Source organism: Rhinichthys klamathensis, unplaced genomic scaffold (genome assembly GCF_029890125.1).
Source record: "Rhinichthys klamathensis goyatoka isolate OS25496 unplaced genomic scaffold, OSU_Roscu_1.1 h1tg000066l_1, whole genome shotgun sequence".
NCBI classification, from domain to species: domain Eukaryota; kingdom Metazoa; phylum Chordata; class Actinopteri; order Cypriniformes; family Leuciscidae; genus Rhinichthys; species Rhinichthys klamathensis.
In genome coordinates this window covers 1,467,303-1,611,481 of record NW_026606609.1, presented here as the reverse complement: position 1 = coordinate 1,611,481, position 144,179 = coordinate 1,467,303, and the positions used below count along the sequence as shown (strand labels likewise).

Here is a 144,179-nt window from a genome sequence, read left to right as displayed (position 1 = left end):
CAAGATTGTACTTAAGTGTTCTTCATGTGTATAAGGTATGTAGATACACATGAAGTACACTTAAGTACAATCTTGATACACTTTATTTTACGTGGCTTATCCCTGTGTAATATTATGTAATTGCAATGTAATTAGGAAGCTACCGCATGCATTTATGCTGTGAACGAGGGAGTTAGGCCTCATTCAAACTAAAGTACATATGGATAAGGTTATACACATGAAGTACACTTAAGTACAATCTTGATTCACTTTATTTTACATAGCTTATACCTGTGTAACATTTTGTAAATTGAATGTAATTAGGAAGCTACTGCATGTATTTAAGCTGTAAAGAGGGTTAATTCAGATGGATAAGGTATGTAGATACACATGAAGTGCACTTAAAGGTGCTCTAAGCGATGTCACGCGTTTTTTAGGCCAAAACATTTTTTGTCACATACAGCAAACATCTCCTCACTAACCGCTGGCTGCCTGTCCCCTGAACACACTGTAAAGAAACGCGATCTCTGTAGACAGCCCAGGCTCCACAAACAGCAACAAAAACAAACTGCGGCGACCCGCTCTCCGAAACATAACAAACTGTTCCAGCCAATGACCGACAAGAAGGGTTTGGGGGCGGGGTTTGGGGGGTTAGTGTGCGGATGAGGAGGAGGGAGGGTCTAGCTAGCCTCCGTTTTGTTTGACAATAGTTCGAACGTCAACAAGAAGTGACGTCACCCAGGATCGCTTAGAGAACCTTTAAGTACAACCTTGATACTGTGTTAATTACATTTTGTTACATGTTGTTACAATGTCTACTACTAAGTCATTAATTAAGTAATTACACTGTATCACGGACACCGTAAAATAAAGTGTTACCAGAGTTCTTTCAGGCGCTTCATATGTATGGCATCATTTTATGGATTAAGTTTTAATTAATTAATTAATTTAGCTGTAATTCACATTTACTTTTAATAAAAAAATGTAAATAACTGTCAAACATAAAAGTATTATGCCATTTCTCCTTATTTAGGACCTTTTTGACATAACGTCGTCTTTAAAACTGAGTCATTATAACCAGTCCTATTCCTCCCGCTCCATGCGGGATTCGAACCAGGGTCTCCGGCATGGGAGGCAGGTGTGCTAACAAGGACACTAAAGACCACAGCCACTAGCATCAGTTGCTAGAGCACTTCTTGTGGCCAGGGGAGTGAGGTTAACATGCATAGTTTGTACTGGCCTACATTACATCAAGAACTAGAAGGTTCTATATAACCCCATTGAACCTTTATTTCTAATGCCGGGGACACACTTAACGACTAGCTGAAACAATCTAAGACTGAACTGAACACACTTACAGACTGTTTCCAGTGACTGGAGCAGATTTGAAACACCGACTGTGAACATCGACTGAACGCAAATGTCTCTGACTCTGCGAGTTTGAGCATGATCTTAAGTATCAAAATACATTCATAATCGGCCTTACAGTCATTAAGTGTGTCGTTAAGAGTGTAGTAATAGTCGTGCTTTAACAGTAGCAAGAACCACTCATATTAAATTTGACTGAAAAACATATCTATTACAGACAAAGCTAGTGATCTATACAAAACAAAAAGCTCATGTTGCCTACAGAGCCTTAAAGTCATTATTGCCGATAGTTCATCTGCTAGCAACACCATTAGGCCATGGGTTCACTTCCCAGGTATGTAAACGTATACCTTGAATGAGTGTATTTTTCTTTGAATGACTACATCTGCAGAATGCATTAATGTAAGGGGGGATTCATTAAAACAAGGCATTAAATGGTTATGAAGAGAAGAGTCTGCCACAGGTGCATCACTAACATATCTTGGGCAATAGTGAGTTACACTTTAAAGGGATACTCCACTTTTTTTGGAAATAGCCTCATTTTACAACTCCCCCAGAGTTAAACTGTTGAGTTTTACCGTTTTTGAATCCATTCAGCCGATCTCCGGTTCTGGCGGTACCACTTTTAGCATAGTTTAGCATACATCATTGAAGTGGACAAGACCATTAGCATTTCTAAAAAAAAAAAAATGACCAAAGAGTTTCGATATTTTTCCTATTTAAAACTTGACTCTTCTGTAGTTACATCGTGCACGCAGCAGGCGTAATGATATGACGCAGCGCCTGAAAATAGTTCCGTTGTGTTGACGGAAGGTGGCCTATTTTCAGGCGCTGCGTCATTTCATTACGCCTGCTGCTCTCATGGTACGGCAGTAAAGTTTCTTGATTATTACGCAGGAATGAGAGTATAGTTCCTAGCCATATCAGCCTAGAAAATCGCAACTTTACATTTTCCGTCGGTCTTAGTGCACGATGTAACTACAGAAGAGTCAAGTTTTAAATAGGAAAAATATAGAAACTCTTTGGTCATTTTTTTTTTTTTTTTTAAATCGGCTGAATGGATTCAAAAACGGTAAAACTCAACAGTTTAACTCTGGGGGAGTTGTAAAATTAGCCTATTTCCAAAAAAAGTGGAGTATCCCTTTAAATTCGATAGTCCACTTTAGACATTTTATTAACTATAAGTAACTTTGCAACTAACTAAATCTCATTTATTTGAAACTACATGTCAACTAACTCATTAGAGTATTAGTAGACTATTAAGTTAGGGTTTGGGCTATGTTCATACTTTTTGGGGCCTGAATATGATCATTTTTACAATTATTGACATATTTAGTGGGTAGTAACTGATTTCATTACGTAATCAGATTCCAAAAAATAAGTAGGCCTACTTGTAATCAGACTACAGTTACTTTTGATTATTCTCACAATGGCAGTACATTATTCATAATTCATTGATTCTACTTCTTTGTTATATTAAATTTTTCTTTTCTATAAAAGTCTACTGCTTGTATACATTCAGAAGGACTTCCAGGTTTGTGGAATTGCACACACACGGACCAGCCACTAGTCATGTGCCTGCAACATTGCATATCTAATCAGCCAGAACACATTACCTGAAATGAGTACGGTAATCAGATTACAGTATTGACTACAATTTGTGTCATGTAATTTGGAATCAGTAACTGACTACAATTTGTAAGTAATTTACCCAGCATTGCTTGTTACTTATAGTTAGTAGAATGTCTAAAGTGGAATATCAGAATAAAGTGTTACCCAACAGGGCTCTCTGGCACGGGATCAGAGAGCCAGAGGGTTGGGATGTGGCAGGACATTCATTATTAGGTGGAGAAAAGAAGGAGAGCAGAGGATGGGAGGGGAACGCAGTGCGTAAAGGAATTCACTTTAAAGGATTAAAAGAATGAATGGTTCGATTTTAATTCTTTGATCGAATGACCTACTATATCTAATAAGTTTGAACTTAAACGTTTGAAACTAAAATACACTAATTGAGGAAAACAGTCAATCTTGCAACACAATGAGCTAAAAGCATCAATTTGGCATGCTGGGATTTGAAACGTCAGTTTGCATTGTATTCAATGAATTACAGTAATATCATTACAGTAGAGGGACTGGCCTGTCTTTGTCATTTTGTATAACAACCTTGACAATCAATTCTATCATTTTTACTGGTTCAGGATATATTTCCCAGTTTATTTCAATTTAGTGAGTACTAAATGTTAACACACTATTCAAATACACTTGAGAGCATTTACATATTAAAAGCGATGCAAAAGTAATTGCACATGGAGGTGCATGCAAAGCTGTGGAAGAGCGCGTGAGATCTGCTTCTTGTCAGGCAGGTTATGTCACAGGCTTATGTCCTCTGGGCCTCTGAGTTTCTGTCAGTAACATTGGTGGGATAACTGATACATGTCAGGACTTAACTTGACAGAATAATAATGTAATGAGACAAGAATTAAGTTTGTGCAAGTAGAAGTTATTTTGCGGTATTATTTCTGTCCGCATAACCTATAACATCAGTTTCACATTTATGCAGACACCTCTATTCAAAGTGACATTGCATTCAAAATAAACATTTTACCAGTTCATGCATTCCTTGGGAAAAGACCCTTGGCAATTGCTAGTTTTAAGGCCCGTTCAAACCAATAACGACCAGTGGAGGGAAAAGTTACTTTTAAAGTAATGGATTACAATATATTGTAACTCCCACTAACTGCGTTACTTAGTTAATTGTATGGAAAGTAATGCGTCACATTACTTTTGTGTTACTTTTTCTCCCCTGAATGGGCTTGTACAAATTCATGTCTTTTCGGGAGAGGGCGCAGCTCAAATAAATATCAAAGGCAGCAAAGGATACATCTATGCCGCCTTCAAAAATCGATCAGATGAAGGTATCTGAGGCCCCACCCACACTACTGCATTTTAGTTTAGAAACGGATAATTAAAACGAATACGATCTCCGTCCACACCAGCGTTTTAGCTGCGTATTAGAATTGATCTCCGTCCACATTAAAACGACTGAAAACGCGGATCACGTGACCATTCACCAACCCTGGGCATGCGCGTGCCGGTGTAAACACAACTTCAATGATAAAATTATCCCACCATGCTCTGGGTTAACCCCAAACCGACGCTCCGTACGGTCGGTCAACGCCGCCGCTGCACACGGGAATTGTTACAGATCGCTCGAATAATAGCTTGATTCCGGTGCATGTAGGCAGTTATAGCGTTGTAAAATGCAGAATTTACTTGTACAACAGCAGCTAGCAAAGATATACGCCATGACTGATGACACCCAATCACAGAGCCGAGCGTAAGCCTCTACTACGTCATCGTTTCTAAAGTCCTCCGTTTTGACCCGTCTACACTAAAACGCCCACCCCGGATATTCAAAACGAAAAACGGATCGGCAGCGTTTCTGAACTTTTCCGTTTTGGGTCTCCGTTTTTGCCGTTTTAGTGTGGACGGGAGGTGCAAACGTAGCAAAAGGTCTCCGTTTTTAAACGAAAACGCAGTAGTGTGGACGGGGCCTCAGGAGACAGGAAGTAAAGCTAACATTGGATTAGGACCTTGATGCCTTCCAAGTGAGATGAGTAAATACGTGCTCATGCTCTGCAAATACATGATCTGTTAGTATAGAACTCCAATAAACATCATGTTTACTCAGCACATGCAACACCACTGCACTTACTCACGATTTCTCTCAACATGGGGACAGGAGAGCTAAATGGAAAAACAAAGTAACTTGTGTCAGACTTATTTGAAAAAGTAACTCCGTTATTTTGTTGTAAATTTAAAAGTAATGCGTTACTTGAAAAAAGTAATCTGATTACTAACTCGCGTTACAACCCCAACACTGACAATAACTATATAAGCGTTTACACCAAGTTCTGTTTATTATAAGCATACTGTTTTGTCATCTGCCTCTTTAAAGCTGAAGCTCTTTAAAGCAGGAAGGATTCTGATTGGCTGTCAATGTCCTAATCGTTTTTTCAGCTGGAAAAAATTACTGTGAAAGTGATTCCAATAATATCGTTCCTCTGTGTCATTAGTTGTTGTGTGGACTCAGTGATTTGTTTTTACAATTAGAACGATTTTTACATCTTTATTATAGTTTTCATCCTTGGTGTGAACAGGCGTTATTGCTCCACTATTTGAGCTACAGGAACAGTTTTGCAGTGCATATAAAACAAAATAGCTCCCATTATTTTTGATGTTGCTACGCCTGCAGTGTATTATTGTTTATAATGGGAGCTACAGTAGTTATGTTGTTTTGCACTGCTTGGGTGTGATGTAGTCAGACCTTCTGCATTCCGTCATCTATAACAAGAGTCACTTTGTTCACAGCACACCTTTCAAACCATTTTCACATGCTCTGTTGCTGCACCATATGTACACAAACACAGGCCAGATGACTCCACTGACCTGTAAAGACAGATCACATACTACATACTACAACTTATTTTGTTTTCATTTTTAGTTTAATATTTACTTTAAATACTTTATAAATCAATAAATGTTTATATATATATATATATTAATAATTCAACAATTCATTCTGTTAAAAATAAGTTTACATCCATTTAAATGTATTTGTTTACATGTGTTTCTAGTTTGTCTGAAAATCTTTCAATTTGGAGAAAAACACTAACAGAGCAATAAAAACACATGTAAATCATGTAAAACAAATGCTATCAGAATATTGCTTAATATGTTAATAACCTTAGTCACAACCCACATTTTTAAACATTATCCTTTTAACACCTCCATCTGTTTAAAGCATGTATTAATTTACTTAGATTATAAACTGCCATTATTATTAGACTGAGGCATTCAAAATAGTTTTTTTTTTGTGTGTGATACAAATGCAGACACACCTTTCTTTCACTCCCAAATAAACAACTAGAGTAGCCACTTCGATTCACTAGTAACTATAGTTACTGCCAACTTATAAATCACTAAGGCACCTGTCAAACGATATGCAAAGAAAATTGTAGAACAAAACAATTTTATCTAATAAGAATGTGCCTCAAGTGAAATTTCACACATTAAGAGATAGTTCCCCCTCCTCCAACTGATAATAACCCTTTCTGCACACCGTCTACATATTTCACGGATAGGTTTGAAAACAAACACGAGGCACAAATGGCCCTTTACACCAGCAAAAATAATTTGTCATTTCTCTTCCTAAGTGATGTCTTCAAGGTTCAAACATCCAGAACATCCTGCAGTTCAAAAGAAAAGAAAAGTTTTTGCTTAGCTTTGCATGACTGATTCTCCAGTTACACCTGATTATGCGTTGTGGTGACCAGAATATTAACCAGATGCATAAACAAAGCAAAAATGTTATTTTCATCATTTTAGGTGATTTCACAATAACCTGAGAGCTAGTTTGACATAGCAAAGTATGTGGTCCTTCGTGTCAGCTTGTACTGTATGTGCATCTTAAAAATGCCTTGAAATTGGAAATGTGGAACCTTTTAGAGCTCATTGTAGCCTCAGTGCCACAGGATTTTCATTATATAGTGATAGTGACATTATATTTCAGGAGAAAAATCATTTTCCATTAATTTACTCTTTTCTATATGCTCTTGCCTGATCTCATTTGTAATGTATTTGTAGGTGTTCATACAAAGTATTTACACATGCATTTGGATATATACTGAAACAATACGAACATTAACAGCATCTAAAATATGGGAGTATTAACGTATGCACAGCTTTAGAAATGTACAAATATGTATGAATATTATGTTATAAAAAATATTGGTACACTTACATTTTATACAAGTTATGAAGTTACATTTTGTACAGTTACCATTTTATAGTGTGGTTCCCATTTCCTTGTAGCTTCAGGCGTCTTATGGCAAACAAAATAAGAATTATATGGCCAAGCAATGATTAGCAATGATTTTTTAAAAACACTTTAAAGTGATGGATACTTCTTTCTTTTTTTACAATAAATATAGGCCTACAATAAAATGTGATACAGAATCAGATAAATTCACTGTAAAATCAGCCTATTGAAGTCAATATTCTATGAAGCAAAAAGGAATCTGTAAACATTTATACCAAGTTCAGTCATGAAACTCTTCAGTGTTGCTGATTGGCTGTCTCTAGATCGCCAATAGATCGCTTCTTCCTATCTACGCTCGCCTTTATTTTTTCCGGTCCGACTAGATAGAGCTCAGTCTGCACACTATGTCTATACCCTTCCTCCTCCCCAGCACCACCTGTCTAGATCTGCTATGGTGATCTGCTCCTTAGTCTTTAACACAGCACGTTTTACTATCATAGATGTTTACTATCACAGTTGTTTATATGTCAAATGCTGGTGTTTTAATGTACATTTCGGTTTTATGCAAAAGCGCGAAAAGGTGCATGTGTACCACATTTTGTGTACAAATGGCTTCAATCACCAATGAAATCATGCTGCTTTCTCACTTGCACCCTCATATACTGAAAAGTCTAGTTCAGCATCAGCACTCTTGTCACTACCATTATTAAAAAGATGCAGTGCATCGCAGAAGCCTGTAGGAAAAGTAGCACTTATGTAATGATCCAGCAGTTGCACAGGCTCAGTCATGCACTCCAAGCTCATAAACAGAAGATGAAACTCAAAAAATATTTGACTATATTGATTTTTTTTTTTTTTTTTTTTTTTTACTGACGAGTCTTCAACAGAGTAATATGTGAGATGCACAAAGAACACAAATATACCAGATGTTAGTTTTAGATTTGTGGTGTATTACTGCAGTGTATGTGGTGTTTTGAGTTAATGCATGTCTGTTGGACATATTCCTGTTATCCTTCTTTTCTCTTTGTAGAAAATGTGCCTGTCAAGACCATCAAGACTTACAGGTTTGAATGCTTTCTGAATCCTGAAACCAACACAAAACAGATATTGGCCACCACACCTTCATGGTCAATATGACCCAAGGGTTTACAAAGTTTCAGATGTCCATTCGCAGTCTAGCCCAGAGGACATAATAACGAAGAATCAGAACAATGTGACATATCCTCCTGAACATGCCTATTGATAAGTGCTACGGGTTTAAAACAGGCCCATCTACACCACTTCATGCTAATTGATTCACACATTCTCTGCTTTTGTTTAAATCTAAGAGGCACTTTTCACAATACATGTTTTATTCTTTACGGTAACTAATGCCTCAATACGTGTAGTGAACAACCCAAAAAGTCTATTGGACCAGAGAGTGATCAAGAATGGCCTGTTGAGACATTGTCAAGATCCACAAGATGGTCTACTGTGGCATTAGCACAAACATCATTACTAATGGACTAAAACTCTTTCTGTGAATTAAATATTCTAGTAGATTCTCTTACACTTACAGTAAAAGAGGCAACATGTTCACACAGCGCACCAACAGTAAATGCCATAGTGATAGAGGTGTGTCCAACATGTCATCCTAACCAAATCATTGTAGTACTATGAGTCTTCTGCTTAAAGCACTGCAGGGTAGAAAGCGTTTCACAGTCAAAAGACAGGAGTTTTAAGACACGATACTGTGACTGAAGACCTCAACCTAAACTAAACGCTAACAGCATACTTTATAATAAAGTTGAAGGTCAACGTTAGTTATAACAAAATAGCTCACATGCACTAACAAAACATTTTAATGCTAAAAGTGTAGGATTTATTTCACTCATAAACTGAAGTATAGCAAAGTCAAAATTTTGAAGTGGAACCCCATTTGACCTTTTAGATTCCATCCATTCAGGGGCGTAGAATTTAGTAGGGACGCTAGGGACGTGTCCCTACCAATATCCAGTGACACTGATATAATCCCTAGCAATATTTTCAATCAAAACTTTAAATATATTAAATATTGATGTCCCCGTCCCCACCAATTTCAAAATCAAACCTACGCCACTGCATCCATTCATCAATTTTCCAAACTGCCTCGGTTGTTGGGATGCTGAATTGCAACAATTAACAAGATTAATAAAATATCAAATAGTTTGACAGATATATAATGTTGTAAAAATATATTGTTCTGTTTGTTCATGATACCTAAAGCATAAACCTAGTCAATTCACTAAATAAATAAACTAGGCAACTAAACAGCGAATTCCACAAACTAAATAGAATTAGTTTAATTTGAACAATTATTATTTTATGTAAAGGCTACATGCATTTTGTGAATTCGGTTATGACATCAGTGACACTCACTACACCAATAGCTAGAAGCAGGTTTTACAATCAAAAAGGATAATAAAACAAACAATTCATTTATGACTCGGCGAGGGCAAGTCTCAACTGTGAGCTAATAGACACTCTCTCTCTGTGGATGCTTTGTGAGTCTTATGGTGTTCTGGCCAAATGTGTGATTCAGGAAAGTGAAAAGAGCCCTCCCATTGTCAGTTTTGCATTTTTCACTACAAGCTGGATCATGTCAGTTCGATCTGGTCTCAAGAGGTAAAAAGCATTGTTGGGCCCTTGTCCCTTAAAAAAACTGGTTATGGCATTTTTCAAAGGCAAGTTTGATACATGTCAGGAACTCTAAATAAGTTGAGTTATCTTTGATGCCTTATTATCAGGGCAATAGGGTGGGGCGGGGCTGAAGCCCCAGGGCCTGATAAATAATCTTTAACTTTAAAATATCAATACAATAATTAAGTGCCTTGCAATATAATGCAGTATTAATATAGTTAAATACATTTATAGTGTATATTTTAAAATATACTTGTTATGTACAATAATATATATATAAACATCAAGTGACAGTGACACTAATATTTGACTGCATTCACTTCTTGCTCTGCAGTAAATCACTGCATAAAGGTAAATTGCACTTCAGTCATTAAAGATTTTAATTATTGTTGTGCAGAAAGAATACTTACACTGTTATCACCTTGGGTCATTAGCGACATTTAAAAAAAAATGTTTACAAAAAAGTAATGGGAAAATTTTTTCTTTTATAATTTTTTTTCCTTGTTATGTTGTTTATAATTAGTTGATTGAGGAATTCTAAGAAGGTTGATGTCTAACTTTAAAAAATGAATGAGGAGGAGGGTGTTGAATGACGTCCCGGGTCACTAAAGACCCGAGGTACGTGTTTAAGTGTTAAAGGACTGACCCCAAATCATTACAGTTTTTTACAATTGCTTACACACTAAAATTAAAACTTTCCCACTATTAGCAAAACCTTACACTCAAGGAGCAAAACACCAGCCTAGATTTGCACAATTGTAAGCACGTTGTCAGCTTCACCCTTTTTGCAAAACATTACACACAGTAATTTGTAAAACTCTACACACATTTTCACACCTTAGACACAGTTAAGGATTGTGAGGTTACTTCCTTGTCATTACAAAGCCCCGGTTTGCCATTGACCACACTAATGAATGAATTGGATATGCACATCCACCAGGTGTGGAAGCACACATGTGCTAATTTGAAAACGCAGCACTCAGGTGTGCTATAAAAGGCAGCAGGTGAGTTCACCTGTCTTCAACAAAAATGGAAGGAGCTAGAAGAAGAAGAAGAGTGAGAATAAGAGGGGGAGCTCAAAGAGGAGATGAAGGAGGTAGAGGAAGAGGTGAAGGAGGTAGAGGAGAAGGAGGTAGAGGAGGAGAAGGAGATAGAGGAAGAGCCCTAGGTAGAGGAAGAGGTAGAGAAGGACTTGAAGAGTTGGTAGAACCTGAACAAAGAAGACGAGGACCAAATTTGACTCAAGAAATCCGTGCAACACTTATTGACCATGTTATCAACAATGGACTGACACTGATGGAAGCTGGACAAAGAGATCAACCAAATCTCTGGTTGATACTGTAACTGAATAGTTACAGTATTCTTGTTGCTTTTACAGTAGTTTTTCTTCAGAGTCAAACTGTATATACTTCATGCAGTAATTTTTATTTGTCTACAGATTTTATTTTTTTTCATTGATTTCTTTGTTGGTTGATTACTGTAACTGATTATGGTAAGAAATACTGTAAATAAATACTTGAAATATGAGTCTGCAGAAATCAGGCAAGTTTATAGTAGGCCTGTTTGTGTACATTCTCCCTATATCTCAAACTAATCATGAAGAATGTTGTGGGTTTGTCACTATTCTTTTTTTTCATCTAAATTATCCCTTACATAACAATGTCTGGCCAAAAATCTAGCACATGCAATTTCCTAAAAATAGTTTTTTTACAAATGTGTTTTTTATTTATCACTGCCGTGTGAAACGGGCTGCAATAGTGTCTGATCATTGAGGACTGTGTTGGTTAAATGAAAACTAATAGCATTTTCACAAATATGTGTATATCTTTTGACTGAAGTGTGTATGTTTTGACAGAAGTGTGTCATTTTGCAAACAATCTAGGATTTATGCAAATTGAGTGTGGTGTTTGGATAATTGTGATTATATTTTGAAAAAAAGAACCCGGTTTTCAAAATTGCGTGTAAACAATTGAAAAAAACTGTAACAGGAAAACGTGTGGGCCGGACAGTCCAACTCTGAGGATTCTCCTCTTCTAGGGCCAGAAAGAAGACATTCTAATGATGAAACTATTTAAAGTAAACTTTAAAGGCAGTCGTATGTGCAAAAGATGTTGGTGTTTCTGGAAACCTGTTTGCTTTGACCTCATATTTGGGGTTAATGCATTTATGCTGTTAATGTACTGTAGCCTGGAATATTTTCATATTTTATATAGAGATACAATACATTGACTTTTTAAAAAACGTGTCACCTAGATGAAGGGGCCCTTGGGTTTGCTATTGCCCCAGGGCCCTATGTGTTCTTGATGCGGGCTTGCTCATTATAATGTGGGGCGATGTTGCAGTGCTACATTTGGAAACTTTTGTTTTATTGTTTTATTCTTTTATTTTTGTTTTAACTTTACTTTAGTCTAATATAATGAAGACCTACAGAGCCCCTAAAGGGACATGGTGGTGGAAAAAAATATGAGATGTTAGTTTCTCCCCCTAGATAGTTTGCGTTAGTTTGCTAAACCTTTGCATTCCATCGCAAAAAAAAAAAACATGTGTTTTTTGCAAGCGAAGGCAAAGTTTCTCTGGGAAATGAAAATCATTCATGCGAGAGAACACAAAAGCATTGCCAAATAATATTTCCTCCCCACTCATATTTTTTTCCCCTTAACCATGTTCCTAGGGTCTCCGTAAAGCCATAATACACAGAAAAATATATAGAAATAATAAACATAATATAACAATAATTTTGTTACTACTAGTGTTATTTTAGTATTATTTATATAACATTATAGTTTTTATTAATATTTTGAATAAACTTTAATGTTATATTCTCAGTTTATTTTTTTGTAAATTTGGTGTGCTTTTTTCATTTTTTATTTTACAGTGTAGGTTTAATTTATTTAATTTATCTTTTCGGTTTTTAAGTAGGTCATATAATTTTATAAAGACATGAGAACACCCATTTTATCCATTGAAAAACCTCATGCAGGACTTTGTTCATGAACAGACAACATGTTTTGCATCCAACAAACAAGGAAATGTTGGGGGTTAATGTTTGGGTATATGATGTGTTAGCTCAGGCTGTAAGGACACAGACTGTTGTATACAGAGGTTGTGGGTTCAAGTCCCAGCTGAGTTGGTGTGTTCAGAGCTGCTGTTCCTGAGACCATGGACAGGTGGTTTATATCACACCATAGACAATAAAGGGGTCTAGATGAGTGAAGAAAGAGAAAGATGTGTCCTTCATCATCAGATGACTCCTGACATGTTTCCCATTACTTTGTTTTTTTAAATGCCTCTATTGTGCTATTTTGAAGGCTATTTTTCCATAATATACGTTTCACATCACCTCATTTCTCAAAGAGCCTGAGTCGAAGTTTGTGCTGAAAAAAAGAGTTTGAAGATCCAGTCTCTCTAAACCCCTCCTTTTCGCAAGCCATCTCTGTTCTGATTGGTCAGATGGCTCAGTCTGTTGTGATTGGTCTACTCGGCTCTGATTGGTCAGATAGCCCAGTCTGTTGTGATTGGTCTATTCGGCTCTGATTGGTCAGATGGCCCAGTCTGTTGTAATTGGTCAACTCAGCTCTGATTGGTCAGATAGCCCAGTCTGTTGTGATTGGTCTACTCGGCTCTGATTGGTCAGATAGCCCAGTCTGTTGTAATTGGTCAACTCAGCTCTGATTGGTCAAATGGCCCAGTCTGTTGTGATTGGTCAACTCAGCTCTGATTGGTCAGATAGCCCAGTCTGTTGTGATTGGTCTACTCGGCTCTGATTGGTCAGATGGCCCAGTCTGTTGTGATTGGTCTACTCGGCTCTGATTGGTCAGATGGCCCAGTCTGTTGTAATTGGTCAACTCAGCTCTGATTGGTCAAATGGCCCAGTCTGTTGTGATTGGTCAACTCAGCTCTGATTGGTCAGATAGCCCAGTCTGTTGTGATTGGTCTACTCGGCTCTGATTGGTCAGATGGCCCAGTCTGTTGTAATTGGTCAACTCAGCTCTGATTGGTCAAATGGCCCAGTCTGTTGTGATTGGTCAACTCAGCTCTGATTGGTCAGATAGCCCAGTCTGTTGTGATTGGTCTACTCGGCTCTGATTGGTCAGATGGCCCAGTCTGTTGTGATTGGTCTACTCAGCTCTGATTGGTCAGATGGCTCAGTCTGTTGTGATTGGTCTACTAAGCTCTGATTGGTCAGATAGCCCAGTCTGTTGTGATTGGTCTACTCTACTTTGATTGGTCAGATGGCTCAGTCTGTTGTGATTGGTCTACTCGGCTCTGATTGGTCAGATGGTCCAGTCTGTTGTGATTGGTCTACTCAGCTCTGATTGGTCAGATAGCCCAGTCTGTTGTGATTGGTCTACTCTACTTTGATTGGTCAGATGGCCCAGTCTGTTGTGATTGGTCTACTCTACTTTGATTGGTCAGATGGCTCAGTCTGTTGTGATTGGTCTACTCTGCTCTGATTGGTCAGATGGCCCAGTCTGTTGTGATTGGTCTACTCTACTCTGATTGGTCAGATGGCTCAGTCTGTTGTAATTGGTCTACTCGGCTCTGATTGGTCAGATGGCCCAGTCTGTTGTGATTCGTCTACTCGGCTCTGATTGGTCAGATGGCCCAGTCTGTTGTGATTGGTCTTCTCTGCTCTGATTGGTCAGATAGCCCAGTCTGTTGTGATTGGTCTACTCTACTTTGATTGGTCAGATGGCCCAGTCTGTTGTGATTGGTCTACTCTACTTTGATTGGTCAGATGGCTCAGTCTGTTGTGATTGGTCTACTCTGCTCTGATTGGTCAGATGGCCCAGTCTGTTGTGATTGGTCTACTCTACTCTGATTGGTCAGATGGCTCAGTCTGTTGTAATTGGTCTACTCGGCTCTGATTGGTCAGATGGCCCAGTCTGTTGTGATTCGTCTACTCGGCTCTGATTGGTCAGATGGCCCAGTCTGTTGTGATTGGTCTTCTCTGCTCTGATTGGTCAGATGGCCCAGTCTGTTGTGATTCGTCTACTCGGCTCTGATTGGTCAGATGGCCCAGTCTGTTGTGATTGGTCTACTCTGCTCTGATTGGTCAGATGGCCCAGTCTGTTGTGATTCGTCTACTCGGCTCTGATTGGTCAGATGGCCCAGTCTGTTGTAATTGGTCTACTCGGCTCTGATTGGTCAGATGGCCCAGTCTGTTGTGATTGGTCTACTCGGCTGTGATTGGTCAGATGGCCCAGTCTGTTGTGATTGGTCTTCTCTGCTCTGATTGGTCAGATGGCCCAGTCTGTTGTGATTCGTCTACTCGGCTCTGATTGGTCAGATGACCCAGTCTGTTGTAATTGGTCTACTCGGCTCTGATTGGTCAGATGGCCCAGTCTGTTGTGATTGGTCTACTCGGCTGTGATTGGTCAGATGGCCCAGTCTGTTGTGATTGGTCTTCTCTGCTCTGATTGGTCAGATGGCCCAGTCTGTTGTGATTCGTCTACTCAGCTCTGATTGGTCAGATGGCCCAGTCTGTTGTAATTGGTCTACTCGGCTCTGATTGGTCAGATGGCCCATTCTGTTGTGATTGGTCTACTCGGCTGTGATTGGTCAGATGGCCCAGTCTGTTGTGATTGGTCTACTCTGCTCTGTTTGGTCAGATGGCCCAGTCCTTTTGTGATTCGTCTATTCGGCTCTGATTGGTCAGATGGCCCATTCTGTTGTGATTGGTCTACTCGGCTGTGATTGGTCAGATGGCCCAGTCTGTTGTGATTGGTCTTCTCTGCTCTGATTGGTCAGATGGCCCAGTCCTTTTGTGATTCGTCTACTCGGCTCTGATTGGTCAGATGGCCCAGTCTGTTGTGATTGGTCTACTCGGCTCTGATTGGTCAGATGGCCCAGTCTGTTGTGATTGGTCTTCTCTGCTCTGATTGGTCAGATGGCCCAGTCTGTTGTGATTGGTCTACTCGGCTCTGATTGGTCAGATGGCCCAGTCTTTTGTGATTGGTCTGCTCTGCTCTGATTGGTCAGATGGGCCAGTCTGTTGTGATTGGTCTACTCGGCTCTGATTGGTCAGATGGCCCAGTCTGTTGTGAAGACATCATACTGTGCTTTAAGATTTTGCGGTTATAATAAGGATTTTTTCAGTGTTGTTGCTGACATGCTTGTTGTTGCCAACATGCTTGAAAATTAAAGTGAAAGTGACGTGTAGCCAAGTATGGTGTCCCATACTCAGAATTTGTGCTTTGCTTTTCACCCATCTAAGTGCACACACACAGTAGTGAGTATTGAACACACACACACACCATGAACACACACCCGGAGCAGTGGGCAGCCATTTTTGCTGAGGTGCACTCAGTTGTGGTTAATGAGAGTGAAAGAGAGTGAATTGTCTGCATTTAACGTTCATTTGCATTGGTGAATAATGCCAAATTTTACAAGTAATTGTTTAACATTGTTCAATTATTCATTCTCACTACGGTGAAGGTTAGAAGATATGTGAATGACGTGGAGCATCTCATTGAAGATACACCACAGAGAGGGATAACTGGTAGGCCTAATCGTACTGGCAGATCTGTCAGTACACTAAACCAATCATGCACAGCCAACAGATCAACAGATCACCCTTTTTTGAGGAAAATTTGTCAACTATTAACAGCAAGATATGTCCACATTTTTAGGTAGTAATTAAGAGTATTTCACAATATCTTGAAACTGGTGTTTACAAATGCAGTGTCTATTTCAAACAAAAAATTTACAGTTCAAAGCAGAATTTATATTGTATTCCGATTTATATACAGATAACCGAAATGATTGCTAGGCATGTGAAAGTGTGAGTTTAAGTGGAATTAGCACTTCCTGCATGTTATTAACTGTGGGCTTTTGAAATGGCTAAATCTGTGAATATCACTTAACATGATACAGAAGCCAAGTGAAACTCAAGCAACTGTAGACTTTGACAAATCAATTACTTCATATAAACCAATTCCCATGTGATATCACATTTATTGTAGACGCCCATCACCACACCTGGTCCATGTTAAGTAGGGCTTATGAGTGAAAAGGGGCCTCAATCTCACACCTTTTCTCAAAGCTTGTCGGCCCAGCCCTTTGACTCAGCCAGGAGACTCTGAGACAGAACAGGACGTTTCAGTTTTCATCTGAATAATTAAAGACACTCCCATGGGAAAAGTCTTTGCAAAGAGTTGTACACGGGGGCTCTTTCTTTACAAAGATGAGCCGCATGCTTCACCACATGCAAACTTATGCTAAAGCACACTTAGTTTGGTTTTCTTGCATAGGGAAATATAAAAATGTTTCTCACATGCAGAAATGTAAAAGAATGGTGTTACGATGAACCATGTGCTTTGCAAGGATTTTGGGAGACACCTAAAGCATTCCTCAGCCTGTGCTGACAGGCATCAGAATGTGTCTGCAGAGTTTCTGTATGAGAAGCTGGAAGGCAAAGCCAGCAACAATTATAAGTCAGGTAGAAGATTAATGTTTTAAATGTTAAGCTTAACTGTCATTTTCACTTTTCAATATTAAAATACTCTTGTATATAATTGCAGAGAGAACTAATAGATATAAACCATTAATATTGATGTTTAACTCAACATCAAGATTCATAAATGAATAAGAAAAGTCGTGTATTTTTTCCCCAGTTTCAACCCCTTTGTGCCTTCACTTGTTCAATGTAAGACAATATATCTTTAGCATATCTGTTACTGGTCAAGTGGTCTTTAATTGTTCATGCTTTCACCCCCCATCGACACCACCACCTCCACCTCTTTTCGTTTAGATTAACTTCAGATTAACATCTAAATCACTTAAAGTTAATCTTTAAAACACTAATAATTTAATAACACTGTTAATAACTGTAATCTTTTTTAAATCTCAAAATGAATATCCATTTTTCACACTGCACATTCATTTGTTTTGATGTGTAAATTTATTAGCAGCATTTAAAATGTTTGATTACATTTTTAGTTTATTTTGTTCATTATGGGTCAGTTGTAACATGATTTTTTTTTTAATGGTGCATCCATATTTGAATACATTTTAAAACACATATCACAATCATTATTTTTTTAAATTTTAGTGCAGAAATGACTTTAATCTAGATTTAAACTGGGAGAGTGTGTCTGAGCCTCGAACATTATCAGGAAGGCTATTCCAGAGTTTAGGAGCCATATGCAAAGATGTCTTAGGTACTACCAAAAGTCCATACTTTTGTGACCTTAAAGAGCATGATGGATTGGGCGATTGAAGATTGGTTAAATACAGGAGCTGAACCATTTAGGGCCTTATAGGTCAGTAGTAATACTTTGTAATTGATACGTAACTTAATATGTAACAAGATGATAAAATTTGTGATCATATTTTCTTGATAACTCTAGCACCCTGAATACCGGTGTAATTTTGCAATCGATCTAAGAGTGTTTTATAATCTATAGTGTCGAGCATAAAGGCACAGGATGCTCTATAGAATGGACTACACATGCACTTCTATCAAGAATTAAATGGGTAAAACAACAAAGGCCATGATTTGAGGTTTTACTTGCACAAAGTTTTGTTTTCTGGTGCCTTTTGACAGAACAAATAGTTCTTGCAGCTAATTCATGTACGCTTCTCAAAGCAATGAAACTTCGAATAAGTGTATAAGAATCTCTTCTTCCTTTCATTCTTATCTCCTTTCATTCTCCGTTCTTTTAAAATGCATCTGAATAATTGAAGGCACACCTATCGGAAAAGTGATTATTTAGCAAAGATGAATGTAGCAAACAGCCCCACACACTGATCTACACAAAACAGTTGATTTGCGCAGTTGATTATTCTTATCTACAAGATAAAATTGATAATATTTCACAGGAGTGCACAAGTAAAAGTGTAGCTTTTAAAAGTGAACAAGGTGTGTGGTGTTTTTTTTCTTTATACACAGGACATTTTCTTCTCTTCATTTACTCCCTTTATGTAATACAAAATCATTTTATGCACACAAACCTGACTCAACCCAGTAGTAAATGTTATTTAATTTCATGAAGACAGTTATTTCATGAGTTCATAAGGCCATGGTTTCATGACTGGTTGTAACCATATTTGGAAATTAAGCTTAAAGGCTTGGGTGTGGACAAGAAAAGGGTGTGGTTTAAGGGGCGTGGTCTGGAGGGGTGGGACCCTTCTTACTCTCTAGTGATTGGTGGGCTTTCATGAAAAGGAAGCCATCCCTTGTTTCAACATGACAAATATGTCTAAGCAAGCATGCAACTCTCAGATTTCAACTCAAGAGCTACTCTGACTTTCAAGACCCTGAAAATACAGGAGACATTATAGTAAACTAGGTAAAAATGTGGTTTCCATTTTTCATTGTAGCCCAATTTCACTCATTCTTTTGTGAGATGCACATATAGTTAATATCACTGTATACTGTAGCAATGGTGTAAGCAAGCAGGTTGCTGCAATGTTCACATAGCTCAGGAAATACAACAAAAAACGTCTTTAATCAATAAATCCAACTGAACAGGAAATCCCCAGGAGATATAATACACAACCAAGTTAAACGCAAACGACACGGAACAGACAGAACTAAGGGTTTAAATACACAGAGTAATAAACAGATGTAGAGCTAACTAAGGAGACTAACTAGGAAAACAAGAGTCTTTTCCTGTAATCCTGTTTAAGATTTTACCAAAGTTTGTTGCCATAACTTTATCTTTTTATCATTGCAAACAGATAAATATGCTACAGTCATGGAGACAAATTATCATGTACAAGTAGGAAGCATCAAGTTCAACGGTGGAATTTACAAGCCAGTGTACAAGACAGTGAATATCTGGACAAATTCCAAGCATTGCGTTATTGGCACTTTTGGGCCCCACCTAATGTGTACAAAAAAATTACAGCTTTCATGTCCAGACAATGCAAAACACACTTGGTATGACTAACCGATCAACGATTCACTTTTCTTTGTTGCTCAGTCTGCTGATGCCACACAAAGCCTGAATTAAGTCGAGTACACACTGCACGATTTTTATGGTTCTTCATGACTGTTGCGTGCCAGACTGAATGATCTTATTCAAGTGAGATCTTAGGTAAAACCAAAGGCACATGAATTTGTGACTTTAACACAAAAGTGTTTTAGTGAAGGCAAAGCATTTAGAGTTTTTTTTAGAGAATGCTCTTTAGAGAAATGTCTTGAGATAAATATGTGCATAAAACAATGTCTATTGAAGGAAGGTATCCACAGACATCAGAGGAAGGAAGACAGAAGACAAGGAATTGGACTGGTCTGATTTTATTAAGGTCTTACCAAGGCTATGTTCACACAGTCAGTCCAAATCCAATTTTTGTGCATATCTGATTAAAATCCAATTAGAAGTGTTAACAGAAGTCTATATAGAGTGTTTTTTTCTGTAAGAAATACAGACTGAAATGTTCTTCAAATGTGCCTCCTGCAATCATAATTTAGAGTCAGTTTTATAATATCACGTGTCCTGTTTTATGTTTTTCGCTTTTAATGCAAATGTTACACAATGTCCTGCCTGAGACGTTGTTGCTGCACTATTTTAATTGTTTTGCCTTTTTTTTTATCCTCTTGTGATAGACTGATATACTATTTTGTCCAAATAAATAACAAATAAAACAGTAAAAACTAAAATGAATAATTTCAAATTCTATCAAGTGAATTTAGGCATCATAAAATTAGAATGTTCAGTATGAAAAATTTACATTTATTCTGATATTTACTAAATATTACATTTAACAGTTTTTTTTGGTGTTTTTAAATATTAACTGTAAGTGATCGAAAATAGAGGAAATTATCATTCATATATATATATATATATATATATTGATACCAATCTTTTTTTTTAAAGGGAAGGTAACACTTTATTTAGATGGTCCATTTCAGACATTCTACTGACTATAATTAACTTTGCAACTACATGTTAACTAACTCTTATTAAAGATTAGTAGAATGTCTGCTTATAATCTGCAAACACTTTATTTTGCACAATTTTCCCTCAGTAACAAGTGGCTATGCAAGTGGCAATAAACATGACATTCTCTCTTCCTGCCATACTTTGTCTGGTAAATATTTACATGGTTTCTACATTAATCTCTCAGACCTGTCCACTTCAGCAGCAAGCCTGCAGTTCTAAACCATTTAAATATGATAAGGGTGATACTGACATGCCAACAAAAGCAGCACACGTTGCTAAATAATGCCACCTAAAGACAGCTACAGAAATAAGCACACTGCTCTTGCAGTCACCGTGTACTGTTGTGAGTTCTGACACTTACCTGTAACTATCAATATGAAAACAATGCTGTATACATTCCCTTTAAAGTTTGCGCCATGTGTTTTATTACGAGGTAACATAAAAATCTACTTTGCATGCAACTGCATCAGCCCTCTGGGAACCACAGAACAAGGTGGTGAAGTAGTGTTCGTTACAGAGCCATTGAGGTGAGAGAACAGTAGCTTGATTGTTTGACTGGAAAGAGGACCCTGCAGGTCACAATGGCTTTCAGGACGAGCGCCAAGCTTCAACATTCAAGCTCTTCATCAAATATTCCCCTATTTAATACTCCTGCATGCTGCTTAAAGCAAACAGAGAGCCATGTCCCTCCCAAATTCATGAAATATGCATAGAGTTGTTTAGTTTGCCATGCATTAATTTATAGAATGCCATCTGGCCTATAACGATGGTGTTTTGGATTACAGAGCACTAGTAAAATACAAAAGTTTTGTAGTAGATGCAAAAAGAGGCTGTGTAGAATTTCAGGAAGTTTTGATCTTGTTTTTCTACTCCCTGTTCCTCCTTAATCTCTTCACTTTATGTGAGTGTGTGTGTGCATGTAAGGTAGGGTGTGGCCCTCTCTGCTGAAAGTACTCCCATACCAGCCTAGCAAGATGGGTGTATGTATCACTTGCAGAGGGGTGAAAGGACAGGAGCCTGAGGCTGAAAGAGGAGTGGCCAGATGAGCCCCTCCCGTGGCACAAGAGGTATAAAAGCTCCTGCACTCATTGAAGAAGACACTTAGAGGGATTTAACTTTCCTCTTAGTGAGCTCACCTGCTCTGGATCTCTCTGTCTCCTCCTGCTCTTTTTCTATCCGATCCACACCCCCTCATAGACGACAGCAATCATGACTTCGATCAAAACATCCTACCGTTCCAGTGGTGGAAGCATGAGCGGCGGCGGCGGCGGCTTTGGTGGAGGAGGTATTAGGAAGAGCTTCTCTAGCATGTCTGCCAGCGCAGCACCCATGGGCAGCAGGATGAGCTCTGTGTCATTCCGTCAATCCGGCGGTGGTGGTGGTGGCGGAGGTTTTGGAGGAGGATCTGGACAAAGCTACAGCTACAGCATTGGCGGCGGCGGCGGTGGCTTTGGAGGAGGTCAAGGAGGTGGCTTCGGCGGTGGAGGATTCGGCGGTGGTTCTGGATTCGGCGGTGGTGGTTTCGGCGGTGGTGGTGCAGGATTCGGCGGTGGAGGATTCGGCGGTGGTGGATTTGGTGGTGGATTCGGTCAAGGCGGTATGGCACCCATCACAGCTGTCACAGTCAACCAGAGCCTCCTAGCTCCATTGAACCTAGACATCGACCCCAACATCCAAGCTGTCCGCACCCAGGAGAAAGAGCAGATCAAGAACCTCAACAACCGCTTTGCTTCCTTCATTGACAAGGTTAGTCTTCTCTTTGCAAACATACTCAGCTGCACAACACAACAATCTGATCTTGCACATCTGACATTTTGACTATTCATTCATTCAACGTTTGGTTTACGTGCACACATTTCAAGGGCCTTCATATGATCTGAGGTCTGCTCATTAAATATTTCACAGCCAGTCACTTGCACCCAGAAATCCTGCTAGTGTCAGATTCAGTGTAACAGTAAGCACACACAGTAGGAGACTGGGTGCCATTGCATATGCCACCTCTGCATCATTATCACTCAACTTCAGTCAAGCAGTCAAAGTCTATATCTTAGGACAGTCTTGAGTTGCTTTCCTTGTATACAATTGTTCTTGTTCTTTGAGGGTGAGTTTAGAAACCCAAGCCCGATGAGATCCAATGACTGATCCAATCCAAATAAGGGCATGGATCAAGTTTTTCTTCTATCCCTATGGCACCAATGCAGATGTGTGTGTGTGTGTGTGTGTGTGTGTGTGTGTGTGTGTGTGTGTGTGTGTGTTTGTGTGTGACAAACGAGTATCATCTTTAACTCTTACTTAATCATTTTATTTTTTTTCTTAAACAAACCTAGTTTCCTATTTTGATTCTCTGAGACCTTTGGGGAGTTCGCTATGTAACCACACCTTGTAAATTTCACCCCCACTGTAGGTGCTACGCCCATTTGTATGATTCTGACAAGAGATATGATCAGCAATAATGTAGCTCAAATAACTACTGATGTCATTACTGCTTTGTTCTTTTCATGTGAATCCTGCAAGTTTAAAGTAATTGTGAGGTTGTACTTATTATTAACTACATTCCATGAATATGCAGAACGGTGGGTACAGTTAACACCTGAGGGGAAAGGCGTGTCATATCATCTCTGTTAAGGCTTGCCATTTGGCACAGGTCTCATAGGAGCCTCGCCTTTATGCCAGGAGGGAAACATTGTTTTAATAGCACAGAGAGTCTAAACATGTTGTGGTGTCATATTTATGATCTCAAAGGGGAGTGTACATATTAACAGGACAGTTACTCCAAGAAGTTGTGCTGGCCAACACAGCATGTCACATATGCTTTTTTTTTTTTTTTAAGTTGCCAAAGGTGTGTCAATACAAGTCTGGATATGCAATAAGAGGTGTGCTTGATAATTACTGTAGAAGACACATCCTGTGGCATAAGTAATGGCACATCAAAAGGTTCTCATGCCTTCTTTTTCTAATAAAGCTATTTATTCAAATCCTTTATTGGTTTATTTCAAATACAGGTGCGCTTCCTAGAACAGCAGAACAAAGTGCTTGAGACAAAATGGAGTTTACTGCAGGACCAGACATCCACCCGCTCCAACATCGATGCCATGTTCGAGGCCTACATCTCCAACCTGCGCAGACAGCTTGATGGACTTGGTAATGAAAAGATGAAGCTAGAAGGAGAGATGAAGAACATGCAGAATTTGGTTGAGGACTTCAAGAACAAGTAAGTACAGTAGCTGTGCAAGAAAATGCTCAGGGTTCTATGAACCACACTTTGTGCGAATGGTATAATTTCACAATGAATTTGCTAAAATGGAAAACTTATTTTTGCAGATATGAGGATGAAATCAACAAGCGTGCCGCAGTGGAAAACGAATTTGTCCTGCTCAAGAAGGTAATACCTTTGGCTGCTTTCTTGGCCCCCTGGTTATATTTTTACAATTATTTTGATTGTAGAGTCCACCCATTATATTGAGCTTTGTACATTTCTTCATAGGATGTTGACTCTGCGTACATGAACAAGGTTGAGCTTGAGGCCAAGGTTGATTCCCTTCAAGATGAAATCAACTTCCTTAGAGCCATCTTTGAGGAGGTGAGCATTTGATGGAACTATATGATGACTGCAAGGCTAGTTTTATGTAAGATTTATCTCATTGCCTTATACCTTATCCTTGCAATTTTAGGAGCTGCGCGAACTACAGGGACAGATCAAAGACACATCAGTCATTGTGGAAATGGACAATAGTCGCAACCTGGACATGGATTCCATCGTTGCCGAGGTCCGTGCTCAGTATGAGGACATTGCCAACCGCAGCCGCGCTGAGGCTGAGTCGTGGTACAAACAGAAGGTGAGAAAAAGACTTTCAAGCATCAAACAAACACTATGTTTAAGCAACCAACTGACAGATCCTAATGAAAATGTCTCTCTTTTCACCTTCTAGTTCGAGGAGATGCAGTCATCTGCTGGCAAATATGGAGATGACCTTCGCAACACCAAGTCTGAAATTGCCGAGCTGAACCGCATGATCAGCAGACTTCAGAATGAAATTGAAGCTGTCAAGGGACAAGTACGTAGTCTTTTAGTCTTTAGTGTTAGTCTTTGGATGAGGTTTTGGCCTGAATTAGATTGCCAACCAAATCCTTAGTGTGTACTAAATGTACTTTCAAATAAAGGTTTATCCAATTAGCAATGCATGTTATGTTGGGAATAATGTAAAGGAGTTCCTACAGAAGAGGACAGGAATAATGTAAAAGTGCTGCTGAAAACTAAAGTTGTAATGTCTTCTTTGAATTGCTTAGCGGTCCAACCTTGAATCTCAAATCGCTGAGGCTGAGGAACGTGGAGAACTGGCAGTGAAGGATGCCAAGCTCCGCATTAAGGAACTGGAGGAGGCCCTGCAAAGAGCAAAGCAGGATATGGCGCGCCAGGTGCGTGAGTACCAGGAGCTCATGAATGTCAAACTGGCCTTGGACATTGAGATCGCAACCTACAGGAAGCTTCTGGAAGGAGAGGAGACCAGGTCAGTCACTTTTCTAATTTGAAAGCTTATGTATTTTTTTTCTCTTGAAATTTGTCTTTATATAGACATTGACATTTATTTTATTTTCATTTTGTCAGGATTGCTTCTGGTGGAAGTTCTGCAACCATCCACATTCAGGAGTCAAGCAGCAGTAAGCTTATTATATTTTTTATCTTTACCTTAGATAAAAAGACATTATCAGCACATAATTTGCTGTAATAACTGCATTGGTGTTCAGTATAACTAATGTCTTTGTTTGTTGGTTCACAGGTAGTGGTGGCGGCGGCGGTGGCGGCGGCTACGGATTCGGTGGTGGCAGCAGCTACGGTGGTGGTGGCAGCAGCTACGGTGGTGGCGGCGGCGGCTACGGTGGTGGCAGCGGCTTCGGTGGCGGCAGCGGCGGCAGTGGCTTTGGATATGGCGGTGGCTCCAGCATGAGCATGAGTGGCGGTGGCGGCGGTGGTCAAATGTCAATGTCCCGCTCCTCTGTGGTGCAGTCCAGCCAGAAGCGCCGCTTCTAAACTCGTCCACCCAGTTCCCCCTACCTAATATGATCTACCACCTGAGCAACAAGATCTTTTCACTCCACATTTCAATGTTCATACATTTTTTTTATGCGTTTAACCCCCAAAATCCACAGTGACCCAAAGAGACTCTAATGTCAAAGTGTTATATACTGTACCTGCAGAACGGCTTTTCACATTCACCGTGCTGTTTTTGATTCTAGTTGTTTCCCCTTGGCATCGCTCCTCAGCCAGAGTACAAATTGTCCTTTAGGGGATGCACAATCGGAAAAGAGCTAATAAGAGAGACAAAGCATGGAGCTCAAGTATTTTTTCGGGCTGAATAGCTTTTGTTGCTCTGTCACAACATGTAAGCATTAAATGCACATAAAATAAATGGCTTTTTAACTGACTTAAAATTCCTTGTCACTACAACCAGCATTTATAATACTTCTGCTTCATCATAGTGCAACAAAAGCTACTCATTTGAGATTTTACTTCCTAGAGAGGAGTAACTTTTACTTTTTTCTTTCCCTGATTTTGGATGATGGGCTGATGAGCTGTTCTGTCACAATTGTGGTTTTCATCCAACCATGTACCACATGGAAACATCAATAAATCAGGGTTATATACAATCACTTGTCTTCAGTTTTTATTTCATTGACCTTTCTCTTTTACACAACATAGGAAAACAAAAAATGCAACTTAAATTGAATTTAATCATCACTGCCATATAGGTATATGAGTCAATGACATAGTGTCCACAATCAAGAAAAAGGAATATAAAAACAAAGTAGTCTATGGTTTCAAACACCTTTTATGCCATTTTCACAAAAAGTTTAAATCTAAAAATACTAACTTTTCCATGATTTAACTTAAATATTAAATACATGTGAGTGTACACATATCAATCATTACTTTAAAAAAGATTAATATATATATATATATATTAAGGTATTTTTCAAATATTACAAATTAATTCGTAATTGTCACTAAGGTTTTGGTGAGCTGCAACACAAAACTTTAAATACATTCTACTTAATAACGTTTTTTTTTCTTCAATTTTTTTATTCTTTTAATTAGCTGTTTTGTCTTTATTATTATAACAGGACAATTTTTACCCATATAAGGAATTCATCCTTGCAAACATAATACCGTATACAGACTGTAGATCAGACAACAAAAAAAAAAAAAACATGGATCAATAAGAAAATGTACCAAAACATAAAACAAAGGTACCATATAATACCACAGTATTCTTTTAAATACCTTAAGGACTATGTTTTTTAAGGGACAAAGCTGCAAGACCAGCAATTATAAATAAAATAATAGAAAATCAGCACAAAATAATATTACAACCCAAAATTTGTTTGGGACATTTTGTAAAATGCAATAAAATCAATAATCTATGATTTGTTAATTCTCTTTAATCTTTATTTAACTGACAAAGTTTTTTTTTTTTAAAGAATAAAAAAGATTTTAAAAATTTTCATTGACCAAATTAAGCGTATTTTGTAAATATAAACAAATTTTGTTTTTGATGGCTGCAACAAACTCCAAAAATGTTGGGACAGAGGTTAAATAAAAATGAAAAGCTTATAGAATATCCAAATGAAACACTTCAATGAAACAGTCCAATAAGTAGGTGAATTGGTAATAGGTGAGTGTATTATAATTATAATCATTTGTTAACAAACATATTCATTACTTCAATGAGCTCATTGTTTCTGCATCAAATTATTACATTGTTTAAATTAATACATTTTTAGCTAACTGTGATTTTGTATATGTACATTTCTGAAATACATAACTTAGACACTTACCTCTGATAACACATCACTCTTAATTGTAATATGGACTCATGCACTTTCTGTAAAGCTGCTTTGAAATGATGTGTATTGTGAAAAGCACCATACAAATAAACGTGAATTGAATTGAATATTATGATTGAGTGTAAAAGGAGCATCTCAGTCTTTGCAAGCAAAGATGGTCATGGCTCATCACTTTGTCCCAAATATCATGAGAGAATTGTCAAACAATTCAAAAATCACATTTCTAAATGCAAGATTGCACAGAATTTAGGTCTTTCGCCTTATTCAGGGAATCCAGAGAAATCTCAGTACATGTAGGGTAAGGCAGGATACCTGAATGTGCATGACCTTTGACCCCTCATGGCATTGCATGAGAAACCATCATGCTACTCTGTTAAATAGTCACATGGGCTCGGGAGTACTTTGGAAAACCATTGTCACTTAACAGAGTCTGCTACTGCATCCAGAAATGCCACTTGAGTCTCTGTTACGCAGGGAGAAAGCTATACATCTGTTCAATGCAGAAATGCTGGCGAGTTCTCTGGGCCCGAGCTCATCTCAGATGATCCAAAACACAGTGGAAATGTGAGCTGAGGTCAGATGAGTCCACATTTCAGCTTGTTTTTGGGGAAAAACAGACATCGAGTTCTCAATCCCAAAGACGAAAGGGACCATCCAGACTTTCATCAGTCATGGTATGGGGGCGGATCAGTGCAAACGGCATGGGTGACTTGCATATGTGTGAAGGTACCATTGATGTGGAGACATGTTAATGGCAAGTTGACATCTTTCCTGGGGAGCAAGACAACGCCAGTCCTCATTCTGCACATGCTAAAACAGAGTGGTTTCTAGACACTCTACACCGTAGAGTGTCTAGAAACGTGGATGTGCTTGACTGGCTGCCCGCAGTCCAGATCTGTCTCTTATTGAAAATGTATGACCCATCATGAAAAGGAGAATCAGACAACGACGATCACAGACTGTTAAGCAGCTGACTTTTATCAGGTGAAATTGAGCCTGAAATCTATTTGCAAAACTTCAACAATTATTATCCTCAATTCCCAAACTTTTAATTAAAAGGAAAGGTGATGTGACACACTGGTAAACATGCCTCTGTCCCAAGTTTTTTTCAAGTGTGTTGCAGCCATCAAAATCTAAATTTACTACACAAAATACTCTTAAGTTAGTTAGTGAAAACTTTGAAAATCTTTTCTTTGTACTTTTGTCAGTTAAATAAAGGTTATAGAGAATTAACATATCACATATTCTTGATTTTCTTGCATTTTACAATATGCCCCAACATTTCTAGATTTGGGGTTGTACAAACAAGGACATTTATTGTATTCTAGATCCATAGATGTGACCAGAGAGACTGTGGGGAACAAATGTAAAAGGTTTCAAACTGAATATTGAAAAACTACTATTGATTCATAACTGTTCTGAATATTGACTAGGACATGGTGCAATAGGGGAAAGGACACATTCATTTCATGATCGTCATCACCTCAAGAGTGAATAGGGCAACATACTCAATAGCCTACAGTCAGAAAACATGCGGGTTACAAAAGTCACAACACTTCAGAGAGTTAAATATCGCTGTTAAATGTACACTACACATTAAACATGTGTTGTCTAAACAGATAAACACTACCCAAACACGTTCCCATAGGACCTAAAACCACACCTGACCAAGCAGAGCCAAGATATCTGGTTACAACAGGCAAACTAAGCTTCCATTCAATGAGGGTTTAGCTGGCTGGTCAGTTAGTATTACTCGTACTCCTTTAAGGGACAATTCTGTTGTTGTTTTTAAGTGGATACACCTGATAGAAATTGTCCTTTGAGAGATAACTAATGTAGCCTACCCTCTGTTGAAAGCCGTTGATTGATTTATCAGAGTGAAGACCTCGCGGCTCGCGAGCAGGTCAAATAATACCAATACAAACAAACCTGATACAGCTTCTTGACACGCTCATCTAGTAGATCCAAAATCAAATATACATCTTTAACGGTGCAGGAAATATCAAAGCAGATCAGAATTGTTCAATGGAAACTTGTAACTTACTAACTTTACTTACTAGCTAATAGCGTCCCCTAACGGGTATTTGTCAATTTTACCGCTTTTTTTTTTAAAGAAAGTAGCCTATGGGTTAATTTAGGGGTTCATGGAAAAGTTCATGTAAAATATATATTTTTAAAAAACCTGTAAAAAAAAAAAAAAAAAAAACAGGTAAAAAGACAACAAATAGATGAGTAAATAAATTAAAATTACGTTAGGAGTAGAAAAGGAAACAGCTAAAAATGTCATTTAAAACAAACTAAATATTTTCCTAATAACATTTTATATATAAATATATATGTAATACCACAGTATAAATTGGGTCTTAATAGCTACAAGAAACTATAGATCGATGCCTTTTAAATTTAATTTTAGGGTGATGATCCTCACATGAGGATAAACAGTTAATATTCAATGCCAATATAGTTTACACTTTATTTTAAGGTGCCAGTATTACAGTGTAATAATACATATAAGTACTGAGTGATAAAAATTAAGTATATGTACTTAGGATTAGGGTTAATTGCATGTAATTATGCATAATTTATAGTTATTACTACAGTAACTAGGCTACATGTAAAATCTATAACTGACACTGTAAAATAAAGCGAATTGCCTCAATATAAAAGTCAATATAATATAATTGTATATAATATAATGATAGCACAAAGACATCCACAAAAAAAAATCATTTATTTTTTACACTTCCTCATTTCATCTTAAAATGCTCGAGTACATTCTTTAAAAGTTGGTTTACACACTTGATGTAGTCAATATCTATGTTTGAAGATAGCCAGTTAAGTGTTTGATAACAAAAAAGGATTTATAGCTAAATATCTAATAAACTGTGCTTGATAACAACAGATGTTAAAGATATCTAATTGTGTTTGATAAAAGAAGCAAACAATAGTTCATCAGTGTCTGTAATTCTTTAGAGTGCTGTTCTGGTGATGTAAAGATGAGGTATTATGTTGCAGTCACTCTGGGGTTGTCTGGGTCAAATGTCATGATCTCCATGTGGATAAGACCTGTGAGAAATAAAAAAGGCAGAGTAGCTTTAAATATAAATACCTCAAGACCAACATGAGAATTTCAAAAATGTATTTAAAGCAGGTTCAACAGAGTGCCAGAGTACAGAAGACATTTTAAATGTTAAATAAGACAAGAGCTTTATGTGTGTGTGTGTGTGTGTGTGTGTGTGTGTGTGTGTGTGTGTGTGTGTGTGTGTGTGTGTGTGTGTGTGTGTGTGTGTGTGTGTGTATCCTCTCACTCTTCCATTCGCTGACGGCCAGATCCAGACTCTCAAAAGAATCATCGTATGCAGGAGACACAGGCTCGTTTTCAGGGTCATGGAACTCAGACAGATATGGATGTGAAAGGCCGTTTTTTGCTGTAAGTCTGACCTCCGGGTCCAAAACCAGCATGCCTTCCAACAGATCGATGGCTGTAGATGGAACACGCATTAAATCAAAGCTGAATTACAGTTAAAGACGCAACAGATGGGACAAGCTTTTATACTGGCTTTACGAAGCCAAAATAATAACAGCTATCATAGCAATATAGTAGCTAATGTACTAGTATACCACTAGAGGGCGACTTTTACCCATTCAAAACAATGCAATATCACACACATAAAGCTGTTAGTTAATAATTACTGGGTGCTATTGGTTTTAGGTTTAAAATGTTTATAAAAGTGAAATCAATATGGGAGTTGTGAACATACCAGAAGGATCCATAACAGAAAAGACCTCTTTGAAAGGCTTTTTCTTTTGGACTGGAAGTGAGCGCACATATGACTGAGCCTGCCAACACATCAATACAATAACGACAAACAGACTCGAAAAATATTCCTAAAATAGACAGTAACAGATGTCTGATGGTATATGCCTACATCTTTGCTTTGCATTTTCATAACAAGCGTTGAGTTTGGTGTGCCTGTCAGGGTGAGGATCTTCTTCAGCTGGTCAATACCTAAACAATAAAGTTAAGGAATAGGCACTCTTTTGCTTGACAGACATATTTAAAAAGCGAGGAAAGAGAAAGGATACTGTCACTGCCTGGGAAAAGCACCTCTCCTGTTATCATCTCAGCCAGGATGCAGCCAGCAGACCAAACATCAACTGAACAAAGAACAGTAAAATTGTGACAAAAGACTACAGTGACTTAAAACTCTTTAAATCGCCTTTTACACAATGTGTTGGGCGGGTCAATAATGAAAGGGTCAAAGGTCACCTGTTTGAGTATAATGCATCCAGTTGTAAATGACTTCGGGGGCTCTGTACCAGCGTGTCACCACATAGCCCGTCATCTCAGTTTCTGCGTGTCTTGCCAGTCCAAAGTCCAGAATCTAACAAATAGTGTAAGAAACAGGCCACATAAGCCCCTTTTCCACCATCGGACCAAACCTTTCTTATTGCTTAAAGGGATACGCAGAGAAGGAGACAAGAGGCCGTTTTTTGAATGGATGTCAATGGAGGAGAGGCTTCACCATGCTAAAAAAAAAAAAAAAAAAAAAAAAAAAACTTTTTGTGAGGAAATAGCTTATAATTTAATGAATCGACAGCTTGTCCGCCAATCTTCAGCATGTTTGCTCTTAACAATTAATTTTGGATTGATCTATTTTTAGGCCGAAAAAAAATAATGCTGTTTTATAAGAGAAGTCACGGAAATTTGCACGACAGGAATGATTCCGTTTACGGCACTTCTCATTCATTTCTATGGTATCCGCAAACAGTCGCACAACTCTGAAACCAAATTCAGTGACATGAAGGCTGTACTGTGATTGGTTATCAAGAAACACCTGATCCAAGTTAGCCGTTAAGCTTTTTCCAATGGTAGAGCCACGCATCTCCCAATAACAATACCATATCTGGCGATACTGACAGACTGGGGGGAGAGGTGCTGCAACAATGTCAAATATGTGAAACATAATGTTTTAAACGTTCAAGCATGAAAACCTATTCTAGTAGAGTACAAAAACAAAATCAATACTTTGAAAAAGGGCATAATATGGCCCCTTTAAATAAATAAAAACAAAATGGTCAAGGAATGAGGAAAGGTTTTATGAGGGGAAAAAAGCAGTAGTGAAACAAATGATAATTTTGTGTAATATTATTTGTAGTGCTGGGCAACGATTAAAAATTTTAATCGCGATTAATCGCATGATTTTCTTGCGATTAATCGCGATTAATCGCATTGTTACGCGCAAACTTTAATAATGAATTCTAAAGTAGTCTATTACTCACTTTTGATTTAAATGTACTGCTATATACACAAAAGTGTAATAACATGTGGTTTGCAAAAACTTTAAACAAATAAGGTGCTTTTACCAGCAGTATTCCCTTTACACAGCAATAAAATATTTATTGTAAATCTCAACTTAAACATTAATGTAATCAAATCAAATATTAAAACAAAGCTATTTGCCACTGCCAGGGCATTACCTTTTATCTAGCTTGTTAAAACGAGTCCAGTTTTCTTGGTTTTTTTCTTAACAGGTATCAACAGGTGTCTTTTAGCAGCAGAAACAGTCTATGTCAGAGGTCATGAGATATAAGTCGACCAACGTTACTTCTCTGATAGTAGCTTAGGTTTGGTCATGCCATGGTTTCGCACGTACACTAAGATCGCATTAAACAGAGGTAAAGCCCAATTTATACTTCTGCGTCGAACTTACGTCGTACCCTGACGTGCACCTCTCCAAAAATTTAACGACGCGTCAATTCTACGCGCACCGCAAGCGCTGTGATTGCTAGAACCGCTCCACGGGTTTCACATGCTCCCTCTGCATGTGTAATTGCGCGTCAACGCGGACAACGACGCAGAAGTAAAACCAACCAACGCGTAGTGTATAGCGACACAGAAGTATCAGCCTTTTAGAGTGAGGTGAATTGGTCGAGCACAAGGTGCAGCGACAAGCGGGTGCGTTCTGTGAAACTGTTGCGCTCATGCTCGCCTCACGCGCTCGCCTCACGCACGCGCCCGCCCGTTGCCGAAGTTGAATTGTCTAAAAGGATTTTGATTGTCTATAACTTTTTGTACACGACGCGCAGTACAAATCATTGGAAGAGAGACTGATCCTCGGCTCGCTGTTTGAGTTTCCAATATTTAAATAGTTATCAGGACATCAACAGAAGGGAATTCACATTACAGAGCATCCCCGCTAAACTACACGCAGGCACATCAGGTAAAGTTATGTATAATTTTAATTTAAGTTAAAAAGACTACAGCTGCGTTGCGCACAGAAGCCGTTGCTATGGTTACTATCCATAGAGCGCCTGTCATTCACTCGCGGAGCGCTGTCTCCCTTTCTGTTCACCTGCCAAAGCCTCTCCACTGCAGCTGGTTTGGGTGGGTTATTTGCTGGCTGACCAACATCCCACCCCTCCTGTGATCCATGGTTTGACTCTAGGCCTATGTCCTATTTAGAGCCAGTGTGCAACGGACTTTCAAAATAAAAAAAATAAAAAAACTGCGTTAACGTGCGATAAAAAATTTGTCGGCATTAATTAATAAATGCGTTAACGCGATAATAACGCGTTAACTTGCCCAGCCCTAATTATTTGTAATATATTTACTATTATTTTGCTGATCATTTATTCTATGATCATTATGTTTACCTTTAATTCACAGTTTTCATCCACTGCGAGGTTACTAGGCTTAAGATCCTGAAACAAGATATACTAGTGTCATTTCATCGTGTTTTATCAGGAACTGCATTTACATGCACAAAAATATTCCAAAGTTAATCAGAATTTGGTCATATTCTGATTATTTAAGTGTCATGGATATAAATGAACCTAATATATTATTTACAATTTTACAAACATTAAAAGAAATGATTTGTATTGATATTTCACAATATTACTGTTTTTACTGTATCAAATACATGCAAATTTGGTGAGCAAAAAATACTTTTCTTTCAAAAACATAAAAACAATCTTTTACCAACCCCAAACTTTTGAACGGTTGTGTATATTTATGACTCTATGAATACACAGGCAATATTTACATAGTACATACCCGATGAATAATCCCAGCAGAATGGATATACTGAGGAAACATATTATTAGCTGCAGTATGATTCAATATTCAGGTTTCAATGCCATCAATAAGTGGTATACAAGGAAGTTAGTGTATGACATCTATCGAAGGCATCAAGAACAGAAATACAGAAGAATGAAAGAGTTTCAGTGAATAGAAATAAGGCAGACCTTGAGTCCTCGCAGTATCTGATAGAACAGGTATATGATGACTTTGCTGGTTAATTGTTTCTTCTTCATTATGTGGCTAAGATCCTGAGCTACAAATGGCATCACCATATAGCTGGGGGGAAAAAAACATTAGAAAATGTAAGCATTTTCACTATCACTGAAGTTTGTAATTTAGTGAAGCTGGGATTTAAAAAAGTATTTTAGGTAACACTTTATTTTAAGGTGCTTGTAATAAGCAATAAATAACAGTTAATAAGACACTTATAAGACCTTATAAGATGGATATAAGATGCATATAAGCATTAACTAATGATAATAAATAAATTAAATTAAATAATACATTTCTCAAGTATCAATACATTGCACTTTTAGAACAGCCGAACAAACATAAATGGTAACAGAAACTCCCAATCCCTTAAAAATTGACCTTGCCAAGAGGGAGTAGTTTCCCTGATCTCTTCAGGGCCTGGACCTTTAATTAACCCTTATATGAAGTAGTTAATGCTTATATGCATCTTATATGCATCTTATAAGGTCTTATAAGTGTCTTATTAACTGTTAATTACTGTTAATTACTGCTTATTACAAGCACCTTAAAATAAAGTGTTACCGTATTTTAAAATTGATTTTTTTTTTTTCACACAAATCAACTTTAAATGGCCATAAAACATCTCTGTATGGAGCACATCCTCTCACTCACACACAAATACATCCACACATATGCAAGCATGCACTGCATCCCTCAGCCTGTCATGACAAGCGCAAGATTTCTGCACAGGAATGCATTCTGTTCATCCCCACACTCACAAAGTATCAAATTTCTCCAGCGAGGAATGAGGGGTGAAGACATTCAGGAGGCAGATCACCTACACAGAAAGAAGAATACATTCAGAAATAGTCTGTGCATTACCAATTAATGAATTGTTAAACATCATTCATTATGATTCGAAGGACAATATAATTTATCCCAAGAATGGAAGAAATGTTAGTTTTCTTGTTGCTTCTCGCATAATAGAAGTATATGACAGACCATAGAACTTCGATTTAAAGTTGTGAACAATATTAGAAGACTGATCAGGCGACAAATTGCAAAAATGTACTATAACTGTGGAATATATTACCTCAAATACACTCACCTAAAGGATTATTAGGAACACCATACTAATACTGTGTTTGATCCCCTTTCGCCTTCAGAACTGCCTTAATTCTACGTGGCATTGATTCAACAAGGTGCTGAAAGCATTCTTTAGAAATGTTGGCCCATATTGATAGGATAGCATCTTGCAGTTGATGGAGATTTGTGGGATGCACATCCAGGGCACGAAGCTCCCGTTCCACCACATCCCAAAGATGCTCTATTGGGTTGAGATCTGGTAACTGTGGGGGGCATTTTAGTACAGTGAACTCATTGCCATGTTCAAGAAACCAATTTGAAATGATTGGAGCTTTGTGACATGGTGCATTATCCTGCTGGAAGTAGCCATCAGAGGATGGGTACATGGTGGCCATAAAGGGATGGACATGGTCAGAAACGATGCTCAGGTAGGCCGTGGCATTTAAACGATGCCCAATTGGCACTAAGGGGCCTAAAGTGTGCCAAGAAAACATCCCCCACACCATTACACCACCACCACCAGCCTGCACAGTGGTAACAAGGCATGATGGATCCATGTTCTCATTCTGTTTACGCCAAATTCTGACTCTACCATCTGAATGTCTCAACAGAAATCGAGACTCATCAGACCAGGCAACATTTTTCCAGTCTTCAACTGTCCAATTTTGGTGAGCTCTTGCAAATTGTAGCCTCTTTTTCCTATTTGTAGTGGAGATGAGTGGTACCCGGTGGGGTCTTCTGCTGTTGTAGCCCATCCGCCTCAAGGTTGTGCGTGTTGTGGCTTCACAAATGCTTTGCTGCATACCTCGGTTGTAACGAGTGGTTATTTCAGTCAAAGTTGCTCTTCTATCAGCTTGAATCAGTCGGCCCATTCTCCTCTGACCTCTAGCACCAACAAGGCATTTTCGCCCACAGGACTGCCGCATACTGGATGTTTTTCCCTTTTTTCACACCATTCTTTGTAAACCCTAGAAATGGTTGTGCGTGAAAATCCCAGTAACTGAGCAGATTGTGAAATACTCAGACCGGCCCGTCTGGCACCAACAACCATGCCACGCTCAAAATTGCTTAAATCACCTTTCTTTCCTATTCTGACATTCAGTTTGGAGTTCAGGAGATTGTCTTGACCAGGACCACACCCCTAAATGCATTGAAGCAACTGCCATGTGATTGGTTGATTAGATAATTGCATTAATGAGAAATTGAACAGGTGTTCCTAATAATCCTTTAGGTGAGTGTATATTACCTATATTCACTAGCAAAACTTTTCGCGTTCGCTTGAGAAACTTTGCTTTCGCTCGCAAAACTTTGGTCTGTCCCCGCTAAACGTTTACCTTCCCTTGAGAAACTCTGTGGGAGGACGCAAAAGTTTTGCATTCGCTAACAAAGTGCAACACTGGTGATGGAAATAATATAAGGTGGGATAAATAACTATATTCATTGTAGCAAATGCAAAATTTCTAATAGTCTTTTCCTCCCATCTCATTTTTTTCCACATTACCATGATTACACTTTTTTCAGGGTCAACAATTTGACCAAATTAGTGTTCTGTTTATACTCCTCCTTTAAAGTGTGTCCCATCTTTAAATCAGTTTCAGACCAAGCCTCACTAACAGAATTGGATTTAAAGGGAACATAGTTAACCGAAAAATGTCAATTCTGTCAATATTTATACACGTTCAATTTCTTCCTACTGTTGAACACAAAGGAACATATTTAGAAGAATGTTGGCAACTAAACAGCTGCTGTTCCCCATTGACTCCCAGAGTATAAAACATATTACTATGAAAGTCAATGGGGACCAGAAACTGTTTGGTTACCAACATTTTTCTAAATATCATCTTCTTTGTTCAGAACAAGCAAGAAATTAATAACAGTTTTGGAACAACATGAGGGTGAGTAAATTATGACAGAATGATCATTTTTTTGAGTGGACTATCCCTTTAAAAGGAATATTGATCTTCTTAACTGACTCATTTCAAAAACCCTTGTCATGACCACACACATTTATGCAGACCTGAATGTACTTTTGTGCTTGATCCCATAATTGCTGCTTGCAGATAAATGTTTATTTGCTGTTGTTTAAAAAAATCATTAACTTTGCCCTTTAAAAAACGTTTAAAACAAATAACAATGAATTTGTAATTGCAGTGACTTAACTGGAATTTGAAAAGAGGATAACATATTGCATAAATTATTCTTAAACCTCTCGCTACAAACCTGCATCAGTGTGAGCTCAAGCGTACTGTTTACTAAGCACAGAAACTGGTTTGAGAAGATAAAGGGGGGCTTTCACAACAGAAGTATCATGAAATCTTTTCATTCTCTTTCAATTGACAAAAGGATTATGATGCTATCACAAACTACATACATACAAAACAAATGTTAAAGCTCTGCTCTAAATGATGGATGAAAGTTCATCAACTATGAGGCTGCCATAAGGAAGACAGTAAAACAATGTAAATAATACAGAAACATACGATATCCTAGATTTACTGTCCTCCTCTTGGGAATTTGAGACTTACATTGTCGTGTTGGATGTGACGGAGCAGCCGGAGTTCTCTGTAGGCACGTTTAGCATGGATCAGAGACTGGAATGGTCTGTAAAGCTTTTTAATGGCGACCCTTTCCTTTGTCTTCTGGTCGTTTGCAGAACTGCACAGAAGTTATCATTAGAAACCATCACATCACACATTCATTTGACATGAAATACATTTTCACAGACAACTGAGAGAGATGGCATGCATATCATACAGCTAAAAAACTCAAATATATTTTCACTATATTCAATCACGGTATATTGTTTTTTAATAGCTAAAGATGTCGCTTTTCCTTGTTCACTTTCCTGTTATTATTACATATTTTATAAAAAATTATGTATAATTTTACTGTTTAATAATAAACGATGTGCATTTGATTGTTACATTTTTAGTTCATGCGTATATTTAAATAATAATACACTGTAAAAAAAAAATTTAACTTGAATGTTTAAGTCATTTCAATTTAAATTACAATAAACTGACTTAAAAAAATTATTATATTAACTAATCTTATATAACTTATGAAAAAAAAGTTGCCATATACTATATAGGCTATACTGTATACAGTTAAAATATACAGCTAAAGGCCATGACTTGTTCTTGTGCCAATAATTGGTCTGATATTTGCTCAAGCTTTTTAAAAATAGTGATTTTATATATATTTTTTAAATAGCTTTTATTGTATTCGTTCAGGCATTTTTATATTATCACAAGGTCTGAATACCAAAACAAATGTGGTATTTAAAGCATATTCTTTACATAAATTTTTTTTGAAATGTTTTATGGTTGTTTTAACATCTGGTCAAAGGACATCTGACACATAATTAATGTGTATTGTCCTTATAAATTAATAAAATTATACAGGCTCATAACTGAAGAGAGCTAGGCTATATATTGATTGAGACAGTGTCAGTATTTTGGGGGAATTTCTGTGTTATCAGCAAACGTGCTGAAACCTGTCCCTCAGGTATGCGAGTCCACAGCTGTTTATTTTACCTAAGGCTCACTCACTCTCAAGTCTATGTCATAGATGCATATAGCAAATTATTTTTTATTACTGAATCTCTACTTCTGCATAATGAACATAACAGTAGTTTGTGGTGCTCGACAGTACTGTTTGTAAAAACGATGCATTATGCAAACTCAAGACATAGAATTATTACTACATCTATCTACTACACTACTTTTACTGTAAATGTACTGTTTCCTAATAGAATAGTCGTAATTGAATAGGGCTTTGTTCATATGCCTCATATTCCAAATCAGTTCCAGAATCTGGCATAGACTATAGGCCTATAAGTCTCCTTTATATGTATAAAACACTTTAATAGGCTATATAAATCTTGTAATATCTCTTATTTGCCCAACGCCATATATAAATTCCGCTTATCATGTGGAGTATAAACCCCCCTTAACATATATAAGCTCCCTTTTCACATATATAAATCTGACCTATAGTAGCATAAGCCCCCTTTCTTACCATACAGTCCCATAGGCTCCAGAGCCAACGGGCTTGAGTGAGGTGTATCGGTCAGGAACATCCCATGTAGTTTTCTGGATCTCCAGTCTGTGGAATCCCGCTTTCAGAGGTGAAGCCATGGAGACGTGCACCTTAATCTTCGTGTCCGCTTCCGTCAAAGCGCACTGTTCGACCACTCGGATTGATCACAGTGACCCGGGTGAGCGCCAGTGAGAGTCGCGAGGACACGCCCACCTCCACGCACCTTCACCGTCACGTGATGAAGGTGAGGGTCCTTGTGTTCTGCTCAACCAAAATACCAACAAAAACTATTATAACAGTTATTTGTCTTTTGCGTCGAATAAACCTGACTGTCGTCTGTCTTTTATTCCTCAACAACAACGTGTTGAACTTCCAGTAAGTTTAGGGTTTTATTGACCACTGGGCTACCATAAAAAAACGAAATAGACTGAACAAAATATCAGGAAGAATTTGAAAGCTCTTTGAGGGAGATTCAATTTAGAGCCATAATAACGGTAGGCCTATAATTATTGTGTTTTGGTATAAACTTCAAACTATGATAGCTTTTTGTACTGGAAAATATTAAAATATTTGTCGCCTAGGCCAAATATTTTATGCACTTTCTGATATGAGACTATGTAGGTTTTAAAACATATAATATCGTATAAAAACATACGGTAGGCTATTTTACACGACAACGATGTAGGCCATGGCTACCTTTGCGTTTTTCGTACAGACAACGTTGTCAAGACCCCGTTCACACATCCGTGAAAACAACTAAAAACGCTGTATTGTATATTTTTTTAATTAATGTCATGAACCAGAACAATATGAGACATAATCTTTCAAAATAAAATAAAAAATACAAAGTAGCCTAAATAAAGTAAAATAAATAAAACAATGCCAGAGGACAAGAACAAACAACAGAAAAGGGGTGCTACTTTACACAACATCATACCTGCTTACAATGCTATAACGTTAAGCTCTGATTGCCTTTTGACTTGTGCAATTACACAAAACAGAATAAAGAAGAAGTTCGGTTTGGAGTCAGACCATTTCATTTTATGAATATGAAACTTTTCCAAATATTAACAATTGTATAAAGTAGGCTATGTCATATCTTTCTCAATCCCATGATCAATGAAGTGTATCATTATGTCAAACCCACTCAGCTGCAAATCCGCTGTATTTTATTATTCATGCCAAGCCAGCCCAGTAGTTGGCGATGTCACTTTGTGAACATGTAATACGAATGCGCATGACGTCACAGTTTCGCACTTTTGTAGTTTACAAAGAGAAAAACTTTCAAAAGTTCGGTCCCCTAAACGCAGTTGTCGTGTAAATGAACGGCCAAAACGCATAAAAAGTATTCCATTTTTAGTTGAAAACTGTGACGTGTAAACAGGTGTTGTACACAGAGTTTACTAAAAAGAAAGGTTTTGTTGAACAACTCACTGTAGCTTTTGTTGTTTCCGGCCGCCGGCATTTTGTCAGTCAAAAATAGTCGACCTCCAATCTCGTTATTTAGACTGATATATTGAATGAAACCCCTTGTTTATTATTATTATTTGAATATATATTGCCATAAGCTAAGTGGCTAAGTTATCATGCTTTTCATTGAAATTACAACTTCATGATATTTCCTCATGGAGTCAGTTCATTCGCATTCGGAGATCGACTATTTTTGACTGACAGAATGCCGGCAGCTACAGTGAGTTGTTCAAATCCTTTCTTTTTAGTAAACTCTATGTACACAAACAATGGTCTCAATGCTCGAGTTCATGTGTAGAGGCCCTGGTGATACTTCAAGCAAAGTTGCATGTTGTGTCGAGCCTTTTTAGTGTTTTAAAAACAGCGATTTTGATGCTATCATAGTAGTGCCCCTAGCACTCCCTAGCAATTTGACTGAAAACGAAAATACAGTAAATCTTAAAAGTCGCGTTTCCATCCTAATTATGCTTTTAAAAGAAAGTTTGCCTCGGGTAGATTCACAAAATGACCGTAGGTTTCATTTTGGCGAGAGTAACGGAAATTAATGCTTCATTCTTCAAGGCTAGGCCTGTGCATTAAATTGAACAAAAGTGACAGCAAAGACTTTTACATTGAAAATTCTGTTTCAAAGAAATGCTGTTCTTCTGAATTTTCTATTCATCAAAGATTCCCGAAAATGTTTTTATATAAAAATTATTAAGCAGCACAACTGTATTCATCATTGATAATAAGAAATGTTTCTTGAGCACCAAATCAGTAGCCTATAATTATTTCTGAAGGATCATGTGACTGAAGACAAGGGGACCCTGATCCTGACCCGACTTGGTGAGCATAAGAGACTTCTTTAAAAAACATCTTACAGACCCCAAACTTTTCAACAGTATTAGTATTGTCTCTTGTGTCGCCTGATCTTTGACCTGACGTTATAAGGTCTGGTCAAGAACCTCCCACTTAGACAGCAAGAGACCACCATACATGCTGTTTATACCTTAGCACTGTGGGGAAAACTATAACGTATAAATAATGCAGTCTCAAATAAAACTTTGATTATCATTTAGAGATTTGATGTCACTAACCTTGCAAACTTTAATCTTCAAAAGCGATTATTTCATCTTCAAAAGCACCTGCTGTATTACTCCGACTTTGTAACTCAACTTTGTTTCCAGACAGAGTGATAAAAAGGAAATCAGATCGAAACTTATTACATCAAAAAAGTTTTTTCCAGATTTGTGTGCAATATGGATCAGACTGTGGGCGGACTGTGTGACGTTTGAGGCTGAGACTATGTATCACATCCAGCATGACCATAGAGCAAAGGACAAGACATGAAGAGATGACATTCACTGCTGGCAAAGGGTAAAGTGTGCCATGATGATGATGATCATCATCATCAGTCCCACACAGGCCTACGTTGGCATTGCTTCAGATAATATGACTCATTGTTATTTGTCAGAGAGTCATGAGGTTCTGGGAAACATTAGTTCAAGCTGCATGTACAAATATTGGCTCAACTTTGAAAACTGAAAACTGTTATAATTTACTCGCGCTCATGTCGTTCTAAACTTGTATGACATTCGTTCTTCTGCAGAACACAAAAGAAGATGGGATCAAAACAACGTTGAAAAATAAATAAAATAACACACATTTGACAAGATCCATTGTTGTCAGACAGCATTTGCCAAGATTTGTCGGAAAGGCTTTATAAGGCGGGGTTTAGCGATGGGTCAATTCTGAGGTGATTCAGTTACATGTGTTTTCCACATACAGGTGTTACATCAAACAGAGGTAGTGTTTGCAGATTCCTCTTCTTCTGGCTTCAGCGTGTAAGAAAACACTGGATTTCAGAGGAATAAATAGACTCTCTCACAGAAGGTCAAAGGTCAGTTCTTCAAGGCAGAGAACTTTCACACGCATTCAAACACGCAAAAACATGTTCATAATATCATCACTATCAATATCATATAAAACAAATACGCACACACATTCACTTTTCTGCATTTCTCCTCTTTTCTAGCTTGCTTCCTATAATCTTCTGGTTGTCTAAAAACCTGGCATTTCTAAATTATGAATATTGTTGGCTCTTTTGAAAGTTGCTTTGGATAAAAGTGTCTGCTAAATGTATTAAATGTAAATATGAATGGTTATGGATCCATAACCATTCATATTTACATTTAATGCATTTAGCAGCATTCATATTTACATTTAATGCATTTAGCAGACACTTTTATCCAAAGCGACTTTGGATAAATGGACTCTTATTTATGTAAAATAATAATAGCATTTTTTTTGTGAGTTTAAAAAAATAATAATATTTTTGGAGTACCTGGTCAATGACAATGAAGGGTTTTTTTTCATTTCAGGTTGGGTTTTATTTTTCATGTCAGGTTGGGGCAGGTTGTTTAAGAAAATTAGATAGATAGATAGATAGATAGATAGATAGATAGATAGATAGATAGATAGATAGATAGATAGATAGATAGATAGATAGATAGATAGATAGATAGATAGATAGATAGATAGATAGATAGATAGATTAATTGCATAATTACAATTGTTTAAATGAGCAAAATTTTTGCGTTTTTTTCCTCTTCAGTTTTTACTGCTTCATGAACTGTTTTGTGACAATGTCAATATATCAATGTCCACTTCCATTATAATAACTTATATAGGTCGCAAGTTATCAAAATGGAAACCATTGTGAAATCAGCATTCCCCATTAATGTAAAATGTCTTTTTTCCGAGGCAAAATTTAAAAAAATATCAACTTATTTGGGCTTAAAAAATCACATTCAATGTAGTAAATAGTGATAACTACAATATATATGTAGTCTTTTTAGACAAAGAATTTATGAATAGTGTCTAAAAGTGGGCTGTGTGTAATTAGGGCCTATGCTATAATAAATTGAATATTTGACCAACAGTGGCCTCTTCTGGTTTTAGGCAGCATTACAAGTTTTAGGTGAGATTGATTTCTTTCTTTTCTTTTTTTTGAATCTTTAGTAGTGTTTGTCCTTCTAATTCAGCTCAGTCAGGTAACGCTTAGTAAGTAAATGCCATTTTAGGGAGGATTGTAAATATATATATATGGTATTGGTAATATAATATATACGTAGAAATCAATCTTGGCTTTAGGTCTCTTTGTCACGTCTGATACTCAGAAAGTGTCCATAACTGCAACACACGTATTCAAAACATACACCATTACGCAGTGATTTCAAAGCAATTAAACCAGTGTGATATGGTCAAATAAACATGATGTGTTTGTGGAAAAAAGACTGAGGCCTTGATGTCGGTTTGCTTTGAAGGTGTGGGGGAGAAGACTGCCCATGAGGCACAGAGGTGACAAGAGATTGGTTGTGTTTTTGTGATGCCCACTGTGAGGTGAATAGGGATTGGTCGCATTGACTGTGATGCTGGGCGAGAGGTGTGGCACGATTGGGTGTGTTTTCATGAATGTGTTTGTGTGTTCTTTCTTTGGCACACTGGGAACTCCCACCGCACAGACACACCCACTCAAACAAACACCTACTCAACACACCCACCATCTGTGTGACCATGAGCCCATACACTCAACATGGCTCTTCTTCTCTTTGGCTGTTCCACACATACAAATACAGGCAAAGGTATACTATTTAAAATTATGGATAATTAAATCAGAGGTGGAATAATAACAGTTCCCAAATAAATAAACTGACTTAAAATATCCTGCAGTTTTGTTTCCTACACTTTTTATTTGGCATTTCCACTCAGTTTCATTGTTTGGATTGATAGTTAGGCCAAACATGACCCTGCCCCTGTCAGCCCCTCTATAAAGCTAATGAGGCAAAGAATGAGTGTTAAGAAGACCTAAATTGGCTGTGCTTTACCTCTACTTGAGCTGATATAAGTGAATGTGAAATAAAGTAGACAGATAGATAGATAGATAGATAGATAGATAGATAGATAGATAGATAGATAGATAGATAGATAGATAGATAGATAGATAGATAGAGATAGATATATATACAAACAAACATGTTTTTGTTTAAATGTTATATTAACAAACAAATATAGGCCTACATGTTTTTGTTTAAATGTTATATTAACAAACAAACATGTTTTGTTTAAATGCTATTAACAAACAAACATGTTTTTGGTTAAATGTTATATTAACAAACAAACAAGCATGTTTACGTTTAAATGTTATATTTACAAACAAACAAGCATGTTTATGTTTAAATGTTATATTTACAAAGAGACAAATAGGCCTTCGTATTTTTGTTTAAATGTTATATTAACAAACAAACATGTTTTGTTTAAATGTTATATTAACAAAGAAAAAATATAGGCCTAGGCTACATGTTTGTGTTTAATGTTATATAAAAAAAAACAAATGTTTTGTTTGAATGTTATATTAACAAACAAACAAACAAACATGTTTCTGTTTAAATGTTATGTTAAAAACAAACAAATATGTTTTGTTTGAATGTTATATTAACAAACAAACATGTTTCTGTTTAAATGTTATATTAATGAACTTTTGGTATTAATGAGGTGGTCTTTTGTTTGATCGTTATTGTAAACAACCAGCACTTTTAAAAGTGTAGACTCTTTTTGTAGAAAACATTTAGATGAATAATCACGGCTGTTTTTGTGTCTCTCGTGTATGGACTTGGACTAGGCGATGTCTGAAGCCCAGCCCTCTTCCATCAGCGGCCGCCGGGTCGCACTAGCGGACAATAACTCCACTGTGAACTGACGCTCACCTCCCGTTATTCCTCACCGAATTCACACAGAGCACAGCCGCGAATGATAGACAAGAGACGGGCTTCCCGGAGTTTGAGCGTCTAAAATACACTGGGACTCATTTCACTCATTCGTTTTTAGGAAATCATTCATTGCGTGGAGACAGACAGCGAGGGACAAACACACACACGTGTGTTACGTTACAGGGTCGGGCACAAGCGCTCCCGGTGAAGTTATAGACTGAAAGTCTCCTCGCTCGTGCGGATTAATCGGGATTCAAATCACTGCGAGTCTCTTGGAGGCGAAGCGTCGCGTTTTTTTTCTTCCAAAGAAGATTTCATCGCTTTAAATGCAGGTAAGAAGATAATAACACTCTGTTGATTTCAAACCTGCTGTGCATTTGACACTTTCTGTTGTTGCGTGCTAGATTTAATATGAATGGTGCACTTTAACTTCTGAGGTTGGCTGCTTATGAAATGTTTAGACGCAGATTTATATCAGAGGCACAAAAGTTGCCAACACCTTTTATACCTGAATATGTCTGTGTATTTGGCCATATAAGAAAACTTAATAAATGAGCGTTTAAGTGAAAACGTGTGTATATATATGCTAACTGAACATTTTTACATGAATTAGCAAGAATTGTCAGTAGTCTAAGTCTGTATAGGCTATTGTCATGTTGCTTTATTTAGATGGAGGAGCTCATTCAGTCTGAGGTTGCAGTTGGAAAGAGGTTGTTTTGTTTCATAATTGTTGTTTTAATGTTATTGTACACTGGTGTATCAGATTAGCCTACAGTATTTATGATAAGGTGGTCAGGTTTTGTGAAAACCTGTAGATCATCATCCCAATGAATTTGCTGTCATGAACAGCTGCACTTAAAGGTACACTCAGTCATTTTTTCTAAATTAAAATGTTAACGTAATGAATTGTGCTCATGTGAAATGTTATTAAAATTATGTAAACTAACATAATATGAAGATTCTAGACATATCGGCCTTCTAGATAAAGATGTTTGATTCGACATGGATCAGACCATCCCTTCCATGTTTGACTTAATCTGACCAGCATGCATTTGACTAAATTGCAAGTAGCCTACTACTATTACTGTTTCTAATAATATGTTTAATTGATACAGAGCTTTCAGCCAGTAGCCTACTTTACAAAGCAAGTAAGGGAACAAGACAAACAGTTTCGATGTAAAGCAGTTAGTAAAACTTCATACACCCAGGCCAGTAGGTGTCAGTAAAGAAAAAATGACTGAGTGCACTTTTAACAGTAATGGGCTACTTGCACAACACATTCTACTTATTACAACTCTTGGGATTCCGGTAAAAGCACATTATTACTACGTTTTATGGCTTTCAATTGATTAAGACAATGAATCGTGTTCTCTGCGATAACATGAATTATCTTGAATTTGCTGAAATGTTCCTATAAATATATTTTCTTTCTGTAAATTTTAAGTAATAAATGAAAATATTTCCCCACTAACCTGCAGCAGTCCAGTGCTCGTCTTCTCATTAACAGTGTTTTACCTCTTACTGGTCATATCATACCTGTTGAGTTTACAGTTTAAATGAATTTGACTGATAAAAAGGATTACTTGTGTGTGCGGGTGCTCTTATTATAGTCTTTTACAATAGTTGAATAAATGAATGTGCCTTAAATAAATTAAAAAATGTCCAGATTTTTCAATCTTCTTGCGGACAATCGTGTTAGGTGGCGTTTAACGTTAGTCAACAAGGTGACTACAGCACATTGGAACATGTAATAAATAAGTTGTTAAAGGGTAACTAACTTAACACTAAACCAACTTTTTTTAATTAATGATCTGTAAGACTGGGGCTTTATTAGTGCTGTTCATTGATTCGAGTAACTTTTTTGACATTTGGGTATAAAGTGTTTTAATTCTACAATATATGGTGTAAAAACGTCTAAAAACGTCTGAGTGCTGCCCTCTTCAGGTTGAACGGTGGCTACTGCAGTTGAATTTTCCTATTGGATGTTTGCGGTAGTTCGCGACGGTAGCGGTGAGAGCTGACGTAAGCAGGTTTCTGCTTACCATGCCCTTGGTACGAGCTACCACTTCCATGGCAGTATAAAAACCATCTTGTTTCGTCAAAACCACTGTAGCGAGTCAGGAGTTGGAATTGCGAGTATTGAAAACGATCAGGATAGAGTATCTGTTCATCCCCTCTATCTCCGCTGGGCTCCGCCCACTTTTCCAGCATTTTTCAAATATTGCCAGTGGGTGGAGTCAGGCTCTGACCAGGGGTTTAGTTACCCTTTAAACGGAAACCCAAAACGGAAGTGCGTCACGAAGTTAGTAGTCCATTCACTAATACTAACAGATCACATTTAAAAATGGATCCACTGCATCCCAGTGCTCCGCTGGACTAGTTGTCAAAATGTGTGTTTGCATGCACTTTCAAAGTTCGATTTCAGTCAGACTAAAGCAGGAATCAGTCTTTTTAAAATGTCATGTGAACACTTTATTCTGACTTGAAATCGTACCGATCTGGGCTGCATTTCAAAAAAAGCATAGTAAGCCTAAGTAGATCGTAGAGCCGTTGCCACCAATGGTCTCTATGATCAACTTAACTCACGATGCTTTTGGGAAAGGCAGCCCTGGTTTTTGTGAAGTCGGTGAATGCGATTCAATCTGGGCTTCCTTCATCCATATCCAGAAAGATGGAAACTGTTAATGCTTAACTACACAAAAACCCGCTGTAGGAAGGTGTGAAGTACAAGAGTTTTTAATGAGTGTGTATTTTAGAAGGTCATCAATCTGCCTCCCAGCATCTGTTGCCTTGTGGTGCATTCTTCATCTGTGTGTTTCGTTGTGGCAGGAGGGCTTTAGATGCCTTTTAACCATAAGGCACTGAACGGGACATTTTAGTGATCTGGTACATCTGCACCGTTCATGCTTCAGCCAAGAAACACAAAGCAGCCTCATATTTGTTTTAAAGTGTTGTGAATATTGTCATACTGGAATGAGTTTAGATTGTACTGGGGAATTTTAAATAAGTCACAGGAGATCTAGGTTTATTATAATTCCTTCTGTACTGGTTGCATCATTTCGATAATGACAATAAGTCCGTTGGAACTAGACGGCGTTAGGCCTGTTAGTCTGACTGAAATTGTACATGTCTGGGGCCTGTTGAATAAACTGCTTTTTAAAAATTAGTCATTAAGTTTTTTTTCTTCAAGACTGGTCCTAACTTTTTTTAAGTAAGTTACAAAAAAAGATAGATGGGTCTTATTTGAATTGGAAAAGTAAGACTGATTAACTGCTAGTTGGACAAACTAGTTTTTAAGACACCGTCTTAACATAGTGGCCCAAGTCTGGTTATGTGAAGTCAGACTAACAGATCTACACTCAAATGTATATCATCTTAAATTGATGGTAACAAAACGCCACCTGTGGTTACTAGAAATTCACAGCAAAAAATATGGTGTAATATGGACAGTGTTTCAGATATTACGGGATGGCATTTTGGTGCCTGTATATTTTACAACAAACTTACAACTGTATATTTGGTGATGCAATTTAATTTAAGGTTAATAAATCTTAATTTACCTACTTGAGGTACCAAAATGTTCTTTTTAACGTATTACATATATATATATATATATATATATATATATATATATATATAACATTTATATGACATATATATATATATATATATATAACATTTATATGACATATATATATATATATATAACATTTAACATATATATATATATATATAACATTTAACACATACACACATATATATATATATACACTCACCGGCCACTTTATTAGGTACCCCATGCTAGTAACGGGTTGGACCCCCTTTTGCCTTCAGAACTGCCTCAATTCTTCGTGGCATAGATTCAACAAGGTGCTGGAAGCATTCCTCAGGGAGTTTGGTCCATATTGACATGATGGCATCACACAGTTGCCGCAGATTTGTCGGCTGCACATCCATGATGCGAATCTCCCGTTCCACCACATCCCAAAGATGCTCTATTGGGTTGAGATCTGGTGACTGTGGAGGCCATTTTAGTACAGTGAACTCATTGTCATGTTCAAGAAACCAATTTGAAATGATTAGAGCTTTGTGACATGGTGGAAGTAGCCATCAGAGGATGGGTACATGGTGGCCATAAAGGGATGGACATGGTCAGAAACAATGCTCAGGTAGGCCGTGGCATTTAAACGATGCCCAATTGGCACTAAGGGGCCTAAAGTGTGCCAGGAAAACATCCCCCACACCATTACACCACCACCACCAGCCTGCACAGTGGTAACAAGGCATGATGGTTCCATGTTCTCATTCTGTTTACGCCAAATTCTGACTCTAACATCTGAATGTCTCAACAGAAATCGAGACTCATCAGACCAGGCAACATTTTTCCAGTCTTCAACTGTTCAATTTTGGTGAGCTCTTGCAAATTGTAGCCTCTTTTTCCTATTTGTAGTGGAGATGAGTGGTACCCGGTGGAGTCTTCTGCTGTTGTAGCCCATCCGCCTCAAGGTTGTGCGTGTTGTGGCTTCACAAATGCTTTGCTGCATACCTCGGTTGTAACGAGTGGTTATTTCAGTCACTGTTGCCCTTCTATCAGCTCGAACCAGTCTGGCCATTCTCCTCTGACCTCTGGCATCAACAAGGCATTTCCGCCCACAGAACTGCCGCTCACTGGATGTTTTTTCTTTTTCGGACCATTCTCTGTAAACCCTAGAGATGGTTGTGCGTGAAAATCCCAGTAGATTAGCAGTTTCTGAAATACTCAGACCAGCCCTTCTGGCACCAACAATCATGCCACGTTCAAAGTCACTCAAATCAACTTTCTTCCCCATACTGATGCTCGGTTTGAACTGCAGGAGATTGTCTTGACCATGTCTACATGCCTAAATGCACTGAGTTGCCGCCATGTGATTGGCTGCTTAGAAATTAAGTGTTAACGAGCAGTTGGACAGGTGTACCTAATAAAGTGGCCGGTGAGTGTATATATATATATATATATAATATAATAATCCTTTTACTGTTTTTTTTTACCGTAAATTATACAGTAATTTAAAGCTGTTAAATTGAAAAACGTGCATTTGACAGTATTTTACAGTAAAATTACATATAATAAAATGTTTTTCATATGGTTAGGTCACTTACAGTTAACCAATTCACAGGTTTTTACTGTAGCATTTTTACATTTTTTTTTATTCTGAAAAAAAACACCTTTTAGATATGATTGTAGCTTGGTTGTAATCTATAGCTTGACTACAGAAAAACCTGCTGTAGCAAGATTCTAACTGTCCATGTACATATTTAATGTGCGCCCCCCCACTCTTAGGAAGAAATGAGGAAGTTCAAATACTCCCACAGTTGCCGGATCTCACAGAGGGATACGTGGTGGGAACGACTGTGATGGACTTTCGCTGACTGTTCATTGCACTTTTCTTACTCTGGAAAAGCTTCATCTTTATCTGTGTTTGGCAAACAAAGTAAACTTAAGTGCAGATTTTTTTTTCAGGTCCAAATGATGAAAGTCAGCATATTATTCAATAATATCTCATTAACTTGACCCATCCCTTATTGGCTTTATATCCACCCATAGAGGAACACTTCAAGGTTCAGTTTACCCCGCATATGCATTTGCGCTGTTTTATCTCTTCATTATCTGCACAAAGAAAAGAAAATTTTGCGGTTTAAGTAAAAAAATGCTTCTCCTGTTTCCATCTCTGGCTTTCGTGATTTAGCAGAAACCTTCCTCAAAGATGGCCATCTGCTCGCTGCTTTGTAGTTTCCTTCAGCACAATATCAGATTAACCCCTCACCTCATGTTCTATGGGAGTGTGGTGTGGAGCAGAACAGGATGGTTGTAGCGTGAAACCACTGGTCTGGAGGGTGTTGGCCAGGGTTAACAGGTGGTAGCAGACATAGATCCTGCATGAAGGGTTGGCCCTCTCATTCAAATACTTCGCCTAAAACACTGGTCTCGTAATTTAAACTTGTAATCTGTGATATTGATTCCGTCAGCCGATTCGATCAGTACCGTGTCATCAACTTATATGTGTCTCTGAGTGAAAACTGAAAGATTGTATAGTGCATTCTAGTTTTTGGTCTGTTGCTTTAGCTTTTTTTAACACTTGGTTAAATGGTGTGAGGTACAAGAGTTTTTAATGAGCATGTATTTTAGGAGGTCATGAATCTGCTTTCCAGCATCTGTTGTGGCAGGAGGGCTTCAGATGACTTTTAACCAAGGCACTGTAACATTTTAGTGATCTCGTACATCGACACCGTTTCATGCTTCCGCCAAGAAACACAAAGAAACCTCATATTTATTGTGCAATCTACAATGTTGTGATATCATAATATTTTCAACTAGAATGCGTTTAGATTATGCAAGGGAATTTTAAATGCATCACAAGACATCTAGATTTATTCTAATGCGGTTTGTACGTTGCATCAGTTTTGTTTCTGAAAGTCGATCTATTTGAACTATGTAGGATTGTGTTTCCAAACAAATAACAGGGATCATAAAACATTGACATATTAGGGAATTTTAAATTGTGGTTGCAGGCAAGGAAAAGTAATAGAAATGAATGAAATCTTGAAGTCAGTGAATATTAACTTTTTTTACTAGTTATGTTCATGGCAACACTTTACAATACACTTGACTTTTTTCTAACTACTTTAGTTAACATGAACTAACAATGAACAACTAGTGTTAACAAATGACTCAAATATATCTCAAAATTTTATGTCTCAAATTATGGAAATTCATTGGTAAAGGATGTGTAAAACCTAAAATAATCAGACATTCTCCTTTTCTAATATTCCTGTTTATTTCATTACATTTTAACATTTTTGGTCCCTGGTCTTTCTGTCATTGTTTTCTTAACCCGAGCAATGATTTCCAAGCCCACGCATAGAAGGTTATGCAGAACTGGAAAATGGGAAGTAGAAAAAAAATCATATTTAGTGTTTATTTACAAAGGATGTGTGGGAATGTGGAAAAAGCCTTGAGGTAAAAAAAAAAAAAAAATTAAAGAACATTATAATTCTTTTTCGATTCTAATGTTATGCCCATGCTCCCATAGCGAGGTCAGTTTTCTCAAAGCTGTTGAACATACAGCAAGTAACGTGAGGATTGGTTAGAAGATCAGATGCTCACTAATAATACGTCTGGCAAACAGATGAAAGCTTGCAAAGAGATTTGAAATTGGCCTGCTCTTTTGATTGTTGTAGATCAGGTCAGTTCGACCCACTGTGTACCAGGACGGAGCACCTCCTGAACCCTTGAACTCACAACCATTTGCATGTTATTGAAACAAATGCAAGTGGGATAAAAGTTATTAAGTTGTTTATTGCTATTGCTCATACTTATGGTTAGATCAGGATTAGTCTAGAGACCAGAAAATCTCTCTCGCAAGTCATCATATTGAACACCCCTGTAACCTCCCAAAACACCCTGGTAATCACATAGCAACTTGTTAAAAAAAAATCACACAAAATACCCAAGCATTTTGCATAGGAAAATGTAGAATTAGCTAATTCACTAACTATCCCACATTTCCCACACTAGAATTGTATATTAAAATCATGTTGTTGCCTCAAACCGTGTGTGTATTGTGTGTATTAAAAGAAAGCCCACCCGGGCTGGGACTTCTCATTAGTTCTGGTCACATGTATAAAAGGCCTTGCATACCTCTCCTTTCTTCCTGTTGGGTAAACTTTTACACCTCAGATTAGCTTATATACACCAGCTTTCTAGCAGTTCCACTGCAGCCTATAAAACCACGCTAGTTGTAATGATTACTGTACTTGTAACTTTTTAATTCTTTCTTTAAGAGAGATGATCTTCTGAGAATAAATGACATGCACCTCTTTTCTCAATGCCCTGCTGAGAAACTAAACCTCAAATGCTAGGCTAGTGTGCCAACATCCATCCTAGCTGTGCCCTGTCCATAAATAACCCTTTTCATTAGCACACGGTTTAATGTTTACTTTGCCAGAGTGAGCTTTTCCTGTATTTTTAATCTAGACTGTGGTTTGACAGAGGCCAGATATTAGGAAGCATGTGGAGGTGTTGGCTGTGCTAAGAGGCGAGGACAGTTGTGGCTAGCATGATCTCTTCAGGGTGGATGATTGCTTATTCTCGGTTTATTTGAGTGGGTGTCGAATGTGTGAAAACACTTTTACTGTCTCCCACTCACACTTGTCAGTTTCTCTCCCACTGACCCCCGCACACACACACACACACACACACACACACACACACACACACACACACACACACACACACACACACACACACACACACACACACACACTGAGGTTCCTCTCCATGATATATTATGCAAGTGTGGCAAGTTGTTGAGCTAAAAATATTGTTGCATATGTGCTGTGACATAAGTGTGTTTTCCTGTGGAGGCCATGTATGGAGTTTTTACGTGAGGTTTTGGTGAATCTGGAGAACGTAGCTCATAAAATATTAAATGTTTTCTCTGATCTGACACCAGACTAAACTAAAACATTTTTGTTTATACTTTTTTTCTCGTGTCCGCTCTTGTGTTTTCCAGTTTCTTGGCTACAGTTAATTTCTTGTTTTATTTATTTTCCTGTGACATTGAACTGTAAAGGAATACTTCATCCAACAGCCATTATTTGCTCTTCCTCATGCTGTTCCACAACCCCCCTTTCTTTCTTCATGTAAAAATAATTTGACGTTTTGAAGAATCCTTTGAGTTGGAGAGTTTAGCTGTGTTTTGTACAATGTGAGCAAATCGGACTGATTCATTAATGAATTGCCAGATCATTCTGTTCATTAATAAGAAGTTAAGAACTTTCAAAGAATCAAAAGAACAATTCGATTCTCTGGTTTAACTCGCTGACTCATTCACAGCTCACTTTCACGTTAGTTTTAGGTGTCGTATTTGGAGCCGAACTGTCATTGAATGGAAAAGAGCTGCATGAAGATTTGTAAAAAAAAAAAAAATTACATTGTGTAGGATCGAAGCGTAAGCAAAATAATGACCGAATTCTAATTTTTGGATGAACTATAAAGGAGGCGATTTGACATACCCCACTTGCCTTTGTCCCCCTCAGAGCTATGCCAGCCATATGAAATATGGCTCCATGTAAGTACAGTAAGCCGGGTCTGTGTCACAGACAGGCAGCCTGACATGACAGCTGCATCTGCTCTCATTTTGCCTAATCCATTAGCTGAAATGTTACAAGCCACTGGAGGGGGTTTGACCTGGGGTCCTTTTGACAATATATTGGCTTTATCTGTGGACATCCGCACAGTGACTCACATATTTGTTTGGGTGAGAGGATATTAACTTTGACTACTGAAGCAAAGCAATTGTACCAGAGTTGGCCAGCAACCTTTTGGTGGGCAAGCTGCTTAAAGGGGGGAAAAGGCAGTTTTTGAGACAGGATTTTAGTCACATTATAATCTTACTTTCATTCTTTTTATATATATATATATATATATATATATATATATATATATATATATATATATATATATATATATATATATATATATATATATATATATATATATATATATGAATATTATTATAATTATGTACTGTACATTTTATGTACATCTCATGTTGAAATATAATGTAATGTATTGTTTATACATTTGCGAATGTGATTTAAAATGCCTAGAGAATGTTGTTGTTATGACTAAGATTTCACCGGGTGTCATGGATCAGTGGTATAGTTCATTATCTGTTTACCTCAGCTAGTTAGTTAATTGCTCACAGACCTCCGTGCAGATGGTGACAGCTAGTCCATCTGTGCAGCTAGCTTCACCCCATTATTGTAATTGCATGTCTTACTGAAAGTAAAGCATCTAAAATTGTGTGGAAGTGTGACATGAATAAACTAAAGCAAGACAAATGACAATACTATAGTATTAAGTATATAAATTTTATTTGAGTTTTCAAAAATGTGGTTGAATATACTGCATATATAAACAGTATATATATACAGTGTATATACTGTTTATATATGCAGTATATTCAACCACATTTTTGAAATTATTAGTTATTATATATATATATATAGGCCTATATTAGTTTTTTTTCTAAATAGGCCTCCTACTGTTTTGAAATAGGAATGCTATCATATTTTATCAGTGCTTTGTGTGGGTTTCCCAAACGCTTACTTCTCTGCCATTGTTCAGCCAAACAAATGCCATAGGTTGAACCAGTAGTTGACATGTCAGACTACTCAAATATACATCGACATTTAAAGTAGGGATGCACCGATATAAGAAATTTGGCCAATACGATAACCGATAATTCTTTATATTTGATAGCCGATAACCGATATGTTGGCCAATAAATCTAAATCCAAGTTTTTATATAATTTTTGAAAGCCTGATTACAAAAACAAAAGTCTCACTTTTAAAAGTTATCCCAAGCACACAATTATAATGATGTTCTCATTATAATTTTATGTTGCCTAAATGACAGACTTGTGTTGCACTTTGCTGTATTTTCCTTTTTCGAAGTGATTCCAATCATATTACAAGCAATTCAAAACCATCATGACGAACATACGCAATTGAGCATCTGAAGTGTCTCAGATAAAGGAATCATCTGCTTTAAAAATGATCGGCTTTAAAGATGAAATAGTATGCCCCTTTTCACAAGATGTAATATAAATCTGTGGTGTCCCCTGAATGTGTCTGTGAAATTTCAACTCAAAATACCCCACAGATAATTTATTATAGCTTGTCAAATTTGACCCTTTTGGGTGTGTGTCCCTTTAAATGCAAATGAGCTGCTGCTCCCAGCCCCCCGTTCAGAAGAAAGCCAATCCTTTACACAAGCTTCGGAGACTATACAGTTGTGGTCAGAATTATTTGCCCCCTTGGTAAATATGATCAAAAATGGCTGTAAAAAAATAAATCTGCATTGTTTATCCTGTTGATCTTTCATTCAAAAAATTTGCACAAATCTAACCTTTCATTGAAGTAAAAGAATTGAAAGTGGGGGGGAAATCACATTATGAAATAAATGTTTTTCCCCAAAACACGTTGGCACAATTATTGGCACCCTTTTGTTAAATACTTTTTGCCACCTCCTTTTGCCAAGATAACAGCTCTGAGTTTTCTCCTATAATGCCTGATGAGTTTGGACAACACCTGACAAGAGATCGGAGACCATTCCTCCATACAGAATCTCTCCAGATCCTTCAGATTCCCACATCCATGGCTGCGTTCCAGTCCACTTTTAGACACGCACTTGCGAACTTCCCTAAGCACTTCCCCTCGAGGGAATCCCTGCCTCCATTTTGAAGTGCGTTCCACTTCCTGAAGTGGACGAGGGAAGTTTGGTAACGCTTCCTTTTACAGTCCTGTTACCCATGTACTTACTATGTACTTATTATAGTAATTACAATTACTTGGTAATAACTAGGTACTAACCCTGAACCTACCCCTAAACCATGTACTTACCTTATATTAGCCAGTACTTTCTAGGTAAGTACACTGTAAGTACACGTAAGTACTGTACTGTAAAAGGAAGCGTTACTGGAAGTTTATATGGACAGACCCTCTACTTCGATTTTGACCGAGGGAGCGAGTCTACTTCATATGTAGCCTACACTTCCGGCAGCTCCATTACCACAATGCAACACGATTGTGACGTCAGGTCTAATCACCACCACCACCACAAACAACTCTATGATATATTAATTATGATTTTTTTTTATTTAAAACAACCCAAACACATCTATATACATTTGGATGCTATTGAACAAATTCTTAAAGGGAAAAAAATGTAAATAATAAATAAACTCCATAGCTGATTCCAAGTGATCAAGGGCTTAGGACGTTCCAATTCAGCCCAATGCAGTTTCCGCCAGTAGTGGGCACTCATGCAACCTAAGCAATGACGTACATCTGAGTGAACGAGACGGAGGGAAGTTAGCGAGTGAAGGGCATGACAATTTTGGACTGAAAGGCAGCCCATGTTGGCGCTTCTTCTCTTCAGTTGACTCCACTCATCTGGTCAGGGAACTGGGACGGTCATGACAGAAGCTTCATTTTGTGCTCCGTAACACATTTTTGTGTTGATTCTGATTGTTGTTTTGGATCGTTGTCCTGATGGAAGATACAACCACGTCCCATTATAAGATTTCTAGAAGAAGATTTTTTATCTGTTGATATTTGATAGAATCCACGATGCCATGTATTTGAACAAGAAGTCCAGGACCTCCAGCAGAAACATATGCCCACAACAAAGATCCAACGGTATATTAAATTGTACACATACTTTTTATCCTTGTGTGCACCAAACCCATCTAGCGTGTTTGCTGACAAAAAGCTCTTTTTTTTGTTTCATCTGACCACAGAACCTTGTGCCATTTGAAGTTCCTATCGTGTCTGACAACTGAATATGCTGGAGTTTGTTTTTGGATGAGCGAGGGGGATTTTTCTTGAAACTTTCCCAAACAACATGTGGGGATGTAGGGATTGTTTGAATTTGTTTTGTTTTTTTTGTGTGGTTTTTTTGGTAGGCTTCTGACCCCAAGACTCAACTAATCTCTGCAATTCTCCATCTGTGATCCTTGAAGAGTCTTCGGCCACTCAAACTCTCCTCCTCACCGTGCATTAAGACAATGGACACACGTCCTCTTCCTGGCCATTCGTAACATCTTAAGTTGATCGGAACTTCTTAATTTTTGCCCTGATGGTCAAAATGGGGATTTTTAATTCTTTAGCTATTTTCTTACAACCCTTTCTATTTTGTGATGCTCAACAATCTTTTGATGCACATCATAACTGTGTTCTTTGGTTTTACTCATTGTGATGGATGATTAAGGGAATTTGCCCTTTGTGTTTCCTCATTTTTAAACTCCTGTGAAACAAGAAGTCATAGCTAGACAATTTCATGTTCCTAGTCACCCTGGAGTGCTAAAGGTGTAAATATTAATGGGAAGGGTAGGGTAAATATTAATGGGAATATACTTCAGAGATATTTTACTCGTAAAAAATTCTAGGGGTGTCAATAATTGTGGCCAACGTGTTTTGGAGAAAAACATTTATTTCATAATGTGATTTCCCCCCCACTTTTAGTTCTTTTACTTGAATAAAAGGTTAGATTTTTGCAAATTATTTGAATGAAAGATCAAAAGGATAAACAATGCAGATTAATTTTTTTACAGCCATTTTTGATCATATTTACCAGGGGTGCCATTAATTCTGACCACAACTGTATATGACAAAAACGCGAATAATCTCTCAGTCATCCAAAATCTCAGAAATAAGCAGTAGCGGAGAGCAGCCTTACAGAGAGACTCAGGAAAAGGTTGAAACTTTTAGACTGCACTTAGACGTTTCTGAATGGTTAATGGATACTGGATACATTTATGTAGTTGTTGTGGAGTTACATTGATTCATCTCATCGTCTTGCATGTACCGTCATGATTAACCTTTACACAAGTTGACACAGTTCCCTTATAGTGCTCTGTGCTCGTCTGTGCAGTCAACGGCAGAACAGTTTGCATGCTTTGCTCGAACTTTTGCCATGTTAGAACTGGTTACACTGTTGTCGCTTCTTAAAACCAAATGGCGGCGCCGCGGGTGGAAACGTGCAGAATTAGGGGCAGCAATATTATAAGATCCCCTTCCTAAATCAGAAGGGGAGCGAAATCTGATCGGCTTATTTTTTGACACGCTTGCAGAGAAAGGCTTACCAAAACAAAGTTACTGGGTTGTCACTTTTCCCGTTTTCTGGGTTGGTAGATGCACCGGGGACCCTATTATAGCACTTAAACATGGAAAAAGTCAGATTTTAATGATATGTGCCCTTTAATATATCGGGCTGATAACTATAACATATAAATGAACATATATATATATGATATATGTTCATTTTTATGTTATCGTAGTGATAAAAAAATTATCGTGCGTCCTTAGTTGAAAGAGCCACAGTTGTTATGAATGATATAATTATAGTTTTCCTTTTCCTAGAGTTCCATAAACTAAACTTGCCTTGTCATAAAATGTCTTCTTATGAGGCTCTTTTTCTTCATTATGAAATCAAGTCAGTTAAAACCCTGGTATTTCATTTTAAAATTGACAGACTTTAAATGCTTATTGCGATTTTTAGATAAGATGTGCTACAAATCACGTTTATTGTAGTTTTGTTCATGCATCAACTGAATCAGCACAGACTAAAACATCTCGGTTCATCAAAATGAAGACCCATTAAAAACGAGAAATCCATTTTGTCAACTCAGCCCTGGCATCCACACAACCTGTTGTTGTAGCTTATCCATGTTATGTGCACGAAATAGACACTGACACAGAGAAACGCTCACAGTTTTTTTAAATGTCACAAATTTCAATGCATCACTAATGTACATTGTATGAATAGCACTTTAAATGTATTTTTGAATAAATCATTAGACCTAAACCAAATAAAAAAAGGGCTTCATGTAATTGATCCTTAAACACTTTCAAAAATGGACTCGCAGAAAACCAATGCAGTTCAGGGTGGGATGATCTGTTTGTTCGTCCAATTGGCTTTGGGAAACCTAATGGTGCACACTTAATCTTGCCATGCATAAACCATAGCCCTGGAAATGCATGCAAAAGTGCAAATTGTCATTATTCCGCATGCATGAGTGAATTACTCATAAGGCAATAGTGGTGCTATTTAACACAGTCTTCCACGCGTATAATGGCTTTAAATGTGGTTAGTTTGCACTCAGTTCCACTTGCAGGCACCGCTGTACAGTAATACAAGCTGGCTGAGTTAACCTTATTTGGCAGGAAGCTGTAAAAGATCTATGCCATGGCTAAAATCAATGAGGCCAAACCATTGCATGGGTAACAACAAGCCCCTTTCAAGTGTCGATCCCAAGCATCTGCCTCTCACTTCAATCACACCCTCAGAGAGAAAGGAGGATTACAACTTTCAATGCAGAATCACCCCCTTCCTTCCCCAAATCTCAAATGATCGGGATAATGAAGAGAGTGGGGGGAAGAGAGAGCGAGATGGTGGGATGCTGGACTGACTCAACACACCCTCCTCTCCAGTTATGCCTGCTCCATAATCCCTTAATCCCATTGGCTCTGGCAATAATTCTGCTTGATCAACTGATCAATTTATAACTACCACTTCAGCCGTGCTACACATTGCTGAGTACAGAGAATTAAAGGCATGCGAAGACTGCTGTAGGTCAAGAATAGTGACGGACACAGTTGAATAGTTATTAAAAAGCAAAGTGTGTATTTTTTCACGTTGTATAAATACTTCTATTTAGGTTTAATGTGCAGAGACAACTTAATGATATCTAATATGAATGGATAGTTAAAAAATATGCTTTACATTTAGACCTTTTTCTAAATAATGTGTAAGATTTGTACACATATTTTTTTTTTACTGTTTTACTTGATGGTAATATCACATGACATTTTTAGAGTCATTACATTGAAACTAATGGTTTGCACTTTTTTTTTAAACCATAGGAAAAAAATGAAATGCAAAGATTGTTTCTTTTAATTTAAACTAGTGTGTATTCTGCTAAACCAGATTTTTCTTTATCATGGACACTCTTTATTTGTTATTGACACTTTCACTTTTCTGAGTCTCTGCACATTGAATGGATAAAAGATCAAATATTACATATACATATTACAAAAACATTAAATTAGCATCATATAAATCATATTACCATATCAATTATGACCTATAAAAAGAAATGCACACTGGACTTGATCATGGCAATGGGTTGCGTTTATGTAACAACTTCCAGTTAGCATACATCTGAATTTACTGCTAAATGAAGGGAATGTTTTCTTTGGATTTGGAGTTGGTTCAAAGACATTCTTGCTGTGAGGATGTTCCAGCGCTTGTCTTATCTCTAATGCTGTGCTCAAAGTCAAATCAGGGCTAAAATGCTTTTAAAAAGCTCACAGCATATATCTGATTTGATTCTGTTGTCGTTGAAAGATTCTTAGGCTAAACTCTGCCTTCTGAGTCTCAGCCAAAGTAACAATTCGGCTGCTCGTAAAACAAAACATTTGTTTCATGTTTGTTCATGACCCTCAAACATTCATAAAAGAACATAAAATGAGGATGTATGAATGAATGTCTTGCTACTATCATGTTGGCTTGTGTCAGGCTTGGCTAAAGATTCATTCCCATGTCTTGAGGGTGTTCCAGTTTCTATTTTATTGCAGAATTAGTTGTATTACACACAGACGGGTGAAAAAGTTAATGTATTTCCTGACACGAAATTAAACTAAACATTCTCATAAATGAAGAAATGATGCGTTCCGATGCCAGGCCTGTGCCTTCAGGGCAAGAGACATAAAGCGGTTTTGAAACCCTTTCCCATGGTCTCCATGAATCTGCTGCGTGTCTTTATTACGGGATAGTGACAGCAGTGTTCTGCTGATAGAATTAGAGTGAATTTCTGCGGGCTGTCATCATGGCTATATACTCTATCATTTGATTTTGTCGCAGTCACATTTTCTAGAATGTCTGCTCATGAAAATGGTTGTGTGATTGTCTCTTCTAGATAAACCTCATAAAATGTTGTAATCTAATTCAACTTCTGTGTTCCGTGTCCTACTAATCATAACAGTAGTGCAAGGCCATGTACACACTGCTCAATGCTTATCTTCTCAGTGACTATCCTTGTTATGCAAAGTTTGTTTTTAGGGGACTTTTACTGCCTAAATAATGATAAACATGATCAAATTTAGGAAAAAAGTTTGAGTGATTATCAAGTACGCCCTACAATCACTGATTTGGGCGTTAAGTTTGGGCTTTTAGGGAGGAACGAAAGCTCACCGCTGTGAAGGAAAGAAATGCACTAAAGTCACAAAGCCCTAGTTTCTTGCTGTCATTCTGTTCAGCTGACTTAACTTAAAAAAGTGAGCAAACCCCTTCCCTTAATATTATTAAGTAAATAAAGTTCATGTAGTTGAAAAGATTAAGTTATGTGAACTTGACAATTCTACATAACTTAATTTTTTCAATTACGCATAAAGTTTAATGTAACACGTGATGTTACCGGTGTTGCGGCTGAATACCGGAAACACTGATTATCGCAGCAAGCCTATTCTACAAAAAGCTAATTCATTAGCTATTAATCAGTAATCAACCCAGTGTGTTACTACCAGAGTTAATTAAATTGCATGAGCCCTTCATATGGGCTTGCTCATATAGGCGTCGATATCGGTGGGGACGGTGGGTACGCGTCCCCACCCGGTTTCGTCATGAGTCATTTTGTACCCACCACTTTTCTTCTTTTTTTTAAACCTCAAACTCAATTTAGCCAATCTGCTGCTGCACTGGCTACACGCTTCTCTGTTCATATCACTGCAACAACTGTAACATTGGGATACGTTCTAGGTTGGGGAGGGGTGGGTGGCACGCTAAAGGGAACTTGTTACTGTACGTTCACACCGCCGCCGACTTGAGCGTCAAAGAAGCTCTGGCCGCCCTGTCAAGGACGCTTGTCAAAAAGTACGGGGAAGCTTGTTGACGCTTTGGACGCTCTGACGTTGCAGGGAGAATAGAAGTGTCACAACATAAAATGTAATAAACAGAAAAAAACTAGCAATACATTGAAGAAACCTTTTACAATGAAAGCATTTTTATAACCGTTTTGGTCACATTTGGTCAGGGAAAAAAGAATAGTTAGCTATTATTATTATTATTTGCGGTCAAATCGGTGTCACCGTGAGCAAATGAATTGCATTCCCGCTTTAAAACGAGCGTTCGTAAATATTTCAAATAAAAGTTGCGCTCATGCGGTCCCTATAAGCAAACAACGTCATGTCATAAATGATAGGAAACCCAGCAACGGCAATTATTAGCTTCTCTTCCATTTTCTCGGAACTAATGTTTTGGTAGGAACTAAAGTTTACATTGTATGTTTCTCCGGAATCAGCCAGCGCGAAGGACGTCGATATTCCCATTGGTTGCTGGCGTTTTGCCGCTGCTTGCCGCTGAACCGCGTTATAGCTCATTACCATAAAGTTGAGCTTCTTTCAACTTTCTGATTGACGCTCAAAACGCCCAAAACGCGACGCCGATGGATTTGACGCTCATTGCAGCCGAGAAAAGCCAGCTTCCATTGAAAATGAATGACTTCCGGCCGCTTTGGAAGCTCAAGTCGGCGGCGGTGTGAACGTACAGTTACTTTGATTGGAATCCCCGTGGGAATCGCACATGATTGGACATTCTAAAATGCTTAACGTGAAAAGCTTTAGGTGGATAACGTCCATAATAATTGGACTTTGGGTTCAATTTTCTTTTTTCTTCTTCTTTTTTTTTACAGTTTTCAGTGGTTATGAGGAGCAATATGAGAGAGAAATTTGGTGATCGTTAATTGTTTAGCTACATTAAACCACGTCATGTCATATTGTCAACATGGTACTTATGAAGCAGAATAGTGGGTCATGTCTAATGCTTTTTGAAAACTTAAGGCTTTCTTCTTCATAAAACGAGTCGGACATCATCACATTTTTATATACATTTTTACTTATTTACATTCGTACGATACAGGACATCATCTTTCAAAACATGACCTGCGCGAAAGAGGGGAAAAAAAATGAATGCGTCATTGTACCCAGCACAGTTCAAACCAAACTGACGCCCATGGGCTTGCTGAATGTCATTTGGTAACACTTTTTAAGGTGACCTAGTTACACATTACTACATGTACTTACTATATTAACAGTGAATTTTGCATAATGGCAAACTAACCCTATACATAACTTTATAGTAAGAACATGTACTTAATTAATACCACTCTGTACTTATTTGAGTAAGCACAGTATAACTACGTCACCTCACGGTAAAGTGTAACCTGTGATTATGTGGATGCAAAGAGTTGTTGTTTTCCTCCTACACAGATTTGGAGTTGTCCAGGCTGAGGCCTTCTCAGCAATACTGATGATTACACTGAACCAGGAGAGTGGATTTAAATTACTGTGTTTACTGGCTGGGTTTTGCTCCATGGACCATGAGATGTGAACCCTCCTATGAAAGATCCACTCACTGAGTTTAGTGTTATGGTGGAAGAGGGAAAAATAAAGATGGTGGAATGGGGAAAAAAAGAGGAGGGAGAGAGATTTTCATGGCCTAACTGCTGAGCCTTGTAATTAAGTGGAGAAGTTGGCTGAGGACTCGGGATGTTGTTTGTTCCAGCTTTGGTCAGTAAAGAGGAAATCGCTGCAAGCCATGTTATATGACCACTGAGGAGCATGTTATCTTCAGCCACTTCTTGGCCAGCACTGTTGCATGCAGGGATATCTCCTCACTGTTTACATGGTAGAGTTAAATTTCAGCAAAACTGTCTTCTCCTTGTTGATTTTCTTTTAATATGTTTAAAAAAGTATGTCAACCTAATCGGAGACTTATGGCATCGCTAGACTTTGAAACCATACAGAGACAGATTCTTGATGATCGCTGGCATCCGTTTTGCTTTATGTGCGCAACCTCTCAGGATATTCATGTTCCCAATCCATATGTCTTTCTGCATAGACAGATCAGTATATTTTTTTAAAGGATGCACACATTAAATATGTGCACTCATGACCTACATGGTTGCATGGCCAAGGGAGTGTAGCATTATGATTGAACGAACTCTTTGTTCTGCAATTTAATGATATGCTGTATTTATTTAAGCAGTACATGTGAGCTACATATACTAAAAGGTACTTCTGTTTATATACTACCGAAAGCATTCAATTGATTACAGTAAAGACATTGTTACAAAAGATTTCAATTTCAAAAGAATGCTGTCTATTTATCAAAGAATCCTTAAAAAAAAGTATCACAGTTTCCAAAATAACATGAAGCAGCACAACTGTTTTCAACATTGATAATAATGAGAAATGTTTCTTGACCATCAAACTCAACATATTAGAATGATTTCTGAAGGATCATGTGACACTGAACACTGGAGTAATGATGCTGAAATTGTAGTTTTGATATTACAGGAATGAATATAATTTTAAAATAAATTAAACAGAAAATGGTTATTTTAAATGGTCATACTCGTTCACTATATTACTGTATTTCTGATGAAGTTTAAATGTTGTAATGTACCATTTGTGTTTGCACATAAGCTTTGGCATAGAGCTAAACTCATTAAATTAAAGTTTATTAAACATACACTTTATGTTTAAACATGAAATGAACAGTCACAAACTCCTTATCCCTGTGGGCTTGTGGCTGATATTAGCTAATAAAAACCCTGCTGCATGAAAACATAGTTTTAAAATCCCACAGGAATTGTGTGCGACCCTCACAACCTTTGAGTTACTGTTTTCAACATACTATCAGTTGGGACATATAACTTTCATTTAGAATGAAGGCACTAGTTGGTGTATTACTGAAGCAATTCTGACAAGGCCATCATTTTCCACATAAAGTGACAGCCACAGGAAGTCTTAATAGACTTCATTGTGTCCATATGTCATAAACTGAAGCATGTACACAGCATTTTTCACTGTCAGGTGTTTAAGCACAAAAACGCCGTTTAAAGGCATGCATAATTGCCTGTGTTTGTGTTAAGTGCGTAAGCTAATGGCAAAGTGCTTGTCTAAGGTGCTAGTACAGCCGGTTGTGACTGCATTAGTGATGGGTGGAACCACTGCGCTGACACCATGCAACAGCTAGACCTCCTCAGAAGGACCATTCACGTCAGCCCAAGGTAAACTTTCACTCCCAACATCACAAATCTCTCTTTATTTCACTGTAGTGAGACCCAATGATGGAAAAAGACTGCAGTGTCCCAGCCAGAGCTTGTTAAACATTACACACTGACTGAGGCTCTGAAGGAACAAACAGGCCTTCTGGAGGGTTGCTGGAAAACTGCTATGAATCTTATCCATTTATTTTTAGCTCTGTTTCCAGTATGCTTGAATGCTGTCATTACAGCATCAGGGCCCGCATGTGGTGAAAACGTAAAAACAACAATGCAGCTCATGTCTTTTCTCTTCTGTCTTAATGGAATAGTTCACCAAATGATTTTGTGCCACTTATTGTGTCATTACAAACTTGTATGTAGGGTTGTACCAATACCAGTACAATTTCATGGTTCTCTGACTGTACCAATTTCGGTAACAGAGCAAAAACTGTTAAGTTTTTTAGTTAAGTACAAAAAAATTAAGTACTTTTCCGTTTTGTTCTCGTCCATTGGTTATCAATGTCAATCGTCACTGTTTCCGATTCAATTGCGCATTTAAATACAATCCTCAATCCTCAAACTCTGCATTGTTCTTCAGCAGCATGAAGAACTAAACTTGTATTCTGATTGTGAACGGGTAATAAACAGAAAGAAAAGAGAAGAGCCGAATATTTCCATCGTGTTCACACTTTGTTGGTCACAGTGAAAGGATTCTCAAGCTCGCGGCTCGTGTTGAACTAAACAAAATCTTGTGAGTTTTCAGCGGTGTTAAGCAGATTCTGACTAACATGACTTGCACCTCTGATGGGCCATTGCATTCACACGCTCAACAGATATAAATCGAATTGGCTAAAATTCTCAACGCTTGTAAAAACACACTGTGAATAGAAACCTTTGACGCTCAGTTCAAACAAACAGAAGTTCAGTCTAAGTGATTCTTTCACAAACCAAACTGTATTGAATCAAAACTTGTTTTATTCACTGACTCAATGATTCAGTTTTTAACTGTCCATTAGAAGGAAAGATTATCAATAAATTATGACTTAAATTTCCTTCTGTTCGTCATTTTTAAAACTTCCTCATTCCCCCAGTCCCCATTCATTGCAATTTCATTAAAGAGACCAATTTTTCCGATTTGTGCCCCACTTAAGCATTTTTATTTTTGGGGCGAACTATCCTTTCAAAGTTTTAACGTGTTATTGAGTATATAAGGTCATCCCTCTCATGATGAAGGTCTTTAATTGGCCGTCGCCCATTTTATTGCCTGACAAAGGTCTGTGATGTGCTGAAAAACGTTGATATCCCATTCCCCACATCACTTCATCATTTTTCTCTTCACGCTTCCTGTCAGCTGGATTTATAGCATTCTCTCTTAAAACCACAGTACTTCTATAAGAGCTAAAGCAGCACTTAGGCTTCACACTCTTCAACTATCCCTCCAGGGACATACAGTGAGCTAGATGAGCACAGGTATGTTTTACTTATGGTCCGTACGGATCATGGATCAACTATGATCCATTTAACGCCTAGTTGTTTTACACTTTTACATTTGTTTAAGTTTGTGGTTCTTTAAACAGAGTTAGCAAAGTTGTGTTTAAAAGCTGTTATAATGAGCACTTTTGAAAATGAAATCATCCCTGAATTTTCCAAGTTTGCAGGGTTAACACATTCAAATTTTGGTTAGAGGAACAAGTGAACTAGATATACACAAGCAGAACTATATTTTGCGCTTAATATTACAAGCTATACGGCTGTTCACCATTTTTCTTATACATTTTTTTCCCACGCCACTCTATTATTGTAATAAAATCCTAGAGAAATTTTAGATAAACCCACCCTTAAATGGCAGATTAAAACAAAACAGACTGTGGTCGATCACTTTAGATGTTGTCCAAGTAGGCATTTCTTGGCCAGTATAAGCTGCAATATGGACCAGACTGTATGCCATTTAATTAAAGCTCTTGGTAAACCAGACTACTAAATATGTGACTTGTAACTGGTCACAACTCCTATTCAATACTATTCATGTTTCATGCAATTCTCTTGTGAGCGTTAGCAGCCGTTTTTCGCTAAATCCCCTCTGAAATCCATTTAAAGCATGGATCTCCTCCATTTGCTCTGCTCTGCTGGAGTCTGCTACTAGATTGGGCCGTTGTTGATTTTGCTGTTGCTTTTGGCTCCCGGTGCAGTTACACTGTTTTGCCAGCTGTGCGCCGTCTTTTGTTTTTGCCCTCAGCGTCACGTGCTGGATATTCAAGGAGGTGTTTTCTCAACGTGCCAACAGTTGCAATCTGGCTCGCATCGAGGAAATGAGCCGTATTTCAGAAGAAAGACGTTTGATTAGCATCCATTTGCTGCATGCGAAATTGAGTCTTAATGCGTGAAACTGTAAAATGATATGCTCGTTTTACAGTTACTGTTGCAATCTAAACCAGCTCTGACCCAGAAACTGGCTTTAATGTGAGGGAAATCTGCAACTGAAGCACCATAAAAAGAAGCATATGTATCCATAAAGACATCAAGAGTAGGAGGTTGTTTGCCATTGCATGGCAAATGTTTTAGTAAGCAGTTTTTGGACTTTGAACTTGCCTGTGATTTGTGTATTGCTGTAGTCTTCATCGAGAGTATTGAGCACATACATTAGCAGACACCACACTGCCTGTGTAGCCTCAGCTGTTTACACTGTTGAGTCACTGTGTACATTAACGGGAGCCGCAACATTACGCTGTTACACACTCGGATGTTTGTCGCTACAGAAGAGCTTGTGTGAAAAGGCATGTGGATGAATAGGCTTTATGCCGAGCGTCACGTGACCAAACCGGAAAACAGGTCTCATTGCATCCGCTTGTCAGAGAAAGGGTTAACAGCCGTAAGAACTAACTACGATATCTATGGATTTTTAAGGTAATCAGCTAACCTACTAAGTTCACTTTGTTATTGGTGTTTTATGCTATTTAAATATCTAAACGTTAGTGTGAAGAAGAAAAATTAAAACAACTTTTAAATATCAATCTGCACGTGCGAGGGACATTGGTTATGCTCATTTTTGCTTGCTCCTTTTAAGTTATCTTGAGTAAAACCGCAAAAAATGTCATGAAGCACATACAAAAGACCTGAATCGGAAGCGAAGTGATCTGTTTTCCGGCTTGGTCACGTGACGCTCGGCATAAAGCCTATTACAAGTTAACTCTGAATTAATTTGAAGAATTCCTTCCTTCCTTTTTTCCTTCCTTCCTTCCTTTCTTCCTCCCTTCATTTATTGTATTTCCTTCTTTCCATGTTTCTTTCTTTCTTTCCTCCCATTATCCTTTCCTTCTCTTTTCTTTCCTTTCCTCATTTCATTCTTTCTTTCCTTTTCCTCATTTCATTCTTGTGTTCCTTTCCTCTTTTCGTCCTTCCATTCCTTTCTTTCTTTCCATGAATTTATTTTCTTTTACTTATTTTTTGTTTGATCACATTTCCTTCCTTCCTTCCTTCCTTCCTTCCTTCCTTCCTTCCTTCCTTCCTTCCTTCCTTCCTTCCTTCCTTCCTTCCTTCCTTCCTTCATTTATTGTATTTCCTTCTTTCCATGTTTCTTTCTTTCTTTCCTCCCATTATCCTTTCCTTCTCTTTTCTTTCCTTTCCTCATTTCATTCTTTCTTTCCTTTTCCTCATTTCATCCTTTTGTTCCTTTCCTCTTTTCGTCCTTTCATTCCTTTCTTTCTTTCCATGAATTTATTTTCTTTTACTTATTTTTTGTTTGATCACATTTCCTTCCTTCCTTTTTTCCTTCCTTCCTTCCTTCCTTCCTTCCTTCCTTCCTTCCTTCCTTCCTTCCTTCCTTCCTTCCTTCCTTCCTTCCTTCCTTCCTTCCTTTTCTGTCCTTACATCCTTTGTTTCCTTTCCTTTCTCATTTTAATTTGCCTCCTCCTTTCCATCTGTACTTTAAATCTTTCTTTCTTTCCTTCTTTCTTTCCTCACATTATCCTTTTCTTTCCTTTTTCCTTCTTTTTTGTTTGATCTCATCTTCCTTCCTTCCTTCCTTCCTTCCTTACATGTAGGCCTACTTTCCCACAATGCTGTGTTTGCAGAACTGCTTTTGAGTCCGTCATTCAGGTTAATGTTCCTTGGATCGTTCAACTTAAAGGCTAAACCAAATGGCTCATGTCGGTTCGACTGAGGAGGAGTGAGGAATTAGAAACCTGACAGGCCGCCTCCCTCGTTTAGGCATCCGGTCGTTTCCATGCAGAGCACATCCAAAACTCCACTTCCTCTCCGTCTTTCACTGCGGTCTCGGTCGGGGACGGGAGGGAAGGAGGGGGATCGTGGGATGACCGGCGGCTGAAGCGAGTGTGGGAGCGTCCGCTCTCTGTCTCCGACCTCACAGGGCGCTGTGCACTGAATATTAAACTTCTCCCTCCATTGTACCGTTGGCTGTTTAGACTACTGTCTGTTCAGTTCTTTTATATTTGTGTTATACATTTCATTTAAGTTATATTTTTCCTTGTTGACTGTTAATTGTCAGATTTTTTTTTTTAAAGCACTTGGCTAGAAGACATTGTTCAAGGTCAATGCCAAGGAAGTCTTCTACTGGAGTAGAGCATTGAATAATGGTCTGTTAATTCAGTGTCAGTCTTAATCAAAGCTCCGATAGATAAGCGGAGAATCTGCACTGCGATGGCGTTCTTTATCAGGCTGTCTGGATCGGCCTCTCGCGATTGATTCCGGGGGAGAACAGAGTATCCCTGTGTCTGTGGCCCAGCAGAGCTTGTCCTGCGAGTGACTCTGCTCATATTAATCATTTATGTGGTTCCCAGGTGTCTGGCCTGTTAACTGACTTGCAGTGACCACAGGGGAAAATCCCACTGCTTCTCTTCTCTGCACACTTCTCATCCTTCCAAACCTCTCTGCTTCTCTTCTCACCTAATCTCAAGAGGCCACTCATGCCAGCTGAGGGTTTACAGCCTCGTCCTCCCACCCTCTGTCACGCTCTATCTCTTTCCATCCCTGATTTTGGAAAGATTGCTTCAATTAAGCTAACGGCAGGGTTCCTTAAGCCATTAGCCATGTCGCTGGAAGCCGTGTGCTGTCTAGCTCCGCTTTGCTCCCTGTAGATTGAGGAAGCCACATGCTGCTGTCTGGTTATTCATGTCACAAGCTCTCTTAGTAAATCACATGAAAACACCAATGTTGCTTTTTCAAATTAGGCTGGGTGAGTGTCCATTCAGGAATTTATTTATAGCAGCTGTGGTTTGTTTCGCTTTGACCATCTTTGCATAGTTCTTTCTTAGAAAAAACATAATGTGGCAACGATACCATGGTAGAATGATGGTATCAGATGCTAATACCACAGAAGTACCACATATGCTATCATACACTCTCTGAAAAATGAGGTTTAAACGATGTCACTGGGGTGGTACCCTTTCAAAAGGTGCACCTTTGTACCTTATTTATCCCTAAAGGGTGCATATTAGTATCTTTAGAGGTACATTTTAGTATCAAAATTGTAAATATTAGTGCCTTTTGAAAGGTGCCTGTGACCGCTTTTGTACCTTTTTTTGTTTTAGCTGAATGGTTTATTGGGTACCATGCAGAGAACGCTTTGGAATATGTGCATATGATATTATTCTCCTTGCTATTATTGATCATACTTGGGGTTAGAGATTTAAACAGACCCGTGAAGTGTGCTATTACTTTTCAAAGCAATCAGATTTTTCATCTAGCGGACAATAAAACGGACACTAAATGTCATAAAGACTTATGGTGGGTTATTTTGACAAAGGCTGGAATACACTGCCTGACTTTTAAAGTCTGAGCAGTTATTCTTTGATAATGGTTACAGAGGAAAAACTGGGCATACTTTAAATGACTGTGGATCGCACACTACCAGACTTTCAAGTCGTTCCGAACACAAAAGTATCAGGCAGAAACCTGTGCCTCATTGGTTGCAGGAAATCACACAAAAAAACACTTTCTGTAAATCAGTAAATCAGTAAGTTATGATCTGTGTAGATTAAATCCTTCCCCACCAGCGGTTTTAAAAAAAGTTGCCAGCCTCAGCAAGCATTTTTGAAAATTTTCATGGCCCCCAGTTTTTTAATTTATTTTATTTTTTTATATCTGAACATTTAAAATATAAAAAAAGAACAGAGCCTCTGTTTTTAAACCAAAAACTGAGTTTTATTCTAGTTTAATGCATTTTGTATCAACACTTGAATGTGGGTAAGTTTCATAAAAAAGCATTTTGAGCAAAAAGCTGACACAATCAAGTTTTTGGCAAAGACTACATCCAGATCGCATTCAGAACGATGATCAAAACACAGATGGAGTAGATCGAGTCCATCAACACCCCTAATGCTTGCACAGTCCTAAACCTCGTCCTGGATCCGACATTTCATTCAGTAACATTAGGCACTTTTGATTTATTTAATGTTGGTGATGGTGTTATTTTACATAAGCATCTGCTTACATATGACATCGCTCCTGCTTAAGATGTGTCACTGCGCCCCCTACCGTATAACAGTGAAAACACTGAAAGCCGTAAATTTCCTTCAATGGCGTGGGAAGCGTTTTTTCACAAATGGCACAAGTTTACGTCAATGGTGGGGAAAGAGTTAATTACCTTTTGGATATAAAATAAATGTAATGATGTTCAAGTATGTAATAATTATCATATGGCCAACTATAGCCTAGAAATCTAGACGCACCCTAGCGGCAGCAAAAATTATTTTGCAGCAAAGTGTGGTCTAGCAACTCTCCATAGACTTTTCAGCTGGAAAAAACAAAAACTGATCGTGTAGAGTTGGTGGGCGGGCTTAACATAATGACGGCAGAGTTATGACGGTTCCGCGTGATTTCCATAGGTGATTTCCCTCTGCTTGAAAACAAAGAAGATGCTGCTGGCGAACAGCGGTCTTTCGAATCGGCTTTGCCCGCGACTCTGGATGACTTGGAGTTAAGAGAACGTCACTTAAGTCATTCCTAAAAAAGGAAGATGTGTTCAGAGTTTTGACGACCGGATACGGTAAAAGTTTAATATACCAACTAGCTGGTTCACTGGTGGAAAAACGCATGGGACTCACTCAGCCACAGCCGTTTGTTGCTCTGGTTGGTTGTAGCGCTATCCTATTGCGTGCCGAGGGATATTGAAAGACAACCGTATATCCCGCCCCTCGGATTGAGGTATGCCAATTGTGAGTTCCCAGACCTAACATCTTGATGTAGGTCTGGCTTGCCAGGCTAGGCCAACTATGCTATTAAAGGAAATACTCAATGTAGTAGCCCAGAAATCAGAGCTGCTGATACACTGCCATCCTCTTTCATTCTGCTTATGCGTGTGATGTGAAACGGGTCTAAGAGTGAGGTTAAAGGGTAACTAGCACGCGTGGGCTGATAAATGTACGATTTTCTTGAATGACAGCCAGATGCAGATGCCCAAACGTGTGTCCTTTGTCCTGGATTTGAGGGCAGATGCGAGCGTCCTGCTGGACAGTGCTGTGGAGAGCTCTCGCTGAGAGAGGAGGCATCTGCTGTGCTTTTCAGAGACCACCTCTTGTTCCTCAGCTCCAGTCTCCCTCTCTTTTCAGCCCAGGCGGAACTCGTCACCTCTTCACATCCTCGATTTCTGCCCATTTCTCACCATGTCATCCCTCACACTGAGGAAACAAACAGACAGATGTCTTGTTTTCTACCACCTGCAGAGCTCCACCCACCCACAGGGGTCGATCTTCTTGCCGACCCACGTTCATGCCCACAGTCTGTGACACCGGGGCTTTTCAACTTAGCAAATGAACATCGATCGGCAACGATTTCCTGTCTGTGACGACTGAGAGGGCTGGAGATTGATCACTCGCAATTGTCTAATTGTGTGGCGTGGGATTGCGCGCATGCTTATTTGTGTGTTTCCATCCAAGTGAGTGAACGAAACCAAAGAGAAGGGATTTTATAAAGTGCTTGACAACTGTAGACCTCCCACTCCAAACGCGATGGCTTAGAATCTTCTCATTTGCAATCTGCCAGCAAGGACAATGTGTGTGTCCGGGGGTAGTCCATTGTCTTTCAAATGAAGCTGTCCCCCTTCCAGAACTGGAACAGAAGGTCATGAAAGCTCCCGCCGTCCTACGCTTGAAAAGCTCATTTGTGGGTGGACCTCTTTGTTGACGCAGATTCTGCCGATTGTGATGCAGGTCCAAAATTTGCCGTCCCTCTACTCTGACCTTGTCCTAGACCGCCGGTCGTCCTGTATTTAGAGTAATTCATCAACGACGCCTACTCACTCGCTCATTAATATTAAAAGCGATGAACTCATGCGGAGTACTCAAGTGTCGTATCTGAACTAATAACTAGTATTGATTGGGATTCATATGTCATCAGCTCTCAGTAATTCCCTTGTTTAAAATGATCCATATGCGATAACAGCTGCATGGCTGTGTTGGCAATGTACGCTTATTTTCCCCCAGGTTTTGCCCACTCTAAAATCAATCAGGAAAAAAATAGATTGTTATTGTCACAGTGAGTGGCGGTGTCTGGTTGTTTTGTTTGACTCTTTGCTTAACAACTGACTTCAAATTGACTTCCCAGCCGTTACTCTGGAGTCGATTTGAGTTGATTTGATCTTAATTCATTTAGGATGTATGCTGGTGCAGCCCCTAGGCTGTTTTGGGGGTTCGTATTGATTTTTATTGCTAAAACATTTTTTAACGTTACGGTGTTTGGTGTAAATTTATAACTAGATTGGATTGGCAAAAATAGGGTAAAGGGTATAGAACCAAAGGCTGGTTGTGCTAGGCTGCATGGAAGACTGAAGCTTCTTTATGATTACTTCAGCATGGGTTCTCTGGCACTGGATCAAACAACACACTGGACAAATGGGTGAGAAACTATTGTCCACACTGGTGAGAACAAGGCAGTCACACCAGACCTGCTGCTGTAATTCAGCCAAAAAGATCTTTATGCTGCTGAATAAATATGGAGTGGGACTGATAATCTATGTGGTCTCTTTGGTCTTAAATAATATTGACCGATCCAACTTTTGATTTTAATAATATATTAGTAAATGCTGAAATTGACATTAACTGAGGTTAATAAGTCCATTTTCATTGTCATTTCATGTTAATTGATAAAGTTAACAGATGGAACCTTACTGTAAAGTGTGACCATTTTAATTTTAATCCCCACTTTTGAATGTATTATCAAAGCAAGCCAATCAAACAGAATCTAAACATAGGCTAAAAAATGTGAACAAAATAGTATGTTTGGTTTTATGTACTGTACGTCATTGATTTTTTGACCTATTATATAACCTATTTTGACCTATTATAACCAAAAAGAACATTGCAACCGGATCTATGGTGCTGGACTGGCATGTGTATTGCATTTTTGGTCTATAAAATCTTGATAGTAAAATCTTGATTACACAGAATGTTTTGGAAGTTTGTTTAATGGTGTGGAAAGTATTTTTAGTATTCTAACTTGAAAGAATAGTATAAGTCCAACATACTGTTAGTCATTATTTCCCACACATTGTAACTTTTAAGTCTTTATAGTGATGTTTTAACTTAAACCCTTAAAGAGATAGTTCACCTAAAAATGAAAATCATTTACTCACCTTTATGTTGTTCCAAACCTATTGAACCACATTGACTTAAACTACAGTATGTGGAGAAAAAGAGTTGAAACATTTTTCAAAATGTCTTCTTTTTTATTCAGCAGAAGAAAGAAAGTCAGGTTTGATACGACATGAGGGAGAGTAAATCATAACAGAATTAAAAAATAATTGGTGAACTACTCCTTTAAACTTAAACCTTTTTCCAAATACACCACAGAGTGTAAAGAAAAATTGTGATATGTTATTGGCATTTTCATTATTGGCAATTCACAATAGGGGCTTTCACATCGGAGGAACTGGAGAACTATTGGCGTAAGTACCTGCTTTTTGGCGTGTTCGGACCGCAGGAACTGGTAATGTTTTTAGTTATAGGAACGTATAAAAGTTCTATCTAATATCGTATTAGACAGGACTGTTAAACAGATCAAAAAACGCATGAAGATGGAGAATGGGAGCGCTGTGTGCTCAGGCTATGGCGTGCGCGGCTTACGTCACTTCAGAGTTCCTACTGCCGGTGCGAATGCAATGAGGAAAATGGCCCTAGGGGAACATTAGTTTTCGGGGAAACCACTCTGGTGGCTAGTCCCTAGAACGGTGTTCCTAGAACCACCCGGTGCGAAATGAGGCCTGCACATTTGTCCCACAGTGTCCATATAGTTAAACTGTTGAGTTCTCCATTACTGTCGCAGTTGGGGTTCAAGACTCTTGTGTGTTTCATAAGTCCTGTCTGAAAATAACGTAGCCTCAGGCACCTGTGGATGAATTAATATCAGCTCCTCACAGTGCCTGTTGACTCCACTGCTGGCGTCACCTGCAATCTCCACCACATAGTGTATAAATCATGCTCACTTATCACTGTGTTCAGTGTGGCTATCCCTGATGTGACTTCTCTTACTTCTGCCTGGCATATAAGCATATAAAAGGGATAGTTCGTTCAGTAAGAAAAATCTGTCATCATTTACACACCTTAGTGTAATTTCAAACTGGTTTGACTTTCTTTCTTTCTTTCTTTCTTTAGTGGAATACAAAAAAGATGATCATATTATGAAAATGAATATGAGTCCATGCTCTCAACTACAGAAATGATAAAAAAATAAAAGAACTCATATCATACCATTGTGTTCAAAAAAAGTATTTAGTTTTTTTTGGGTGAACTATTCTTTTCTCTAAAATAAATCAACAGTACATTGTCAGTTTGTGTTAAAGGCCCACTGAAGTGCCTTGAAACGTGCAGCATTATTCAATGTGTGTTGATGTAAACTCCACTGAAACAGGAAGACAGGGCGGGACATATTGACCAGCTCCTCCCCTTTTTAAAAACTCGCACATATGATCCGCTCTGTGCAATCATGTCTCTGGACCGGAGCAGACTGTGTGTGCGCTGTGGCGATTCCTGAAACTAATGTGAAACCATACTTTGTTCACCCCACTGCATATTTACACTGTCTGAATTGTTCCCTATCCCCTATATAGTGCACTCACCATTGTGCCATTAACCATGTAGAAAATAGTGAATGTGTGAACAAGTGACTGATTTCAGCCGCAGCTTCGGCGTCTATTTATAGTGTAGGGGGCGGGGCTTCCGATTCTAGAGAGCATTTGATTGGACAGAAAATCTGATGAGAAGCTGAAGTGTTGAGTGATGTCATCAAAATCATTGATTCATATTGGTGGAAGTGAGAGACTACGTTTTTATATCTTCTAAATACGAATTTTGTCAATGTTTTGGAGCACATAGCTTATAGATAACAGTAAGGCTAACATATTCATACTAAAAGCCATAAAACTTCAATTTTGATTTTATGGTGACATTAACATTAATTTTATTCATTAGTTTTTTTTAGCCTTAGCAGTTGCATTCAATTCAATTTTTTGATTCAAATTCATTATATATATACACATTATGTGTTTACGTTGTAAGCTACAACTACACATTTAGTTAGTTTATAGTGTGATTGGACACTGAAGTTGCCATTCATCCCCAGTTGGGTGTAAACTTTAGCTAATAATATTAGGTTGTTTTGAGGGCCCTGTTTTGATGTGAGCTAATGGACTCCCCGACCGGAGCATGTATCCGTGTTGACTCCTCTCATCACTGGACCATGGGGTGTCGTCAAGACAACCTCAAGCTACAAAGAGCCTTCTCAGGCTTATTCAGAGGCACGAGAGAGAGGGGCTTTTGTGCTGGAGTTGTGGGTGGGAAGTAATATATTCATTTAGTGTGCAAACAGACGAATAAGCATGCTAACTCTGCTCTGTTCACTAGCACATTTCATATCTGAGCCGCAAACAGAGGTTCACATTCAACATGCTTTACATTCAACATGCTTTTCATTTGACAGCAAGATGAATTGGTTTTGGGGATGGTCATACAGATTACATATGGACACAGACACACACTCATACACTCACACACCCGTACATGAACTCATGAACTCACAATGAAGCCGACAGCTGAGAGATTAATGACTCTATCACTGAACTTTATGCAGAGAGACTATAAGCCATTAAACAAATGCTGAGACTTTTCAAGCATGCCGACGGGTAACACTGGCTCAACCAATGGTGCGAGTTTGTAGCGGTTGTTTCTCTGGCCAATCAATGGCTGATGGGGAAGTTTTCTGGAAACTTCATCATCATTTTTGCCGCTAGTGGAAGCAGAATACACTTCATTTTGAGGTACCATGTTGAAACTTCATGATGACTTGTGAATCCTGTGAGATCTGATTATAAAACAACAAAAAAACTTGATAACTTGCTTTAATCCAACATGAAAATTAATCCTCCATAACAATGTTTTGCTACCTTATCAATTATAGGGTGATTTTAGAGATTTTTAATTTATTGTTATGTGGCAATATTGAATATTTAATTGAGCTCATTTCTCTAAATTTACACATGGACTTTTAACCAGTACTTTAACCAGTACCAGTACTTTTAACCTTTGCCATACATTATAATGTTGTAATGCTTCATTTGAATTAGCATTTTAAATGATTGATTTATGTGTTTAGCATTTTATTCTATTTTGTTTTATTTAGAAAAGTCTAAATAACATATTTATTAATATCCCAAAACCATGTACTGGTTAAAAGTACAAAATTACTTCAAAACTATTTTCACTCAGAAATTGCTAGTAAATTTCAAAAAGAATTTCACAGTCATGATAACCCCAAACAGAAATGACAAACTTTAGTTTTATATCTGTCAGATGAACACATAAAAAGATATTGAATGGAAAATAATAGGTTAATTTCTAAATGTTGTTATTATTGTTAATAGTATTATTGTGGTTGTTACATGCTGTACAAAATTGTGGTATGTAGGACCACAAAAAGAACCAAACCAGTTGAGGGTAAAACACGAGGCTAAAAGGTTTCACAATGATTAGTGGTTGCCTATGAAGTGTTTATCCATGTTGATTTGAATGGCTTTAACTATATATGGATGGCCAAAATTATGCTGAGGCCTTTGGCTCCCGTTCAGCTGCCATAATCAGTAAACCATTTATGAAGCTGTCCAGAAGGAAATTTGATTTCGTATGACCAGCCGACATAATTCAGGCAAGTGTGAATGTTATCAGCTGGCTTTTTCATTGGCTGCGTTTCATCGTAGTGCTGCTAAATCCAGTGATGTGTACAGTCGCTGCCTCTGTCTGGCACAGCACACACACGTCCCCTGACTCACAGTGGGCTGCGTTGTCTTGTCTAGACACAGGAGTCAACATGCAACCAAACTGAATGTTTAAAGGCATAGTCATGTTTAGTGCAAATGTTTTTTTTTTTTTTTTTTTTTTTTTTTAAGAATGTTGCTCTTTTTCATTAAAAGACTGTTCATAACCATTGCCATAATAAACTAAAATAAAAAAAATATTTATCATGCAAATAGTTTTTTGTAAGCTGCTTATCAGTAGATAATTATTGTAATTTTTACAGTGAAATATTACAAAAGTTTGTTTAATATTTAGTTTAGTAACAATATTTATTATTAATAATAATAATTACTCTATAGTCATATTGCTTTAGTAAACAGATTAATAAGAAATATTTATTTTACAAATATATATATTTATTTGATATTATTAGTGAGTAGTTGTGTAATAATTATGATTTATTTATTTATTATAATGATTTTTTATAAATCATTTTAATCATTTTATTTTGAAATATTACAATAGTAATATTTCTTATTTTGTTTAATAATAGTAGTAACTATTATTATTATCATTATATTTGTTGTTGTTGTTCTTAATATTATTTTAGTCATAATATTGCCATAATACAGAAATATTTATTATGAAAATATGTATTATACAAGTAGTTACTTTTAAGATTACCAGTGAGTAACAATGTAACTATTGCTCAAAAATATTATTTAACTATTGCGCAAAATATTATTATTATTATTAAATTAATTATTAAAATATTAGGTTTTTTTTTCATTATTAGATGATTGTTTTTAACAAAGAATATGAATGATTATTTATGTGTATTATTACATAATCACATAATAATTATAGTATGTTCTTTACTACTATAGTCACATTTTTTAACTTTCAGTACCGACTTGGTACCGAAGTCGGTACTTTTGACACACTACTTTATACAAGGCTATTACCTATGGTAAGCTATTGGAAAAGAGCATGAAGATACTGTCATATCAAATTAATTTGATATGACATAAGGGCGAGTACATGATGAGTAAATTCCATCTTTGGATCTGGAACGATCACTTTAATATTCAAATGTACTTGAAGGCATGTTAGGAAATGGCGACTTGATTCTCATGACCCTTCACTGACCTCAGCTTGGCACCAGCCTAAGACGCCTAATTAAGTCCCTGTCACATCGGGGGTCACTCAGACACTCTTTCCTTGCTCCATCACTGTACGATTCATCAAAGCAGCATCTGGAGTTCACTAAAGGCTGAGAGTGTGTTGAATAATTGAAAACGTCCCAAACCTCAAGCCCGTCTCAGGACTTCCCCCGATAAACGTGGCCACGTGAACACCCACTTTTCATCTGAACATGTGATAGGGCTCCAAAAGTGGCCGTTCACCCTCACCCGCAGGTGTGCGGGCCGCCCCCCATCTCACAGTTTGATACGGGTTTCGTTTTTTACCGCTCAGCTGAAGCTATGGGATTTCTTTTCTGGTCAGTCAGGCAGGACAAAGGCTAGCTTCTCAGAGGGGAACGGACATTGCCCTTCTGAAAAACGTTATGATGGGAAAAGCCATGAAAAATTCATGACATGCATCCATATTAAGAAGCTGCTGGGGGGCCTTTAATGCTCTTCAAACAAAGTGACTTGCATTGTGTTAGAGAGATGTTTAACATGTGCCTCATTAAATGTGATTTATCAGTTTTGAACTCTGACTGACATCTGATACACAAGTCCGTAATGTCTTGCGAAATCCTGAAACGCAGTCTGTTTAATTATGATTGCATATAATTTCAGTAATTAATCTTGGCAGATGCCCTTTATTCCTCACTCTCAATCACTGATTCCGCTTCCTTCCTTTCTTGATCAGCATCCAGTTGTTTTTTTGGCGGTCTGTTTGGCAGCTGCTGTCAATTGCTATTGTGATGCTGCCCGGCATTCAGTACTTCACCACATAAACCAAGATTCAGATCAGCAGTTGTGCTTCTGCATTATTGATCACTTCAGAAGGACAGTTTTACATCTTCGCAACATAGGCCTGAGCCACTGGCTTTCAGTCACTTAAAAGAATAGTTCACCCAAAAATAAAAAATCTCCCATAATTTACTCACTCTCAAGCCATCCTAGGTGTATATGCCATGGCTTTCTTCTTTCAGCCGAACTCAATCAGAGTTATATTTAAAAAAATATCCTGGCTCTTGCAGCTTTGTAATAGAGGCTGAGTTTTTGAAGCTCCAAAAAGCGCATCTAGCATCAGGAAAGTAATCCACGAACAAATTCAGAACTACTGTAAAGTATGCTGTAGTCCCCACATCTCAAAGATAATGTGAAAATGATCTTTGTAGACAGGGACAGAACATTTCACGCACACATTTTGTACCTTTCTGTGCATAACTTTTGGGTCTTCCTTTGTTTGGGTCTTCAGTTGTCCTTTCCTGTTGCCTTTCTCTACAAATCCATTCAATCACATACTGTCTGGGTAGGTACTTCATTTGATGGAAAATTACTTTGCAACCATTACAAATGATGTACTATAGTATAAATATGCATGTGTGTAGTATAAACGCAATTTAGATGTACTAGGTTAGCATTTTTATGTGACCTACAGTATCGGGGTGCTTTATGCCTACTGAATACTGTGAATTCAGATATATCAGGGCATGTGGCTGGATTCTGAAGCAAAATTTTGGTTAGGACACAACAAAATAAATATTTTTTTATAATATATTATAATAAAAAAAAACATAATAAATTCCATAGAAAATGGGGTAGTGATGCACCATGTTTTTCCCCCCACATATTATGACCAAGAAATATGAAAAAGACATTGAGTTCATGGTATGTCACATAAAATATTTAAAAAATCACACCCTGTCGGGTCAATTTGACCCCCTTTATGCATTCTAGGGTTAATTAAAATAAAGGTGAAATAAAATAAAATTATAAGTATTAGATGAAAAACATAAACTTATTTTTTTGTTGAAATTAACTGAAATAAAATAACAAAACATTTAAAAGTTAAAGTTGAAGTATTACTATTTCTAAAACTGAACTAAAAAATGAATTAAATCTAAATGAAAAATATTAAAAATAAATATCAAAATTACAAAAGCACATTACACGATTACTCAAACTGAAAATAAAAATATGAAAATAAAAGCTAATTAAAAAACGATTAAATAATATAATAGTATATACATAATACTAAAATAACTCTGGTTTGGGGAGCTACTTTGACACGGGGAGCTACTTTGACACAGTCAGCTGAACTCTATCGCCCCCTTTAGTACAGTACCACACACACTTGCAATGTGTTGGCTAAGCATTTGTGTCCCCATTTGCATACTCAGGCCAGAAGAATACTCTATATAAGCTAGGATTGAATCAAATTGCATCTTGAACAATGGGGTTGTCGGTAATATTAGCCCAAAATGGCATGCATGGGTGCATACTCTAAAAATCCACTCTACAACTTGGGACACACCTCCTAATTCAGCATACTTCACATTTATCATGCTATACAACTCATGATATGAATTATATGTTCACATTAGTCTCACATGTGGTTCTGTTCTCATACTGTCGTTGCTTTCTGTGATGTGATGTGGCATTTGTAGGGTATCATGAAGTTTCTGTCAGTACACTGGCACATTGAGCCACAAATGAAGGCGCTCGCATTGGTTTCTGTGCCAAGTGTAATTGTGGGCATAGGCGAGCTTGTGAAAGAGACTTGGAGAGACCACAGCATGTCAGTGACGGCACAGGCAGATACAGTGAGACTGGTGAGAAACAGACTTGGCTGTGTGAGTTTGGTAGTGTCTCCACCCGATCTGTAACCGTGACATCGGTGGTTTAGGATGGGGATATTTATAGCGCTGAGGGTCCAGCTGTCATGGGAAGTTCGTCTGCTTGAAGGAAGTGGGACACTCTGTCAGAACTCTGGGTTTAAGTGTAACGCTGCAATGGATAATTTATTAGTTTTTATGGCTGATCTTTGCAGACAGACTGCTGGGAAGTCCTGGCCCCGGTTGCATGAAAGCCCTTAAGTTAAGAAAACCCTAAGTTATAAGGTTAAGGGTACCCTTAGTGAAACATGGGTTGCAAGATAAAAACCTAAGGTCCACTTAAAGAACCTTAATGCTGTCATTAAGTATTTTCTCCATTTTAAACCCACAAGACTTTCGTTCATCTTTGTAACACAAATGAAGATTTTTTTTTAATGAAATTTCAGAGATTTCTGTCCCTCCGTTGACGCTTCAAAAAGTTGATAAAAAGATTGAGCAGTTTAGTCCAAATTTCAGACTTTTTTTGAATGATGAACAGATTGAATTTAGGCTTTTATTCACATATAAACATTGATCAGCAAACATAAATGGAAGCTCAAATGTGCTTTGTAACATATAAACTCATTGGTTCTTGCAGAAGCTCAAACGTGCTGCGTAACACGAGAATGAACCTCATTGGTTCTTGCAGAAGCTCAAACGCGCTGCGTAACACGAGAATGAACCTCATTGGTTCTTGCAGAAGCTCAAACGTGCTGCATAACACGAGAATGAACCTCATTGGTTCTTGCTGAAGCTCAAACGTGCTGCGTAACACGAGAATGAACCTCATTGGTTCTTGCAGAAGCTCAAACGTGCTGCGTAACACGAGAATGAACCTCATTGGTTCTTGCAGAAGCTCAAACGCGCTGCGTAACACGAGAATGAACCTCATTGGTTCTTGCAGAAGCTCAAACGTGCTGCATAACACGAGAATGAACCTCATTGGTTCTTGCTGAAGCTCAAACGTGCTGCGTAACACGAGAATGAACCTCATTGGTTCTTGCAGAAGCTCAAACGCGCTGCGTAACACGAGAATGAACCTTATTGGTTCTTGCAGAAGCTCAAACGTGCTGCATAACACGAGAATGAACCTCATTGGTTCTTGCTGAAGCTCAAACGTGCTGCGTAACACGAGAATGAACCTCATTGGTTCTTGCTGAAGCTCAAACGTGCTGCGTAACATGAGAATGAACCTCATTGGTTCTTGCAGAAGCTCAAACGTGCTGCGTAACACGAGAATGAACCTCATTGGTTCTTGCAGAAGCTCAAACGTGCTGCGTAACACGAGAATGAACCTCATTGGTTCTTGCTGAAGCTCAAACGTGCTGCGTAACACGAGAATGAACCTCATTGGTTCTTGCAGAAGCTCAAACGTGCTGCGTAACATGAGAATGAACCTCATTGGTTCTTGCAGAAGCTCAAACGTGCTGCGTAACACGAGAATGAACCTCATTGGTTCTTGCAGAAGCTCAAACGTGCTGCGTAACATGAGAATGAACCTCATTGGTTCTTGCAGAAGCTCAAACGTGCTGCGTAACACGAGAATGAACCTCATTGGTTCTTGCTGAAGCTCAAACGCGCTGCGTAACACGAGAATGAACCCCATTGGTTCTAGAGGAAGCTCAAACGCGCTGCGTAACACGAGAATGAACCTCATTGGTTCTTGCTGAAGCTCAAACGTGCTGCGTAACACGAGAATGAACCTCATTGGTTCTTGCTGAAGCTCAAACGTGCTGCGTAACACGAGAATGAACCTCATTGGTTCTAGAGGAAGCTCAAACGCGCTGCGTAACACGAGAATGAACCTCATTGGTTCTTGCAGAAGCTCAAACGTGCTGCGTAACACGAGAATGAACCTCATTGGTTCTTGCAGAAGCTCAAACGTGCTGCATTAGTCGAGAATGAACCTCATTGGTTCTTGCAGAAGCTCAAACGTGCTGCGTAACATGAGAATGAACCTCATTGGTTCTTGCAGAAGCTCAAACGTGCTGCATAACACGAGAATGAACCTCATTGGTTCTTGCTGAAGCTCAAACGTGCTGCGTAACACGAGAATGAACCTCATTGGTTCTTGCTGAAGCTCAAACGTGCTGCGTAACATGAGAATGAACCTCATTGGTTCTTGCTGAAGCTCAAACGTGCTGCGTAACACGAGAATGAACCTCATTGGTTCTTGCAGAAGCTCAAACGTGCTGCGTAACACGAGAATGAACCTCATTGGTTCTTGCTGAAGCTCAAACGTGCTGCGTAACACGAGAATGAACCTCATTGGTTCTTGCAGAAGCTCAAACGTGCTGCGTAACATGAGAATGAACCTCATTGGTTCTTGCAGAAGCTCAAACGTGCTGCGTAACACGAGAATGAACCTCATTGGTTCTTGCAGAAGCTCAAACGTGCTGCGTAACACGAGAATGAACCTCATTGGTTCTTGCTGAAGCTCAAACGCGCTGCGTAACACGAGAATGAACCCCATTGGTTCTAGAGGAAGCTCAAACGCGCTGCGTAACACGAGAATGAACCTCATTGGTTCTTGCTGAAGCTCAAACGTGCTGCGTAACACGAGAATGAACCTCATTGGTTCTTGCTGAAGCTCAAATGCGCTGCGTAACACGAGAATGAACCTCATTGGTTCTTGCAGAAGCTCAAACGTGCTGCGTAACATGAGAATGAACCTCATTGGTTCTTGCAGAAGCTCAAACGTGCTGCGTAACACGAGAATGAACCTCATTGGTTCTTGCAGAAGCTCAAACGTGCTGCGTAACACGAGAATGAACCTCATTGGTTCTTGCTGAAGCTCAAACGCGCTGCGTAACACGAGAATGAACCCCATTGGTTCTAGAGGAAGCTCAAACGCGCTGCGTAACACGAGAATGAACCTCATTGGTTCTTGCTGAAGCTCAAACGTGCTGCGTAACACGAGAATGAACCTCATTGGTTCTAGAGGAAGCTCAAACGCGCTGCGTAACACGAGAATGAACCTCATTGGTTCTTGCAGAAGCTCAAACGTGCTGCGTAACACGAGAATGAACCTCATTGGTTCTTGCAGAAGCTCAAACGTGCTGCATTAGTCGAGAATGAACCTCATTGGTTCTTGCAGAAGCTCAAACGTGCTGCGTAACATGAGAATGAACCTCATTGGTTCTTGCAGAAGCTCAAACGTGCTGCGTAACACGAGAATGAACCTCATTGGTTCTTGCAGAAGCTCAAACGTGCTGCGTAACATGAGAATGAACCTCATTGGTTCTTGCAGAAGCTCAAACGTGCTGCGTAACACGAGAATGAACCTCATTGGTTCTTGCAGAAGCTCAAACGTGCTGCGTAACACGAGAATGAACCTCATTGGTTCTTGCAGAAGCTCAAACGTGCTGCATTAGTCGAGAATGAACCTCATTGGTTCTTGTAGAAGCTCAAACGTGCTGCGTAACACGAGAATGAACCTCATTGGTTCTTGCAGAAGCTCAAATGTGCTGTGTAACACGAGAATGAACCTCATTGGTTCTTGCAGAAGCTCAAACGTGCTGCGTAACACGAGAATGAACCTCATTGGTTCTTGCAGAAGCTCAAATGTGCTGTGTAACACGAGAATGAACCTCATTGGTTCTTGCAGAAGCTCAAACGTGCTGCGTAACATGAGAATGAACCTCATTGGTTCTTGCCGAAGCTCAAACGTGCTGTGTAACACGAGAATGAACCTCATTGGTTCTTGCAGAAGCTCAAACGTGCTGCGTAACATGAGAATGAACCTCATTGGTTCTTGCTGAAGCTCAAACGTGCTGCGTAACATGAGAATGAACCTCATTGGTTCTTGCCGAAGCTCAAACGTGCTGCGTAACATGAGAATGAACCTCATTGGTTCTTGCCGAAGCTCAAACGTGCTGCGTAACACGAGAATGAACCTCATTGGTTCTTGCAGAAGCTCAAACTCAAAACATGCTTTGTGAAACTTCAAAACCTTTGCGAATCATCATTTATTTCAAACCAGTGATATCAAACTGCCAAAGTCACATGATTTCAGTAAACAAGGCTTTGTTACGTCATAATTGTTTAGAAATTCGAATGGTTCGCTGCTAGGGGGCAATGATCTCTGTGAACATGGATGGACACTGCTGTGCACTTAATTGAATACGTTTTTTCCCACGCTGAACTGTCAGCCTTCTAAACGCCACTTAATCATAACACAATATGGTTGGTTATTTTAGATCAAATGCGCTTTCCCTGTCTAGGTGGGCAGTTCTTGGCTAGTATAAGCAGCAAAGTTGGACAGACATTATCCTGATAGTGAAAAGTCCGGCTACGCAAGAAGGACTATGGAAAGGTCAACAATAGCGTCTGGAATGCAGGGTATGCTGCGATGCCCCTCGATGTTCAAGAGCTCTATTAATAACACTCTCTCTGTCATGAGCATGCTACTGTTTCACCCTCTTACTCTCCCTCATTTCTCTTTCAATTCTCACGCCTTCTTGGAAAAATCCGAAATACAGCCGGGGATTGTTCGCAACACCCATTCACCATATTTTACAGACAAATCTTCTTTAGCAGAGAGACTAACGACATCGGTTTGATATCTGAAAAGACGTCTCATACGCTGTAAATTATGCTTCAGTCCTCTTTCTACGTGCTGAATGGCCGCATTGTCCCACGAGATGGATAAATAGCTTTCTTAATCATCCAGAGTGGCAACTTTTCATGTTCATTGTCATGCCCAATGAGGCGTGACAGCGTAACATTCTGTTAGGGGCCATAAAAATGTGGGGTCACTGCCAACCCCTCCCAGAGAGACAGAGGGGTCAGTCTCCTCTTGGTGCTGCTGTGTGAGGCATGCCTCACAAGCCTGACGTTGCCCTGCCGGTCCCGGCATCTATCTATGCCCCTGGGAACGCTTCCAAACAATACACTCCCTTCAGCCCAGGGACGATTCGGAGGGGCCGGCTCAGAGTTTTATCCTTTAATACAGGGTGAAGTGCTTGTCATTCTTGTGTGGAATCCTTGCTCTCTCTCTCCCTCTCTCTCTCTCTCTCTCTCTCTCTCTCTCGCTTCCTCCTTCCCCCCACTTTTTCTATGACTGGTCTGTGAAGAGGAGATTCTGCATTGTGTCGGCCTTAACTGTCATTGGTGTTAAATCAACACCACCTGCATGTCTATTCTAGTGAAGATTTAAAAGCAGCCGGCCTAACGAGCCTCTATTATTCGGTTTTCTGTTCGCTAACTGTGGAGGTTGAGCTCTATTTGAGACCTTTTGTCTGTGCTGCTTTTCAGGGTACAACCTAAAGTTGAGGGGGGTTTATACATGCTCAACAGGACCTCTTGGAACACACCTCCAAAATCTGGTAATAGGTCAGCTTGGGGCACTTTTATTTGTTTGGTTTGGTTAATAGTAAGTAACTATATTGGGGTCAAGTCATTCTCTTGTAACGTGGGTGAAATTCAGTGAATTAATTGGACGTATGTCTTATTTTATGGCTTGGCAGAGGCACTCACTTGGTTAGCTTTAGCATGCTGTTGCTAAAAAGTCTGTCATTGGTTAGTTACCAACATTTATAAACGTTTGGTTGTAGCAGACACCACATCTTCAGACTGTTTTGGTACTTAGGTTTACATAAAGAAATAAACAGTACTTCTTACTAATATGCACTATAATTTAAATGACATATCGTGAGTCTAAAATGATGTACTTTTATATAAGATGACTAGCCTAGATAATGGTGGTCTCCTCTCATAGTGGCTGCCATTTGAAATCATATGATCAGCTGAATACTTCTCATTTCTTATTCTCTTATGAGCCCTTATTTTTTGGTGAATCAAAAACATACAGCGTGACCACCAGTGATGTTGATTCTTGAGCTAATGACTCTTATGAGTCGATTCTTTTTGGTGAATTAAAAACATACAGCGCAATCAATAAAAAAAAGCCTGCCCGTAAGAGACTTTGTCTCAGGAATCAGACTTGCCAAATGATTCTAATGAGCTGCTACTTTTTAGTGAATCAGAAACTTTATGAATCTGTTGGAGCAGAATCATTCCCTGAACCGCAAGTCTTTGATTTAGTCTTTCCCAACTCCACTGTTTTATATTGTACTTGCGTCTTATGACATTTAAATTAGTGTAGTTACTGACTGGTTGTTCATATGACAATGTGTAGTTAAAGATATGCATTATGAGTTTTGATAAAAACAATTAATGTGACCTCATGTTTTGTTCTTTGTTGTTTTACATTTATTATTGAAATGATCAAAGCATTTCTGCTTTCCAAATACTTCTTCCTTAAATTCAAAAGAATCGTTAATGGAACCATGCAAGTGTAACTGTGTTACTATGGTTACCAATGTTTATAGTAGCGGATTAATTTTGAACCGTAATCAAACTGACTGGAACTACCTGTGCATTAAACGGTTTTACTGCACACCTTCCAGCCAATCAGAATCGAGTATTTAAACAGCCCGTGATATAAGGGACAATAATCTTTTAAAATTGTTTAATTCTTTGATTCCCTTTCCTCCTTTTATCTTTTAGACTTTTAATATAGAAAATACACTTTTATCACACAAATAATTTGTTAGCAGGAAATAGCCAAACTAAAGATATTTAACTTGCTAACATGTCATGAATAATAAGACCCTAAAATCCTCTTATTCAGTGAGCTGCAGTCAGGTTTGTAAGTGTCTCTCTACAGTGCATTTAAACCGAGATCAGTAAATGTGGGTAATGAAAGAAAGGTGCTCCACTTTGGGAAATGGTGAATGGGGTGATGCTGAACGATAACACAAGTCATCAAATCACATTATTTCACCTTTAACTTATTGATTGTTTAGGTCGGCTTCAATTGCCTCAAGAAAGCTGAGACTCCTACCCTATAATGGCCTCTTATTAATCACATCTAATTCATATAAAACATCATCGACAGTTTGCCTCCTCAGAGTACAAGATCTCTGCCAATCTGCTACTGCAGCGTAATGCATTAGGGCCTCGATGGTGACTTAGGGCCCATATCATCCAATTTCCTGTCAGGGAAGCATTGCTCAGCTCAACAGCTGTGTCTCCCATGAGCCACAGTGGCATTAAGCCTCCTCTCTTCAGATTGCTCAATGCCGGTCTGTGTAAGAGCTAATCGGCATGTTTTTCTACCCTCACAGACGGTGTCCACAGGCATGTGCTATGCCACTGGATAACCAAGAGGACAGCAGCCTCCCGAACATTATATGTCTGACAAATGGTATGTCTGTTTTTTCCCATCATACTTAAATATGGCTGTTTTAACAGGCCTTGTCTGAAGATTGTTGTCTTAATAAATCATATTTCATTGATGTGTTTGACCACATCAATCATATGTTAACACATTTACACTTTTTTGTTCATATAGCTTGGTAATACTCTTTTGTACCTTTACAATGTATGTATGCACTTAAAGAAACAGGAAACACATTTTACCTAGGATTATTGTTTTTGAGGTGGTATTATACCATGGTAATACCTTGGTTTTGATTTATTTGTTTATTTTGATTGATTGATTGATTTGACATTTATCACGGTAATGCCTTTTTTTGTACATGTAGCATGGTAATATCATGTTTTATTTATTTAAATAAAAAACATGGTACTTATTTATTTATTTATTTATTTATTTACAAAAACATGTTAAAACGTGTATGAACATGGTTATTATTTTTACCATGATATCTTGGTAAAAAGCATAACAAAACGCATGTATAACAAAACGGAACTGTATCATAGTAACCGTGGCCTTTCTTTTAAATCCCTTTTTTAATTTATTTTAAATATATGGTTAATATGACATGGTACCATGTCCACAAAACAAAACAAAAATACTGTAATTTGTTTGTACATTTAACATAGTAATACCATGCTCATGGGACATTGTAATTATACAGTATACTGTTTGTATGTGTGTGTGTTATATATACCATCACTGTACCATGGTACCACCACAGTACTTTTTTATTAGGTACTTATTTTCATTTTTCTATTAACCCGTTTAATCCCAAATTTTTTCTTGCAACTTGAGTACATGCATTTTACTCCTTAGACCTCCCTAACACTCAAACATTATGCCTTTTTTGATTTTATGTTGGTTAAGTTAGTGAAATATTAGGTTTTATACTCGGTCACAATAGTGACCGGTGGGAAACAACATAGTCAGAATTCATTCAAATTCTTCAATTAGACCTATTGACACAATTCATTCCAAGACATCCAATATCTCGTTTTGTCATTTCGTGAAGAAGGCTTAGTGAGGTGAAAAGGTTGTCATGTACAAAGTTACACCCTGGAGGAACTTCTGCTTGTTCGGCTAGACCCGTATGGGCTAGACCATGACTACACTTGGGCCCTGTCCTAGGCCAGTTTCAGGGAGATGTGTGTTCACTCATTCAGTGCACTGAAGATGGGCCGTACGTTGTAGAAAGGGTTGTTTGTGGTCATGTGTGGGGCACACCAATTGGTTCTCATGAACATCTGCCCAATCCTCCAGATAATTCACCTCTGCGTCGCCATTCAATAGTCTACTTGGCAAATGGGCTGTTTCACCCTGGTACTCCCTATCTGAGCCATCACTATCACAGTCACTTTCAATTTGGGGTGGGGGTGGGGGGGAAGGGGGTCACGTACGTCAAGAAGGTCCAGCACATTGACCGTTTCTGAGACACTCATCACTACACTGAACAAAATTATAAACGCAATACTTTTGTTTTTGCCCCCATTTTTCATGAGCTGAACTCAAAGATCTAAGACCTTTTCTATGTACACAAAAGGCCTATTTCTCTCAAATATTCTTCACAAATCTGTCTAAATCTGTGTTAGTGAGCTCTTCTCCTTTGCCGAGATCATCCATCCCCCTCACATCCATCCCCCTCGCATGTTCAGTGTAGGATTGCCAAAACCTGCCAATACCAGCCAATACCTCTGTTTTCAATTGAAGCACTGTGTTATACTACCGGTCACAATTGTGACCGTAAACAAATTTACAAGTCTTACGAGCAAAATATATATGCAGGAGTATAATTCTCAAAATATATCAGTAGTAGACCCTTTAAAGAATATATGTACAAAATATGATAGTTCTATATGTAAATTAAGATGTTTTATATACTACTTTTTGTAGTAGTCTGAGGAAGACATCTTCTTCTAGATGTGCAAGCAGAAAGTGAACTGATCTGGTCATGTGACCTTTCACACTAGTCACATGACATTAATTGATTTTAATCAAGACAATCTATTTAGTCATTTAAAAGTTGAATTTCTTGCCCAAAGTCAATAAAAACATTTTTAGAGCTTCCAGAAATAAGAAAAAAGCTGCGGTCACAATTGTGACCGGTGGGATTAAACGGGTTAATATTCATTTCAAAGGGACAGTCCCATTGAAACTTGTCTTAATCGTAAAAACTCCTGAAAATGATTGTTAATTAGTGTAAAGTTATCCCTAACATGCCTTTGATGAACTGTACTATGTTTGGCTCTGTGCTGTGAGCTAATACTGCTGTAATACTGTCTCATGTCATCAGTGTGTTTGCAGTGCAGTGTGGGATGGCCCTCATCTTGACCCTGCTTCAGTCCCTCATCCTGGGTGTTCTGGGGGTCCACAGCAGTTACCCTCGCTTCTCCTCCAACAACACAGTCTTCCAGCACCTGGCATTGCACCCTGACCCCAGCGTAGGAACGGTCTACGTGGGGGCTCGGGACCATCTGTTCCAGCTGGCTGGGCTCGATGGCCTCCGTCTTGAACTGGATGAGAGAACCGGCCCAGTGAGAGACAGCAAGGACTGTCTGCCTCCGGTAACCCTGGAGAACTGCCCTCAGGCTGGGCTCGTTAGCAATCACAACAAGCTCCTGTTGGTGGATCCATACTCCCTCCAGCTCATCACCTGTGGCAGCGTACACCAGGGCACCTGCCAGAAACGCAGCCTAGCCAATGTGAACCAAGTCCTCTTCTCTGCCGAGAGACCTGTTGATACACAGTATGTGGCAGCTAACGACCCTACGGCGTCAACGGTCGGGCTTGTGGTGCGACCCCAAGACAAGGATCCCGTCCTGTATGTGGGCCGAGGCTACACCAGCGGTCACCCGCCGGTCTCCACTCGCCAACTTTTGGCAGAGCCAGTGTTCTCCTACGAGGAAACTGCCAAGCTCGCCGTTGCAGGACGCCTCTCGGAGTACGATCACAATTTTTTCGCAACCTTTGCTCGACGCAATCACGTCTACTTTTTATTCTATAGGCGCGACCTGAAAGCTCCCTCACGGGAATTTCGTACGTATGTGGCACGGGTCTGTCTGGACGATCAGGCGTATTACTCTTACGTTGAGGTACCGCTAATGTGTCACTCAGGCTCGCCAAGAAGGAATTACAATTTCCTCCAGGGAGCACAGGTGGGTGGTGAGGAATCTAGAGACTCGCAAGTTTTGATGGGAGTTTTTTCGACGGCTGTTAGTGCCGCTAATGGACCCAGTGAGGAGTCCGCATTGTGCGTGTACTCTCTGGATGAAGTGGACCACGCTATTGATGCTACACGGGACCTGTGCTACACGCAGTATGGGGATAAAGACGGCAATAAGGTGGCATACATTGAGTACGACGTTAAATCCAACTGTGCCAATCTGCCCACAGTGAGTAAAGAGTTTCAAGTATACCCTTAAACTGTAGTTTAATTATGCATGACACAATACTATAGTAAAAAGGGAAAATGTACCCTATTTATTTTCTAAATGAATGTTAGATCTTATTGTGAACGATTTGTCCATGCATGTTTCATAGAAAAAAAAAATGTTTTGACCTCAATCCCAATGTCATAACTGGATGTCATAAGACTTCTCTCTGGTGATGTATGTAGGACTGGTGAGAGTGTGAAAAGTGTGTTTTAGTATATTACAAAAGTGTGTTTTAGTATATCACACCACATTTTTTCACACTGTATACCTATGGCTTTGCAATATGATCTTAGCACCCCAAACGCTACATGACCCAGTGTTAAAAGTGGCCTTGACCTGCTGGGATTAAATAAGAGGGTTAAAAAAGACTTAAAGAAGCCAGAAAATGTAATTGATGCTAAATATGTATTTGATTCATCACACTTGATTTTGATACAGTCTTACGGTGTTTGTTTTACAGGAACATTTGACAGATGCACTCCACATTGAAACATTATACATATAAATTATCCATATAAATAGGTTTTGAGGTCAACCGTTTCCAAGTAATCATCATAGTAGTTTAACTTTGATTGAAAAGCATGGGAAAAATGGGAAAAGGATGCCCACAATGTATCTCTAGGGAACTGGGGCGCATCGTTTCCCTCTAACGGTGTGTTCAAACTAACATTTATCCTAATTTAGAAGCATTGCCCCTCATTAATTCTCAGGGAAATTGCTTTAGCTCATACTATTCTGCCTGCCATGATCTGAGTGAATTATGATTTACTCTTTGATGACCATAAGACAGGCCTACCTAGCATGAATCCTAACAAGATCTTTAGACAAATCAAAGACCTCAAAGATCTGGGCTCACAGGCAAATAACCTCTTCATGACGTCCATGTATGTGCTTATTCAGGATCCAGAACCCGGCCTGCTCACTCCTAAACAGGGTTATTCGGATCAGTAAACCCCACAAGCTTAAACTACTAATGATGTCTGCTAGAAGAGAGGGTAGGAAGGAGATGTACATGTCTGAGGAGGGTTAGATATCTAGAAGACTTCTAGAAAGAAGAGAATTGCCTGTTAGAAGGATGGTTACATAAAAATATAAATTCTGTAATAATTAATTCAGCCTCGTGTTGTTATAAACCTGTATGACTTAGGCCTAAAGTATACTTTGGCTTTGGCTATACTTTTCAGCGTGACATAATTTTTGTCCACGAGTGACATGAGGGCTTAAAACAAAGTCCACTAGATAGTGTGCACATGCCGATCACGTCTTTCCATGCTCAAAGCCAAAGCAGTATACTTTAAAAGGGTTTTAAAAGGGTTGCGCACTCAACAGGAGTGGGACGTAGAAAATGAAGTATACCCGGGCCTTTACCTTCCTCTTTAAAACACTAACGGAGATACTCGGTACAATGGTCATGCTGCTCTCTTTCATATAATGAAAGTGAAAGGGGATGGATGCTTTCATTCTCCAAAAATGACCAAAAAATGGATGTACTAAAGGGTTAGGTTTAGGGTACCATAGATTGGATAAACCAGTGACCAATGTACCATAGATGGGATCTTATTGGCCATATTCTTGAAGCCGCACAATATACATTTTGTTATTCTGCTAACTTTTATAAAACTTTATGGTGCTTTTTTGTCAGTTTATGGAGCTTGACAGACACTGGTCCCCATTGACTTGAAAAGAGCAGCTGTAACATTCTTCAAAGTCTTTCCTTTTATGTTGCACAGGGAAAAAAGTAAGTCGTAGTTTTTTTAACGGACATAAGGGTGAAAAAATTATAACACGTTTCATTTTTGGGTAAACTATCATTTTAAGTATGATGTTACTGATCCAGAGACAAACACCACCACCCAAATACATGATTCTTTGTTTCTTGCAAATCCTCAAACATTCAAACACATTTTCCTGATCCCCATATGTTCTTTAGTCTGGTACACAAACAGAATCACAGTTCACTTTTAATAAAGAGGGAACATGGCATGACATTCAGGCTAGATTTTATCAAAGACCGCTGGAGCAGATTTGATAGCATTAGTCTCAAAGAAAGGAGCAGTCTTGCCATCCTAGTGTGAGACCAAGATAATCTTCATCTAATCTGGCTTTCTGAACTAAGAGGATTTGACAGCCTTGAGGCAATAGTCTGAGAACTAAACCCTTACGGTACAAAAAAACCCTGAGATTTGCAGAGTTTATTATTACACAACATGAAACTGGATTATGGCACAACGGTTTTGCCAAAACCAAAGTCACGAAAACTTGTTATTGTGTCCTGCAGAACACCCTGAACGCTTATCCCTGTGGCTCGGACCACACCCCGAGCCCAATGGCCAGCCGGGAGCCAGTTGTAGCCGAAGCCGTATTGGACAGCCCATCTGCCCGTCTCACTGCTGTCGCCGTTAGTGTAAAGGAGGGCCACACTATTGTGTTCTTGGGTGACTCCAAGGGCAATTTGCATAAGGTATGTGACATGAAAATGAGCTATTTTTACTGGTCATTTCTAAAACAATTTATTTTATGATTTATAGTATGCCTTTTAAACCGCTAGGGAAATATTAGTCCACTTAATATGGTAATATTATCTGTCTACTTAAGCAGGAAAGAGATTTTGCCTTCTGGGCGAATGTGTCATAGCAAAGATAGTGCTGAAACAGCATACCTAAAGCTTTTTTGTGTTTTCTCAGTCGTACTGCTCAGCAGCCCTCACCACAAACCACGTTATATAAAACAGTGTATTTGCAGGGTTAGTGATTACTCAGAGACCACTAATCGTTTTGACTCATTTTGACAATGCTAGTAAACTCAAAGGGCTCGTGAGCTGAAATTTAAACACAGAACAAGTTACGTCTAGGCCTCAATGGTCAAAGGTTAAACCGTAGTGTTTGGTTAATTCTAGACAACATTACATGACCCACACCTCCCTATGACAGTGAAACACTGTTCTCTGCTATTTTGACACATTTTGGCAAGTCCATGTCATTGTTCACAAGTGTGTGAGACATTTTTGCAGTGGAACGCAAGCGACGCTTTAGACGACAAAGTTTTTGAAAAGCCGTCATCACTAGTATATGGATAAGGTTTTAAAGTTTGGCTATTAAAGTGCCCCTATTATGCTTTTCATGTAGTGTGTAATAAAGCTGTTTGTGAATGTAAAAGGTCTGCAAAGTTTTAAAGATAAATAAAATGATTGGTTCTTAAAAGAAGGAATCGTTTCTGAACTACCGAATCAAGTCGTCAGCAATTCCAGTCTCACTTCCGTAACACATCTATGTAGGTTTGTTACAAATATGCATAATGCCTGCCTATGGTCTTCATTGGCTGTCCGTAAACAACGTCTATTTTGAAACCCCCTCAAACACAGTTGTAGCTGAGGCCTGGAAGAGTTTGGTTTGTGTTGTCGGCAATGTCAAGAAGATACTGTTTTTAGCGCTGCAAATCCACTTTTCAAGGATTCGCACTGGAATTGATATGGTTAAACTGGCACCATTGTTACTGTTCGTATCACTGTGTATGAAGTGCTGAGGAAAGTCCGGAGCTGAGATTCAGATATGCTAATGGGTGTTTAATTTCCGTGCTGAAAAGCGGTAGACCAATCACACCAGACTGAGCCATCTGACCAATCAGAGCAGAGTAGACCAATCACAACAGACTGAGCCATCCAACCAATCAGAGCAGAGGAATCTCTTGGAAAGGATTTTAGAGAGACTGAATCCTTTATCGAATCTTTTCAGACACTCTGAGAAAAGAGGTGACGCTGCAATGTATATTGTGAGAAAAATAAAGTGTTTTTTGACCTTGGATTCATGTAAATCTATTGTAGGAGACATCGAAAACAAAATTAGGAATTTAAAATAGCATAATAGGGGCACTTTAAATATGACTATGACCTGTTGCATCATTTTGAGTCACATTTACATTTTATCATTTAGCAGACGCTTTTATCCAACACAAACACGCATGCAGTTAGATCTCCTCTAACCCTACATACACACAAGTCTTTTCAGTCTTGCATAATACAATAATGTTGCATTGCATGATTCCTCCTGCAGTAGAATGTGGCCGACAGTTTGTCAATGCTAATCCAGTTAAAACGCAAACCTGAATGGGCGGAGTGCGTGAGCAGCTCTTGGTGTAAGGTGTCTGAGACTCTTAAGCAGGATACCTGCTCCTCTGATGGATTCTCACTATTCTAATCTGGTTTGCTGAAATCGACCCCAGTTGTGATAGAATTCAAGAGGCATTAGGCACCTCGCTCAGATCCTTGTACGTCCTTTTCCTTTAATAGCGCTAAACCTTTTCAGCAGACACTTTCAGCACTTTTAGTTAGACCTGTCCGCATCCAGTTCTCCTCGTGTCTCTAAGGTGTCCTGTTGCAATTGATGTAGTTTCATAAGCCTAAATATGCAATTAAACCTTGAGGAAGTTCTCAGGAGCCATTGTCAGGTTTCTTATTAAAAATCACTGTTTTCGTGGTTTGTTCATCGTGCTTTTTATCTCATGATAGGTGTTCCTGGGTAACTCGGGAGAGGTGAAGAAGTACTCCACCCTTCTCATCCAACCTGGTTTGGCCATCAACAGTGACTTACTGCTGGATTCCACCCATAGACACGTTTACATCATGACCAGCCATTCTGTGAGTTCAAAAAATCATGCCATAAGTACACTACCGCTCAAAAGTTTGGAATAATTAAGGTTTTTCATGCTCAGCAAGGCTGCATCCATTTGATCTGTAAAATACAATAAAAACAGTAATATTGTGAAATATTATTACAGTTTGAAATAACTATTTTATAGTTGAAAATATTTTAAAATGTAATTTTTTCCTGTGATGTCAAAGCGGACAAAGAAGACATGTATCATGTTTAAATATTAAAATTAAAAATTAAATCAGCTAAAACTGATAAGAAAAAGTCAGCAATATTGTTTTCAATATTGATGATAATAATAAGAACCATTATAAATAATGGGACACCAATAATAATTGATTATAACTTAACATCAAATTATCATATTAGAATGATTTCTGAAGGATCATGTGACACTGAAGACTGGAGTAATGATGCTGAAAAACTTTTATCACAGGAATAAATTAGATATAAAAACAGTTATTTTAAATTGTAGTAATATTTCACAATATTACTGTTTTTACTGAAATTTTGATCAAATAATTGCAGCCTTGGTGAGCATAAGAAATGTCTTTAAACATTTTTTTAAGTTTAGTTCCAAAATTTTTATGTAATTTATGTCTTTGATCAGTTTTTTTTATGTTTGCTAACCCTAGACTTTTGAACGGTAGTATAGTTGGCATATAACATAGAAATATATTTTAGCTGCGGTAACTAGTCTTTTTTTAAAAATTTAATTTCAAATTAACTTTTAGTTTTTTGCAGTTAATTTTGCTGTAACTTGTTGTGCAGTGTGACATTATTACAAATATTACAAATATTAAGTGCTTAAATAAACTGAAACTATATAATAATTATAGGAGAATTAGGTATGTTGAAAATAATTATATTGTGGCTGTCGGACAGAAACCTCATATATCCAAAAACACTACTTTTCAGGAAATGGGGGAAAAAAAAGTGTTTATTAAATAATTAAACGTGCATTGTCAAAGTTGAAATTGTGGCTTTATATATGGTGAAACACTTGCATGTGTCATTGGATTATTAACGTTTACCAAAAACCAAGCTCAAATAGAGTTATGAGGATTTTAACCAGCAAATGTCAGACATACTTGTTATGTCTATCATTAGAACAGGAGGGAGTAAGTGCATCGCATTACGTTTTCACCAACTTACAGGTTGTAAAGTTTACTGTAGCTATGTGGGTGCGTAGTAGTTGTTGTTTTTATGTAATTTGGACAGAATCTCATGTTATTAAAGTCAAAGTGTAGATAGGCAATGTATTGGCTATGACTCAACGACAAATGCTAGACTTATGGTGCGTTCACACCGGACGCGAATAGCGCGTCAGGCGCGAGTGATTTCAATGTTAAGTCAATGCAAAGACGCGTTACGCGCGTAAAAAATTCCTGCGGCGCGAATGAGGCGTAGAGCGCGGCGCGGTAGACGCGAATACGCCTCATTCGCGCGTCAAGTTCGCGCGAATGGCGCGAATTGAGCGTCTGGCGCGTTAAGCGCGTTACGCGCGAATGATTTAGTTAGTGCTATTTGTGCATTCACGCGTTTGACGCGAATTCGCGTCTGCCGCCCGAGTTGAAAAATCTGAACTTCTGCGTCAATTCGCGCCGCGTTAACCAATCAGGAGCCTAGCTGCTTGCTGCTGTCACGTGGTGAAGTATCTGGATGCTTCAATAAATTATTTTGTAATATATGACTGTGGTTCTAATGCACAACAAAGCAAATATTTTATCACATAAAACTTGATTTCAATATATGAGACATATTCATTTTGCATTGAATGCTATTTATTCCATATCTAGATTATATGAAATATTATTATAATGTAAAGACAACCAACATATAAGTTCGTGTCTGGACAGTGATGTGTGAGAGAGAGAGAAAAATCACAGGACAGATTAATCACTTTTGGAGGCTGGCTTCATTTATTATCAAAACAAAAATAAATGACAGATTAGGTGGATGCGGGCGAGGGTGAACCTCGCGCCGGGCTGTGGAGCGCGGGCTCGACAGGCATAGCTAGACCACTCGAGGCCGAGGGCTTATACGGCCTACGCTGTCCTCATCAGCGTCCTCACCATTAGGTCCACCAAACCTAGCTCCTGGAGCAAATTGTGAAACTCCTGAAACCCTCCGGAGGTTCTGGTGGACCCGAGTACAGCGACGATGTCCCCTACGGAGCTGCTTCTGCTCTCCAGAGCATATACGAGCGGTGACTCTCTCGAATAATGCTAATGCTAATGCTCGATAAACATCTAAAAAGATGGCCGCCAACGGGTTTCGAAACTTTCGCCTCCGGATTTCGCCTCTGACGCGCGTAAATTTCGCTTCAAACTTTTGTTTTTACGCGCGTCAATTTCGCCATTGACACGCGAATTAACACAAAGTGGTCAAGCGTCAAACTAGACGCGGTAGACGCGAATTTGACGCGCTATTCGCGTCCGGTGTGAACGCACAGTTAGACACACACTTCTCCCCTCCTCAAATACATAAAACATTAGCCTTTATATGTAGAGTTTCTTGAGTAAAGAAAACGCAAAACGCTGTACTTATTCAAAGAACCAGTTCTTTATTTACTTTTGCACTGCAAACAAGAAGAGACGGTCCAAAATGTGTGCACTTCATTCATGATACAGGTGGGCGGAGCTATGAGGTTTGACTGACAGTTTGAGGATCCAATAGTATTATAAGGATCAGTCACAAGCTCTTTTTAATACTTTTCATTAGTTAAGACAGACATAAATGGTGTCCAATAGTTATGATTTATGAAAAAAAAGACAAAATATGGAGATACACAGTTTCCGACAATATAAATTTTTGATAATGTTGTTTAAATTAAAGAGAAGAAATATATATCCTGTGTGATATATATTTATTAAAATCACCAAAAATAAGTGGAAAAGTGCAGATTTAATGTGGGTCATTAGCACACTCACTCACCGTATGCCTGGAGTGAAAACTCTGGCTCATCCCTGTGTGATGTGTGAATAAGTGATTTGTCCTGCTGTGCCGTGTGGTCAGGTGGAGAAGAGGCCAGTGGCAGAGTGTGACAAGCACACGGATTGCACTTCCTGTCTGGCAGTGAAAGACCCTTACTGTGGTTGGTGTGTTCTTGACGGCCGGTGAGTTTCATCTTGTAGTTTTACGGCTTCGCCTTTATTTTAGGAGTATTTCTCTCTCTATCTGTCCGTTATCTTACGTGTTTCTTCTTTCTGCTCACTCCTCCAGGTGTGGGATGCGTTCAGACTGTAGGCTGGGCTCAGTTGAAGGTCATTGGCTGTGGAGTTTTGATGAGCAGCAGCAGTGCTTGAAAGTGGAGTCACTGAGCCGATATAACGCCAGCCTCGGAGAACAGAAACTGGTATAAAATCATTCAATCAGAAATGATGATGTTGTGAGAATTTCAAAGCACCATCAAAATGCAGTCCCCCTTCAGCCCTAAAGCAATTCCATTGGCTGATTAGAAATCCTACAATATGTCAATTAATGTCTTTTATGCTCTACCATTAAACCACAAGATGGTTTTATGGTTTTGAAAGAAATGTCCTATGCTCACCAAGGCTGCATTTATTTCATTCAAAAATACAGTAAAAACACTAATATTGTGATATTTTATTACAAATTAAAATAACTGTTTTCAATTCTAATATATTTTAAAATTGAATCTATTCCTGTGATGGCAAAGCTGAATTTTCAGTCTTCAGAGTCACATGATCCTTCAGAAATCATTCTAATATGCTGATTTGATGCTCAAGAAACATGATTATTACCGCTGTTGAAAACAGTTGAGCTGCTTCATATTTTTGTGCAAATCATGTTTTTAAAAAAAATTCAGGATTCTTTGATGAATAAAGTTTTTTTGGTTTTTTTACACATTTATTTGAAATAGGAAAATTTTGTAACGTTATAAATGTCTTTACTGTCACTTTCAATATATTGCATCCTTGCTGAATAAAAGTATACATTTCTTTCAAAAAGGCCCCAAACTTTGAACAATAGTGTATATGACATAATAAACCCAAAGCTATATATATATATACACTTTGCATGGTTTTGTCTTACTGGGCAATGATTTTGAGACTACAACCATGACTAATGTTTCTTTTTTTAGATCGCTGTGGATGTCCTTGGTTTGCCCAGTCTGTCAGAGGGTGACATGTACTCGTGTTTCTTTGAAGACACTGAAACGGCTGCTTCAGTCCAGGGCTCCACAGTCACCTGTGCCACTCCTGAAGCCCACAGACTTCCACCTGTACAACAGGGAGAGGGTAAGACAACCCTTCCTTGAGTCATTACTGTTTTCATAGGGAACTGGTTTACATATGTAGAAACCTGTGTGTGGACCGTTTTATGAGTTGGGAAATCTTTGTTTTTTCTGTGATTGACGTTCAAGCACCAATCGATTTAATATAATTTCAGTCCAAGATTGACTTGCCTACCAAAAGTTGGGGGATTTAAAAAAAATAAATGAATACATTTATTCAGCAAGGACTCATTAAATTGATGAAAAGTGACAGTAAATATATTTATAATATTATAATGTTATGTTAAGATTTCAATTTCAAATAAATGCTGTTCTTTGAACTTTCTATTCATCAAAGAATCCTGGGGGAAATGATTATGGTTTCCACAAAAATATTAAGCAGCACAACTGTTTTAAGCATTGATAATAAAAATAAATGTTTCTTGAGCATCAAATCAACATATTAGAGTGATTATGAAGGATCATGTGACACTGAAGACTGGAGTAATGATGATGTAAATTCAGCTTTGCATCACAAGAATAAATTGCATTTTAAAATATATTACAATAGAAAACAGACATTTTAAATTGTATTAATATTTCACAAAATTACTGTTTATACTGTATTTTTCAAATAAATGGCAACTTGGTGAGCATAAGAGATGTCTATTTAAAACATTTAAAAAATTCTGACCAACTCCAAACTTTTGAACAGTAGTGTACATCCCTGTACGATCACACTAGTATTCTGGTCATGTTCTGGTTTCACTGACTTCCTCTGTTGGTATGTGGAAGCATTGCACTAGAATGTTAATGATATTAAGTGAATGGGGAAATAAGCTGTGGATGGTGTCTCTAACTTAAAGTCGGCATGAAACAAAAGTTGCAATAGTCTTTTCTTCCCTATTATGACGTACAGTATATTAGTGAAACGGCTTCTCGAGCAAGAAAAAAATGTAGGCGGTTGCTATTGGTGGATCTCATGATGTGAGTGACAGATTGTCCCGCCCTCACGGCAGTGAAAACATCATCAGAGAAGAGAAGAGATGAGCTGCAAGAGGGAATGGAGTTACTTGCTTTAAAAAAGAAAATAATTATGGGCACAGATGGAAAATAATTTGATAGATTCGGCAATATTCCATAAAAAAATATGTATTGATCATTTTGATTTCATGCTGACTTGTTTTTGTGACATGAAGTTCCAGTGCCATAATATGCATTTAGCCATTTGAGCTAGACTTCTCTCATGTATATCCTCTATAACAGATTCTGTGTCCGTCACACTGTCCCTGCGCTTCCAGACTGTCACCGTAGCGGGCGCAGACTTCACCTTCTACGACTGCTCTGTGGTGCAGCAGCTCTCGGGCAGCATGCCGTAAGTCACATCAACTCTCCTGTGTTTTAACTCCACACAGGTACAGCAATCACAGAAATACAGTACTTTTTTTTTCATTCTTAAAGAGAGAGTTCTCCAAAAAAAAAAAAAAGACAATTCTGTCATTGTTTACTTACCCTCCTGTCATTCCAATCTTGTAGCGCTTGAACTGTTTTTGTCCAGTGAAAGTCAGAGGGGTATGGAAGCTTTGTTTCTGGCACCGAATAAAAAGAAATAAAAATAAAAAACATAATTGTGAATGTAAGTTATAAAGTCAGAATTGTGGAAAAATCCATTATATTTTTCCCATAGGGATTTAAAAAAAGTCTTTGATAAAGCGTTATAAGCTATGAGGTGAATCATAACATTACAAACTCTGAAATCTGACATAAATAATAAGGTACAAGACTGTGTACATACCGTATTTAGTGAGGGAAAGAACTATAATCCCATGAAGCATTGCAAAACAGCATAATGGAATTAAAATGATGGAGAAATATAAAACTGCTCTATTTAATATATATATATACAAAATGTAAGTATTTTGAGAACTTGGAGAGATCAACTTGAATATGTAATTTGCAGTGCTTCGTGTGAGTGGGCAGAGCTAAAGAGCCTGTTTCGCTTTTTTTTTACACTGATTGGTGGAATTTTCTGTTCAGTATCATGACTAATGTAGTTTTTTATCTCGAATTCCACCGTTCAACAATTATTTAAAAAATAAGTTGAAATAATGTGGGCTGACGGCTTCAACAGAAGCAAATATCGACCATTAACAACCTCGTAGCTCACAGTAGGTCTGTTTTTAAAGGTTTATCAGTTATCGTTAAAAATCAGTTTCCCTATGGAGAAAATTGGGTTTTTACTTCCGGAACCCGACTGTTGCACTCAATTGTAAGATGTTCATTCGCAATAGTGAGAAAAAAATCATAATTGCGACATATCTCACAATTTGGACTTTATAGCTCTCAGTTCTGGGAAATAAAGTCAGAATTGTGAGATGAGTCACAATTACCTTTTTTTTTTATTATTATTATTATTCCGTGGTGGAAACAAGCTTCCATAGTGGGGTCCGCTGTTGTTTTGGACTCCATTGACTTTAATTATATGGAAAAACATTGGGGAGAAAAAACATTGGAAATGGGCAAAATTGTACTATAGCATAAATATATGTAAGAACGTTTTTAACCATTTAGTGTCATCCCATCATCATCATCCAAGAGCAATATTAAAACATCCATTGGTTAGCGACTGTCATTTGTTGAAGAATGTCCCAGAGGCGTGAGAGGGGCAGGGCAGCTGTCTCTCTCTCTCTCTCTCTCTCTCTCCGGACCTCAGTAACACGTCCCTGATGATTTAACAGCTGTTTCCCACATTCCACCATTCCACAGCCCTGCCATATCCTTTGCCCTGACCATCCTCCCTTACCCATACACCCCTGCAGACAGCCGCTGATGGGACGGCTCTCCCTGATGCTGTTTTGATTTGCGATGTGGGAACGCTGTGAACTCAGCTCTATGTTGTTTGATGAGTTTAGGGGAGTCATGTGTAATTGTAGAGCTCAGCTATTTTGGATGCAGGGCAGCTTTACTATCTTCATCTTAATGCTCAGAGGGGTGTCGATGGGTTTAATTAATGCAGTCACTCCTAACTTTCGGCCCATTATTTTCTGTCTTCTTGTGTTTTTAGGTGTAGTGGTTGTGTGAACAGCCGTTGGAAATGTAACTGGTGCATCCACCAGCATGTGTGCACTCACCGGCCCACGTGTGACCGCGGTGCGATCATCTACAACCAGAATGTAAGTTTTTGGTAGTATGTGAAGTCATATCAGTGAGTTTGATATGCTGTGTGCTATTTTGGTACAGTCCAAAAGTCTAAGACCAACAGTGCATATTTTGCATAGGTCTAATTGAAAATAATTTCTTAGCAAATGTGTGTTTAAGTATTTTATATCTACTCTGCCATTCAAAGGTTTGGGTTTGGTACCATTTTTTTTAAAGAAGTCTCTTATGCTCACCAAGGCTGCATTTATTTGATCACAAATGCAGTGAAAACAGTAAAGTTGTGAAATATTACAATTTAAATCTGAATTTTCAGCATCAATACTCTAGTCTTCAGTCACATGATCCTTCAGAACACATTCTAATAGTATGATTTGAAGCAAAATTATCAATTTTTAAAGCAGTTGGTGAATATAAAGATTAAAAGAACAGCATTTATTTGAAATAGAAATGTTTTAACATTATAAATGTCTTTACTGTCACTTTAATGTCATCAACTCATCAATGTCATCAATTTAATGCATCTATTAATGCTGAAGAAAAGTATCCATTTCTTTTTTTTTTTAAATCGTACTATCCCCAAACTTGTACTGTAGTGTATTTAAAAATTTTTTTTTTAAATCAGCACAACAATGTGTATGAAAAGTTGAAGTGAATGTATAAGATAAGATGTGTCCCCATTTTTCTTTTTCTACAAATTTACATAATTGATTAGTGCAAGTGCATAATTGATGAGCGCAAAATGTAAAATATTTATTATACAATTTGTCATTCAATTTCTTTTGTTAAAAATGTAGATTTACTTGAAGTTTTAAATTGGCTATATTCAATATGGTCTCAGACTTTCGGACCCCACTGTATGTGTTTCCACTTCCTTTTTGCTTTGAATAACCATTTTTGGTTCCTATATGTAACACTTGCTTGTGTGTTTTATGATTTTTGATTTAGTTTAAATCAGCATCATTGTTTATTGTTTCGAGTTTATTTCAGTTGCCATTTATTTAATTTTTCCCCTCATTCTCTCTGTTGTCCTGTGTTCGTCTAAAGTTCACGCTCCCCACATCTGCTCCTCAAACGATAAAAGACTTTGACGCGTACACGTATACCACCTCAACACCCACGACAACAACCCTCTCGACCACTGAGGTTGCCATTACAAGTGAAGCCATTGTCCTGACTACCCCTTCAGTGACCCCTCCCACTACACCAGAGCCCACTGCCGCCCCCACCACACCTCTGGAAACCACAACCCCACTCACCGATGCACCCACTACCCCCAACCACGTCACAACGTCCTCCATGCGCCCATCCAGTGCCACTACAGAGTCAACCGATTCGTTCACAGAGGCAACGACCCTCTCACAAAATGGCTCTTGGGTGGAGGAGCGCATCCAGGTAGGTTTGCTGTCGACACCGACCCCGCAATCATACGAAGAGCTTGTGGGACGTTCATCGCGTGAAGAGGCCGCTGAAGTGACGCTGCCCGCATTGAGAGCTGGGGAAGTGGTGACAATGGGGCCGTTGAGTGAAGCGCTGCCCTCATCTTCCACTGAAGTGGTCACCCTCTCGCAGGCGGAGATGGATATAGATGCCCTCATAGACACGGGCGTCCCGGTGTCGTCAGCCAGCGCCCCCTCTGGCGACGGTGAGGCAGGGCCTGATTCATCCGATTTCCCCCTCGCTCCAGACACAGACTACCAGTCAGACTCGGATGACCTTTTCCTCCTGGTGAGTGTGGTTCCTCGGGGGAACTCATGTTGCGCTGCAGAGGCTGGAGGTTGAACGTACCTAAAGCGGGAATTATATGCGTGAATGATGGGATGTATAATTAAATAGATGAAAGCAGCTCTGCTCTATTACTAATTTAACCATAATTATATATTAAAGGCATTTAATGTCTCAACATTAAAGGGATGTTCTGGGTTCATGATGACGTTGATTTGCGCAGAAATTAATTTTGACTCATCCATCAGTAGGATAGTTCACCACAGAAAATGAAAATTTTATGATCATTTACTCACCCTCATGTCATTCCAAACCTGTTTGACTTTTGTTCTTCTGTTGAACATGGAAAAATATATATTTTTAGAAATGTCTCTGTGTTTTTTGTCCACCCGATGAAAGTCAATAGGGTCCAAACATGTTGTTTTTGACCCCATTGACTTTCATTGTATGGATAAAAAGATTTTTTGTTATGTTTCACAGAAGAAAGTAAGTCACACAGAACGACATGAGGGTGAGTAAATGATGACTCCACCAAACAGGGAATCAAAGCAAGCAAATTGTGTCATAAGAACACCTTAGTGCCAGCCCAGTTCCATGAAGCACTGCAAATGATGTTATCTAGTCAGTTTCCCTATGCTATCCAACTACTTAAATATTTCTATGCATATTATTTATAAACATATTTAAATAAATGGTTTTAAATGTAACCATAGTTTTTATTCTGATTATATCGTTCACAATGCTTCATGGTATTGTAGTTCTTTTCCCCATTTAATGACGTTAAGTACACTGTTTTGTACCTTTTTGTTAAATTGTCCAATACCTTTTTGTGTCAAATCAATTTTTGTAATGTGATTCACCTTGTAGTTGGTTCATGGCTTTTCATTCTTTAACAACAACAAAAAATCCCTATGGCAAAAAAAGAATTAATATTTGAATGAACAATGAGTGAACCCAGAACATTTATGTAATCATTTAATTTGGGTCTGGTGGCTGTTCCCCATTTGTCTTTATTTGTCCATTTTGTTTTTTGTCTAATCTGTGTCTAACACACTCACTTTTGTTGTTCTGTCAGTGTTTGTTGCTAAATATAGCAGAAGCTTATATATATTCCATGTCTGATCCTTTGAGTCCTTTAAAGGGAGTGGTGTGTGTAATGAAGTGTATTGTCCATCTGTGTGTGTGATCAGGATGAAGAGAGTTTACTGATGAGCAGAGGTTCTCACGCCTGTCCGTGTGTGGAGAGCATCCAGGGAAGCTCTCTTCTACCTGTCAATGTTGCGAGGAAGATCACTCTGGTGGGACGCAACTTACACCTCTATCAGGTGATGCAACGTCCTAAGGCTTGTTGGAGCTTGATAGTCTAGCATGGTCAGACTGTGACTATGACTATGATCATAATGTCTGGTTATGCTCACGTAGCAGCATGTATTTGAAATATAAATATTTTGTCTGTGTGTTTTTTAAAGGATAAAGATCTTGATTACCAGTGTGTGTTGGTGATTGAGGGCCGGTCGGTGGTGGTGGACGCTTATGTGGAAGTGGACGACACTCAGCCATCTCTGTTCTTCATTACCTGCCAGCTACACCAGGTCCGCGAGCACAACCTAAATGCGACTTTAAAGTGGTCATCAATAACTGCTAGCAAATTCAAGCTATCAGTATGCTAAATCATGCTAGCAACATGGTAAAACATGTTAGCAGTGTGCTAAAACATGCTAGCAATATGTTAAAACATAATAGCAACATGCTAATCATGCTTGCAAAATGTTAAAACATGCTAACATGTTAGCAATGTGTTAAATAATGCTAATAGCAATAATTGTAAGCAATAACTGTTACATGCCTGTGTAAAGCTTTATTATGGTATTAAAAATGACTGTGATTGTTTCTTGGTTTCAAAGTACTCCTACTCTGCTGTCGTGGAGGAATACAGCAGCATGATCTCAGTCAGGAGGAGGGACTCCTTCCAGATGGATTACCCAGCGGACCTGCATGGTACGTTATCCATTGTTTGTGTAGGCCGGCTCTTAGCTGTTTTGAATATGCTGTTTTCTGTTTGGCCATGTACACACTAAGTTTCAGGAGTGACAACTGCATTTAAATGCAGAAGTGAGTCCTCTAAATTATTGTTCTGTGTGTGTACAGAACCCGACTGCTCCCGAAACTAGTAGTAACCATAGCAATATCCTGGCATCTCATGTCTTTGGTATCCGCTAGAGCTGTGGAATATAATCGTTTTTACGATGCATCGCGATGCTGATGGTGAATGATTCTGCATCAATCCATTAAAAAAACAATACATTTTTTAATAAATGTAATTAAATAGGCATATCAATACATATTAATGTACTGTTGTATTGTGATAAATAGAGTATATAAATTGCATATGTCCTTCGGAAGAAAAGCACTTGCATTTGACATTCACAGATGATTTATAATAAAGCAATAAGCCCCGCGAAGCCGTGTTTTACAGTGAATTTTGAACAGCTAAGGGGTGTTGTTAGACACGACGCGGAGTGGTTAAAAAACGGTTACTCCATAAAAATATTCATTTTAATATTTATGTTATTCATAAATTAAACACCAGCAACAAAAAATATAACGTTATGACACATTTATTCCTCCGCCAACCAATGTAGTTCCAAAGAGGTTGCCAAGCAACACATGCAGCAACAAAGAAACACAAACGGCAGTTGCGCAGTCACACTAATGTAATGCGGTCACAAGTGTATGTTTGTTGAGTAATTTACAACGGCTTCGAACGCAGCTCAACCAATCAGAATCAAGGACCGTAACTATCCGTTTTATAATAAAGCAGATATTTGAGTTTTTTATTTCAGTTTTTGAGAAAAGAACATGCATGAATGAGAAAATAGAGCGCAGGACGTGCTTGATGTTAAAAAGAATTATTACGTGCAAAAAGCCATGCTGACTGACAAAAAAGCCTTGCTCTTGACTGAATAACTTTTGTACAATAAGACATATAGAGTATTTAAGCTGTCTATCACTAGCAAAGCTTGACAACAATCCTAAGACAACATGTTAAAACATGTTAGAAACATGTTAATTCATGCTAGCAATGTGCTAATCATGTTAGCAACATGCTAAAACAAGTTAGCAATGTGTTCAAGTTAGGAGTGTTAATTCATGCTAGCAACCTGTTAATTCATGTTAATAACATGATTAAACATGCTAGCAGTGTGTTAAATCATGTTAGCAGTGTGGTAAATCATGTTAGCAGTGTGGTAAATCATGTTAGCAACATGTTAAAACATGCTAGGAATATGCTAATTATGCTAGTAACCTGTTAAATCATGTTAGAAACATGCTAATTCATGTTAGCAATATGCTTTTAAGTCTGAAAGTAAAACTTTCAGAAAAGGCTTTGTCAAGCTAACATCACATTTTTTTTTTTCAAATTGTACTCATCTAGTTTTTTTTAATTAATACACTAAAGACAATTTTTTTCACTTGATTCAATTTCTGTAATATATCTTAATTGGATGCTTCTTTTAAATAGACTGAAGTGATATTACTGAAGTGTGTGTGTACAGAACAGGATAAAGCACTAAAAGGTGAATTGACAGCCCAATTGAACTGCAGTGTGTATGTGGCGGCTGTTGTTTCACATGTGTTTTTGCAGTACGGCTGTATAACTGCTCCGTGGGCCGCTCCGACTGCAGTCGCTGTCACACGGCCGATCGCGAGTACGGGTGCGTGTGGTGCGAGGGCTCTCGCTCCAGCTGCGTCTTCAAGAGCTCCTGCACCGGCCGGGTCCAGCAGACCTGCCCTGCACCTCACATACACACGGTAAGGGACATGCGGCTTTCCTTCTGCTCGCTGTGAGCCCTTCACAGTGAGCTTAGTCTGTTAAAGTGATAGTTCACCCATAAATTGCCTGTCACCATTTACTCACACTTCTGTATTTTTTTCCCTCCATATCATACAAAAAAAGATCTTTAACTCTTTCATTTTTGTGTGAACTGTCCCTTTAAGAAATTGAAATAAAACTGCCAGGCTAAACTTGCCTGGGAAAACCCAGACAACTTCTGGCAAATTTAGATTTGCTCTGAAAGTTAGTCTGGCAAAGAGCTCATTCAAGCCCATTTCCAATCCGTCGAAATCGCGGCACCAATCAGAAACGTTGGGGCGGGCTTTACACGATGACAACAGCGCTGGGATTTTGAAGCAGATTTTGTAGCCTACATTACAAAGATGGATGCCGCCGTCGAACATCACTCGTTCGAATCAGCTATCGCGTCTGTTTTAAGCGATTTGAACGTTTCCCTTTTGTTAAAAACCGAGCAAAGAACAACACTCGGAGATGTTTCTCCACCGCTCTGCATACGTCATCTCCTTCACAGCTCTGATTGGTTTTAGGTCTATACGTTGGTCCGTTGGTGACGCCCCTCTGGAAATGATTTGTCTATGACGCTTTGCCAGACCATAACTCAGTTACAACTGAGAATGGTCTGGTTTTAACCAGGCTAAGGCTAAACGGCATTGTAAGAGTTTTCATCTGAAATATACATGATCATCCTTGAAGGAGTGACCCTTGTCCTTTAAATGTAGATGTGGTACTGTTTCTCACCCGAGGGGCCGGCCTTTCCGTGCTGACCTGTGTGTTTGTACAGTAATTGTTTTGTCTACTGGATTTATAAATCAGGGCATATTAGATCACAATGAGGTCGCATTTGTAGGGCGCATACGTCATTGAGCCTGCATCATTTCAGTAAACTGCATGACCACTACATTCCAAAGTCATTAAGAAATTACAAGAAGTTATGCTTCACTAAGAATAACAGTCAATTTAATAATGGTTACTGTTATGAAAGAAGACATCCTTTATGAAGTATGCGACCTCTGGAGGATGCAACCTTCGAAATGAGACACAGCAAATATTTTACCTGACATGGTGAACTAGATGACATTTGCGTGCAGTGACGTAATTTCTTACCAAAGAAAACATGAGTAATGTCCTCAGATGCCATGTCCATAATTTATAGCAAAACATCTAGCATTAATTCGATCTCAGATTCATTAGAAGAAGTTATTACTCCACCACGTGTGTGACATCCTTAACCAATGTGGTTGAATTACAAATTTGCGACAATATGGTTTTGGGAAACAGTCTTGACTAGCTGTATTGATGCATCATACTATAGTAGTTAAGCAGCGGGTTTAGTAATTGTATTGGAAACGACAATCCACACACCCTGTGTTAGAGACTGCAAACCAAAACTGGACCAATCGGCTGCGAGTAAAGTGACATAAGCCACTCCCCCTGTATATCTCTTGAATTTAAAGCAGTTTATAATGGAAAACATTTAGAGACAAAATTACCCATCTTTTGCTGCTAATTATATATTATATTTATAATATATTAATTATATTTCTGTATCATTCATATAACATTCAAATAATTATTATAGTAATTGACAATTTTGAATTTATATTAATATAAATATAAATACAAGTTTTAACATAAAGCTTTAAAACAGATTAAGCTTACATGTATTCTTTTTAGCTCTTCGTGAACCTATATAAATTATTATTTCAATTCGGTTGATACACATGCATTGAAATAGTCAGATATTTCTATTCAGCTGAGCTGCTTTCGCTGCAGCAGCAGTGTTTATTGTTTATTGCTGTCTTGTGAATGCGTTTAAATTCATTCTTTTTTTCATAACGATCTCATCTTAAACAGAGAAGTGAATTGATTTCTGAAGGATCATGTGACACTAAAGACTGGAGTAATGATGCTGAAAATGCATCACAGCAATAAATTACATTTGAAAATATATTCAAATAGAAAACACTTATTAAAAGTGTTATAACATTTCACAATATTAGTGTTTTTTACGGTATTTCTGATCTAATAAATGCACCCTTTCAGAACATAAGAGACGTCTTTCAAAAACAAAGTCTCGATTCCCTCATGCAATGCAAATTTATTGGATGTTATTTCCACCGGTTATATCATTGGTATACTGATTACATTGATTACTCATTTGTGTTTTGTCTCAGATTGAGCCTCTTTCTGGTCCAGTGGAGGGCGGCACAGTGTTGACGGTGTCTGGCTCTAATCTGGGTCAGAGAGCTGAAGACATCCAGCAGTCTGTGACTGTAGCAGGCGTCCCCTGCACCGTCATCCCGGACAGATACGAGGTGTCCTCCAGGTAAATCCAACAGCAGTGCATCATACCACATGATCTGACTGTTTCTGATCTTGTGTGAGGGCTTGCTGTATATTACTAGCCTTCGTTAATGACATTGTATTAATGGCTTCAGGCGATTGAGTTCACAGTGTGATGAAGAGTATTGACCCACTGCACTGATTGATGGGAGGTCTCTTTTGTGCCTGTTAGCATTGTTTGTGAGACCACAGCGAGCGCAAGGGAACTGAGCGGGCATGTCTCGGTGCAGGTTAAAGGCGGAGGAATCGGGCAGTCTGCCCAGCGCTTCCGTTACCAGGTAACCATTAATCCATCATGCCACTAAAGGGATAACAGTGGTTTAGCAAGACTGAATGATATGCAAGGAATCCATTCAGTGTTTATTAAAGGCAGGGAGGTATTTGACTGTTTTTAAACACTGCAAAAATGGATTTTCTTAAACCGTGTTTCTGTCTTGTCCTCCTTAAAAAACCTTATTTTATTTTAAGAGAATATGTTCACGTTTATTTTTCCAGAGGTGAATTAAAGGAGGAAATATAATTAGATTTACGCTTCAAACAAGGAGGTAAAAACATTTTGCCAGTGGAGTGTGAGACACATTTTCTTTCTCGTAAACAATTCTTACACAATTCTACAGTTTTTTTTTTTTTTTTTTTTTTTTTACAAAATTGCAAAAGGTATTAAGACTTTAATGTTTATTTTTACTTTAAGGAAAAAATGAAAGGAAAGGGATGAAGTGAGATTTATGCTTCAAACATGAAAAACAATTGAGTAAAGTTATATATTAAAAATATATTTTAATAAAAATGTACAAATCTTATACAAATTCAATAGAGCTGCATGATTAATCATTAAAAGATCGGGATCTCGATTCAAACACCGACGCGATCTTATTCCGAAATGACAATTGTTCGCCTGTGTCTATTAAACCTTTGACAAGTACGATCACAGCGAACATTCAGATCTCCGTTTCATACCTAGATAGGTATGAAACGGCTTTACAAACAGTCTTTTCAACCACACAGTATCGTTATTTCTGTGTTACAGCAATTCAAATTATCACAGAAGTACTGGGATAAAAGTTTATAGTTCAGATGTAAACACTGATATCTATGGTAGTGATCACCTTTTGAAAGTATCATTACATTGATACACCAGTAGGTGTGTATTCAGAATCATGGGAAAACAGTGATCTCTATTTTAAACAAAAAAAAATCGTGATTCTCAATTTATCCAGAATTGTACTCTACTTAGTATATCTTATATGTGGTATTCAGGTGATTCAATAGGATGAGATCCCTGTTACAGCATGTATAAGGCAGTGTTTTGTTTTCTGACGCGTGTGCGTGTTCTGTTTTCCTAAACTCAAGGACCCAGTGTTATTGGGAGTGTCTCCTCTGAAAGGCCCAATGTCAGGCGGCACATCACTCACCATCACGGGACAGAACCTTCTGACGGGCCGTGCCAGTGAGATCAGCATCCTGATTGGTGGAGTCCCGTGTCACATGTAAGTGACTGTGTAGAGCATCGTCCTCTACAGCAGCCCAATCCGACAGAAGTCATCAGTAAATCTCATTATGATATCATCTCGACCACACACACTATCTGATATCATCACAACTGATATCATGTCAGCTGATTATGTCTTATATAATTAATCATCCTTCTGTTAAAGATGTTGCTTGGTGTGGTCTGATGGTAGATCCAAAACAATGTTCTAAATATATCAATTCATAAATCTAATATGCTCCCTAAATTTCACAGGATTTTTTTGTGTGTGTGATTGATTCCTGTTTAAACTTGGTAACAATACATTAGATTGATCAGAGTTTTAATACAGTCTGTGTTTTGACAGTTCTCCCGAGCAGTACAACAACGAACATTTTGAATGTGTGACTGGAGGGAGTAACAGAACCGGAGAGAGTGGCGTTACAGTGCGGTTTGGTAGAGCTCAGCGCCATCTACAGGAAAAGATGTATCATTACACTCCAGACCCCAATGTGACCCATGCTGCTCCCTCCAAAAGCTTCCTCAGGTAAGGAACATAATATTTTTACATCTTTGAATATATATATATATATATATATATATATATATATATATATATATATATATATATATTATTATTTATAATTTAGCATATTAATATTCCAAAGAACCCTTTTTCCACTATAAATAACCTTTTGTGCAATTAAAAGGTTCCATGGATGTTAAAGGTTCTTCATAGAATCATAAATGCTAATAAATGAGAGCTACAGCCTATTTAATTTCATTTAAATAAAAACCTCCCAAAAGCTTCCCATATAAGGAATGAAATATTTACAGCTCTAAAGTACGTATGCTTTTTTCATTTAGAATTTGTTTTATATATATATATATATATATATATATATATATAAAAAATGGTTTATTTTATGTTTATAAAGTTATATAAGTAATTAAGACTTGGCAGGTAGGACCTATTTATGTCATATATGCTGTCATGTGATCTATTTATTTATCTGTCAAATGTCAGAACATTTCTATAAATTGTCTTTTTGGACTGGGGTGTTCTCAACATTAAAGTAATTCTTTTTATTTCAAAAAGCTCAAAGAAAAATATTATTTCTCATATTAAAAACCCTTTATTGTAATTTACAGAAAGGTTGTAGGTAGATATTATGGTTATTTTACACATGCGCACCAATTAACAAATGAATGTTATTTTTTTTCCATCAGTGATTTGGAAATAAAAAAAAGTGTTGCTATTATTATTAGTCAGCATACATAATACCCAGGTCATTAATCATCTTGTGTTTGTGTAAGCGGGGGCCGTATCATTCGAGTGTCTGGCCAGCATCTGGACGTGGTTCAGGAGCCACGTATCCTCGTGACCCTGACCCCTCTGGAGAAGAAGAAGAAGAGGAGGAGGAGGAGTGCGGATCCTCTCAGAAGGGAGCGCCGAATCGTCCCAGAGCCGAACTGTCCTGAAGATAGTCTCTGTGTCGTCAAACAGGTAGAGTTCACACAAGTGAGTCTGCCTTCTATCAACAAACTGACCAGCATTCACATGTCAGTTCTTAAAATACAGTCTTGTTTCTTCATGTCCTGTTCTGATCAGGTGGAGGAGCGCTGCACAGTGAACAGCTCATCTCTGATCCTGTGCCTGACTCCCGAGGTGGGAGCCGAGGCCCTGCACGCTTCCGTCAGTGTGCGTTTCCTCCTGGATAACCTCCACTTTGAGTTTGAGGCGGTCAGCGGCAGCCCCTTCATTTATGAGCCGAATCCGGTCCTTCACACCCTAAATCAAAACGACCCCAGCAAGCCCTTCCGCCACAAACCCGGCAGCATCATCTCTGTGGAGGTCAGTCTCTTCTCATCTGTGTGTGAATGCATAGCAGAGTGTTATTTTGTTATGTGTACACACTTGAATGGTTCTATGGCAAGCGCTTTGTCTGAATTTGGATTCTAGGGGGAGAATCTGGACCTGGCTATGTCTAAGGAGGAGGTGGCTGCTCTGATCGGTGATGGAGAATGTGCTGTGAAGACTTTAACCAGAAACCACCTGTACTGTGAGCCCCCGACACAGCAGCCGACAGTGGCAGCGTCCAAGAAACGAGAGGCCGCCGAAACGCTTCCAGACTTCACCGTACGCCAGCTTACATCTGAACCGGTTAGGGTTTTGTGGTTTTTCCCAGTGATACAGTGTGAGAATCTGTTTTTTGGTGTGTGTTTGTGTAGGTGAGGATGGGGAATCTGAACTTTTCTCTGGGACGGGTGCAGTATGATTCTCAGGGCCCCGCTGCCTTCCCTCTAGAGGCGCAGGTGGGAGTCGGGGTGGGAGCTTCCATCGTGGCTCTTATTGTGCTGGTCATCGTGCTCATATACAGGTATCATGCACCACTTACTAATGTAAGGCTACGTTCAGACTGTCAGTCCAAATCCGGTTTTTGTGCATATCCGATTGAAATCCGATCAGAATGAGATAATGTGAACATCAAAAAATCACGTGAAATTAGATTTTTACTAATCCGTTTCAAGCTACATCCATACAGTATGTGGTTTGAAATCCTATTTAAATCACATTTCTGGAAATCCGCTTCGATCGGATACACAAATAATCGGATTTGGACTGACAGTGTGAACGTAGCCTTAGATATATAGTAGTTGAAAATTGACATATTCACCCTTTATTCAAATGTTATAAAATAAGTCGTAAAGATTTTGTAAGCATATTGCGTAGTTGTGCTTGGAGTCAATTTTTTTAATTTGTGATAATACAATGAAATTGTGTAGACATAATTTTTGGCCAGGCTGTCATACAAATAAATTATGAACACATGCAAAAATGAGAGAACCAAAGATAATTTATTTGTATGACAGCCTGGCCAAAAACCATGTGAGCGATTTGTTTTTCTATGCTTTTTTTTTTTTTTTTTTTTTTTGTGCATAGTAAAACAAAATCTGTAGCTGTAGTTTGCCTTTTTTGCCAAAATATTTTGTCAGATAAATACCTCAACCAAGTTTATTGTTTTGTTCTTCCATCATATTTCAAATAAAATATTACTGTTGAGTGGGGTCAAAAAGTGAAACCTAGCATTATATATTATATTATATTATATTATATTATATTATATTAATTAATAAATATAATTGCAATATAATGAATTGATATTTTTATATATAATTATATATTTTATATAATTATGTTCTAGCTGCATGAACTCTGATTTGAATTTGTTTCAATTTTGATGATCATGTTATCCAGCATGATTGTATGGTTTTTTTTTTAAGTTTGTAATTTAATATTTGTGTGTGTGTGTGTGTTTAACAGGAGGAAAAGCAAGCAAGCACTAAGAGACTATAAAAAAGTCCAGATCCAACTGGAGAATTTGGAGACGAGCGTCCGAGACCGCTGTAAAAAGGAATTCACAGGTCAGACGCTCCCACACAAACATCAGACTTTGCCTGCATGCTTGAAATCCCTTTTAATCATAAACTGTGTTTGTGTGTGTTATGTGCAGATCTGATGACTGAGATGATGGATGTGTCCAGTGATCTCATGGGCTCTGGGATTCCATTCCTGGATTATCGTAAATACTCGGAGAGGATTTTCTTCCCGGGTCACCGCGATTCTCCACTGAGGCGGGACCTTGACGTACCCGCCTGTCGCCGGGCCACGGTGGAGCAGGGCCTGGTTCAGCTCTCTAACCTGCTCAACAGCAAACTGTTCCTCACCAAGGTAGGCTTTCCTTAAACCTGTGAGAGAGAGGATTATTCAAACAGCCAAACTAGATTATATGGACCATTAAGGTTGGGTGTGTCCTCATCTCATATACGTCACATTACATTTCCCCACAGTTCATTCACACTCTGGAAGCCCAGCGAACCTTCTCTCCGAGGGACAGGGCGTATGTGGCCTCCCTCCTCACGGTGGCGCTGCACGGCAAGCTGGAGTATTTCACAGACATCCTAAAAACTCTGCTTAGTCACCTGGTGGAGCAGTACACCACTAAAAACCCCAAACTCATGCTGCGCAGGTCAGTAGTGATGAGGACAATATCGTTGAGTCCCTATTGTGATCACAGAATGTTAAATCACATGAACAGGATGTAGATCTTTTAAATTGATGATTATGGCACCTTTGATTCTCAGTGGAAATCTCTCATCTTTTGTAGGACGGAGTCTGTGGTGGAGAAGCTGTTGACAAACTGGATGTCCATTTGCCTTTACACCTTCCTCAGGGTGAGTGATGCTTGATTTGCTTTGGGTTTGCTGGAAGAGAGAAGATAAAATAGAGGGAAACATGCCAATGATTGTTATTAAATATGTGCCGATGGCCTCGTGGGCAGTGCGCCTACATATAACAGCATTGCACTTCGGCCGACCCGAGTTCGAGTCCCACTTCGCTTCCTGTCTGCTAACTGTACCTATCATAATAAAGACAAAAATGACAAAAAATAAATCTTTAAAAAATAAATCATTAATAATTAACTAGTGCATAGATAAAGTAACTTGGATTGAAGAATAATAAAATGAATTAACAATGTAAATGTTTTTTTAACTGTTGTTACAGACTAGGTAGTTTTGAACAGAAGGTCATCTTCAATCCTATAAAGCCTACTGTATCATATTTGATACGCAAAATTCTAATTTCTGTTGTATCGTATTTATAGTTTATACTGTTTCAGCAATTAAAAGGCCTTTTAGTATAATTCTAAAAACATCCACCTTTTTGTTGTGAAATCTTTGCTCATTTTCATAAAGTAAATGTAGAAATAACTTTTTTTCTGTTGTTTGTATTATTTCAGGATGAATATTTAGTGCACTGAAGCAACTTAGATTTACTTGATTATCCATACATAATGTTTAAGAAACATCATGTTAAAATGTGAGTATCAAATGTCAAACATCAGGCTTTTGAGGAAGCGTTATTTTACAGAGCTTGGTAACACTTTATTTTAAGGTGATGTAGCTACACGTTACTACATGTACTTACTATAGTAATAACAGGAAATAATGCATAATTACAAGGAACTAACCTAATCCAAACACTTACCGTAACTAAATGTAGTTAATTCATATTAGTCAGTACTTATTTAACTACGTACAATGTAACTACGTCACCTTAAAATAAAGTGTAACCCAGAGCTTTGATTATAAAACTAAGCATTCAAATATAATCTTATTAAGACATATTAATGGGAGATATAGTATGACAACTGAAATTTATATGCATATACTGCCATAAAGATCTCATTGATTTACCCCCTTTTTTAATATGAGCTCCATATTCTCACTATTTCATACTATATGAGCCACAATAGCCTAATATGACATGCAAACTTTTTTTTTTTTTTTTTGTCTTAAGGTTCAATATATAACTATTCCATTTTTAAAGAATGTGAATTTTCTGACTATTATTTCATATGTCAGGCTTTATAGGGTTAAGCAAGATAAAATAACAAAACAATAATATTTCATGTTTCACATCCATGTATTGATGCATTTTGTAAGTATCCACGTTTCTTTGTCCTGTGGCAGGATACAGCAGGTGAGGCGTTCTACATGCTGTTCAGAGCCATAAAGCACCAGGTGGATAAAGGCCCAGTGGACGCGGTTTCAGGCAAAGCCAAATACACACTCAACGACAACCGACTGCTGCGGGAAGACGTGGAGTACCGCACTCTGGTGAGACACACACGCTCTCTACAGAGAGTTTGAGACAGAAATCAACTTTATATGAAAGTGTCATGCATTATCTATAGACTTTTATTCATGTATTATTCATGTTTTTGCTCAATGGTATACATTCACACATGATGTACAGAATCCTAAAATAAATTAAGGACCTTTTTCATGAGCAGTAAAACTTCTTTCCATGTTGTTCCCTAGACTCTGAATGTCCTGGTGACCAACGGAGGTGCTGGTGAGCCTCAGACGGTCCCCACCAAAGTGCTGGATTGCGACACCATCACACAAGTGAAGGAGAAGATTGTGGAGCAGACATGTAAAGGCATGTCATACACCCAAAGACCCTCCGCAGACTCTGTGCATCTGGGTAAGATTATGTTAAAAAAACCAAGCTAATCATTAAAAGAAATGACTATATTTATTATTTAAAATGCTTAAATTTGCTCAAATGATTAAATTAAATTTGTATTAAAATATTTATTTAATAATGAATATGTATTTGATATTTAAATAATATGATCAAATCCAAAAATTCCTGTAATCCTGTGTTTTATAGAGTGGAGGGCGGGAACGGCTGGTCATCTGATCCTGTCAGATCAGGACTTGACGTCAGTGGTTCAGGGGTCCTGGAAACGCCTCAACACTTTACAGCACTACAAGGTCTCTCAAGTTCTTCCTCAACCTAAAGACTTCAATTTGTGGAGTGAAATCGCACATGCTGATTTTTTTTTCGTGAGCCATTGTTGATTTGTAAGTGTTTCCTGCAGGTCCCAGATGGTGCCACAGTAACACTGGTGTCACGACAATCCAAGCAAATCCACCACGACAGCCAAGACTACATACCAGGGGAGAGTGAGTTTCAGCACAACGTGGAGTTTAGTTTTTTTCACGACTTCCGAATAACAACACAATTTACCACAAGTTTCGTAGAGGATAGCAAATAACAAGCGAGCTTTGAAAGAAGAAAATGGGATAAGACGTTCCAAAGCCACGCCTCCTCCAAAACACATGAACATGCACACAGCCAGTGCAGAGTCTTGAGTTGGAGGTATGCAAATACATTGGTTGATAGGCAGGTAGGACATCCTATCATTACATTCGGACCGAATGCAATGATTGGATGAAAAGTTTTCGGTCCAGAGACTTCCGCATAAGATATATGTAAAAAAATATATATATTTAGACCATTTTAATTATTGATTGCTATTAGGATGTGAAGAGACTTTCAACTAGTATAACAAAAAATAGTGCCTACCCGAGCTTTAATATAGAATTCAGTTGATGTGCAGGTTTGCACTTTACAACAGTAGTTTTACAAATTTTCTAAGCTCTACATTTTTTTTAACTGAAGTGTTAAATAATCATTTATTTGTTATTATAGTAATACCTTTTGGTTTATTTGTAAAATATTTATTTCATTGGATTATCCAATAGCAGAAATTACAGTTATTATTAAAACATATTATTATTCTACTCTATTTTTGATCAAATAAATGCAGCATTGGTGAGCATTAGAGACTTTTCAAAAACATTGAAAAATCGTACTCCAAATTTTGTGAATGCAACACGTAAACCAAACCAAAGTAATTATAAGAAAACCATTTGGTCATAGCGCTATTACAGACTTTCTCACATGCTGTCTTTCCTCTCCCAGAGACCCCGATGTTGGATGATGGAGACGAAGGGGGAGTGAAGCAGTGGCACCTGGTGAAGGCAAACGAAGAGGCGGAACTACCCAAGCACAGACGGGGCAGTCTGAGAGACAAAGAGCGTGAGAGAGCCAAGGCGATCCCGGAGATCTACCTCACACGCCTGCTGTCTGTGAAGGTACCGCACACAGACGCCACACAGTCAGTCCACTGGCAATAGGGGCAGATGGAGCACTGCAACACTTGTGTTTACTGTGTGTTATAGGGGACACTGCAGAAGTTCGTAGACGATCTGTTCACTGTGATTCTGAGCACCAGTCAGCCGGTTCCCATGGCCGTGAAATATTTCTTCGATCTGTTGGATGACCAGGCCACACAGCACAACATTACAGACCCAGAGACAATCCACATATGGAAAACAAACAGGTTGGTAAAAAAAACTTTTTATTTTTTTTAGGATGAGCAAAGAATTATGTGTAATTAGGTCACATCTTGTATTTTGGCTTTCTGTAGCTTGCCGCTAAGATTCTGGATCAATATCCTGAAGAACCCTCAGTTCATCTTCGATGTTCAGGCCTCTGACAATGTAGATGCAGTGCTGTCAGTCATTGCTCAGACCTTCATGGACTCCTGCACTATAGCCGACCACAAACTGGGCAGGGTAAGTGTGAATGAAGCAGGACCAGATGGATTGTGGGAAAAAGCCAGATAGAAAGTCCAGCTGCTAATGAAGTATGGTTCTATGTCTTGTACATACAGGATTCCCCAATCAACAAGCTCCTGTACGCTCGAGACATCCCACGATACAAACAAATGGTCGAGAGGTGAGTTTGATGCAATTTAATGCTTAATTCATGCATAACGACATTATTTTACACTATCTTACACTACTTTGATGATTGTATTTCATTAGATATTATTCAGATATAAGACAGACCATCCCTGTCAGTGATCAGGAGATGAACTCTTCTCTTGCTGAACTCTCTAGGGTAAGTTGTGGGATTTTTACCTCCGCTGTGATACTCAGGTTAGCATATTTGCCTTTTGTGAGTGTTGTGAGCCTCTGTAAAGCTGGGAATGTTTTAAAGGGGACCTATTATGTTTTTGGGCTCTACTAGAATAGGTTTTAATGCTTGAATGGTTCACATATTTGCCATGTTGCAGCTCCTCTCTTCCCAGTCTGTCAGTAACGCTCTGTTTAGTTCCTGCCTCTATGAAGTTCCTCCTTATAAAAAGCGCAATGTGCTCTGATTGGTCGGCTGGATCAGTGTGTTGTGATTGGTTAACCGCTATAAGCGTGTTTCGAAAATGTCATGACCCTTACCATAACAGCGAGTTTCAACACACCACTAACTTAAGGCATCCAGGCCTCGCCCTGTTTATTTTGCGTACACCTTGGGTGGGAATTATTTAAATGAGGAATATTGTGACGTGTACGTTCATGGAAGAAAACTCAGGACTACAATGCACACTAAAGAATGTTGAAAATGTAAAAAAACATAATTAAGTTTAAGTCAAGCACTACAAAATATATATTTCTGTGTAAAAAATGTTCTGCCTTTTTGAATTCTAAAAAACTCTGACTTTTTTAACTAGTGGATTGATATCTGCTGAATGCAAAGTTCAAACTTAACGAAATTTGATAAACATAGAAAAGCATACATGTAAAATGTGAAATGTTGACAGGAATAATCGATGATAATCTGCTGTGCTTCCCTTGCAGAACTACTCTAATGAAGTCAATCATCTAGTGGCATTGCATGAATTGTACAAGTATATCAACAAATACTATGATCAGGTGAGACTTTCAGTCTATTCCCCTCTCTCTCTCTCTCTCTCTCTCTCTCTCTCTCTCTCTCTCTCTCTCTCTCTCTCTCTCTCTCTTCTTATATAGTCACACATTAGATTAGGACCCAATTCTCACTAACAAACTATTAACAAGGACTTTTGCCTTAATAAACTCCTAATGACTGCTTATTAATAGCTAGTAAGGTAGTTGTTAAGTTTGAATATTGGGTAGGATTAAGGGAAGTAGAATATGGTCATGCAGAATAAGGCATTAGTATGTGCTTTATTAGTACTAATAAACAGCCACTAGTAAATTGTGAGAATTGGACCCTAAGCAAAGGTGTTACCATATATATATATATATATATATATATATATATAAACAAACAAACACATATTGTGTGTATGGTAACACCTATATACACTTTATATATATATATAATGTGTATATAGGTGTTACCATATACACAAAATATGTGTCTGATTATTTATATATATATATATATATATATATATATACATACATATACATTTTATTTTATATAAAAGCATTTTGCATTAAGTTTTGTGTATGATTGAAAATGTTTGATTATTAAACTGAAGTCATATTTAAAGGGTAGCAGTTCTTTTGTCTCTGCTTCGGGTGCTTTTATCCTTCAGATGAGTTATTGATATTTGTAAGCTCTGGTCTGGTGTGAATAGTGATGAGGGCATTCACAGCACTTTTTTTTCATACTCATTCTTTGGCACATGTGTTTAGTGGTAGCAAAGCAACCTAGTAACCATAACAATCATACACAGTATTAAAGATGACAAAAATAGACTACTTGTAAACGTGGAGCAAGATGTTTACAACTGTCACATTCAGTCACTTGACAAAGACATGAGCTGTGTTCCAAATCACCCCTATTCCCTCAATCTCTTTCCCTGCATTACTCCACTAATATTGTTCACTTGAAGGAGTGAATGAAAACGAGTGAGTGAATTCGGACACTGAGTGCGCCGGAAGGGCTGCCGCTTTTGCAAAGCTTGTTTGCTGTTTAATAATCTAACTGGCAGCTCCAGTAGTGATGAAAAGATTTATCTTGAACTCTGTCATGGAAACTAGCATGTATAAACCTAATTAAACAATTTAATAATCAATTAACAATGAATTTATACTTGAATGATATTACGCTGTAGCCACATTGGACCAGCGGTTTAAAACGGATGGATGGATGATTGAGCTGCGGGCGCCAACTTCTGGCGAGACGCGGGAATTCATTCGGCATGCGACTCTCATAGTGCATTATGGGTATTCTCAAAGTCCGTTTAGGCAAGTCATGCCACTCGGCCGCCATCTTGGCAACGCCTCCGGGCAGCTATTTCGGACTAACAAGACCAGGCTCCTATCTAAATGAATGGGCAGAGAGTCAGAACTGCACTTTCACTGGTCACCGGGACATAAAAACTGCTTGTATAGAAACAGCAGTAAAATATGATAAAAATCGCTGAAAAAGTTTGATGAATTGCCCCAAAATAAGGTTTAAAAGGTCTTTTTCCCCACAGGTTATACGTTTACTACGCACGCGCAAGGGTTCTCGTCTCCGCTGTCGCAAACCTCAACTGTGTCAGTGGAACCAGACGATAGGCTTACATGTTTCCCGGCTTGACTGTTAAAAGCAGACGATTGGCTTTCCAGCGGGAGGGGCGGGGCATGTGCATACAACCGCCATCTTTGGCGTTACGGGTTTTCCCTATATAGTTGTATTGAGGATTGAGGAAGTGGCATGTCTCTATATAAATTGTCTCTGGTATTCTCTAGCACTCCATAACGTCCACTATGCTTTCGGACACCACTACAAATGGCTGTCCTCTCAAATAGTGCCCTATTTAAGGGTATAGGGGGTGATTTTGGACTAACTTCTAACTAAACTAAACTGTAAAAGCTTGTTCTGTACCTTCACAACTTTCAGATGTCAGACAGATGGATATGAATGGATATGGAGTATGTTTTACAAGAAAATGCTATTTCATTCTACACAGCCAACTTAGAGCTAGCGTGATGATTCAGACATCAGGAAATAAAAAGATAGCCCATCCTCTTCATGTCTAAAATATGTCTTTTTGTCTCTTCAGATCATCACAGCTTTAGAGGAGGACTCCACAGCTCAAAAGATGCAGCTGGGATACAGGCTCCAACAGATCGCTGCAGCTGTGGAGAATAAAGTCACTGACCTTTGACCTGTAACCTCGGACAGACACTTGAAAAGACTGTAAAAGAGACAAAGCCAATGACAGAGAGAGACCAGAGACCTTGCCAAAAGGCATGAACTCTTACTTCCTGAAGACTCCAGAGCACTAAGGAGAACAGAGGATATTTGAGATGGATCGTCATGATTAAAGACAGCATTCCCAGATTCAGAAGCGTGAATCTCTCCTAGAGAGTTACACACACACACACACACTGTTACTGGTCTGTAGAGAGTCTTTGTTTCATCCCACAGCCGTCACTCGCCAACACGCTACAGTGCCTGCGAAACTACTGTTTTCAGCGCCGCCTTGCCTGTATTTAAAAAAGAAGAAGTCTTACGTAGACCGACTTACTGTTTGGCGAGTTCTCGAGAAACTGCTAACTCGTGCATTTGGTGTGATGTGCTTAATGTGTCTTAATAAGAGCTCAAAAGGAAAAAACAAAACGAAGCATGGCTTCTAAGGACAACTCAATTACTTTTTCTTTTCTTTCTTTTTTTTTGCTCCAGTACTCCCATAGACCTTTTGTTTGTTCCGAATTATTTTAAACATTTTATGAAAAACACTGGTTTAAGGGACCTCACCCTAACAGGGCCATTTGAGATGTTTTCATGTGGCATAGACTACAGTATTATATACATTAACATGCATGGATACTCACGTGAATTCAGCGATTTTAGGTTGGCACATGCATGTCGCGTGTGCATTTTATTGTCGATTATGTTTGTGTAAATGGAAGGTTAACCCGATTAACACTCTTGATTTAGCTAAGGAGGTTTCATGTAACGTTCACAATGCTCAGTTGTACATTTGTTCATAGTCATTAAGGTTTGTTTCTTCAGTGTTGATGTGTGCTTTTCGATGTTTTAGGTTGGCTTTCAGTAAAAAATAATAATAATTGCGTGCCTGTCCCAAATGTGTATATCTGCGCTGCGGTACATCCCTGCACACTTGGCCGAGGTAGTTACTACGGAAGTATTTAATTTATGCTTTTTTTTTGTTCAATCATGAACTTTTGAACAACTATTTTATGGAAGCTTGTTTCTGGCATGGTTTAAAAATAAAAAAGGTAGGCCTAATTGAGACTTTATTTCTCAGAATTGCGACTTTATATCTCACAATTCGGACTTAATAACTTGCAATTGCGAGTTTATCTCAAAATTTTGAGCGGAAAAAAAGCCAGAATTGTGATATAAACGTACAATTTCAAGTTATTAAGTCAGAATTGTGAGAAATAAAGATGCAATCCTGAGAAATAGACTCGCAATTCTGTGAAATAGTCGCAATTCAGATTTTTTTCTCTCGCAATTTCGAGTTTATATCTCACAATTCTGGCTTTATAACTCCAATTGCTAGTTTATATTACAATTCTGAGGGGAAAAAAGTCAGAATTACTTTTTTTTAATGTTTTTTTTTTTAATTCAGTGGTAAAAATGAGCTTCCATAATTTCCAGTCTATTTTTATTGCTTTAGTTAGAAATTCATTTCCCAACTGGTGTCTCACTCTTAATGCTTGATTTGTTTTGTCGATCAGATCATGACTAACATTAATTCTCTTTTTTTTACTTTACGTTTTCTGAACACTGAATGCACATTTTAAGGTGAACTAAATTCAGCTGCTGCGATAACTGTCGTACAGTGCATTGCTCGCACGTTTTACTTTATTGATTTTTATGTATTTATTTATTTATTTTGTGTTTCGACTGATGTACAGACCAAGTTTGGTAATTATGATCCACCCCCAAATAAAAAATTTACTTTTTTTTATATCTTGTAATCAATCTACAGCGATCTGACTGCAATTGTCAAAATATGTTGTTTGTTCAGATCTCTTAATAAGCATTCATGCAGATATACTGGTCTTATTTTTGCTGTAGTTCACTGTTGTGCTTGGTGTTTTATACGTATGTGTGGCTGTGATACACTATAGATTATCTTGTGAGTCTTGCACAGGATGCGTTGGCCTGTTTGAAGCGACTGTAAATTCTTTCTACCATCTGATGTTCTTTTACCTGTGCATTTGTATTGTAAATAAAATGTTGCTATAACTCATAAAATGTTTCAGAAGTTGTCAGTTTTTCTGTTTTCTGTCAACTATTTTAAGACAGATTTGTATTAAAGGAACAAATTCTGTCATAACCCTGTTAACACAATTAATGTATTTAAGGATCTGAATTCCAATTTTTAACTGATTCAAAAATGGTACCATTCAGTAATGCTTACGTTGAATGAAATTCTTAGATTGCTGAAAAAACGATTTCGGCATCACATCCTTCAGGACAGACAGTAAAGGAGGTTTACCTTATAAGGGCTTTCTATGTGTGCTGCTGTCACTCAGGATTCACTCTAGCCAGGAAATGTGCATCTGTCTGTTCTAAAACCAGCCTCTGCAGGACCGCAACAGACACTGTATATTTATCCTCATGCAGTATCTTCAATCTGTCAGAGAAAAGACCGTGAGTGTCTCCAGTCTAGGTGACAAACATCCAGATTTCTGCTGCCTGTGTGAAAGTGACTAGCTGTAATCTAAATGATTACAAACCATCTGTAATCCATCCATTTATTGACTAATTGTTTTAATCGTGTTGTTAACCAGGAAAAGCCTGACAAAATGGTCAGGAAAAAATCTAAAATGTTTTAATGGACAAATATTTGAACCTTTGTTTTTGTTGTTTTTGTTTTGGGTTTTTTGAGTATCATTTAATACTCCAGACTTTTATGGCTCATATGTCAGTGAGCTCACACTCGAGGAGGGGAGAAACATTCAAACAATTTTTATTCAGCCCAAAATGAACAAAAATATGCAGTTTGGTGCAAGTTGATATCTGGTAATGTAAATCAATGACATCTAACAGTATGCAGAGTGCTTATGCAGTGCATACACATATATAGCGTTATAAAAGGATGTCATCATGTAAATAATTTATAGAAATTGTGTATATATGATAAAATATACCCCATGTTCAGTATATCCCTGGCCTATAGCCTACGTGATAAAATCACGTATATAAAAATGCTGTAACAGCGATTGTAATGTTTGGAAAAAAAAGAAGAAAAAAAACATGATTCTTTTGCCAACCCAGCTAACAGAAATATGTTTTTGGAATGTTTTACTAATGTTCCCATTATTTCCTAATTTTTTTTCTGAACTTTCAAAACGTTTTATGTATAAAAAACGTTCTTGGATATATCATATATGCAAACATTAAAGAAACATTCCATTTTATCGTTCTGAAAACATTATGGGAACATTACTTTTAAGTGTTCTCTGATAGGCTAATATTTAAATGTTAGATGAACTAAAACATTTCTGAAAAAAAAAAATTCACGAACGATGTGTAAGAAAAGGTTTTTGTGCTAAGTTTTTAAGAACACTATAAAGACTATTCTTTTAATGTTAGTTTATGTTAATAACTTTGAGAAACCCTTGCCAGAAGGTTCATATCTGCTGAAAGGAGTATCATTAGCCTTTTAATTACAAGCATGTTAATCAATGTAGCAGCTTGGTGGATTAATAGATGTCCATGTTTTAGTCAGAACCTTTCATTTTATAAATTGAGTTTAAAGACTTTTGTAGACACGTTACTCTTATTACAATGAAATTTTAGCAGAGAACAGAAGCAAAGCATCAACAGCTGATGTTATTGAGGTCAAGGTAAAGCTCAATACACCTTTAATGGAAGATAAACACCCTCACCTCGAGCCCATAAGCTCATTCACTCCAAGCTTCTCAAGGCCTATTGAAACCTTCTCATTGCTAATGAACTCATCATTCATTTATCATGTGCCTTGTGAGAAATGCCTCAGCTGCTTTCCCCACCACATAATTGCTTTTGATTTGTTACAGTCAAGCATTATCAGGTTGGCAGTTGGCAGTATGAGAATAGCAGGGATCTATTAATGACCCGTGATGCCATTTTGAGGCATGTCCCATTTAGAGTAAAAAGCCCAGGGGAGAATACTTGAGGAAAGAAGGAAGAGAACCCATGTAAACAAGGATGACCTCCATTCATTAAAGCTCTAGAGACATATTTTATTCATCATCAGGGTTTATAATCATCAGATTGAAATAGCGTAGCCGTAGTGGCTTCTGTAAATGCATTTAATAATGCTGACTTGGACTGCAATTAAAATGAACAATAACATGCAGTATATACAACACACAAGGACCCAGCTTGAAACCGACATCGACCAGGAAAACGACCACTTTATTGGCCTGCTCAAGTCAAGCCGCGATGCAGCTGCAGTGCCGACCAACAGCCGGGCCAGCCGAATTTCGGACGCCACCAAGGCCTTGATGCAGAGGCGGAGGCAGATGCGTGCTGACGGACCCACATGTTGAGTACGGCCTGCTGTGCAAGCAGATCCCGCAGCAGCTCAAGACCGACCTCAATCAATACAGACAGAGCCTGAAAAAGAGCCTGAAAAAGTGCAGGCGGGCGATGCAACAGCAGCGTGGCCAAATACCAGCACTGAAGACGGCAGACGGGCGGACGACCAGGACTCGGTCCGGCATTGAGGCCGAGTGCAGGCGTTTCTACAGTGATCTATTCGCCAGCAAGGTGCCCGTAGCCCCACCCAACCTTCAACTCGACCAGCTGCCGCCCATCCTACCAGTGCTGGAAAGCGAGGTCCGACATGCAGTCGAGCAGGCACAGGCAGACCGGGCGCCTGGCTTGGACGGCGTGGATATCGATCTGCTCAAAGCAGGCGGCCACTCCCTTTGGACGGCCATGGCGACCCGATTCAGCCGCTACATGGCACAATGTCAAATCCCCAAACAGTGGAAGACGGCCAAGACAGTACTGCTGTTCAAGAAGGGCGACCGTGAGCTGCTCAGCAACTACCGGCCGATCACACTGCTGTCGGCCGTATATAAGATCTTCACCAAGGTGCTGCTCAACCGGTTGGCCAAGCAGCTAGACGAACAGCAGCCCTTCGAGCAGGCCGGATTTAGATCTGGCTTTAGCACCATGGATCATGTGCAGGTACTGAACCAGCTGCTCGAGCGGGCCAGGGAGTACAAGATGCCGCTGGTCCTGGCCTCCATCGACTACGAGAAGGCCTTCGACTCGGTCGAGATCAACGCCGTGCTGCTCGCCCTCCAACAACAAGGCATTGGTGACGAGCATGTGGCCCTGCTGCAGGAGCTGAACAGCAACTGGGCCACCACCATCACCCTGTTCGACCGGCCAAGTGGATGCGCAATGACCAGGTGGCAGACACCACCCTTCATGTTGGCCAGCATCAGCTCCAGCAAGTCGATAGCTATATCTACTTGGGCCAGGAGCTAACCACCGACCACAGGATTGGTCGAGAACTGGCACGACGACGCCGAGCCGCCTGGGTCAGCTTTGGCTCAATTGCCGAGACGGCCACCAACAGAGCCATTGACCAGGACATCAGGGCCGCCCTATTCAACAGCACCGTCCTGCCGGCCATGCTCTACGGGTCCGAGACCTGGACAACGACGGCGGCCGACCGGCAAAAGCTGGCCGCGACTGAACGCGCAATCGAGCGCCGCATGATCGGGGTTTAACAGATCGAGCACGTCCACAACGAGCAGCTGCGGGCCATGACCAGGGTGGCCGACATGGTGGAATTTGCAAACAAGGCCAAGAAGCGCTGGGCCGGGCACCTGATGCGGCGGACGGACGAAAGATGAACGCGCGAAGTCACTGTCTGGTTGCCGATCGACATCAAGCGGCCACGCGGACGCCCTGCAACACGATGGCGCGACTCGTTACGACAAGATCTGGGACACAATTGGATGGGGCTCGCCCAGGACCGACAGACCTGGGCAGATCGTTGTGGTCTGCGCTGACCATCTTTGGCCGGTGAAGACAGACCGATTATGGATTCTGGATATACAACACATTTTGCTTCCATAATGCGGTGCATTTCCAAATGAAACAGGGTATGTAACAGAAAAAAACGTAGGCTGTGACTTGAATGGCACTAAATGGCCTCGAAATACCAAAATACAGACCTGCATTTAGTTTGTAACGATAGTCCACTGGTGGTGGACCAGGACCGTTGAGCAGAGATGGGCAAGGACCGTGGAGGAGAGGACCGTGGATCAGTGGGCTAGGCCATGGTACGTAAACCAGTGGACGAGACCATTGAGGATCAGGTGGACGTGAACCTTATTTTTACACTACTTGTCATGTCAGTAGGTGTTAACAGGCTCATATTAACCGCAGACAGCTACTGTCTCTCTCTCTCTCTCTCTCTCTCTCTCTCTCTCTCTCTGTTCTCCAGCTGACTGGTGCTTATTTTCAGCACTACAAGCAAGACAATGCACAGAAACCACAGCAACTTGTGCTCCAGACTGCTCTAACAGGGTCTGGCTTCAGACATGTACATGTTTTTGTGAATACTACTGTCTTTTTATAGAGGGTGATGTCATGTGTGAGTATACTCTTTTTTACACTCCATTCCAAATACTGCATAATATTTACTGCTCTGAATATGTTTCAAACGCTTTCATTTTGAATTATTGCTACTATACAGCAGTGTAAAGTAATGTTAGTCTTTGAAATGATGGCTTCTTATGGCTTTGTGCAGCTTATTTTAGTTGGATGATCAGCAGTTCCTTGTTAATGTTTTTTGCTGCGTCCGATTTTTCTTTGCAGGGCCACAAAGTTTGTTTAGCTTATGCTTTAGTTAAAATGAGCAGCACAGACACCTGTCTCCTATATATATTCTGATATGAGAGGGGGGTGGGGGATAGGGCGGGGGGTGTAGGTGTAGAAAATGAGAGGGTTGTGGAGGGTTTAGAGGAAATCTCCCCATAAAGCCAAAGGAGCATCTATAAGCAGCTTCAGACCTCTGATGAAATCATGCAAACAAACACAACCAATATGATCTGCAGCCAATCGTGAGTACTCCGCATGCTTCAGGATATGTTTCAGTGTGGCATTCAGAAAAATATTTCAAATCTAAAGCTGCTGTGGTTGGGTTGTTGTTTTTGGATCAGAGATTCAGTCTGTGGTCTGGTAGCCTTGTAGTAAATCTCATTCAATTCTTATAAAAGAAATAAGAAAATAAATGAGAGAGTTTGCCTGCAATTTTCGGACTGTGAACCCTGGTCTTCAGGACATGGATACTGTACTGGCCAATTGGTTCCTGGCAGAAATGAATCCTTACATATAACAAAAATGTCTGCTTTATATTTAGATGAGAGTTATGTAGTTTTATATATATATTATATTAGCTGAGTTTCACATGATCTTATTTATGGTTTCGATCTTATTTGGTCTCTAGCAGTGATTCTCAGAATGTAGATCATGTAACCTTTAATCATTTGAGAACATCCTCCTAATTGTTTAGTGCTGTTTTAAGGACTTGACATAATAACACATTTAGATTAATAACAACATTTCTGTAGTTGAGGTAAATTATGCTGCTGTCCCCTCCACCGATTAAACCCATACATCACAATAATTATGTTATATGCATATTCATACCATATTCATGCAGTGATATTACCATGGTACTTCTTTGCACGTGTCAGTAAAGTTTCTTTCACTATCAGTCAAGATGAAATTGAACAGTTTGTTTGACTGTGGGAATGTGTCCCTCACGTTGCCCTAGGAAATCTTGTGTGAAATGAGTGACCGACAGAAAGTGGCATGATATTTTTTCAGGTCACGGTTCAGAGATCCGGCTGTAAAGTCCCACAGCAGCGGGTGTTGAGATCTAAATGCGGTGCTGGCTTATCTGACCCTTCGTGAGCCAAATGTGTCAGGATAGAAGAGCTATACTGGACGTGGTTGTCTAAGAATACACTGCAGATTTAGTCTTTTGTATATGCTCCACTACATCAGCAACCACTAAATTATTTATACTCACAGGAAACTCAATATATTTTCAAACACATTTGCAAAGATTTATGACTCTCACTATTATTCATATATGTGTGATTATGGATGTATGAATAGTCGGATGTCGCTTTAAGGCAATAATATATGTGTTTTAATGCAGGTCTCATGTAGTTATGGACTATAAGATGAAAAAAGCAAGAAATTACGAACATCTTGAACCGGATTACACAGAGGAGCACGAAGATCCAAAAGATTACTGCTATGGTATTTTGTTTAATTTTTATTTATTTAAAAAAAAAATTTATTTATTAATGATAACAGTTCATCTATCTATAGGTGGGTATCATCCGGTCGAGGTGGGAGATGTGTTTAATAAGAGATACAAGGTTCTGTCAAAGCTGGGTTGGGGTTATTTCTCTACTGTATGGCTCTGCATTGACCTCAGGTACTGAAACTTTGTGTTCGCACCACATATCTATGCATTTCCGTGTACTGAGGCGTATAAGTGTTCACATGTTTTTAAAAGTTCTTAAGTGTTCGTGGTTTTGCAGGTCAGGCAGGCATGTGGCAGTGAAGGTGTTAAAGAGCGGAGCTGGATTCACTCAGGCTGGCCAAGATGAACTGACATTACTGCGATGTGTGAGTGTCTCTCGCTCTTTCTCTCTCTGGTTGTCTGTTTCTCTTTCACTGTGTGCGTGTACACCTCTTCCCTCTCTCCAGGCCAGTGGTCCCACAGTCCGTAACCCTTTTAAAAGACATATAGTGCAATTACTGGATGAGTTTAAGATAGCTGGTGTGAATGGGATCCGTATCCTTTCTTAAAATAATGTATGTGAAATGAAGCACCACCCCATCTAACAACTAAGAACTTTTTGCTAACGTTCTCATTAAGTTATGAAAAATTATTTCTGAATGTTTTTTGAATGTTTAAAATGAACGAAGTTATAGCTGTTCAAAGTTCCGGTTCTGATTTGAAAAAACTGACTTCCAGTTGAGGCTCGTGGCCTGTCTGAACGAGGCCAACCCCGAGTTTGGCCAATATCTTAGCCGCCCGGGTGTCTACTCAGGGCTTTTTTTTGGTTCAAAAAGACCCCTCGAGATCTAATATCGACTCCAATTTGAAGGTCCTAGGCGGATGGGTTGAAAAAAAACTTTTTTTTTTGATTATGCAAACTTTTATGGAACATTCCAGTTGATGATTTTGCAAACATAATGAGAACGTTACTTTTGAATGTTCTCTGAATGTTCTGAAAATATACACTGGACATTAAACGCTATTCATCACATTTTCCTACGGGTAAAATTAATGTCCCTTTATGATCAGATTGTACATTTTAGACACAGTTTTAACACTTTATCAATTTCTGCTCCGAGTAAACCACTGGGCATCTCCGAGTTACACACAGTGTTGTTTCTTTCCTAAATGAATCAGTGTGTTTGAACAAATCGGTTGAGTGACTGATTCAAATCGACTCATTAAAACATTAAAACTTGCCACCATTTACTGGCGTATTGGTGTACCTGAAAGAGTCACTAGAAATCCCGAACATGTACTATCAAATAGGTGCGGTCACATTCGCAACATTCAGCCAAATTTCAAGGGCAAAAAAGGTACATTGTCAATAGTGTAGCAATGTATGAAGCACATCTCACACAAAAGTATATTGGTCAATGTGGCAAATTCTTGTGACAAACATGAACATGAGCGAAATTTACATTGGTAACTTTCGCCCTCAAATAAAACTTCCGATCACGCATATATTCCTGTTGAAATGACGAGGTTTCAGCCGGGGAAATTTGCAGAGAACATGCGACCGCATGTGGAACGATACAGTGAAAAGTTGCATAGCCTTATGAGCACTCTTGGAACGCACTCACCCAATCAAATTCAACAACCAGAAGTAGGACTGTATAAATTCTGTGCTGTGGGAAAGTTGGGGTGTACACTTCATCTTTATATAATACAGCAACACAGTTAGTTGGTTCTTGACCACTATGTAGATATTTGTTTGGTGTTGGAGCTGCTGGGGCCGGACTTGCGCTGTTGGCAGATGTGTTTTGGTAGTCCAGGTCTCTCTCTCACCTGTGTCAAACACATCATCACTCAGGTGAGACACTATGTGTATAATTTAATTCTATTTTAAATAGCATAAGACCTAAAAACTGTATCTGTCGCAGGTGCTTGAAGGTCTGGAGTATCTTCACTGCCACTGTAAGATCATACACACAGACATCAAGCCTGAGAACATATTGCTGTGTCTCACACCGCAGTCCCCATCTCCTCCCCCAGGGGGCGCACTACAAATGCACACTTCAGCTATTAAAACCACAATACTCCAGGATCCTGGTAAGAATATCAGTAAACAGAAATGTAAAGTAAATCAAATGTAGCATTTATATTAAACCACATGGATTTAGAGAGAAGGCTGACATCATCTACTTCTTTCGTGTAGGAGCAGCTGGAAAACCTGGAAACTTGGATAAAATAACGGTGAAGATTGCAGACCTCGGCAGCTCGTGTTGGGTGGTGCGACACATTCAGTGAATGCATATAATGATTTTATAAAGCTAAAGAATATACAGCCTGGTCTTGTGAAAGGATATTCTTGATTCACTTAATCAATGAATTAGAGCAAAACACTTGATGTTTAAATCTGATTAGATTACCTAACCTCTTTTCTTGTTGTTATAGTACAAACACTTCTGTCAAGAGATCCAGACCAGACAGTATCGCTCTCTGGAGGTTCTTCTAGGCTCTGAATATGGACCTCCAGCTGACATCTGGAGTGTGGCCTGTTTGGTGAGTCTACAACTGGAGACAGTGTTTAACGAAATAGAGCCTTAGAAGAAAATTTGGCCACGTTCACACCGACTTGGTGCTCAATTCTTTGATTTTTTTCACATTATTACACACACATGCTATCGGAATCGGAATAATGCTATCAGAATAATGCTGCCTTCACGTGCTATCGGAATCGGAATAATGCTATCAGAATAATGCTGCCTTCACGTGCTATCGGAATTATCGTAAAGACGAGTTTCCTAGTTAAAAATTGGACATGAACGCCCGACCAAGTCGGATACCACTGGGAAGCTCAGGGATAATTTTGATACCCAAGATCTCGAGATGAGCGCGCCAACATGGCGGAGGGTAGAACGATTACTGTTACTGTACTGTTACGATTACTAACGTTCTTTATTAGATTTTTCCACAAAATCGCCTTGTCTTGTCATTAAAGTAGTGCATATTTATATGAATAAACATTTGAAGAATATTGTATGTTTTACGAAAATAGCCTGTATTTGACCGAAATTCCAGAATTGTCAGCAATGAATGTCTATATGGTTGTCAATGAATGGGATGCTAAATATCATTTTGGCTTTAATAAGATTTTCCCAATAAATAGGCAAAAATAAACCTGGTGTCCTCCATGGTTGTTCTTTCCGCCAGCAAAGCACTAGAATGTGACGAGCTCATAACCATGACTTTAAAAGTGGTTAGTAGGAAACATTCCGATAACACGCGAAGGCGGCATAACCTCGCTGCGACTTCCATATTCACTGAGTAACCAAACAACTATCGGTATGTAACATGTTTGGAGTGACTCCCATCAGTGCATGATTGTGATGAACGTTGATCTAGAGTGACGTAAAAGTGAAGAATGAATAGCGTGAAAAGCGTAGTAAGAATGAATTCATGACTGCTCAGACTGAGGTCACATTGCAAAACATCGGATCTCTATCGGATATTGGCCCTGTCCCAAATGGCACACTTCATGCACTTTCGGTCTTGTAGACTTGCAATGGCTGCCGCATACGTGTGTTCATTAAGTCCACAAGATGGTAGGGTGTCCCATTTGTCATTTAAGGTTTCAGAAGGGTGCTCGCGAGCGCCCCCTTTGCGGTTGATATGCACACTTTTGCCGAGCTAGCTCCGCAGCAGACTTCTACCCAACAATCAAAGAGGTGTTGCGTCACTAAAGTGCGGACTCGTAGGAAGACCGCAAGTGTTTAGAGTGCCATTTGGGACAGGGCCTTAGTATCACAAATGGAAGTGGCCCGAATCAGAATAAAAAAAAATCTGATTCCATGTGGTTTTATGAATAATTTATTTTTATCAATATTATTTTGCACCAGGCATTCGAGCTTGCTACCGGTGATTCCTTATTTGAACCCAAAGGAGGGCCGAATTTCTCCTTAGAGGAAGGTAAGCCATTTAAAAGCCACCCTCAATATTTTTATTAGAAAAGTGTAGATTTGTGGTGTTGATGGTTTCTATTATCTTTAGACCACCTGGCTCATATTATTGAGCTCCTGGGTAAAATCCCAGTGTCAGTTGCTCAGTCTGGGAAATATTCCTCTGAGTTTTTCAACCGCAAGGGTGAGTAGAACACTAGATTCGTCTGTCCCAATTTATCTTGGTGTGGCAACTGGTTAAATGAATCAGTTTAATGCAAGAGTGATTAGTATATTTATTAAGGAACTGTTTACTTATGTTCGTCGTTGCACAGGTGACCTGCGGCGAATTGCTGTCCTCCGTCCATGGGGGTTGTATGAAGTGCTGGTGGAGAAATATCACCTTCTCCTCAGAGAGGCGTCGCTTTTCTCTGATTTCCTTTTGCAAATGTTGGACTTCCTGCCAGAGCGGAGGGCCACAGCAACTCAGTGTCTCAAACATCCCTGGCTAAAACTGTGAGCCTTTCTGGCTTCTCATACTAGAAATTGTATTGTGCACTAGGCTCCATAAGATTTGCTGTCCATGTCTATGCATGTTTTGTTCATGGTGAATGAAAAGGTCATGCTTTCATTTTTTCCAAATAGGGCTTAAATGAATAGTTCACCCAAAAATTAAAATTCAGTCATCATTTATTAATTCTTATGTTGTTCCAAACCTGTATGACTTTCTTTCCTCTGTGAAACACAAAGTAAATGATGACAGAACGTTCATTTTTGTGTGGACTGTCTCTTTAAATAATGATGGCTGGTTCTGTAACACACGTGAACAGCATAGCAAATGCATTTAAATCTGTGAAATATGTTTAAATGTTTGGTACATACATTCCACTCTTAAATAAGCCCTGTAGTGCTTCTGTGCATATATCACAGACTAAAATGATAACCATGACTGATCAGGGGTGCATTTCCCGAAAGCATCGTTAGCCAACTATGGTCGCAAGTTCCGTCGTTACCAATAGAGTTCAATGGGAATTGCGATCATAGTTGGATAACGATGCTTTCGGGAAACGCACCCCAGTTCGGTTTCTTAAGGTGCACTGAGATGTAAGTGGTGTGTTTAGAGATGCTAAACAAGCATCTATTTTGGTAATCAACATGTAAAAAATGTTTTTGCCTGCAATAAGTTCTGTGTTTGAGATGCCATAGATAAATAAATGTTTTTATTTCTTAGGATATTTTACTATATAAATATGTCAAGGTGAATGTCTGTTAATGTACAATCATCTGTTTGTCCATCTCCATATTTTCAGACCAAAATTAAGGTCTTGAGTTTCAGTGTTGTAATTGTTAAAGGTAGGGTAGGTAATTTTCAGAGAGGCTAGCAATAGCGAGCTAGCTTTGAAAGCATAAGATCCCACCCTCCCTTCAGAGCGTCTCTAAAGCCACACCTGCTTCACAACACGAGCCCATACAGCAGGGAGCAAACAAAAGCGTCACGAGAGACGGCATTAAACTACCTCATGTCTCAAAGCACACAACATTATAATAATAATATACATAAACAACTTGAAGAGCACATCAGTACTACCTGACTGCTGCAGATTAATTTAGTTGTTGATAGTGTTGACAATAGAACGTCACGGCTTGCCATCTCGTAATTATGGTAATTATGACATGCCGTGAACGCAGCATAAGCTCATTGTTTTGTTGTCAAAATAAAACGATACATAATTTCTACATACGTCTGTCTAACTCTGCATAGCATAAAACACACTGATGATGTGCGCGGAGGTATGGGAATACATATGACAGACAGGAAGGACATTGTATCATTGCATTTAGATGGAATGCAATGATTGGACGAACATTTTATGGTCCTACGCCTTCCACAGACGATATATATACAGTATCTCACGTAAGTGAGTACACACCTCACATTTCAGCAAACATTTTAGTATATCTTCTCAAGGGACAATACTATAGAAATGAAACTTGGATATATTTTAGAGTAGTCAATGTGCTGCTTGTATAGCAGTATATATTTACTGTCCTCTGAAAATAACTCAACATACAGCCATTATTGTCAAAATAGCTGGCAACAAAGGTGAGTACACCCTAAGTGATAATAGCTGTACGTCGTTTAACCATGCAAAGCCACATGTCCTATATTCATCATTTGCATGTTTTTGTCTGCTTAACAGGACCATTCAAATTTGTGTATCTTGTATTAGAGGAGTTCAAATTTGTGCTTTGAGTACAATTCTCTCATACTAACCACTGGATGTTCAACATGGCACCTCATGCAAAGACCTCTCTAAAGATTTGAGAATTAGAATTGTTGCTCTCCACAAAGTTGACGTAGGCTATAAGAAGATGGGTAACACCCTGAAACTGAGTTACAGTACAGGCCAGGGTCATACAGAGGTTTTCCAAGACGGATTCCACTTGGAACAGGCCTCGCAAGGCTCAATCAAAGAAGTTGAGTCCTCGAGCTGTGTGTCAGGTGCAGAAGCTGGCTTCAAAACACAGACACATGAGTTCTGCCAGCAGTGCTTTAGAGGTTGCAGAAGCGGAAGGTCAGCTTGTCAGTGCTCAGACCATACGCCGCCCGCACACTGCAACAAGTCAGTTTGCATGGCCGTCGTCCCAGAAGGAAGCCTCTTCTGAAGCTGGATCACAAGAAAGCCCACGAACAGTTTGCTGAAGACAACCTGTCCAAGAGCATGAATTACCGGAACCATGTCCCGTGGTCTGATGAGACTAAGATAAACTTGTTTGGCTCAGATGGTGTCCAGCATGTGTGGCGATGCCCTGGTAAGGAGTACCAAGAAGATTGTGTCTTGCCTACAGTCGAGCATGGTGGTGGTAGCATCATGGTCCGGGGCTGCATGAGTGCTGCTGGTACTGGGGAGCTGCGCTTCATTGAGGGAAACATGGAATCCAACATGTACTGTGACATTCTGAAGCAAAACATGATGCCCTCCCTTCAGAAACGGTGCATGATAACGACCAAACACACCGCCAAGATGACAACTGCCTTGCTGAGGAAGCTGAAGGTGAAGGAGATGGAGTGGACAAGTATTTCTCCAGACCTGAAACCTATTGAGCACCTGTGGGGCATCCTCAAGAGGAAGGTGGAGAAGCGCCATGTGTCTAACATCCAGCAGCTCTGTTATGTGATTATGGAGGAGTGGAAGAGGATCCCAGAACCTGTGCAGCTCTGGTGAACTCCATGGCCAGGAGTATTAAGGCAGTGCCAGATAACAATGGTGCTCACACAAAATATTGACACTTTGGACACAGTTTTGACATGTTCACTTAGGGTTTACTCACTTTTTTTGCCAGCTATTTTGACAATAATGGCTGTATGTTGAGTTATTTTCAGAGGACAGTAAATATATACTGCTATACAAGCAGCACATTGACTACTCTAAAATATATCCAAGTTTCACTTCTATAGTATTGTGACTGTCCATTGAGAAGATATACTAAAATGTTTGCTGAAATGTGAGGGGTGTACTCACTTTTGTGAGATACTATATATATATATATATATATATATATATATATATATATATATATATATATACAGTGGAGGAAATAATTATTTGATCCCCTGCTGATGTTGTAAGTTTGCCCACATACAAAGAAATGAAGGGTCTATAATTTTTATGGTAGGTTTATTTTAACTGATAGAGACAGAATATCAACCAAAAAATACAGAAAAAATACATTATATAGAGATTATAAATTGATTAGCATTTGATCAAGTGAAATAAGTATATGATCCCCTACCAACCAGCAAGAATTCTGCCTCTCACAGATTGGTTATGTGCCCATGTGTAACACAGATTAGTCCTATCACTTTAAGAAAGTACTCCTAATGTCAGCTAGTTATGTGTATAAAAGACAGCTGTCCACAGAATCTATATCTTCCATTCCAACCTCTCCACCACCATGGGCAAGACCAAAGAGCTGTCAAAAGACATCAGGGACAAGATTGTAGACCTGCACAAGGCTGGAATGGACTACAAGACCATCAGCAAGAAGCTTGGTGAGAAGGAGACAACTGTTGGTGCCATTATTCAGAAATGGAAGAAATACAAAATAACCATCAATCGCCCTTGGTCTGTAGCTCCAAGCAAGATCTCGCCTCATGAGGTAAGGATGATCATGAGAAAGGTGAGGGATCAGCCCAGAACTACACGGGAGGAGCTTGTTAATGATATCAAGGCAGTTGGGACCACAGTCACCAAGCAAACCATTGGTAACACACTACACCGCAATGGATTGAAATCCTGCAGCGCCCGCAAGGTCCCTCTGCTCAAGAAGGCACATGTACAAGCCCGTCTGAAGTTTGCCAATAAACATCTAATGATTCAGAGAAGACTTGGGAGAAAGTGCTGTGGTCAGATGAGACCAAAATGTAGCTCTTTGGCATCAACTCAACTCGTTGTGTTTGGGGGAAGAGAAATGCTGACTATGACCCCAAGAACACCATCCCTACAGTCAAGCACGGAGGTGGAAACATTAAGCTCTGGGGCTGTTTCTCTCGTAAGGGTACAGGATGACTTCACTGTATTGAGGGGCTGATGGTCGGGGCCATGTACCGTCAAATCTTGGACGAGAACCTCCTTCCCTCAGCCAGAACACTAAAGATGGGTCATGGGTGGGTCTTACAGCATGACAATGACCCAAAACATACAGCCAAGGCAACAAAGGAGTGGCTCAAGAAGAAGCACATTAAGGTCATGGACTGGCCTAACCAGTTTCCGGACCTTAATCCTATAGAAAATCTGTGGAGGGAGCTGAAACTTTGAGTT

General features: G+C 38.7%; 4 protein-coding genes and 1 pseudogene across 9 annotated transcripts; 4 read left to right on the top strand and 1 right to left on the bottom strand.

The window, feature by feature from the left end:
• The first annotated feature begins 21,807 nt into the window (after positions 1–21,807).
• krt5 (keratin 5) lies at positions 21,808–26,364 on the top strand. Its single transcript, XM_056250037.1, has 9 exons — positions 21,808–22,464; positions 23,721–23,929; positions 24,040–24,100; positions 24,203–24,298; positions 24,390–24,554; positions 24,648–24,773; positions 25,006–25,226; positions 25,325–25,377; positions 25,497–26,364. Exons 1-9 carry the CDS (start codon positions 21,928–21,930, stop codon positions 25,745–25,747), a joined length of 1,719 nt encoding a protein of 572 aa, XP_056106012.1. The 5' UTR covers positions 21,808–21,927; the 3' UTR covers positions 25,748–26,364.
• A 4,142-nt stretch (positions 26,365–30,506) lies between these two features.
• On the bottom strand, positions 30,507–40,145 carry zgc:171775 (STKc_p38 domain-containing protein). Its single transcript, XM_056250039.1, has 12 exons — positions 39,947–40,145; positions 38,452–38,581; positions 35,620–35,678; positions 34,813–34,924; positions 34,622–34,651; positions 34,219–34,266; positions 31,832–31,946; positions 31,648–31,719; positions 31,491–31,570; positions 31,323–31,401; positions 30,870–31,043; positions 30,507–30,627 (listed from the first exon to the last, which is right to left on the bottom strand). The coding sequence occupies exons 1-12, from the start codon at positions 40,063–40,065 to the stop codon at positions 30,566–30,568; spliced, it is 1,080 nt and encodes a 359-aa protein (XP_056106014.1). The 5' UTR covers positions 40,066–40,145; the 3' UTR covers positions 30,507–30,565.
• Positions 40,146–46,186: 6,041 nt separating this feature from the next.
• On the top strand, positions 46,187–128,729 carry plxnb1a (plexin b1a). Of its 4 annotated transcripts, XM_056250034.1 has the most exons (39): positions 88,973–89,056; positions 89,167–89,237; positions 91,041–91,120; positions 93,426–94,524; positions 96,845–97,027; positions 99,071–99,199; positions 102,231–102,331; positions 102,438–102,570; positions 103,321–103,477; positions 104,719–104,827; positions 106,517–106,625; positions 107,656–108,336; positions 109,524–109,658; positions 109,803–109,925; positions 110,238–110,331; positions 111,980–112,146; positions 114,364–114,515; positions 114,705–114,810; positions 115,883–116,019; positions 116,368–116,547; positions 117,318–117,522; positions 117,613–117,855; positions 117,964–118,140; positions 118,233–118,381; positions 119,326–119,426; positions 119,516–119,733; positions 119,853–120,031; positions 120,170–120,236; positions 121,536–121,682; positions 121,887–122,052; positions 122,242–122,345; positions 122,453–122,537; positions 123,340–123,512; positions 123,600–123,760; positions 123,848–123,995; positions 124,094–124,158; positions 124,248–124,323; positions 125,058–125,132; positions 127,241–128,729. In XM_056250034.1, the coding sequence occupies exons 3-39, from the start codon at positions 91,107–91,109 to the stop codon at positions 127,343–127,345; spliced, it is 6,453 nt and encodes a 2,150-aa protein (XP_056106009.1). In that variant the 5' UTR covers positions 88,973–89,056; positions 89,167–89,237; positions 91,041–91,106; the 3' UTR covers positions 127,346–128,729. The 4 variants fall into 4 exon arrangements, with proteins under 4 accessions (XP_056106010.1, XP_056106008.1, XP_056106011.1 ...); XM_056250035.1 differs by lacking the exons at positions 88,973–89,056; positions 89,167–89,237 and adding an exon at positions 46,187–46,517 and having other exon boundaries at positions 117,318–117,507; XM_056250033.1 differs by lacking the exons at positions 88,973–89,056; positions 89,167–89,237 and adding an exon at positions 46,187–46,517.
• Positions 128,730–131,796: 3,067 nt separating this feature from the next.
• LOC130084657 (uncharacterized) lies at positions 131,797–133,178 on the top strand (annotated as a pseudogene).
• Positions 133,179–133,610: 432 nt separating this feature from the next.
• On the top strand, positions 133,611–140,125 carry si:ch211-220i18.4 (SRSF protein kinase 3). 3 transcript variants are annotated; one of them, XM_056249996.1, is made up of 12 exons: positions 134,123–134,234; positions 135,341–135,444; positions 135,517–135,625; positions 135,732–135,819; positions 135,901–135,988; positions 137,182–137,288; positions 137,359–137,527; positions 137,634–137,707; positions 137,873–137,980; positions 139,318–139,387; positions 139,469–139,561; positions 139,692–140,125. In XM_056249996.1, exons 1-12 carry the CDS (start codon positions 134,197–134,199, stop codon positions 139,874–139,876), a joined length of 1,233 nt encoding a protein of 410 aa, XP_056105971.1. In that variant the 5' UTR covers positions 134,123–134,196; the 3' UTR covers positions 139,877–140,125. The 3 variants fall into 3 exon arrangements, with proteins under 3 accessions (XP_056105970.1, XP_056105969.1, XP_056105971.1); XM_056249995.1 differs by lacking the exon at positions 134,123–134,234 and adding an exon at positions 133,611–133,765 and having other exon boundaries at positions 135,732–135,988; XM_056249994.1 differs by having other exon boundaries at positions 134,119–134,234; positions 135,732–135,988.
• Positions 140,126–144,179: the final 4,054 nt, after the last annotated feature.

Excerpts from the sequence above, each read along its gene's own strand:
- krt5 (XM_056250037.1), top strand. The coding sequence starts at position 21,928 with ATGACTTCGATCAAAACATCCTACCGTTCCAGTGGTGGAAGCATGAGC. Across the intron at positions 24,774-25,005 it reads TTGAAGCTGTCAAGGGACAA|CGGTCCAACCTTGAATCTCA; the intron begins GTACGTAGTCTT and ends TGAATTGCTTAG. Across the intron at positions 25,227-25,324 it reads CTGGAAGGAGAGGAGACCAG|GATTGCTTCTGGTGGAAGTT; the intron begins GTCAGTCACTTT and ends TCATTTTGTCAG.
- zgc:171775 (XM_056250039.1), bottom strand. The coding sequence starts at position 40,065 with ATGGCTTCACCTCTGAAAGCGGGATTCCACAGACTGGAGATCCAGAAA. Across the intron at positions 34,267-34,621 it reads CTGCTGGGATTATTCATCGG|GATCTTAAGCCTAGTAACCT; the intron begins GTATGTACTATG and ends ATCTTGTTTCAG. Across the intron at positions 31,947-34,218 it reads ATGAAAACTGTGAATTAAAG|ATTCTGGACTTTGGACTGGC; the intron begins GTAAACATAATG and ends ACTATTTGTTAG.
- plxnb1a (XM_056250033.1), top strand. Across the intron at positions 112,147-114,363 it reads CTGCACCTCACATACACACG|ATTGAGCCTCTTTCTGGTCC; the intron begins GTAAGGGACATG and ends GTTTTGTCTCAG. Across the intron at positions 123,761-123,847 it reads CACATATGGAAAACAAACAG|CTTGCCGCTAAGATTCTGGA; the intron begins GTTGGTAAAAAA and ends GGCTTTCTGTAG.
- si:ch211-220i18.4 (XM_056249994.1), top strand. The coding sequence starts at position 134,197 with ATGCAAACAAACACAACCAATATGATCTGCAGCCAATC. Across the intron at positions 137,289-137,358 it reads TCAAACACATCATCACTCAG|GTGCTTGAAGGTCTGGAGTA; the intron begins GTGAGACACTAT and ends TATCTGTCGCAG. Across the intron at positions 139,562-139,691 it reads TGAGTTTTTCAACCGCAAGG|GTGACCTGCGGCGAATTGCT; the intron begins GTGAGTAGAACA and ends GTCGTTGCACAG.